General features: G+C 43.9%; 3 protein-coding genes across 10 annotated transcripts; 2 read left to right on the top strand and 1 right to left on the bottom strand.

Moving 5' to 3' along the window:
• The first annotated feature begins 866 nt into the window (after positions 1-866).
• UROC1 (urocanate hydratase 1) lies at positions 867-67108 on the top strand. Of its 4 annotated transcripts, XM_073351321.2 has the most exons (21): positions 867-886; positions 990-1117; positions 8972-9102; positions 14866-14959; positions 16796-16855; positions 20103-20231; positions 20943-21004; positions 22425-22491; positions 24490-24633; positions 30030-30118; positions 30850-30912; positions 31488-31667; positions 34176-34273; positions 36961-37033; positions 39046-39167; positions 49335-49405; positions 50361-50459; positions 53444-53543; positions 56722-56803; positions 64368-64467; positions 66860-67108. In XM_073351321.2, exons 2-21 carry the CDS (start codon positions 992-994, stop codon positions 66998-67000), a joined length of 2031 nt encoding a protein of 676 aa, XP_073207422.1. In that variant the 5' UTR covers positions 867-886; positions 990-991; the 3' UTR covers positions 67001-67108. The 4 variants fall into 4 exon arrangements, with proteins under 4 accessions (XP_073207422.1, XP_073207421.1, XP_073207423.1 ...); XM_073351320.1 differs by lacking the exon at positions 867-886 and having other exon boundaries at positions 893-1117; XM_073351322.1 differs by lacking the exons at positions 867-886; positions 24490-24633 and having other exon boundaries at positions 893-1117.
• Positions 67109-78107: 10999 nt separating this feature from the next.
• On the top strand, positions 78108-100729 carry ZXDC (ZXD family zinc finger C). 4 transcript variants are annotated; one of them, XM_073351326.2, is made up of 10 exons: positions 78110-79290; positions 80919-81071; positions 82277-82355; positions 82557-82687; positions 83948-84118; positions 85304-85989; positions 86757-86841; positions 88622-88791; positions 96908-97009; positions 98562-100729. In XM_073351326.2, the coding sequence occupies exons 1-10, from the start codon at positions 78141-78143 to the stop codon at positions 98646-98648; spliced, it is 2814 nt and encodes a 937-aa protein (XP_073207427.2). In that variant the 5' UTR covers positions 78110-78140; the 3' UTR covers positions 98649-100729. The 4 variants fall into 4 exon arrangements, with proteins under 4 accessions (XP_073207429.2, XP_073207428.2, XP_073207427.2 ...); XM_073351325.2 differs by having other exon boundaries at positions 78111-79290; positions 88619-88791; XM_073351328.2 differs by lacking the exon at positions 83948-84118 and having other exon boundaries at positions 78108-79290; positions 88619-88791.
• On the bottom strand, positions 100539-127073 carry CFAP100 (cilia and flagella associated protein 100). 2 transcript variants are annotated; one of them, XM_073351329.1, is made up of 16 exons: positions 126931-127073; positions 124608-124757; positions 122195-122281; positions 121443-121540; positions 120133-120325; positions 118904-118971; positions 118004-118167; positions 116646-116726; positions 112806-112987; positions 112530-112722; positions 111090-111162; positions 107112-107263; positions 105929-106064; positions 104233-104435; positions 102600-102693; positions 100539-101479 (listed from the first exon to the last, which is right to left on the bottom strand). In XM_073351329.1, exons 2-16 carry the CDS (start codon positions 124672-124674, stop codon positions 101366-101368), a joined length of 1905 nt encoding a protein of 634 aa, XP_073207430.1. In that variant the 5' UTR covers positions 124675-124757; positions 126931-127073; the 3' UTR covers positions 100539-101365. The 2 variants fall into 2 exon arrangements, with proteins under 2 accessions (XP_073207430.1, XP_073207432.1); XM_073351331.2 differs by lacking the exon at positions 102600-102693 and having other exon boundaries at positions 101373-101479.
• Positions 127074-143844: the final 16771 nt, after the last annotated feature.

Raw genomic sequence — 143844 nt, forward strand, 5'->3', positions numbered from 1 at the left:
ATATTTTTTCTCTCTCTTTTTTTTTTCCAGATTATGGGCTCAATCCTGGAGTCCTTACTCAGGTAATTCTCCCAGTGGATGTCAGCACAGAAATAGGCTGTGGATCTGTGAATGCAACAAGGGCCAAAAAGCAGCTGCACAATTTAAACAAAGGTTCAAAAGTAAGATTAAAGTTCATGTTTTGTGTTAAGAGGAAAGTCACAGGAAGCATATTTGTTTGTTTGTGATGTTTGAATGGGAAGAGCCTTAGCCACTCTGGTTGTTGTTGATCATGGTGTATAAAAGCCAGGTAGAAGAGAAACCTTATTTTCTCCCTGCTATTATTATGTAGCACAGCAAAATCAGTAGCAATATTGAATAGACTGATATATATTCTGTTTAAATCTGTTAAAATTCAGGAACATATAATAACAGGAACCTATGTGGGGTGGCATCCTTATTGCTATTATGGATAACAGCTGTTAACAGAAAGAGAAACTGGTCAGGAGTGAGGTACAGTACTATCTAGAGGTGTGACAGAGAAAGCTCCCAATATTCAGTTATGAGATTATAGACAGGTCAAGGCACAAATCATGGAATCGCTACTCAGACAAATCTCCTTTTGAAGTCCAGCAGCCTTACTTTGCGTGGAAGGCAATGTGACTTTGGTGTGTGCAAAGAATGTAGGACTGGACCAAAGGTATCCCAAAATGTTAGCAGAGCAGCTGCAAAAAAAAAAAAAAATTCAGAGAATAAACAGCAAAATGGTAAATGATTCATTATTCAGGGAAGGAGGGAAGAACCAATGGGACTTCACAGTGTGAGTAGGTGTGTCGCCTGGGGTGTTTGTCCTCAGAACTTGGGAGACATGTTTGCAAAAGCCACAGGGTGGGCTGTTCTCTCTGAGGTGATCTCATAGCTACTGCACATCCCAGGTGCTTACACACCTCCCTCTCCACTTCTCATTCCCCTTGAACCAGCCTTTTCTTCATCTCCTATTTTCCCAGCAGACATGTCTAGCCTGGAGGACATTTGTGGGGGGCTTCCACTACATCCCCTGCCAGAAAACAGAGGGCGAAAGAAAGGAGTACCTCATGCTCCTGTGAGAACCCCCAACCTCACTGCTCAGGAAGAAAAGGTAACATGGGGTTTGCGAGACCAAGCTTCCCTTCCCACCAGATACCAGCCATCCAAAGCAGCAGGGCTTCTGCCTCAAATGCTCCGCAGGGTTTGGCAGCCAAAGTACAAGGCCACTAAATAAGTTTCTTTGTGGCTTTAATATCACGGAGCTGTCAGCTAACGGACAATGCCGTGGGGACTTGTCTGCTTTCACCTCATTGCTTCTCCCCAAAGAAAAGCTTGAGACACGTCGGTGGGGCAGTGTGGGAGAAGCTTGCACAGAACTTTTTGGTGCTTTCTGGGGTAAATGGGACTTTAGGCTCTGTAGCTGTCAATCTAGCACTTTTCACTGGACATTTTATGAGCATCCCCTTTAAAAAAAAAATCCCTCGTGTATGCGTACAAGGTTTAGCCCACAAAATTGATCAACACAAAGTATGGAAGCTCAACACCTGTTTACTAACCATCCGCATACATTCCATTTTGGTTTTGCATTTTAAGATGTTACAGGGAGAAATATATTTAAAAGCCTAATCAGAAACGTCCTGGTGTTCTCTGCTGAGGCACAGACTTCTCGGGTTTGGGTTAATGATTTGTTCTTGGTTGTGCAATTCTATCTCTTTTTTTTGTTTGACTAGGTAGCTTGCACTGTTAGGTAATCGTTAGGCTCAATCCTTATTAGAGATTTTTAAAATTTTAACAGTTAAAAGGTTACATTAAAACAAAAGTCAACAGGAGTTTTGCGTGTTCAAGGGCAGCAAGTGGGTTCCTTAATGGTCTGAAAGGCCATCTTTCATCAGATAATAATAGCAATAATAATATAACATTGTACTCTTCCCCCCCACCCCCCATGCTAGACACACAGGGACACATTCACAACTGATGAAAGTAGGCACAACTCCATAGACTTCTTTGGTGTTACAACCTGCTTATGTGAGTGTTGAATTTGCACTTGAGGTCAGATTCTTTCTGTCCATTTCCACAAGCAAGGAGGAACCAAAATAGTTAAAAACCAGCTAGGGTGGAGGTGTGTATCTGGGGAGACCCAGATCTCAGATCTCTCCCTAGGTCCTTGGGACTCTATGGAAGCCCCACTTCTAAGGATTGAGACACCAGGGGTATTTGGAACAAAAAGAGAACAGCCATGAGAGATCTAATTAGGAATTAATGCTGCTTTGAGCAACATTAGTTACTGAGGAATGCTCTCCTCGGCTATTACAGCACAGCCATGGGATGGAGGTGGGGGAATTAATGGTTCCGTGGCTCTTGAAGGAGCCATGCTGCCAGGAGGAGGGGAGATCAGTGGAGCTGCTGTGAAGAAGCATATGGTCTCCATAGATGTTCCGAGATCTCTATGGACCTACAGATATTCACCTTTTAGCAGGCCAACCCCTCCCCACCACCTCCCATCATGGAGAGATCCTCACCCTTGTTCTCTTATGAGGCAGGAACTCTATGAATGGAAACTAGTACAGTTTCCTGCCTGCCATAACCGCACAAGGAAGATAATATGGATCATGGGCTCCACATTATTTCCTCAGGTCAAGTATTTTCTGGGAACAAACCCCCGTGGAAATTGGTTTAGTCCCAATCTGGTTTCCAGCATCCTACCCTATTCTCTCCCCTCCTTATCAATAACAGTTAATAAAAGAGGCAAAGAGTCCTGTGGCACCTTATAGACTAACAGATGTAACAGAGCCTAAGCTTTCGTGGGTGAATACCCACTTCATCGGATGCATGTCTTGGAAATTTCCAGACGCAGGGATAAATATTCAAGCAAGAGTCAGGCTAGGGATAACGAGGTTAGTTCAATCAGGGAGGATGAGGCCCTCTTCTAGCGATTGAACTAACCTCGTTATCCCTAGCCTGATTCTTGCTTGCATATTTATACCTGCCTCTGGAAATTTCCACGACATGCATCCGGCGAAGTGGGTATTCACCCACGAAAGCTTATGCTCCGATACGTCTTTTAGTCTATAAGGTGCCACAGGACTCTTTGCCACTTTTGCAGATCCAGACTAACACGGCTACCCCTCTGATAGTTAATAAAAGGTCAGGCTGGTTGTGAATCTTTTATTGGCCTGTTAAAGATTTAAAAGCTTCCTTTCTGATTTATTTGGCTTTTAATCCTCCACCTTTAAACTCCTAACAGGTTTAGAGTCTCAGCTGGTATTTATTTGATACCTGAAAGCCCAAATCCCTTCCATGCTTAACAAATATAGTCTTTCTACAAGGTGGTTTCAAAACCTTGAGACAGGATTTCAGCCTTTATCAGTGATGTGTAATGCTGGGACTATCTGGAGATTTTTCTTTGTGTGCAATGATACATTTATTTTCTAATAAAAATAGCTAATGAGCAAAGGAAAAAAGTAGTCCAGCGACTCAGCTGGTATGGAGTCAATGGAGCTATACTGACTTACACTTGCTGAGGATGTTTATATCCCTTGGGGCTAAGTTTTTCTGTATTTGCAATAATAATTCTAAGCCATTGCAATGTTTGTTTTCGTGTGCCTCTGTTTCTGGTAATAATATAAAGCCTTTAAGTGAGATTTAGAAAAAGCCATGTGTCTTGGGGCTTGCTGACGAGATATTCAATTCTCCCTACCTTACAATATTTAATCTCCTTCAATAAACCAAACCATTTCTGAGGACCTATTTTGTTTATAAGTTTCCTGAGCTCACTTGCTTCCACTTTCATGGCCGAGTGCTTGAAACAGCCATATCCTCTGTCTTTCCCTCCCCGTCTCAGAAAGCTCAAGCTTTCTGCTCTTCAGCTTCCATCTGTCAAGCTAAACATTCTGCAGACAGAAAGCTTTGATTGGAGTATCTTTGCTAGTAGTTATAATGTAATAGGCATGGGTCAAGAATTTCAAAAATAGGAGCTTGAAGTGGCCTCTTTTGAGAAAGTGCAGAGCCCCCCAGCAGCTCCCTTTGACCTTGGTGGAGAAGTGGGAGGACATTTGACCTCAGTGGGAACTTCTGGTTGATTAGCATTTCTGAAAATCAGGCCACTGAGTTAGAAATCCACATATGGAAGGAGGAGTCTAACTCTAGGGTTCTGCTTTTGAAAATCTTAGCCATAAAGAACACAGCTGGACTTTCAGAACCCATGTGGAGTTAACAACAATGGCCAATCAGAAAGATCCACTTTTACTTCTAAACTGAGGTCATCTGTATTGGATGCTATTGAGAGAGAATAACACATGAAACCCACAATCTCATTTTTACAATCACTTTTCAGAGAATAATCCCTCTATAAATGCCTTATAAACACCAAATCCAAGAAGATAAATGGGAGGGAAAAAAAAGTTAATCTCATTGTTAAAGAACAGAACAAGGAACCAAGAAATCAATGTGACTTTGGGTGTCACTTCTCTGGGCTTCAGTTTCCCATCAGTAAAATGTGATAGTGACCTACCTCCCAAGGAGGTTGTAAGGCAAGAAAAACAACCTGCTAGTGGAGTGCTTCAAAATGAGAGCAAAATATTAGTCATGATCCACCATGCATGTCTAAGAAGGAAACTTTGTGTCAAGTTCTTATATTGTACTTAGGTGACCAGCTTGAAATACTCTCAGCAAATAATTAGTTCAAGGTGGGGTTTTCAAAAAAAGTCTAAGTGACTTAGGAGCGTAAGTCCTATTGACTTTCATGTACACTTTCAGTGAGATCAAAGTCTGATTTTCACAGGTGTTGAGCACTTGCAGCATGAGATGAAGTCAATAGGAGTCGTAAGTACCAAGCATCTCTGAAAATCATCCTCTTCATCTTTTTCTCTGCTTGCAGAATAGTCACAGGGAAATTTTGATTTCCAGAAATGCATTTATTATAGATGAAATTCACTCATGTGCTAAGGTCTAGCACAAGGCTCCATATTTTGATGACATAGTGGGATTTAAGTGATGTAGAGGGCAGGAACATACAGAATTCAAGATATGCTGCTTAGTTGTGATTGGTCACATAAGTCACATGGTATTGCTTATCTTCCCTGATTGGACACACATACAAGCGCTTTTGGTGTCAATACTTTCATCTGAGAATTCACTTTGGTTTCTGCAAATACAAGCACATGCAACTTTGGAATTCGTTTGCATGAATGTTTGTATTACAAAACTCAATCACTTGGATGCTTTTGGAAAGGGAACACAAATAGGGCATAAGGTCAGCCAAAAAAAGCCAAGCAGATAGTCACAAAAATTTTTTCACATCATTTGCCCAGCTCTAGTATTTACTTACATGTTAAACTGTTTGAATTTGCCAAGCTGTATTTGTAGATTAGGTAAAAATATCCCTAGCAATCCTATTAGACTACAAATAATGCAGGATATTTATTGAATAACTCTAGCCAGGTTAGAAAAATAACATTTTCATTCCTCCAGCACTTGATAGTCAACATAGAACACAGCCATAATTCCAAATGTTGCAATATTTTCCCTTTTCCTGTTACACATTTCCCCCCTGGCCACACACACACACATAGAATTTTATCCCAGATAATTGTATTTTATTTTTAAGAGTGTGTGTGGCATTTCTCTTATTTGAAATTCTCCAAAGCTAAATTGTTGTAGTTATGGCTGATTGCAGCTGTTATGTCAACTAACAAAAACACCCAACCATATCATATATTAATTATAGCTGGGATTTTTGTGTTAGCTAGTAACATGCTCTTGAAAAACAACTGCTTATCTCGGTGCTGGAGGGGTAGTTAAATTTGAAAAAATAATTTGCATTTTCTACATCCAGTGAATGGAATTTTTTTCTCTTTTCTTACTGTCGATAAAATGGCAAATTCCAGCCCCTGGATTTTATTGGCCACATTCTTAGCTGGTGTAAATGGTCATAGCTCTGTTGACCTCAAAGAGGATCTGACCCTACGTGCTCAAAAGCAAGCATACCTATGCCAGGAACATTTTCTTACATAGTCATCGTCTTGTCTTTTCTGGCAGCCCTTGTGGATGCTAGTTCTCATTGAAGCCTGTGGGAGTTTTGTGTGTTGAAGGCTTGCAGGCTCAAGTGGTGAGCTAGCTGGAGAACTCTAAACCATAAAGAGCAAACCATGGCCCATTGAAGTCAACTAGATTTGCCACTGGGCCAAGGCTTGGGTTTTGTATGGCTTTTAAGGGTTTTTGCCAAAGTGTCTTGTCTCCCCAGAACAATTACTATGCTGAGAATAAATAGGTTGAGTCTGTGGGTTTTCACTGTTCTCTGTTCTAAGCACCATTATTCCCATATTGCACTACTCCAGTTCGCATTCTCTATAAATTATCTGCATCCATGACTCCCTCATGCAGCCACTAGAGGGTGCTGCAAGTGCAGGGTATATGTGCTGTATTCTCCCCTCTCCAAAACAAGAGTCTCCCCCATGGTGAGATGTTGTGATCTCATCAGATCTTAAAGCAAACTATATCTCCACTCCCTACAAATCACCCAAATGAAGCTATTAAGTTAAATATGGTTTGAGACTATCTTCAGCGGAAAGCAGCTTGGATAGTGCTGCCATTTATAATGCAAGTGGAAAATCTTTTTCGTGACCTTTGTGTGCAATTAGCCTTTTAAAGGTTGTAAAATCTTTGGCCTCATTATGGCTCTAATAGACCAGAATGTGGAATACATATTGGCTACACGATTTAACAAAATGTTACATAAAGATAATAGCATATGCGTATCACCTTTCATCTCAAAAGATACCAATGTGCTTTGCAAACTATGGGCAACATCTCTGCAGGCAGAGGGAATACAGTGCCTTAGCACAGCTTCCAGAGTTTGATTCCATGTGCAAGAATCAGTTTAATATGAAAATACACCCACCACTGTAGAAAATTGTAGCAAATGCATAATAATGCATAGCAACACACTCTGCAATAGCTTGGGACGAAAAGTGATGAGAATACTTATCCAACTGGAACTTAGGCAGGAAGACTCTTAGGCAAGCAGCATGTAATGTGAATTTGCCCTGACACAGGGGAGAAAACCCTACTCTTATGGAACGTGCCATGAGATCTTCAACGCCCACCAGAGCCCAGGACCTCATTGTTGTCATTTCTGAACAATAGCTCCTTTGGCAGCACAGCGCCCCCTAGCACAACAATGGAGATTGGTTCAGTACTGATTTACAGGAAAGAACACTACTTATGTCCAAAGCCACCTCCTGCAATTCCTGTTGTTTCGGGCTAGATGTGCTGAACAACTGAAAATAAAATAACTCCACCAAAATATAACTTTAAATAACCTTATCAATTCATAATTTGATTTTCTCACTGATGGAACAGTAATAAATATCTGATAAGTATCAAAAAGAGTATGTGTGATTTGCCTAAAATCCCACCCACCTGTGATTAATTTGGAGTTTAAAATTTCACATAAAATATACAAAATTTTGTATGATTTCTCTCACTCACGTTCATTTAGGTTTATTCAAATGTTGGACGAAATGGCTTTATTCATTCCAACAATTGATTTTCCAGTAATTTCAAAATGCTGCATGTTTTACACATTTTATATGTTTTCCTTTCCTGAAAAATAGTCTTATTTTTTCACATTTTTGTTCAAAAACTGGTCCATTTTTAATTGAAATTGGTCCTGGTTTTGCCTAAATAATATGAATACCTTAGCGAGGCTTTCTGTGAAAATTAATCCATTTTCCAGTTTGTAAGGAATGTGAAAAACCTTGAATTTACATTTCATTATGAGGATTTCACAAACATCTAGTGGTTACTTTTAATGGGAAAGATCCTACAAGAATCCACTATCAAGTGTAGGTATCCTGCTATGAGTATACTCTGAGTGAAATTTATCTTTATGCAGAGAGCCCGAACAAGACCTATGCATCACTTAAATCCCATTAAAGTCCTATTTTGAGCAAGCCTTCTGCATATAATTTTGCGCATAACAAATTGAAACTGCCTCATGTCTACTGGATTTTTACTCCCTCTGTGGGATTGTTCCTAAAAATTCCACCATCATAACTTGACTTACAGAAGCAAAGAACAAATATAAAGAAAATGTGAACATTTTCTTCTGTATAGGGTTAGAAATGATGGGCAAACATCTTTAGAAATAACTAGGTACACAAGTATTTATGGCTAATCTTTACTTAATTTACATACCATACTTGCATTAAAATTAATGGGAATTACATATGCACATTGAAAAGATAAAAAAAAGACCAGAAATTGCACCAGACTGCGAATGGAATACTGCACATCATGGTGTTATGGTTATTTATTGAACATCTGTGCGTAGCACCATATGTCTGAAATTTTACCAAAAGTCTGAAGACATGGTTGCTGCCTTCGAGTTGAGCTGAAGCTTGTTCTACTCCCTATTGTTGGGTTTGTTTAATAAACATCTTAGAGGCTCAGATTGTCTAGCCCAATCTAGTCCCTTTGTGCCACTCCGGAGGTGCAAAGGGGCCATAAACTGGCTGCATCCCCACAGTTAAGGCTTCCCCTGGCCTCTGAGAGCCCTCAACTTGTTTAGAGATAGCAAAGCTGTGTCCTGTACCACTGCCTTCCTGGCTGAGTGTAGTGGGATGCTGGGGGCAGGAAAGGAGTGGCCAGAACCCTACTGCCCGGTTATCTTCAGCTGGCTCCTTTGCTGTCCTCCTCTCCCTCTACTGCTGTGGTTGATGGAGACTGGGCGTAGCAGAGAATCTGAGCCAGAGTATTTTTCTGTTGTGCAAGGATTAGGATGAAGAAATATCATCGGAACTGCTCAGCTTTCTCACTTCTTGGGTCCTTATTCTTTTAAGGGCAGTAACCTTGAATACTCTTATGATCTGGGCAGGTTTCCCATCATTTCTCATAAAAGCTCATGTTGTTATGATAACCACCCACCTCGTCACCTTCATTTTACCCTTGCCGTTTTCTTTGACAGCTGGCTTTGCAAAATGCTTTGCGTTATTTCCCACCCGAAGTCCACAAAGAGCTGGCGCTGGAATTTGCAGAAGAGCTCAAGCTCTACGGCCACATATACATGTACCGATTCTGTCCAGAAATTGAGATGAGGTAAGGCTGGGAGGGCACTTTTCAGAATTGCAATCAGTTGCCACTGCCATGCTTGTTGTACTCTGGATATGAAATTCACTTCTGTGCCTAGGGCTAGCCCAAAGCCTATGCCCCAGTGAGGCCCCGCTTACACCCATCTCGAAACAGTGTCAAGACATATTAATGACCTGAATCAATCAAACAAATAAATATTGTGCCTTGTATGTAATTAGAAATCAGTAGCTTTGTTCATATTGAGCCTCAGTCATAGTTTTGGAATGCTACCCCATAAGCTGCATAACCGAGGTTCTTCATACTCCGGGCTCTATATTGCTCTCTAGCTCCACAAAATTCCCCTTGGCATTAGTGAGCATTCCACTGTCCAACCAGGGAAATATTGTGGGTGGCCACGAACTAGGCCCTCCCCTCTCTATCTCTGATTATACTGTGCTCCTTATTTAAAAGCAGGTCTACTCTGGAGACATTTACTTTGGGCTCTTACATCATCAGTTCAAGCTCCTGGAATGGTTGTAAAACACTTGGGGTGAAATTCATCTCTGTGCAGAGAGACTGCACAAGGCCTATGCACCACTGAAGTCTGACACATGGCCACATTCAGAGGTCCTTGTAGTGTTTCACAAGCATCTGAAGTACAGTCCCAACTGTACGAGCTCTGAATAAGTCTTATATGCACTGCAGCTTGTGCTGAAGCTGAATTCGGTTGGCTGGCAAAACTCCTCGGTTATTATTGCTAGACTGTAGATTTCAATCCAGAGACTGCTGGAATGTTGAAGCCAACAATTGGTGAATCAGAGGGAGAGGTCAAATGCCCTGAGTGGCTTTGGATCCACCTATTTGAGAGACAGGCTCTCTCCTCATGCCACATAGGAGAGGCTTCAGAGCTGGATCCCCCTTGATTTAAAAGAGAGGTAGAGCATTCTCCATGAGGGGCCCTCAGCTTTGGAACCTGCTGCCTGAGCCTGATCTGAAATATACTAGACCTGTTAACATTTGGAGAGTGCTGTAAGGGGCAATACTTTACTCAAGCTTTCAGAGAGGGGCAAAGGTTTGTGGAGCAGAGCAGTTTTGTTGAGGGCCTGCTGGTGGGTTAGCTGTTGTTTCTAGTCTGATTAATTGTGTTCTAATTTGTGTCAGACAAGGTCATGTTTAATATCTTAACAGAAATCTAAATAAATAAAACAAGTAACTATAAAGCACTCAGATTTGTGCAGACAACTGTGTCTCCAAGCTCTCAGCATGAGACTGGGGACAAATTCTGCGGACCTAAACTAAGACAAACTGCACGCTAAAGACAATGGGAGTTTTGTCTGAATTGGACTGCAGGATTGGACTCTAGGTAGCACAAAGCACTGAACACTAAAAAGTTGGGGACGAACTTGCCCTGACTGGGATTGGATTAGATGGCCCACCAGATCATTTCCATCTCTAATGTCAATAATTCTTTGATTGCATCAGATACTTTTTATAGTGTGTTTATTTTTCGTTTTCCATTTTTATAACAGTTTCTTTGAATCTCAAAAATAAAAAGTCTGTTCTTTTCCACCTGGCACACTTTGTTTTCATTTGTTTATTTGTGTTTCCTATGGAATGTGGTTCAGCGTGCTTCTGTTTCATTAATATCCTTGTTCACATAGCAACATTCTTTGTGTTAGCAGATATCAAAGACCAGGGATTGTATGGTTGCTTATGAAACCAGTCCCCTGCACTGAGGCAGGACTAAGTGTTATCTAGACCATCCCTGACAGGTGTTTGTGTAAACTGTTCTTAAAAACCTCTAATAACAGAGATTCCACAACCTCCCTAAGTAATTTGTTCCAGTGCTTAACTACCATGACAGTTAGGAAATTTTTCCTAATGCCTAACCTAAATCTCTCTTGCTGCAATTTAAGCCCATTGCTTCTTGTCCAGTCCTCAGTGGATAAGGAGAACAATTTATCACTTTCCTATTTATAGCAACCTTTTACATCCTTCATGTCCCCCCTCAGTCTTCTCTTCTCCAGACTAAACAAACCCATTTTTTTTTTCAATTTTTTCCTCGTAGGTCATGTTTTCTAGACCTTTAATCGTTTTTGTTGCTCTCTTCTGGACTTTCTCCAATTTGTTCACATCTTTCCTGAAGTGTGCTGCCCAGAACTGGACACCGCACTCTAGTTCAGGCCTTGTTAGTGCTGAGCAGAGTGGAAGAATTACTTCTTGTGTCTTGCTTACAACACTCCTGCTAATACATCCCAGCATGATGTTCTCTTTTTCTGAAAACAGTGTTACACTGTTGACTCATGTTTAGTCTGTCATCCATTATAATCCTGGATCCTTTCTGCAGTCCTCCTTCCTAGGCAGTCACTTTCCATTTGGTATTTATGCAGTTGATTGTTCCTTCCTACGTGGAGTACTTTGCATTTGTCTTTATTGAATTTCATCCTGTTTACTTCAGACCATTTCCCCAGTTTGTCCCGATCATTTGAATTCTATGCCTGTCCTCCAAAGTACTTACAATCTCTCCCAGCTTGGTATTGTTGCAGACTTTATAAGTGTACTCTCAATGCCATTGTCCAAAACACTGTTGAAGATATTGAATAGAATCAGACCCAGAACAGATCCCTAAGGGACCCCACTTGATATGCCCTTCCAGCTTGACTGTGAACCATTGGTAACTACTCTCTGAGTATGGTTTTCCAACCAGTTGTGCACCCACCTTATAGTAGGTTCATCTAGACTATATTTCCCTAGGTTGCTTACAGTATCAAAAATCTTACTAAAGACAAGATATATCACACCTACTGCTTCCTCCCTTACCCACAAAGCTTGTTACCCTGTCAAAGAAGCATATTTCATTGGTTTAGTATGATTTGTTCCTGACAAATATATGTTGACTGTTACTTATCACCTTATTATCCTCTAGGTCAGTGGTTCTCAACTCTGGTCCACCGCTTGTTCAGGGAAAGCCCCTGGCGCGCCGGGCCGGTTTGTTTACCTGCCGCGTCCACAGGTTCAGCCAATCGTGGCTCCCACTGGCCACGGTTCACTGCTCCAGGCCAATGGGGGCTGCAGAAAGTGGTGTGGGCCAAGGGACATGCTGGCCGCTCTTCCCGCAGCCCCCATTGGCCTGGAGCGGCGAACCGTGGTCAGTGGGAGCTGCGATCAGCTGAACTTGCGGACGTGGCAGGTAAACAAACTGGCCCGGCGCGCCAGGGACTTTCCCTGAACAAGCGGTGGACCAGGGTTGAGAACCACTGCTCTAGGTGCTTACAAATTGATTGTTTGATTATTTGCTCCATTCTCTTTTTGGGTACTGAAGTTAAGATGACTGGTCTATAATGCCCTGGCTTGTCCTTATTCCCATTTTTATAGGTAGGCGCCATATTTGCCCTTTTCCAGCCCTCTGGGATCTCTCCTATCCTCCATGAGTTCTCAAAGATAATGGCAAATGGCTCAGAGATCTCTTCATCCACTTCCTTAAATATTCTAGCATGTATTTTGTCAGACATCTAACTTGTCTAAGTAATTCTTAACTTGTTGTTTCCCTATTTTAGACATAGATCCTATCCCATTCACACTGCTAATCTTTTTGGCGAAAACTGAAACAAAGAAGGCATTTAACGCTATGGCCATTGCTGCGTTTTCTGTTATTGTCTTTCCCTCCTCATAGAGTAATGGGACTACCTTGTCCTTGGTCTTCCTCTTGCTTCTAATGTCTTGGTAAAATCTTTTCTTGTTACCCTTTATGTCCCTAACTAGTTTAATCTTGTTTTGTCCCTTGGCCTTTCTATTTTTCTCCCTACATGCTTGTATTGTTCTTTTATTCACTTTTCAGTATTGACCTAGTTTCCACTTTTTATATGACTCTTTTGAGTTTCAGATCATTGAAGATCACCTGGTTAAGTCAGCGTGGTCTCTTACCGTACTTCCTATCTTTCCTACAAATTGGAATAGTTTGCTCTTGTCCCCTTAATAATGTCTCTTTAAAAAACTGATAATTCTCCTGAACTCCTTTTTTCTGTAGACTTGCTTCCCATGGGATCATACCTACCAATTCTCCCAGTTTGCTAAAGTCTACCTTCTTAAAGTCCATTGTCTTTATTCTTCTGTTTTCCCTCCTACCATTTCTTAGAATCCTGAACTCTATCATTTCATGATCACTTTCACCCAAGCTGCCTTCCACCTAACCTCTTCCTTGCTATTTGTCAGAATCCAGTCCCGAACAGATTCTCCCCTAGTCGCTTTCTCCACCTTCTGCAGTGAAAAGTTGTCTCCAATGCATTCCAAGAACTTGTTAAATAATCTGTGCCTTGCTGAATTATTTCCATAACAGATGTCTGGGTAATTGACCACATCTATGATATCACCTCTATCTTAGTGCAAAGTGTATACAACTTTGATATATGTATCCAGTAATCTTATGTTGTAATAAATTATTTTAAAGTTACCCAGTACTTGCTATGTTATTCCCACAAACAAACGAAACCCTGTGCATTTTTTAAAAATGACTTTCCTTCTAGTTTGGCTGTGACTACAAGACATTTTCCTCTTTATCCTGCAGAATACAGGTAAACAAAAGGAAATATACCCAAGGGATGAGAACAGCTGCTAAATCTACACAATACACATTTTCAGTCTTGGGTCAGAAGTTGGTCAGCCAACGTCTGATCAATGTAACTGGCAGGTTTCATCCGAACCTTTCCAGATTAAACATCTTTCTATATGAAGCAAAAGCCCAGCCATCAAGGGTCTGTGTGCAAATAGAAGAAAGATGGTTTAGACATGTAAAACATGCCACGTTATCTTTCCTGCCAGAATGACCTTCCAATGGCCATAACAACTTTTCTGCTTGTGGAACAGGAGGAAGCAAAACAGTGAAACCTTTTTATAATGGTTACACTTTCTAATATTATTTGATTTGGGTTAGCCCCTAGAGGCCCCAGACCTGTTGTACTGTGCCCTGTACAAGCATATAAGAAAAAACAGTCCTTGCCCGGGAAAGCTTACACTATGAGGAGATATTTAGATGTCTTAGAATAAATTGGTGGGAAGGAGAGCATAGGGTAGCAATTAGATAATTACAGTAGTTAGCCTTGAAGAATAATCTTGCTCTGAAAAGTGGCTCTGTAGAAATACCAGTGTGGGATTCTATGTACATTATGCCTCAATGATTTCTGGATCAAAAGAAAATGTGGGTGTTTTTTCCCCTAACTGCCAGCCTTGCAAACTCAACCTAGGAATGGAGAATCAAGCTGGAGTCTTTTCTTCTCAAGCATGAGCAGAAATAACAGAGGTGGTGCAGGCCAAACTATGCCACCAGTGAAACCTTTCAAGCCCCATTGTCTTGTGCGGAGTTGCACAGATATAACTGAGTGGCCCTGTAATTGGCGGAGTAAACAATTCAGGTGATGGGGCACCAGAAATATCCAGCTGTCTTTGTGCTGGTTCTTCAGGGCTCTCAGGAGTAATATGAACTTGCTTATGTCAATCAAGTTAGATCCCACTTGTGATTAATTGATTCAACAATTAATGGTAGAAAAGTGCTGAATAAAACTATTTGCAAATATTCTTGGATTAGCTCTGATCAATCTCAAATATGTTAACTCAATTTACAGAAGTCTTTTCAGGCATGGGCTGTGTTTTGTTTTATTTTTTCTTTCCTTATTAATCAATATCTGCAACTCTGGGAAGTTTGGTGGCAGTTAAATATTTCATTGCAGTTTTTTTCCTTCTCTTTACATGTGCTTAAGCAAAATCCTCCCTAATGTCTGTGTGTGTTTGTTTCAGAGCTTACCCCATAGAGGAATATCCTTGCAAAACCAAATCAGCTGCTGCAATAATGCACATGATCATGAATAATCTGGATCCCTCCGTGGCCCAGGTAATGTAACATGGAAATAAAGGGATAGAAATTATTCACAGAACAGGAGCAAATCTACAAGTAATTCCCTCCGGATATGCTCGCATATAAATGGAGTATTTTAGGACCTGTGCAAGGTTTATGCACCACTTATTCCCATTTAAACCCTCAGTATAATGATTAAATGGGAGTGAAGTAGTGCTGCATAGACCTTGTGCTGGTCCTCTACACAAGGGTGCATTTCCTCCATAACATCTGTAGAGCTGGCTTCTATGTGTGTTAGTTAAACCGGCCATTTTCAGTATCTGCAAGAGAGTGTATGTACAGCGTGGCATGCCAAAATGATACTTTCTGTGGGACTGATCCTCCAAGGGTTCCTGAGCATCTCCTGGGGGGACTGAGGGCCAGCCACTCCCTTTGGCTTCAGTTGGGCCTGAAAGCACACTGTGTTTCTCAGGGTAGGGATCTGTGTAGGGCTTAGGCCTGCCAGTCCCATATGCTGTAATCCTAATGACTTCAGTGGGAATTATGCATGCAAGAGGCATGCAGGGTTTTTAGATGGTAAAGCTATGATTTTTATAAAGACCTTATCACCGACCACAATATTCCTCAGAGTTTTCAACTCCTGTTGGATCACTCTGAGGTTGAGATGGTGACTACTGGAGTCCCTTTAACTATTTGACCGTTTTTATTAATTAGGCTCTGATGTCATGGGAGTCTGGAGTACTGGCTGGCATCTGGAGACCCAAGGTGTTCAGTTTGGCTGTGGGGAGGGGAAGGGATTTTGGTTGTTCAAATTAACAGGCCTCTGTATGTCAGTAAATATAGTAAAAGTATTGTCTCCTCCCTCAAAGAAGCCCACAGTGGAAGCCAATGAGTCAAGAAAGCACAGCAAGATGATCTCATGGAGGTTATAGCTCCCCTCTTGTGGGGAGCTGGGGGGGCTGTGGAACTTGGAGGGTGATGCTTCCTTTCCCCATGGATACTGGGGATCTGCAGGCAAGAGACATCCCACCCCACCCCCATTCCAATCAATGTGGGCAGGAGCCATACACATAGATGGCCACCCTTTGAGTGGCAGGGCTGGCTCTCATTCCACCTAGTGGTATGGTTCCTCTTGCAGCCATACTGCTATTGGATGGGTGCTCCTGCCGCTGCCACGCCCACTTCCCCGTAAAGCAATAATGTTTTTGATTTCACTTGTCTTCCTTTCCTTGTTCTTTTCGATTCATTGCTACACACACTTGTTGTGCCTTCTCTATTTAGACTGGAAGCTCCTTGGGGAAAGGACCATCTCTCACTATATATTTACAGAGCGACTAGCGCAGCGGGGCCGGACTCTGATTGGGGCTGCCAGGCACAACAAATTAATCAGGGCTCAATCCTGCTCCCATTGAAGTCATTGACTTTAATGAGAGTAGGGTTAAGCACTCAATATCTTATGTCCTCAATATATATCAAAAAGTAGATGTTAACCCTTTCTGCATCTTTGAAAGTGCAGCATGCATCTCAGAAGCAAGATCGCTCACACTGACTTTAAGGAAGCTTTTTGCATTGCCTGCCTAGTTAAAAGAATAGCAGCCAAGGATTAATTTTTGTAATTTGGCATATAGGTAACCACATTTTTGCAATAATTAATAGCCCTTATTCTAAGGGAGAGATTACAATCCACTGATTTGCTTAAATTGTCACTTTTACTATGATACTTTCTGGTTTCAAAAGTCAAGAGAATGTTGATGCAAAAATATAACGAGTTGAATTTAACATTAAATTAATCTCTGGGATTGTTAAAGGAATCATGCAGAAATGTTGCAGGAAAGCACTAGTTTTAAAATCATGAAAATGTGCCTTTTTTAGTTTCCCCAGGAGCTTGTAACTTACGGAGGAAACGGACAAGTCTTCAGCAGTTGGGCTCAGGTATGACATTGATACATTTGCAACCAGAGGTCTTGTGAAAAAGTAGATCAGATTCATATTTCACCCACCGGAACTCCATTCTGCTTAGGCAGAGTTTGTGACAAATTCTTGGCAGTCATTGTCTCGTAATATTCCAAAACATCCCGTCTGAGTAGATGAATCCTGAGTTATGAACTGTAGAGATGTACAGAGCTTTATTTAGTGAGGAGAGGACATGCTGCCAAATAGGAATGTTGTGACGACAATTGAGTATTTTAAGATAATTTCTTTTCTTTCTATCGTACATTTGCATGCGCCTCTGGTTTGTTCACATAATTTTAGAGGCAAATTGAATCTTAATATGTAATAAGGAATATTTGTTTGTTTCTACTAATTTCACACTAGTTTGATAACATGCAACTTACTAATAATGACTTAAAAAGCACAATCTTGAGTCTGTTTCCAACAATATCAAAGAACAGCTGAAGACATTTCATAATTACTAGCTGACCATTTCTTTGTCCAGTTTAGCTTCAGTTTTGGTAACATTGAATTATATCTCCTTTGATAAAGAGGTGTGGTCGAGGCTTGAGTCTAAATTCTGGGGCTGGAATGTATAATGGATCCTAAAGTCCAAATCTGAGACCTAGGGTCAAGGCCAGGTTTGCAGAACACAGAGGAAGACACGCACATTGCCCAAAAGCTCAATAATCCTGAGACATAATGTCAATTCTCCACTAATGTACAGATACTCTTCTCAGGCCATTGTCTGTGGGAGTTTGCTTTCCCAGCTAGATGAGAAGATTTCAGAAGCATTAGGTGTTATTCTACTCATAGAACAAGCGTCTGCATACTATATGTTGTCCCCATTCTTCCCAGTAATGGCATGCAGTACAGTGTAGTTGTCACACAAACACTTTGCAAACACTGAAATTTGCACATAAAAAAACATTTCAATGAAATCACTGACATCAATAACATGGGTACTCGGTTACATCCTATACAAGGGCAATTTAGTCATTCAGAACCAGATTGGGTACAGTTGCTCAACAGGGATGAAGTGGAAGAACATTCAATGAGCAGCTCTCATGTGCCCCTATGGACAGCAGGGCACAAATGCAATTGCTGTGAGCACAGAAACTGCCCCCTCCATGAATCTTCTGAGGCACAAGGTACTACAAAGGGGGCAGAGAAGTGAAAGGAGGAGTTGGGGCTATAGTCCTTCCTTGCTGCTGGTAGAGCTGGACAGGTGTGCAGACAGGAATATGCTGCATCCCCTGGAAAGGATGTAGCATCAGGCATGCACCTCCCCCTGCAGACTGGAAGATCTAGTTGGAATTCTGGCTCTAAAGTCCTCCCAGAGCTCACCTGAAGATGGTGCACGTTATTCTAAGGCTTCCTGTACCTCTCACAAACAAAAATACCCTTAAGACAGAAATGCATTGGGTCAGATGTATCCCTGCTGAAGCTTCTCTGACTTTGGTCCCTTGTTTGTTTTTCAAAAAATACATTAACTTACAGGAGTACTTGTGGCACCTTAGAGACTAACAAATTTATTAGAGCATAAGCTTTTGTGAGCTACAGCTCACTTCAAATTTGTTAGTCTCTAAGGTGCCACAAGTACTCCTTTTCTTTTTACGGATACAGACTAATATGGCTGCTACTCTGAAACCTGTCATTAACTTACAGGTAGGGGAATATGAATGATCTTGTGGTTATGGCACAGGTCTGGGAGATGGGAAACCTGGGTTTTATTCCCAGTTCTGTAACAAACTCCATGTGTGACCTTGGGCAAGTCACTTGTGCCTCAATTTCCGAGCCGATAAAATGTGGATTGTAGTCCTTACCCCCACCAGGGGCTTTTTGAGGGTAAATTGATTATAAATTACTTGTGAGACCCTTTTCCTGTTTTAGTGTGAACAGCACCTCCAGTTAAATTAGATGCATGCATGTGTCTCAGAGGCTGGTATGCCTCAGGGCAAATGTGAGACAACAAGGTGAAATGCAAGCAACACAAAATTTGATAACACTCTGTCCTTTCTCGATTTCCAGCTGTCTTGTCCAAATTAGATAGAGCTGTGAACTGCAGGAGTTTCACTGCAGAACAAACAATGCTTTTTTGTTCCTGGTTACTTAGAGTAGCAATCGGATGAATGATTGGGTTGTAATAGGAACACTTTGTTCTCTGTGTTCATGTCATGAAATCAGAGTGCTTTTTTTTTTTTTGCCATTGCAAAATTTATCCTGAAAGTGCTGACATCATCTGCACAGCCCCTTGCTTTTTCCAAGTAGATTACTAAAGAAAAATCCATTTCTGGTTCCAAATTTCCCTCACTTTAGCCCCACCAGCCTCAAGACTTAAAATTGTGACCTGGGCTATTCTTTTCCACCAAGAAGGCCAGGATGGGTCTTGCTTTAGAGACAGTCATTGCTGCTTGCTAATCAGCCAGAAAGATGGTGGTTGTACATAAAATATAGCAAAATGTGACTATTTTGTGTGTTTTCAGTCCATAATCACATTTTGAAAATTCACTTGAAATCATATGAACGTTCTGTGGGAAAATAATGGACTTGTGTTAACTCTGCAGCCAGTTTATAGACTAAGGGACAAATTTTGCTCTCTAGTGTACTTCCAGAGTAATTTTGCAGATGATGTTGGGAATTTTTTTTTATATATCTGAATGTGTATCAAGGACCGTATTTTCTTTTATCAAGAGTTGATTTTTGTTTAGGACGAAAACTTCTTTCACCTTCTAGTGCCAATTGTAATCCAGATTTATTTCAAAGGCGAGAAGCCGTAGGAGACCTTGCAATCTTGAGATTAATGAGGTTTGTGTGTGTTTTCGTAGCTGTTATTTTAAAGAGAAATTTTTAGCATTTGGCCTTGGGAAGATTTTCAGAAAAGTGCCAGAACCAAATGGCTGATTTCAGGTTAAAATCAGGACAATTCAAAAAATGATCCATTAAGTGCTAGCAAGTCATTTCTGAGTTTTGTACTGGAGAAAAATACTGATTTTTTTGCTGTTCTTTCTGGAGCTCATTCAGAATGTTCTCACTAGTAATGTATGTGTTTGCTGTTGAGCAATGTCCTTCTAATAGACCTTATTAAAAGTAAGAATGTAGCAAAAGTTCTGGTTGATTTTCTATATATAAATACACTATGTTAGCCACACAGCTGTTATTATACTAGAAACTTAAGAGCTCTTGGAAGACAGATCATTGCAAGATAGAAACAGATTCACTAGTTTTCCTTTGCTTTAATTTTCAGTTCTGGTTGGTGATGCACTATTTGTCTGAGATGACAGAAGAGCAAACTTTAGTGATGTACAGTGGACATCCTTTGGGCCTCTTCCCCAGCCATCGGTATGCACCTCGATTAATCATCACCAATGGCATGGTGGGTATTATCATCTCATTCTGTTTGCCTCATCTTAGGCTGTTTTTAAACTTATTCCTTATTAGATTATCATTACATGAATAAAAGAAAACGCGTAAGTCCAAATTCTGCCTCATTTATTCCAGTGCAACCCTCTCTACGTCAGTGGGGTTGCATTGGGATAATTAAGGGCAGAATTCTGCCTTCATCAGATGGCCATGTTTTTCTGTCAGAGTTAGCCTAGGGCAGATTTGAATGAGTGACCTAGAGGTGGTTTCTATGTTCCATTGTCAGTCTTCTAAGCCATTCAGTCCTCATCTCTTCATATCTCCCTACTGTATGTTCCACTCCGTGCATCCGATGAAATGGGTTTTAGCCCATGAAAGCTTATGCCCAAATAAATTTGTTAGTCTCTAAGGTGCCACAAGGACTCCTCGTTGTTTTTGCTGATACAGACTAACACAGCTACCATTCTGAAACCCATTTCTTCATCTGTTATTCACGTGGACAGGTAATTACCTCTGTAAGATTTGAAAGCAGGTAAGCTGCATGACAGATGAGTCACTTTTTCCATAATATTAGAACATATGGAGCCAAAGCCCCCTTCCTTACCCTTGGGATTAGTCCCATTGATGTTCATTGATTTACTACTGGCATGAGTAAGTCTAGCAGAATTTGGCCTGTGGAATAGAACCATTGCTATGTTCCAAAGCTTTATTTTTTTCTTTTTAGGTTATTCCCAACTATTCCTCCAGAGATGAATATGAGAAAATGTTTGCAATGGGAGTTACAATGTAAGATATGCTTCATTATTACTCCTGTTTCAAAGGTTTGCAGTCTTATATTAACTAAATCTGAGTTAGAGACCAGTTACCTTTTGATTAAAATTTCTAATATAGATGAACTTTAACTGTGTTCCATCACTAAAGTAAGCTCCTGATTCAGCACAGCACTTAAACATATGCTTAATTTTAAGCATGAGTGATCCCATCTGTGCTCAGCAAATGATTTAAGCACATACTTAAGTCCCATTGGAACTTAAGGTTAAACACATGTATAAGGACTCAGCTGAATCAAGGTCTAAAGCCTCAGTCATGACCAAGACATGATATTTTTGATATTTTGGGAATAAATAATGTGATTGCATTTTATTTTTTCATTGCTCATCCAGTTTATGGAGCAGGGGAATTGTTCACTCAGTTATCCAAGAGTTTGCATGTCATGGTGAGAATTAATAGTTGCAGTGCTGTGAAAGTCAAGGGGAAGTAGGTGCACATAAATAAGGAGCACATATGAAAGGGGTTAATATGGAGCATGAATATGGAGGTTAGCATTCTCAAAGGAACCTAGGCGAGTTAGGAATCTAGGGTAAAATTTTCAAAAGTACCTAAGTGATTTAAGTACTAAGTTCCACTGAAAGTCAAGTCACATGTACACTGCAAAACCAAAACCAAAACAACTCTCTGCAGCAAGTCTCAAAGCCCAAGTCAACTGACTTAGGATTGCAGGGCTTGTGTTGCAAGGCTCGACATAGCCATGTAGACGTTCCTGCTCGGATTGGAGCACTGGCTCTGAGACCCTCTCCCCGACCTGGTGTCAGAGAGTCGGCTCCAGCCCAAGTGGGAATGTCTACACTGCTCTTTTTTAGCTCCATAACACAAGCCCAGCAGCCCAAGTCAGTTGATCTGGGCTCTGAGACTCACCGCAGTGAGGTTTTTATTTTTTGCAGTGTAGACGTCTCCTAAATCACTTAGGTGCTTTTGAAAAATTTATCCTCTGTTTTCATTGACTTTCAATGGGGATTCAGTGTCTACATCACTTCATCAACACTGGGAGTCACAGCCAGAGTGCTTAGCCCACATAAAGCCATGTTTCCATTTTACTTGTCTGTGCTGCAGCTGTGCACTCCCAAAGCTCCTTTTATACCCATATTTGACCTTCTTGCAATAAATAACCAGCTTTGGGCTTCTGAGGTGACTCTGCCATTGAAGTTCAGCACATGGAAGAGTGGCGAGATATTGCCATGGTTTCCTCTTTTTGATGGTGCTGGATAATCACTTACTCATAATGCAGACAGGATTCAGTTAAATTGTAAACTTGATAATATCAGGTTTTCTAACAACAGAGAACATAGCCACAGACAATATTGTTTTCATTTTAACCTTATTCTGAATTGAATAAAATGGACATCATTGTGTTCACTTCAACTGATAGGTATGGACAGATGACAGCAGGGAGCTATTGCTACATTGGACCACAGGGAATTGTCCATGGAACTGTGGTAAGAGATTTGGGGAGGGTTGTCTGCATTGTCATACATTGTCTGCGAGACAGGTGGTGGGTGCTGAGTTGATATCAGGATGCTCCTGACTACTAAAGGAAATGAGTTTTGCCACCTCATTAACAGAACTTTAGCTCCCCCCAAACTCTTCAAATCAGAGATGGAATCATGATCCAGAGCCATAATTTGAGAGTGTCTAGATCCAGGGTTTTAATCTGGGCTCATCTCCAGTAACAACAGGTAAATTGGCTGAACATGCATTGTCCTAGTACCTAGTACCAGTGATGAGCTGCTAAAATCTTAACAATCGGTTCCCTCCTCACCCCACGAGGGGGTCGTGGACTGCCTCCACCCCCCGGGACCCCTGCCCCATCCACTCCCTTCCCCTGTCCCCTGACTGCCCCCAGAACCGGGCAGGAGGGTCTCGTGGGCCACTGTAGTGGGTGCCCACCGCGCCCTGCCCCTAAGAACCAGAGGGACCTGCTGGGGGGCGAGGTGGGGAGTCCCAGAGGTGCTTACCTGGGGCAGCTCCCAGGAAGCATCCGGCAGGTCCCTCTGGCACCTAGGGGCGGGGGAGCGTAGCTGAGGGGGAGCAGGGGGAGCAGCCGCTCCCCCCCCACCGATCACATCAAAAGTGGCGCCTTAGGCACCGACTCCCTGGGTGCTCCGGGGCTGGAGCACCCACAGGGAAAATTTTGTGGGTGCAGAGCACCCGCCAGCAGCTCCCTTCCCCGCGCCTGGCCCCAGCTCACCTCTGCTCCGTCTCTACCTCCGCCTCCTCCCCTGAACGCAGCGCCCCGCTCTGCTTCTCTGCCCCATCCCACCCCGGTTTCCTGCGAATCAGCTGTTCGTGCGGGAAGCCTGGGAGGGCTGAGAAGCAAGCGGCGGCTTCGCACTCAGGCTCAGGGAGGTGGAGGCGGAGGTGAGCTGGGGCGGGAAGCAGTTCCCCTGAGCGCCCCAGGTTACCTGCTGCACTCCTTGCACTCCCCCCCCCGGCCCCAGCTCACCTCCCCTCCGCCTCCGCCTCCCTGGGCCTGAGCACGAAGCTGCCGCCTGCATCTCAGCCCTCCCAGGCTTCCCGCGCGAACAGCTGATTTGTGGGGAAACTGGAGGGGGCGGAGAAGCAGAGCGGGGCGGCGCGTTCAGGGGAGGAGGAGGAGGCGGAGGCGGAGCGGAGGTGAGCTGGGGCGAGGAGCTGCCAGTGGGTGCTCTGCACCCACCAAATTTTCCCCGTCAGTGCTCCAGCCCCGGAGCACCCAGAGAAGTGGAACCTAAAGCACCACTTTTGGCCAGTTGTTAAATTTAGAAGCCCTTTTAGAACCGGTTGTCCCTTGTGGGCTTCTAAATTTAACAACCGGTTCCAGCTCACCACTGCCTAGTACATTGAATGTAACTTGTTCTTGATCCCTCATTTTATTTAGTATTGAAATACAGTATTTTGTTGTCTGCCAAATTCTTCCTGCATAGTGTCTCAAAATCCTGTCTAAAGATTTGTGTGCACAGATTCTGTAACCCATGAGTATATCCACAGACTCCTTCGGATTGAAAGGAACCTTTAATTAAAATGTATTCCATTCCCTGGCCTCATGGAGGGATTGATTCTGGCATCCCTAAACCATCCATGAGATTTGGATGTCTCTTGAACATGTTCAGGATCAGGAATGATGAGTCTACAACCTTGCTCAGCAGCTTGTTCTATTCTTTAACCATTCAAATAGTTTCTCCCGATATTGAATGTAAATGATCCCTTAAACCAGTTACATTGTGTTTCAAGCATTACATTTTTGCAAAAGGCTGGGAAGAGCACTTGACCCTCCTAAAAACACCAGTGTCTTAGAGTATCTTAACCAATTCTACTTGTAAACAAATGTAGGCTTAACAAATACCTAATCAATGCAAAAGTACAATAGAGATACAAACATGTTAAATATCTTTAAATTTTCAGGATTTTAGGGACAGGGGTTACCAATGATTGCTTTGTTCTGCACTGTGTGTTAGCTAACAGTGCTGAATGCAGGTCGTCGCTACTTAGGCAAGGAGGACCTGGCTGGGAGGGTGTTTGTCACCTCTGGTCTTGGAGGGATGAGTGGTGCTCAGGCTAAAGCTGCAGTCATTGCTGGATGTGTGGGGATCATTGCTGAGGTAAGACCAACACCTCTTTGTTTTCATTCTGTATTTCCTTTGCAGGGTTCCTTTATACACTGTCTCAGATCTCTCTACTCTCTTGGGGCTTGTTCCTCATTCCTTTCAGTTTGCCTTCCTGTGCTAAACTCCATTCTGATAGCATCTACGCCTGCTCAGTTATAAAACTCTCTACCCCACAAATGTGTAACTGGCAATAATTGTGTCAAACATGCAATTTATGTGATCCTCATTAAAAAAAATATTCTCCCCCAACAGCTGTGTACCCTTCCCATTACTTATTATAAGCTCCTCTCCCTTCCCTAAAGTCCTCCACCCTCTATAGTTTGTTTTCAGTTCCCTGTATTTAATTATAAGCTCCTCAGAGTATGGACCTTGCCTTTTGCAAAGTGCCAGGTACATGCCTAGTGCTATTTAAGTAATAAACAATCATTCTCTAAGTGAGCCAGTTTTTAATGTTGGGGATAAATTCGGCCCTAGTATAAATAGGCCTAACTTCAATGAACTTGAGTGGGAATTATGCCCTTTTATACCAGGACTCAGTCTGGCCCAAGGTATTAAAACAGGGGTGAGCATAATAGGGTTAATGCATCTAGCAGCCTCATCAAGAGTTATAAGAGAGCCTAATGGTAGACTCTCCCCAAATGTACGGACCCTTCCCAAATCTCTTACGACAGTTCTGTGGACTATTCCCTGTGGTCCAATGGAGCAATAGCTCCTTGCTGTCACCTGTCCCCTACCTATCACTTTCAGTGAACACAAAGATGTCCCTTTTATTCAACTCAGAATAAGGCAAAAATGAAAATAACATTTTCTGTAGCTATGTTATCCGTTGTGATCAAGTTCAAATCTTAAATGAATCCTGTCTGCATTAAGAGTAAGATATTAACCACCAGCAGCAAAAAGAAGATCCCATGTCAATAACTCACCATGGTTCCATGTGCTTAACTTCACATGGGAGTTTCACATCAAAATCTTGGAATGTACTAGTTATTTTAGTGGGATTTTCAAAAGTGCTCAGCGTTGGCCTTACTCTGCTCCCATCCAGGTCAATGGGAGTTTAAGTCACTGGGAGTTTTACCATTGACTTCAATGGGAGCAGATTTAAATCAATACCAAGTGCTTTTGAAAATCCCACCCTTAAGCAAGAAGGCCCATCACACTTTTGATCAGCTAAAGACCACTGGGGCAGCACGTGTCTCAAGCCTTTATCCCAGCAAGTCCTGATCTCATTATAGTGACCAGATATGAAAGGTCAATACAATTTCTCTTTCAAATGTTCCATTTTGGTACACAAAGCTTGGGGCTGCTTCATTCTGTGCTTCTGCATTTGGACTTTGAACACCCTGAACCTGCACTGAAGTCTTTTGTGTCAGTCCCCGGGTGTACCTTCCCAAATGCTGTAGGGAGTGGGCAGCCAGGGGCTGGTTCCCCTCCTCCCCTACCCCTCTGCCCCCAGCATAATTTAGAGCAGCCTCAGAGCTGTTCTAAATTATACCAATTTATAAAGGACTCTTAGAGGCAAGTACTTTGTCTGGGGAATTGCTAGAGTGCCTTTTCCTCTTCCACCACAGCACACCACTGATGTGCAGCCTCAGCCTGGGGGAGGTGGAATTTATCATTTGGCCCAATGGGAGCATTGCCTGTGCAAAGATTGCCACAATGGCTCATCTATTTGATCCCCTAGAGCAGTAGTTCTCAACTCCGGTCCACCGCTTGTTCAGGGAAAGCCCCTGGCATGCCGGGCAGGTTTGTTTACCTGCCACGTCTGCAGGTTTGGCCGATCGCGGCTCCCACTGGCCGCTGTTCGCCACTCCAGGCCAATGGGAGCTGTAGAAAGCGGCGTGGGCCGAGGGACGTGCTGGCTGCCCTTCCCGCAGCCCCCACTGGCCTGGAGCGGTGAACCGAGGCCAATGGGAGCCGCGATCGGCCAAACCTGCGGACGCGGCAGGTAAACAAACCAGCCCAGTGCGCCAGGAGCTTTCCCTGAACAAGCAGTGGACCAGAGTTGAGAACCGCTGGCCTAGAGGAAAGTTGTCTGACAGTTTTTTTAAAAAAATGAGAGCAAGTAGCAACACAGCCTCTTCTCTTATTCCCACCTAGAGTAAGATCAATTTTTAATGATATTTTGCTAATATTAGCTACCTTTTATCTGTAAGTTAAAGACCACTAATGCATTAGCAATCAGCACACTGGATGTTATGAGCCCATTAGGTTTATAAAATGATGGATAAGCAACACATCTAAAAGCCAAACACTAGAATTCTAATGTTGATAAATGTAAGTATCCATAAGACCAAAATAAAATCCACCCAGATTTGAAATATAAATAAAGAAAAACAATAAAGTCTCTTAGGGCCTGCATTTTTCAGTTGTTTTTAAGTTCTGATGCTCCTTATAATGATTCTGTTCTTCTAAAGTTTTCTTTGGTTTCTAACCAGAATTGATCAGAATAATTTTCTATACTCCAAAATGTAATAAACAGAGATCAGGCATAGACTAGGAATAATGGGGCTGTTTCATTATATAATCATTTATTCTTTTTCTAAAGAATATAAATACAATTCTGCTCCACTGAAGGGAGCTGAAAGATCAGTTTATTTCCCTTTTAATTTTTTAACAAACTTTTCAACTCTATAGAACCTCATCCTGTCCTTCTTACTTGGAGGGAAATATCAGTCACATTTCACACTTTATAGTAAAGTTACATTTATAAACTATTTCAGAAGAGTTAATAAATGATGAATCAAGGTTATAAGTATGTTATAGAAATGAATAGTATAGATAGCTGTAAGCACATCAGTAGAAGGTCATGGGTTCAAGTCGCATTTGATCTGACACTGAAAGGGCACCTCCAGTTCACCCAGCTGCAAAATGGGTTCCTGATTCACTCCTTTTTGTACCATTGGCTATGAAACTGGTGTGCCTTAACTGTGCCGGCCCGATGAGGCCATTGGCTTGGTGGGAGGGTGGATAGGTGGTTTTTGACATCAGTAGAAGGAGTTATAGATGTTTAAAGGCAAGAAACATATTGAACTATGGCAGGGTTTCTCAACCTGTGGGTCAGGACCTCAAATTAGGTCACCAGAATGTTTCAAAGGGTCACATGGCAACTCCTGTCCCATGGGGCTGGCTGGGCTCACCTCCCTGCTCCAGGTAATGCAACCTCTGGGATCCCAGTGCCACTCAAGTTTGGCCCAGCTGTCACGATGACAGGAGTCCAGATAGGCCAAATCTGAGTGAGTGGCGCTGCAACCCCATGAGCCAGGTCACAACTCCACTCACACAAATTTGGTCTAGTCAGGGGGTGGGGCCAAAGCTGAGTGGCATTGCAACCCCGAAGGTTTTAATGCTCAAAGCAGAAAGCCAAGCCCAGCCAGCCCCACAGCATAGGAGCTGCAGGAGCTGCCACTGTGGGGTGAGTGCTGGGTAGGGTTGCCAGGGAACGCCAGGTCAAAAAGGGACTCTGGCAGCTCCGATCAGCACAGCTGACTGGGCCGTTAAAAGTCCGGTTGATGGCACGTAGCTCGGCATGGCTCCTGGAAGCAGTGGCATGTCCCCTCTCCAGCTCGTATGCATAGGAGCAGCCAGGAGGCTCCATGCGCTGTCTCTGCCCCAAGTGCCGTCCCCGCAGCTCCCATTGGCCAAAAACCACGGCCAATGGGAGCTGCAGTGGCGGCGCCTGCAGACAGGGCAGTGCGCAGAGCTGTCTGACCGCACCTCCGCATAGGAGTTGAAGGGGGGGCATGCCGCTGCTTCTGGGAGCTGCTTGAGGTAAGTGCTGCTGGGAGCCTGCACCCTGACCCCCTTCCGTGCCCCAGCCTCCTGCCCCAGCCCTGATGCCCCTCCTGGCCTCCGAACCCCTTGGCCCTCTTTCTCATTTTTTAAGATCAGGTTCCCTGATAACTATTATTATGCTAGCAAAATGCTGCAATGTTTGGGTTGCAAACCCTGCATAGGTATGTTGGAATCAAAACAAAAGCGGGGTTTTTTTCATATCTTCACTTTGGGGCATAAACTACCTGCTGGGGCCTGTTTAAACTATTATGCAGGGGTATAGGGTTGAAGAGAATCCCTAGTGTAACTCCACTAATCCCATGGAGTTACTCCAGGTGTGATGTGAACCCATGTGGTTGATGTCATTTTAAAACCTGTTGACTCGCTGATCAAAGAGCATAAAAGATTTTCTAGAATCTGATGAAAAGGAAGTTAATTTCTTTGGGTGTGTTGGTGGGGTCTATGAAATGAGATCCAAGACCCTATCAAGATAGGTCAGAAATACAGTATATAGGATACTATAACACAGAGGATTTAGATAGTCCAATCAGCGCTGCACTCAGACTTTTTGAACTGTAGTATCAGAACCCATTTATTTGTCATGTACCAGTCTGCATTCTTTTTTCCATCACGGCTGTTTTGCCTGGTACTAAAACAGCATACCAAGAGAAGCAGTCTCCTCTGTGTAACTGACTTCTTAGTCTGCTGCTCCACTGGTGTTGCCCCAAACCAGGGTTTTTTAATGATATGCCTAATCAGTGACATGGGAATTGAAGGAACGTTTCACACACTGAAATAACTTGGCAAGAGGAGGCTTTCCATCAACTTTGATGGGCGTTAGATCAAGCCCCAAATATATAACGTTTTTTGTTTACGTATCAATGGTTTGGTGGCTGGAAATGATGGAAAGAAAATGCAGGGGGTGGGCTGTGGGAATGCATGGCAGTTTAAATGGGTTATTGTAAAATTGTGGGGGGGGGTCATTGAAAATCTGAAAGCAGAAACACTTTTTGTTTTCAGTTTTTCAGTTAAAACATGAACAATTCCAAGAGAAATAAAAAAATTGTTGTTAATTTTTTTTGTGGGGGAAAAATGTTTCCTAACCAGCTCTCATTAGGATTTTGTTTTTCTAAAGCCAGGTTGGTTTGGATCTGGCTCAGTGCTTAATTTGTGCTAGGGCTTGCCAGGGCTGAGCCCTGGGACCTCTGGGCTTGGCAGTTCATATCCCTGGCACCTCTGGGCTTGCCATGTTGTTTATGAAAGTAAAAAAATTGCTTGAGCCCCGGCACCTCTTTCATTACAAATTAAGCAGTGATCTGGTTCCCATTTTATTAAAACTACAAAGGTTGGCGTTGGGAGGTGGTTGGAGAAAATATTCCGCTCTTGTTCCATTCCTGGTTTGAAACAACAGAAACCAGAACTGATGGAATATTAGAAGCTAGAAATAAAAAACAACGATTAGCTCACCCAGCCCATCACCTTGAAGCCAATGCAGGAGTGTGGTCTTATGTACATTTGTTAGTGTTTCATCCAGGATTGTTTTAAAGTTAAAGATGGATTGGAGAAGTTCTTCCGTAGGTGAGATGACAGTCCTGAAATAATTATGCAATTTGTCCCAGGTTGATGAAGCTGCACTTTTGAAACGTTACAGGCAAGGTTGGCTGATGGAAATCACTGATAGCCTGGACCACTGCATTGCTCGGCTTAGGTATGGCTCATGAAGTGCTGTGTTTGTCCCTATGTGCTAAATCCTGCTCAAGGGCTGAAGTAACCGCAGCAGCCCTTGAATTCCCCTACATGGGTATGCAGGGGAGGGGTTACAGGATCTCTCTCCTCATATCACCTCTGCTATTAAATGAGGTAAATGAGAAGAAAATCAGGCCCGTGTATTAGAAATTCAACTCATGAATTCCCTGTCTTGTTATTATTACTCCATAGCCCCTTACAGAATCACTCTGGTTTGAAAAGGATGAGCTAGGTGAAAGTATAAAATCTCCATATTGAGGTTGTGGATTTAAAGAATATTGTTGAGGTTTTTAAGTGAAAGGAATGGTATTTGGCTTGCCGGCACCGTAACCTGTTCACTATTAACAGCACAGTCTGAGCTCTGTTTGCTCTGAAACTCTTTCAGACAGAAAGTCTGTCTGAATAAGAACACTGACTCTTCAGTGCATTGTCCAGTTCCCGGTACAGTGCCTAATCTTGTATTGTTTATGCACCTAGAACTCCCAGTCTACTCAAGGAATCCCACGCAGCATAAGGATCCTCTTGTCAGTTTAGGTTGAAAGTGTTCATCACTCCTGTCTTGCTGTTTGAACCCACATAGGCTTTTCTCTGCTCTTTTGAGTGACTGCTTTGGTTGTTTATGTGTAGTTTGTAAACTGCAACTATCCAGATGATGAATTTTCTTCAACCATTTCTATTTTTACTCTATTATAGAGATGCAAGAGAGAATAAAATTACCCTTAGTTTGGGCTACCATGGGAATGTGGTAGATCTTTGGTAAGTACCAGATGGTAGATGGCACTTTTCCTTGTTAGTTAGCCTGGAACAATGTCCAAGCTTGTAGACAAAGGGAATTGTCCTTCAAACCAACCATTGAAGCTACATCTTGACTCTCGGAGGTAAATCTGGTGTCCAAATTCCAAATGGGTGAATTACATTTTGCCGACCAAAGTACCCCTTTTAGGCACAAGGATGGATAACTTTGGTTTTGGAAACCAAAGTGGGGTCTTAATAAGATAATTCATTGGTAATCAGAAACTGGAGAATGGTGTCTTAATGAAAGACAACCCCTTGGTCATCAGAATATTGAGAAAAGAAATTTGCTGCTTTAGTGGCTTGATCCAAAGCCCACTGAAATCAGTGACAAGCATTATTTATACTTCTATCAGGCATCCACCAACAGACATTGCCAATCCAGGATATCCTTGTAATATTATAAAAAAATCTCTAGGGATATTCCTGAGAACTTCTAATTGGTGCTGCTGATGCTCACAAGAAATATAACTACGAGGTGATGCCGGCAATGGCAGCCACCAGACAAGCAGTCTATATATTATCTTTCCTCACCATAGGGAGAGGCTTGTCTATGAACTTGATACAACAGGAGAACAGCTAGTTGATCTTGGATCCGACCAAACCTCCTGTCACAATCCATTCAGTGGAGGATACTACCCCGTGCAGCTCAGCTTTGAGGAGGCAAACCAGCTCATGTCTACTAATCCAGGGAGGTTCCGTACCCTGGTGCAAGAAAGGTAAACAATTACCTGATTCATAGATTCCAAGGCTAGAAAGGGCCATTGTGATCATCTCGTCTGACCTCCTGCATAACACAGACCATAGAACTTCCCCAAAATAATTGCTAGAGCAGATCTGTTAGAAAAACATCCAGCCTTGATTATGCAGGTTTGGTTGCTCAGCATTTCTAGGCTCAGTGTTTATTTTGCTTCTCCAGTGACCAGATTCTTGTCTTCCCCATAATAAGACTCATAGAATCAGTGGGTCAGATTCTGCTCTCAGTTCTCTCAGTGTAAATCTGGAGTAATGCCATTGAAGTTACACTGGTGTAACTCTTTTAGCTCCTGTGGCGTGACTGCTTTCACACAGATGTAACTGACATAGAATCGACCCCACAGATTCTAGAAAGAGAAACGGTCTATCAGATTGCTTAGTCCCTCTACCTGCCATTGCAGGGTCATTCCCTCTTGTATAAGAACTAAAGTCTGAAAATATCTGCTTGGATCTATTTCAACCATATATTGGGCTTTGTAGCCTATGTAAGGTACCTAGCATGTGAGTTAGTTGTTATTAAACGTAGAGAGCAGAAAATAAACAACATCCTTATTTTGTATTATTTCCAGGCTTGCTAGTAGCTTCACTAATTGGGTAGGAGCAGGGAACAGTGCTACTGTTCTTCACTAAAACCCAGCAGGTGCTTGCAGTTACAGAAGTTCTTTGGCTCTGAGTGCTATTACTTTTCACTCCTGCTGTTCTCCTTCCTCTTGGAAACACTCCTGCTGAAGAGGTTTTTACCATTAGAGGCTAGAATTTGTGTTTGTCATCTGTTTGGCTTTGGCCCAGGGGCCTAAAATGATGATTTCGGTCTCCCAGGTCTTCATTTTAGATGCTGTTCTGAGGGCGATGCTGTCTGTAACAGCAAAGCTAATTTCCAGCAGGACCTTTTTGTAAGATGAAGAATAATTTAGGGACCCCAATCTCATTGGTTATGCTTTGGTGTAATTCTGTTGATTTCTGATTTACACCATTGCAAGTGAGATTAGAATTGGGAGCTGTGAAAACAAGCAGTGAAAAGGGTACTCTCAAGAATAGGCCTAGGGCCTGATTCTCTTCTTAATTAGCAATTTAATTCCATTGCCTTCACTCATGATTTATACCAGTGAAAGCAAGAGGAAAATTAGGCCCCTGTATTGGCCAAGGGATGGACTAAATAATCTACTGGGATCTTTTTAATCTCTGTTTTTTGTGATTCTATTGTAGTCCAAGAAACAGGTGGAAACTGCAGCCAGTTCAAAATAGCCCAGACCTTGTGCGTGCTTTTAAGGGCTAGCAAAAGGAAAAGAAGCAGAGAATTGCAAAAATCTCCAAAGAAGGGGTCAGAGAGGACTGAAGCAGTTTCATTAACTTCCTGATTTTTGATCTAAAACCAAGTTAGCAAATGACTTTGCTGGAAGTGGACTTTATTTTTGAGACCGTTACAAATTTAAGAGCCCTAGCTGTATTGCTTTTGAGCCTTTGCCAGTTGCTGGGGGGGTTTCAGACCATAACCACCGGCACTAGGAATTAAAGAATGAGGTTACAAAGATTAGCAGTGGCTGTGAAATTCTCTTGCTGCCTGAAGTTTTTAGATCTCTGTTCTAGAAATAGGGAGGAGGAAGGAGACAGTGATGGGAGTTGCTCACATTATATAATGGTCTGAAGTTATTTGGCCTTTGGTAGGTTTACCTCGTCACTGGAAACTGCCAGCTCTGTGCTAGGAGGCAGTCTCTAGCAGTACCACCTTCTGCAATTTTTCCTGTTAGATCTCAGGAGCTGTGTTGGCTTTTTAACTGGGTGGCAGACCTTCGGGAAATACTGTTGTTAATTTAGCAGGTGACACTCTTCACCCTGGCTCAGTACTTAACCTGTGTTGCAGCTTCTTGCTAGCAGGTATGGTGCTGATACAGGAGGTCTCTTCTGGATAACCCATAAAACCAAGCTCCTGATCACTTGTGGTCATTAAAGATCCAATGGCAGTTTTCATAATGGATGGGTGATAACCGGGCTGTGTTAGCCAAATGCCTGTTCAGGTACAATAACCACATTCTGCTTCTCTGAATTCATCTCTGTAGTTTCAGCTAGTTAAGATACTGTTCTTCACTGCCTCTTCTGAGCTGATGGGCAGTATTGCTGTGTGCTGTTAAACATCTGTTGTGTTCCAACCCAGAGCTGGCTGCATTTCTGAGCTGGAATAGGTGACTCCTGTGTGTTACTTACCCTACCTCACAGTGGTGTTGTGAGGTTCACTTAATATTTGTAAAGCATTTGGAGAGCTTGGGATAACAGGTGCTACAGAAGTGGAAAGTATTTTTATTTGGTGTCTGGTGGGCTTAGAACATGGATTGATCTTGAGTCTTTCAAAGTCATCTATCTAACTCTCCCCACCTTTTCACAGCCCAGGGCAGCAATGCTAAGGTGTTTGTGACATTAACCTTTTATATAAGTGAATGAATCTCAGAGCTAACTTTCTGCCTTTTTATTTTCAGTCTGAGGAGACAAGTGGCTGCTATAAACAGGCTCTCTGATAAGGGCATGGTGTTTTGGGACTATGGCAATGCTTTTCTCTTGGAAGCTCAGAGAGCCGGTGAGTAGGTGCTGGCTTTCCTAGATGTAACCAGGGCACTTCTCTCCTTTCCAGCAGGTAACATATAGTTCATTACCTTTGTTAGAGCAGGTCTTCCAAATGGAGTGTATCGGTAGGAGTCAGTCCTGCCTGGACGTTAAATTGGTGCCATTCTTTTTCTCATGAAGACTAGTGGTATTGGGCTTTATTCCGTAGTGTTTGTTTCTGATTTTCAGAGGTGCTGAGCCCCCACAGCTCCAAGTGAAGTCAGTAGGAGAAACTGGTGCTCAGCACCACTGAAAAGCTGGCCCGTTGTTTTTAAAGTAACAGCACTGACTTTTTTGTGGGGTGGGGGGTCGATGGGAAGCAAAGTCTGTCTTTCCTCAAAGGAGAAAAATAAAATACACATTTCTGAAGTGTCCTCTAATGGCACATCCACAACTTTGCACCCAATGTTGGGCACAGATGATGGACTCCAGTGGCCAAGCTTTCTAAAGACAAACCTCCATTCTGTGGGCACAACTGCCGGCAGTTGAACTGTGGGCTCCAATCTGGACACTCATACCTCCATTCTACACAAGGTAACAGCATCCCAGTCTGAAATTTGCAAAATAAGGCCCTAATCCTGCAGTTGCCTCAGTGTGAGTGGATTCCTATGCAGAGCCCCACTGGTGCAGGGGTCTGCCTGTGTGGAGGCATTTTCATGACCAGGGCCTAGGATTATAATTCCCCTCTCTGTCCCGCTCCTCACAACGCTTATTTTTTATTTAATGTCCCTCTCTATCCTGGACAGGAGGGGGTGGCAAATGTTACAGTTCCAGATGGCCCCGCTGCCCTTAAACTCAAGCCCACCAGAGATTTACAAGGGAATCTTCTAAAGCCTTCTTAGCATTGCAAACAGACCCTTGCGGCTTGTCAGGATGCAGATCAGACAAACTGAAAGTACAAAGAAAATGTAGCAGACATCTGCCTTTGTTAGGGGTAGAATATATTGCTCCAGATCCTTAACTGGTGTAAATCAGTCTAGCTCCATTGAAGTCAGTGGAGCTATGCCACATTACACCCACTGAGCATCTGGCCCAATATATTTCCTTCACTAAACCTGATCTTCAGGCTAGGTTCTGTGACTGGTAGGGCATCAACATTTAAAGCACTAGTGATTTTCACCCTTAATCATTGTGTAACAGAAAATGTCTAAGGAGACAGCTTCAGGATTTCTGTTTTTACTCCATTGCATCGTTAAAGCATCAACATGAAAAAGCTGCCAAGACATCTCCATGCAGAGTGGTTGCTTAAAATATATGAACAAGGAACATGTTTTGACCCCTTAAAATGTTTGGGGAGGGATTCCCTCTTCAACTATGGCCCCTTCACAATGTACAGTGGCTGTAAAAGTCCCTTGGCCAGCCAGGGAAAAATTTCTCTGGTTCAGGCACTGTACTGACTAGCCACATGCTGATCTATGAGGTCCCCTGGTTTAAAAGGCAGGGCTAAGTGAGGGACAAACATTCTAAGTTGCTCTGTGTTACAGAGCTGGTGGTGGGCGCATGGCTAGCCCACCTTTGCACCTGCCCTCCTGAGATACAAGCCTGGCTGGGGCAGGTTCTGCCCATGGAGCAGCCTAGAATTGGAAGGGCACAAAAGTGCCTTCCCTCTTTCCCCATGGGCTATGCGTTTTGTGGCGCAGCACAAAATCTCACCCCAAGGGCTTCAGGTCACTTTTTAAGCCTGCCCTGTTGATGCTGCAGGATTTGGCAAGGGTATTTTCTTTTCTTTTACAAGCTGACATTTTAAAACTAGAAAATGAAAATAAAAAATGAGCCATTTAAAAAAAATAAAGAAAAGAAAGCAGTAGGGACGGCTTTGAGGATGTCTTGGGAGGTGGCTTCTGCAAAATATAGGACCTCTTGAATATCATTAATTTGTTTGGTTGCATTCAGCTGCCGTTGCCACTCATTTATTCCCTGTTTTCTTTCTTCTAACAAGAATATTTAAAACAAATAGAAGAAATAGTGAGTGATTTTAAGAGAATTTCTCTTGGAGCCTGAAATGTTAAGGCCCAGGAAAGTATAGTGTTTCTAAGCCGGGGAGATGCCGAGGTGGGCCGGCTGGGTGTCAGTTTGCTTCTCTGCTCTGGTTTAATTTATAGCAGCCTGTATTGCTTCCCTTGTGGGAAATCCCATAGAAAGGAGGAAGAGGGAAGAAATCACAGAGGTCTTCCTATAGATTTTTCCTGCCTTTTTCAATTTAGGGAGGGGGTTGTTCATCCCCATGGTATGAGCTGTGTGACTTTCCAGAACCCCTGGTATATACAGGAGGCCATGGCCTTCCATACAGAAGCCTTTTGTCTGAAAGCTGATTCTGGGATCCTGTTCCCTCTACCCATCCAGCTCTCTGGCAGAGCAGCTCCAATGGAGGACTGCCCTAACCACAGCTGCCTCCATCATTCCCTTAAAAGAAGATCCTCTGCTGCCCACTGACCTCCCCATAACCACCCAGTCCCCACCCCTCTTTTCACACAGCACCTGTGAGAGGGATCCCGGAGAAGGAAAGTGCCATCAAGCAGAGGTCTGACCCCCTTTTTCGGTGTGGCAGGGGAAGAGCTGAGCAGGCAGGGATGCAGTCGGGCATGAACTCAGGGTACAATCGGGCCCAAGTTTGTAGCTCTTCTTCTCATCAACTAATCTGCATTTAAAATCCTTTTGCAGGTGCTGATGTCGAGAAAAGAGGAGCCAATAAAACAGAATTCCGATACCCTTCCTATGTTCAGCACATTATGGGGTATGTTGGAAGGAATAGATAACTTGGGGCAATGAGCTATTTCCATTTACTGGAGAAGTAAAACTACAAACTGGACTGCTTTTTACGAGAATATCCAAAAAATATGTTAACTCGGAGACCCCACTTACATGGCCAAATCCTGCCTAGTCCCATTGCAGAGTAAAATGATGGTGATGGGAAGGGGGCTTCAGCAATGAATTATCTAAGACATCCCATCATGTCTTGGTTCTATGTCACTTGCACTAGTATTACCCTTGTGTGGGCCACGTGCTCATTTGCACGGGAGCAGTGCCCAGCATGGCTAAGAAGAATGTGTGTATGCTGGAGCAATGTAAAACAATCGGAACAAGGCCAAGAGTCTGGCCTATGGACACTGTTGACTTCACTGTGGTTATTCCTGATATACATCAGTGTAATATCAGAATCAGGCCTCCGGGGACATCTCATATGCACTAAGGCAAGCAGGACTTGACCCTTAACAGCTCAGTAATTCTGGAAGACATTTATATATATGCAGAAAGCAGAGTTGGCATTGCAGCGGTGCCCTGTTGGTTTGTGGCTGTATACATAGATTTGCTACCTCTCACTACTCTGGGGCGAGACTGACTCCTTTTGGATTAGTGGCACAATTAGGGTGGCCATTCATGCATTCCCAGAATACTAGACATATCAGTCTTCCGGGAACGGCATGAGCCTGCTCTTGCTGGCATAAACCTTTCCCCACTGGCATGACCTTGGCCACACATCCAAATCTGGCCCTTTCTGTACCCATCCACAGAAGAGAGTGGAGAAGTCTGATCTGGTAGCATTCTACCTTACATTGCACTTACCGGGCCAGAGAATCTGGCCCTTTCTGCTCCCATTGTGCTCAGGCTGGCCCCTCGTCCAGTATCCTATCAGTCCTGCTTTTCTAGGGTTTGTCCCCTATCCAGTACTCAGACAAAACTGGATGTGGTTTTGTCCAGTACCACTTTTAAGAGTATGCTGCTTCGCCCCCACTGGTGTGACCTCAGATGCACAGTGCATGGAGGTTGCCATTTTTAAGGGCGTGCCACTCCACCGCTCGCGATATGACCTTGGATGCATGTTGCATGCGAGGTCACACCACTCAGGGGGAGCCATTTTTAAGAACGCACCACTCTGCCCCTGTGCAGCATGACCTGAAACGCATGGTGCGTGTGAGGTCACACCACACATGGGGAGCCATTTTTAAGAACGCACCACTCCACCTCCACTCACGTGCCAGGTCACGCCAGCGGGGACTAAGCAGCACACTCTTCAAAAGGGCATCCCCATCTGGTAAAACCACATCCAGTTTTGTCTGAGTTCTGGATAGGGGACAAACCCTAGAAAAGCAGGACTGTCCGGTTTAATACTGGACGAGGGGCCAGCCTAAGCACAATGGGAGCAGAAAGGGCCAGATTCTCTGGCCCGGTAAGTGCAGTGTAAGGTAGAATGCTACCAGCTCAGACTTCTCCACTCTCTTCTGTGGATGGGTACATTTACACCCACTTTGCATTCACTTTCCATAGCTATAAATGACTAGACAAGGGTGCAAAAGAGAGGCTCAATCAAGCCCTCACTCTGTAAATGATTACAGGTTCATCTGTGGACATTAAAACAAGGAGCTGGGTGTTCCTCTTACACTGGTGTAAATCAGCTACCCTGGTGTAAGAAAGGAGAGAACCAGGCCTCCAACATCTTATTTTATGAAAGGACCTTCAGTCAACTGGGGAACACCCTTGTTTGATTAACAGCCTTGAGTTTTCTATCAAAGGCTGTGAGCACTACAAGTGTGGTTGCAATTTTCCCCACACCCACTGATGTCTTGGTGAGACAGCATTGTTTAAATTCTGGAATAATGATCCCAAGTGCTTTCTGTTTAGATTAGTTTGTTTGAAATATTTAGAATTCTTCCATCTTCAGTTAATGAAAGAAAAGCATTGCTAACTGCCAGGATAAATCAGACAGGAATTTCAACTATCTCTTAATGAAACATGTTCTCTTCCCAGAGACATTTTTTCCCTGGGATTTGGACCATTCCGCTGGGTTTGTACGTCAGGTGACCCACAGGATTTGGCTACCGCTGACTTAATCGCCACGTCAGTGCTTGAAGATGCTATACATCAGGGAGGTAGGATGTCAACTCTTTTTCTATCATAAAAGGTGCAAATTTCTTGAAGAATGGGGTGCAATCAAAGGAGTTTAGTGTGTCTTTCAGACGAGACCTGAAAAACCAAGCTCTTGTCTGCTCCACATAGGTATTAAAGTCAGTAAGGAGTGCAGCCAATATTTATGACTTACAAGCACTATTTAGGGGGTTTATGGAGCCCAGGGCTGCTATTAGATGCGTAAACTGCAGCTGTGACTAAGAGCACTATTTCCCATCTGCACATGGTGTGGATTTTGCTGCATCTATCCATGCCTTTGTCAGCTTGAGACTCAGCTAATAATAATAGTAGTAATACCTAGTTCTTATTTAGAGTTTTTGATCAGTAGAGCTCAAAATGCTTCACAAAGGAGATCAATAGTATTGTCCTCATTTTACAGATGGGGAAACTGAGGCACGGTGTGGTGACGTGGCTTGCTAATGGTCACCCAGCAGGCCAGTGGCAGAGCCAGAAATAAGATGCAGGTCTCCTGTGTCTAGTGATCTAGCCAATAGCCCAGTAATGCGCTGCACCTGGGGCTAGGCCTTGAGAACTGGAGGCTAAAGCTGGGGTAGAATGAAGTAGCCTGCTTATTAAGTAGGCTTTCATGTCAAGAGTACATGACACCAGTGCTCTGGGAGCTGCACTGGCTGTCTGTAGAATTCAGGAGGATGATCTTAAAGCCGGAAATAGCTTGAGAACAGTCCGCTTACAAGACCACCTCTCACCCAGCATATGTGATGATGCAGTTAAAGTCATCAAAGGTGCTCAAGCTGGAGACAGTTCCCTCAATTAAACTGAGAGGGAGCTGCTGGCAGGGCACTCACTATGAGGGCCCTTCGACTCTAGAATTCACGTCCCTCCTTGGTCTGCCTATCCCCAGATATGTTAATCTTCTGGGCTTGCCGCAAGGCTCCTGTGTTCTCCTGCAGGAGAGGCTTTGAGGCATTTGTGAACTGGACTGAAGTAGGGGAGTGCTATTGCTTTGTGCTGAAGGGTTAGTTCCTTGCATGGACCCTGAATGATATTGTGTGATGTCATTTGTGTCATGGCATCCACAGCTTTAGGGGATGGGCACCTTTGGGGTTTTATGAACTGAAATAGAGGCCAGGGATGCTGATGTACCTCTTTACCCCTGGGTGGTTCCACCAGGTTGTATGTGAGGCCCCCAGGTGGGACAGTTTTAGGGAGCCCTGTACATCTGCTAGCTATACCGTACCTGTTATTAGGATAAATGCTCAAAACATTGTTGTCTAAAGCTGTCCACCTGGCACCTTTCGTAAGCATTAAATGCACTAAAGAAAATGGTCAAGATAAGTCCTCACTGGGATGTGTTTATTGCAGAAAAACAAAAAATGCATTTAATCCAGTAGTTTAATTTCTGTCTGGGCCTCCAGCTGATCTCCAGTTTTGTGGGTGCAACTTCGTGCTGAGAATTAAATGTGGCCTCAAATATCTGCACTTACCCTTCCACCCATTTTGAATCCTCACTACCTGATCTGTGGTTGCAGTTTTGATGGCAAATAATTTTTTCCCATCATTCTCCCTGTACAATGCCTGTACAATTGACAGCTATTTTTGAAAATATCGGGCCTGATTCTACTCTCACTTTTATACAGTCAGTCTATCTATCTATGGTACTTATTTGGTCCCTCCGCACTGTAGTATCTGAGCACCTCACAATCTATGAATGTGTTTACCCTTACAACACCCCAGACATGGGGCAGTACTATTGTTCCCTATTTACAGATGAGGAACTGAAGTACAGAGAGACTAATTTCTACACTATGAAATTAGGTTGATTTTATACAGGTCAATTTTTAGAAATCTATTTTATACAGTCGATTGCGTATGTCCCCACTAAGCCATTAAGTCGGCGGTGTGCATCCTCACTACCATGGCTTGCATCGACTTATGGAGTGGTGCACTGTGGGTAGCTATCCCACAGTTTCCGCAGTCTCCGCCGCCCATTGGAATTCTGGGTTAAGCTCCCAATGCCTGATGGGCCAAAAACATTGCTGTGCGTGGTTTTGGGTACATGTAGTCAGTCGCCCCTCCCTCTGTGAAAGCAACGGCAGACAATCGTTTCGCGCCTTTTTTCCGTGCAGACCCCATACCACAGCAAGCATTGAGCCCGCTCAGCTGAGCTCACCGTCACCACTGCTGTTGGGTCCTGGGTGCAGCTGTCAGCAGACAGTGCAGTCGGACTGCTAACCGTCATCCTCCACCGCTTCCACTGCAACTCTGCTCTCCTGGTGCCATGAATCCACCTCGCAGGTCCTCTCGTTGTTCTGTATAAATATCTATTCTCCTGGCATCCGTTGTCGTCCACTGCTTCTGCTGCAACTCTGCTCTCCTGCAGACGCCATACCACAGCAAGCATGGAGCCCACTCAGTTCACCGCTACTGTTGGGAGCATTGCAAACACCTCGCCCATTATCCTGCAGCATGTGCAGAACCTGCAAAAGCAGGCGAGGAAGCGACAACAGTGCGATCACGATAGTGATGAGGACATGGACACAGACTTCTCTCAAAGCACGGGCCCTGGCAATTTGGACATCATGGTGGTAATGGGGCAGGTTCCTGCTATGGAACACTGATTCTGGGCCCGGGAAACAAGCACAGACTGGTGGGACCACATAGTGTTGCAGGTCTGGGATGATTCCCGGTGGCTGCGAAGCTTTTGCATGCATAAGGGCACTTTCATGGGACTTTGACTTGCTTTCCCCTGCCCTGAAGCGCAAGAATACCAAGATGAGAGCAGCCCTCACAGTTGAGAAGTGAGTGACGCAAGCCCTCTGGAAGCTTGCAACACCAGACAGCTACCAGTCAGTCAGGAATCAATTTGGAGTGGGTAAATCTATTGTCGGAGCTGCTGTGATCCAAGTAGCCAACGCAATCACTGAGCTGCTGCTATCAAGGGTAGTGACTCTGGGAAATGTGCAGGTCATAGTGGATGGCTTTGCTGCAATGGGGTTCCTTAACTGTGGTGGGGCGATAGATGGAACGCATATCCCTATCCTGGGGTTGGACCACCTTGGCAGCCAGTACGTAAAATGCAAAGGGTACTTTTCAATGGTGCTGCAAGCACTGATGGATCACAAGGGACATTTCACCAACATCAGTGTGGGATGGCCAGGAAAGGTGCATGACGCTCACATCTTCAGAAACTCTGGTCTGTTTGAACAGCTGCAGGAAGGAACTTACTTCCCAGACCAGAAAATTACCGTTGGGGATGTTGAAATGTCTATACTTATCCTTGGGGACCCAGCCTACCCCTTAATGCCATGGCTCATGAAGCCATACGCAGGCACCCTGGACAGTAGTAAGGAGCAGTTCAACTATAGGCTGAGCAATTGCAGAATGGTGGTAGAATGTGCATTTGGACGTTTAAAAGCTTGCTGGCGCAATTTACTGACTAGGTTAGACCTCAGCAAAACCTATATTCCCATTGTTATTGCTGCTTGCTGTGTGCTCCACAATATCTGTGAGAGTAAGGGGCAGACATTTATGGCAGCGTGGGAGGCTGAGGCAAATCACCTGGTGGCCAATTACGTGCAGCCAGACACCAGGGCAATTAGAAGAGCACAGCTGGGTGCCTTGTGCATCAGAGAAGCTTTGAAAACCAGTTTCATGACTGGCCAGGTTACAGTGTGACAGTTCTGTTTGTTTCTCCGTGATGAAAACCCACCCCCTTCGTTGACTCTGCTTCCCTGTAAGCCAGCCAACCAACCTCCCACCTTCAATCACCACTTTCAGAGGCAATAAAGTCATTATTGTTTCAAAATCATGCATTCTTTCACCACACAAATAGGGGGAAAACTCGCAAGGTAGCCTGGGAGGGGTGGGTGAGGAGGGAAGCACTGGATAGGGTGGTGGATGAGGGGAGGAGGGAAGGACAAGGCCACACTATAGTTAAAAACTTTATTGAATGCCAGCCTTCTATTGCTTGGGCAATCCTCTGGGGTGCAGTGGCTGGGTGCCCTTAGCCTCCCTCCACCCCCCTGCGTTCTTGGGCATCTGGGTGAGAAGCATATGGAACTTGGGGAGGAGGGCAAGCAGTTATACAGGGGCTAGAGCGGCAGTCTGTGCTCCTGCTGCCTTTCAGGCAGCCCCACCAGATGCCTGAACATGCCAGTTTGCTCCCCCGTTAGCCTCAGCATTGCATCCTGCCTCCTCTCATCGCGTTCATTTAACGCTTTCCTGGACTCTGCCATTGTTTGCCTCCACACATTCTGCTGAGCTCTTTCAGTGCTGGAGGACTGCATGAGCTCTGAGAACATGTCATCACGAGTGCGGTTTTTTCACCTTCTAATCTGCGCTAGCCTCTGGGACAGAGATGATAGGGGGAGCGTAGAAATATTTGAAGCAGCAGGAGGAAAAAAAGGGAGAGTAGTATTTAAAAAGATACATTTTAGAGAACAAAGGGAAGACCATTTCACACTGATTCAAGCAATTCACATTACATAGCACATGTGCTTTTGTACAAGGTTGCATTTTGCCTCTTATATTGAGTGCCTGCTGGTTTGGTGTGAGACATCATACATGCTCAGCTGGGCAACAGAATTTGGCTTGCAGGCAGCCATGGTAAGGCAAAGGGTTTCGGCTTCTTCAACCTTCATAACATGTGGGAATGGTTTCAAACAGCATTGTCCTCCTTTCCCATACCAAGCAAAGCCCGTTAGGTTGGCCATTTAAAAGGAGGGGCTGCAGTTTTAGGGTGAATGTTCAGCACAACCCCCACCCCAATTCTCTGGGATGATCGCTTCACACACACACACACACCCCGCGTGGCTAGTATCAGGGAAGATCCCTGTCAGCCAAACGCGAACAGCTCAGCATGAACGGGCCTCCCCGCACCACGTGGCTAACAGTGGGGATGATTTCTTTTCAGCCAAAGGCAAACAGCCCAGCAGGAATGGGCACCTCTGAATGTCCACTTAAGCAAATTTCCCGTATTTCAACCAGGTGACCATGAATTATATCACTCTCCTGAGGCTAACACAAAGGGATAAAGAACGGATGTCGCTTGAATGCCACCAAAGCTGGGCCCATTCACTGCAATGCTTTGTTCTGCAATGATTCCAGACTACTTGCTACTGGCTTGGCCTGGTAAAGTGTCCTACCATGGAGGACGGAATAAGGCTGCCCTCCACAGAAACCTTCTGCAAAGGCTTTTAGCTCCAGGAAACCTTCATGGAGATGTCCCTGGAGGATTTATGCTCCATCCCCAGACACGTTAACAGACTTTTCCAATAGCTGTACTGGCCGTGAATGCATCCCAAGTCTTCAGGGCAAATTAATCATTAAACACACTTGCTTTTAAACCCTGTATTATATTTACAAAGGTATACTCACCAGAGGTGCCTTCTCCAGCTTCGTGGTCCAGAAGCCCACCTTGGGAGGGTTGGGAGGGTATTGGCTCCAGGGTGATGAACAGTTCCTGGCTGCTGGGGAGAAGGGATTCTCCGCTTGCCTGCTGTGCGCTATCCTCAACCTCCTCATCCTTCTCCTCATCTTCCTCATCCACAAAATCCTCATCCCTGTTGCGTGAGACTCCCCCCTTGCAGGTGTCCACGGACAGTGGTGGGGTAGTGGTAGGGCCCGCCCTTAGAATTGCATGCAGCTCATCATAGAAGTGGCATGTATGGCGCTCTGACCTGGAGTGACCCTTTGCCTCCTTTGTTTTTTGATAGGCTTGCCTGAGCTCCTTAATTTTCAGGCAGCACTGCTGTGTGTCCCTGTTGTAACCTCTGTCCATCATGCCCTTGGAGATTTTGGCATATATATTGGCATTTCGTCTTTTGGAACGGAGTTCTGCCTGCATGGATTCTTCTCCCCATACAACGATCAGATCCAGTACCTCCCGTTCGGCCCATGCTGGAGCTCTTTTGTGATTCTGGGACTCCATGGTCACCTCTGCTGATGAGCTCTGCATGGTCACCTTGCATGATCAGCTTGCTACGCTGGCCAAACAGGAAATGAAATTCAAAAGTTCTCGAGGCTTTTCCTGTCTACCTGGCCAGTGCATCTGAGTTGAGAGCGCTGTCCAGAGCGGTCTCAATGGAGCACTCTGAGATAGCTCCTGGAGGCCAATACTGTCAAATTGCATCCAAACTACCCCAAATTTGACCCAGCGAGGTTGATTTTAGCGCTAAACCCCTCACCAGGGAGGAGTACAGAAATCGACTTTAAGAGCCCTTTAAGTTGACAAAACAGGCTTGGTCGTGTGGACGGGTGCAGGGTTAAATCGACCTAACTCTGCTAAATTCGACCTAAACTCATAGTGTAGCCCAGGGCTAAGTGACTCGTCCAAGGTAAGTCTGTGGCAGAGCAGGGACTTGAACGCACGTCTCAGGCTAGTAACCTAACCACTGATGAATAAGACCCCGATTTTTTCACGGAGGTCGTGGAAATCATGGAATCTGGGACTTCCAGTGACCTCTGTGACTTCAACCCGCAGCAGCGGGAGCTGTAGGGTCCCTCTGCCACGGGTGGGGCTACCCCAGAGCTCTGAGCTGTTGTGGGCGGCAGGGGGATCCCAGAGCTCCGAGCCGCTGCAGGTGGTGGGGGGACCCTGGAGCACCGGGCAGCAGGGGGACAGACGTGCCAAACCCATGAAAAAAATGTAGAAATTGGGCTTGTTTTTGGCTTAATGAGCTTATGAGTTGCTTGTTGACTAGTTTTTGGCTTGTAGCTTGTTGCTTCTTTTTTTTTTTATCTGCTCCTGGCAAGCAGGGGCAAGGGGGGAGAGAGTCAGGGTGCACAGCGGGCCCACCACAGTCCCAGACTGCACGCCGGGAGGATCTAGTCACATAGAGTGTTGGGGTTCTTAGGGATTGGCTTGATTTTTGGCTTATTGTGAAAGTCGGGATACTTATTTACTGCGTGAAAGTTGGCAACTGTGGTGCTGTATTGTGTACCAGGGCAGCATAAATACACAACAACTTATCTGGCATGTGATTCATTCTCCAGTCATTTTTTCCATCCCAGAATGAGCCAACACATGACATTTGAATGTTTCACACTGTGTATATACCAAATTAATTGAATATTGTGTAAGTACATGCGTATGAGTGGGGTGTGTGTGTATAGATACATATATATATACACACACAGAGAAATGCATGGAAAGGATATGAGAAAGCACCTCTTACAGGCAGTAAAGGTATTGGAATGCTATTTGTATTTTTACATTGATATAAAAATGGTACTTTAAAACCCAGCAGATGGGAGCAGACTTGGGGGCAACTCTGTTATTGGATTTTCTGTTGTGCTTGGCAGCACAATGGAGAGAGGAATTCAGAGAGAATTTAAAACTGAACTTGGATGGAAAACGCGCTTAATAAACACAGCCTTTCATGGATTCCAGTTTGACCTCCCATGGTCTTGACTATTCTATTTGCTGTTTAGCCATTGTAAATATATACATGGCCTAAACCAAAATCCTGCATCTGGCCATCCCCTAACATCAGTGGTATTCAAAAGCTAAACCCAAATTTGAATTTTACAGATTACAGTAAAAGGTTGAATCAAAAGACGGGAGCCCAACATCCTGAATTTTGGGGAATTTCAAATTCAGATCAGGACTTTCAGTCTGGACTCCTCTCCAATTTTAGTGATGCGTGTTACTGTGTATTATTGTGTATATTTCCACGCTTGACCTGTAAAACACTTGTGACACATGCATATTCTGTTTAAAATCTGTGAACCCACAACAGAGGAGGAGAATGGTACATTATTGTGTATATTTCCATACAGCGTGGTAATTGTGTTTAGTATCTGAGATCAGGGTGGGATGGGAGAAGTAGAACAGTTCAACCAATGGTAATAAAAGGGAGGAGAATGGTTTAAACCCTCTAGGGACTTTGCATATTATTGTGTATATTTCCACGCTTGACCTGTAAAACACTTGTGACACTTGCTGGGAAACTTGACTTCTCTGGATCAAGGCCCAAATGGCAGTGAGATAGTAATAACTAATTTAAATGAGGAATTTGCTCACCACCCTAGTCAGAGTTTGACAGGGTTGGACAGCAAAAAATAAATTAAAACAAACAAACAAGGAATCAACTTCCTTGCTGATGAGGATTATTTTTGTAAGATCAGAATGTGCTTTAAAGCCTAAATAAAGACCAGTATCTGTGAAATACCAGAAGCAACACAGTAGCCTGTCTGATTTAGGAACATATTCTTGAGAGAGACGGCAACAGTTTAACAAATGAGAAAGGCGTGGAGTTAGTCCAAGGTTGAGCCACAGCAGCTCAAGAAGGAGCGTCAATACTTTCAATCCCAGCAGGTCAGATTTAATGAAAGGATGCTATCCCCCACCCCCACAGAACTAACAGGAAATTCAACATGGGACACACCAACGTTTAGAAAAGAGAGCCTGATAATGTGTCGGGCTCTGTAGAAGGGTCAGATTTATTTAGTTGTCGTATGTCCCCATAGTCTTAGTTGAATGACAGCAGTTTTCTCAACTAGCTCCTCTTAAGGAAAAGACCTATAGAATTCAGTAGAGAATGAGGTCCTTTCTGTAGGTTTATGTGAACCCCTGGACTGAATAGATAATTATACTCTATAGGATATTGTTTTAAAACTATCGAAAGGATCTCATTCTCTATTAAATTCTGTAGAACAATTTTTATAAACCCTTGTAAAACTTTAATAGTACCCTAAGGTTGTCATATCTATTAAATTCTACAGGATGTTTCCGTAACAGTTTTAAAGTTCAGTGCAAGTCTTCTAGGAAAGGACGGTGCAAGCAGATGTTTCAGCCTTTACTCCTTCTGATTATAAGAGCTGACATATTAATCCCTGCTGCATAATTTAGAGACACTCATAGCCAACCCATAAAGCACTGAAACTTCCTTACAGAATCATTAAAACAATCTCGCGTCTATCTCACTGCTAGTGCAGGCCTGCAGTAATGTATCTTTCCTATGCAGAAATTAATATATTTTACATTTCTCTTTAGCAATATATTAAACCTGATCTTCAATATCGGGCTCTTTCCTCAGTTTCTAGTTTGGCTGTTCATATTTGCCTGAATGTACACCTTGTGAAAAGACAATAGTCTCAATACTCCTCACTTACCCCCATGAAGCCCCCTCTGGAGTCAGTTTCAGACCTCATGAGAGTCTCTGGGCCAAATTCAGTGTTGAGGGAAATATTGGTATAAGTTACATGCCCATTGTAAGTTGGTGAGGAAATGGGTGTGAGCTGTATAGTGTAACATGTACTGATTTGGCATTCAGTGGGTGTGCAAATTATTGTACTGTACTCACCAAGGGGCAGAAGGAAAGGTAGAACAGCAAAAACACCTAAAAGGAAGGTGCAAAATAAAGCAGCCCCTACTTTATTTTACACCTTCCCTCTATCTCGTTAGTCACTTACCTGCTACAGTTACCTTCAGTCTCATCAACATGTTAGATTTGTATTATAACACCCCCACTCATGCCAGACTGATGCACGCTACACTTCTTTGCCACTTATACTCATTTTCTAACCTTACACTCCACATGTAGCTCCCCCTTCCATTTCTGTTGCTGCTCAGTTTGACCCAGTGACTTAAATGGAGTTACGTAGCTGTAAATGAGAGAATGTGGCCCACTGATTACAACCGTTGTACCAGATTATGCTTTCAGATGCACATAAGCAACTCCCTTTGAAGTTCCATTGCTGGAAGTTCAAATTGCTAGAAGGAAATACTTTTTCACCCAGTGTGGAATTAGACTTTGGAACTAATTGCCACTGGATGTTGCTCAGGCCAATAATTTAGCAAGATTCAAAGAGAGATGGGACATTTATAGGCACAGCAAGAATATCCAGAGCTGTTATAGTTAATGTGAACAAAAGTATTGGAAACCTCTTGTGTCTGGGTTAAATCAATCCGTTATGGATTTGGAAGAGCGCTTCAATCATCCTACACTTGCCTGCTGCAGGATTTCTTGTACCTTCTTCGAAAGTAACTGGAGCTGGCCACTAGATGGGCTGCTGGTCTGATGCAGTATGGTCGCTCCTATATTCCTCTGTTGCGCCTGTGTTGAGGGTATGGTTTGAACCCTGGAGATGTTTTATGAATTCCGTAGTATTTAGAGCATGTTGCCTTTATTTTTCTAAACCTTTTGGTTTCTTGGTTTCTCTTGCAGTCAGTGCATCTGTGAAGCAGCAATACCACGACAATATCCACTGGATTCGGCAAGCCGGGAGGCACAGCTTGGTAAATACACAGCCTCTTTCTCGCATGCGGCCATACCAAAAAGCAGGAAAGAGGGCCCTCGTGAAAACTCTGACTCCAAACACTGCCCTGTCCACCCAGGGGTGTTTGAAATCTGATCCTAGCTCCGGATCCAAACGTTGTGAATGGCCCCATCTTCATAATGAACCAAACTAACACCTCACCCTCTCAACTTGGAGATATTCGAAAACTGGGTCTACAGCCAACTTTTGTGGCTCGAGTCCACCTCTATTTTTCAACAAAGCATCATAGGCTCATAATACACTTTATTCATAACTAGCTTCCCCTGAGCTCCACTGCTGAAATCTGACCTTGAAGGAGCTGTCCTGTCCCCCTCAGGACTGCTGTTCTAGTCCTGTAACGCTTTTTACAGGAGAAGGGGGGAAAGGGCTATTTCCTCCTATGGCATTGTGTATTAGACAGACTCTCTCTTTTTAAAGCACAGTTAAGCACCACAGCCAGTTAACAGTGGGCACTTCAGGATTCAAGCATGCCATCCCCCAGCTGGAAGTCAGACTAAAGACCACAAAGTAAGGGATGGATGGGAGCATAGCTATGTGAGACAGATGTTCGATGTTCTTTGTCTCCAGATTTCTCTGCCCTTCCAGCCCACTGCCACCACCACCGGTTCCAATCTCTGCTTCTCAGCTGTTGATAAGGGGATTGTTGATAGGGGATTGTGGGCCTGACAATGAGGTTGATTTAAAAAGTGGGATTTACTGGACTGTAGCAGCTAATTAGAAAAATAAGTCTCATTGTGCGAGTGTAGATAAAACTCAGTTCAATGGGGTGGGAGGGGGTTAATTTCTTATTTCTGGTTATTTCCAAATTAATACTCCATGCTTTCTCCAGCGGAGGGGGCAGAGTCTACTGCTGGGGTCTGGAGATAAGCCAGTTGCAGACAGAACGTTATCACTCTGACATTTTCATTTTCCAGGTAGTTGGCTCCCAAGCTAGAATCTTGTACTCTGATCGGAAGGGTCGTGTGTCTATTGCGGTGGCTATTAATCGAGCCATTGCTGAGAAAAGGATTAAGGTACGGCTTTTCCCACTCAATGCAGCTTGGTAATTGTGTTTAGTATCTGAGATCAGGGTGGGATGGGAGAAGTAGAATGGTTCAACCAATGATAATAAAAAAGTATATTAGAAAATGTAGAACCAAATTCTCTTCCCTGTTACACTGGAACATATTCAATGAGAGGAGAGTCTGACCAAGAGAATGTCTTCATAGATACCACATTTAATCCCCAGGCCAGAAATCTGCCTGGTGTTGTGTATGGGCGTCATACAGTCGACATTCACTCACGTTTCATATGCTAGTGAAAAATTAAGAGAAACTAACACAGTGTTTGATACTACCAGCTTTGTGCACGCTGGCTGGTACCTTACTGCAGGAGTAAGATACTAGTCAGTGTGAGTAATGGAGGCAGAATCTACCCTGTTGAAATGTAGTACGTGTGCAGGAATTTGTACATATTGGGATTTTCTAAGGTCTCTGGGGCTTTGTATATGATTGTACAGCAACATAGCACTGTGGGACCTAGATCCTGGGCACTGCTGTAGATAATACACACTTATTATTGCAAAGAATCTAGGGCTCATGGTTGGGTTCGGTGGTACATGCATAATAAAGGCTTTTACACTACAGCAAAACTATGTGGTATACAAACCTCTGGTGAACAAAATTGAATTCTTGCTTTTATTCTCATGAAAGGTGTTTAAGTGATGCATGCTGTGGTGGCATTTTGCTCCCTGTATTTTAGTATGATGGGGCCTGGCATGCATGTTTTTCTATTCAACAGAATAACATAATCAGCATGTGTGTTTGTTTTAGAGAGGGTTCTGAGCCCAGTCTGATCTCCAACCCCCCAAATCAGACAGGCGTTCAAATCCAGAGATTCAAACCCATCTTTACTATTTTTGTTGCTCATAAAATCTAAGGGCCCAATTCTCCTCTCAGACAGGTTTTATAACAGTGTAACTCCATTGGAGTTGCTCCAGATTCACACTTGTTTAAGTGCACTTGGAATCAGGCCCAAAGATGTTAAATCACGCGTCTCTGTCTTTCCAGTGTCAGAGCTCAATTATCATCATTTTTAAAGAAGCAAATTCATGTAATGCTTACAATGAATGTCATTGGAGCAATATCTGGTTTTTGTTACTCAGAAAATGTTTAACATATTTCAAATACCGTTCATCTTGTCAGGATTCAAAATGAATGTCATTGCAAGCTAGTCTTAAAAACTAAACTTGGCCAGACAAACCAAGCCCTCGGAGCTATGAATGTCAAGGGCAGGCTTCCATGCCTTTTGGATTTTGTTCTGTATCTTTTTCATCTTTTCAGAATCTCCATTCCCCTTCTCAGCCATTCTCATGAGCTGGCCATAGAGATGCCCTTGAAGTTACTTCATAATTCACTGGCAGAACAGAGCAGAGTGAGCAAACTGACTCCAGATCGTGCCAAGTCCATGGAGTTACTGTGGTGTAAAACTGGCATAAGTGAGAGGAGAATCAGGCCTGATCAAATGGGCTAGATATCCGCCGGCCAAGAAAGATTTATCTGAGCTGTAGGAAGCTGTTAGTTTTCAGTGTTCCCTTATTTTTAGTTTATTATTTATTAGCACTGATTGGAAATTTTCTGGTGGAACAGTTTTCACTGGAAAATGCCCATTTGACAACATTGAAATGTTCCAGGGGAATGTGTCTATTTCGACAAATTTCCAGCAGAATCCTGTCTGGTTTCCTGCCAGCCTGCCCAGGCTCTCTGCTCCTCAGCAGCCCAGGCTCCCGGGGCCTCCATGCTACTGGGTCCAAGGCAGCTTGTCAGGCGGAGCCGGGGTGCCCAGGGTTTTCAAGTCCTCTGAGCTGCTGGGCTCCCCATCTGGTGGGCTGCCAGGGCTGTGGGCAGCTCAGGAAGCCTCAGAAACATTTCCAAAAGGTCAGAATGAAATCTCATTTTTTCTCAATGAAATTTTGGAATTCTTGTTCTAAGAGAAATTTCAAAATTTCATTTCTTGTTCTACTTCTCAACAACATTAATTGTTTTGGAATTTACTGTGGAATGGGATTTCCAGTTTCTACCCAGCTCTATTATTTATATTGCAGTAGCACTTAGGAACCCCGACATGGATCCAGACCCTATTGTGCGAGGTGCTGTACAAACACCCCAAAGAGCTCACAATCTATAGTGATGTTTAAGTTACACATATGTGTTGCTATTTGTGGTTAAGAATCAATGAAAACAATACAAGATAAGCTAAAGGCCTGATCTCACAAAGCTTTGATCACACAGGCGGTACCTCTGCAGTCAATAATATTCTATGAATAAAGAATTCTCTGTGAGTAAGGTTCACGGGACTGGTCTCTCATTTTGGATAGCATCTTTCATAAAAACAAACAGTTTCCTTAAATGCTGTAGAGTTACAAATATAATTGTACTAAATGATAAAGTTAGAGTTAAATTATAAAATGAAATGTGGAGCTTTTTAAAAGTATCTATGTAATCTCTCATAGCCTCAGATATTATACTTAATTTCACATTTTCAAAAATGTTGCAAATTCATGAAGAAATATGACTTTGCCCTGTTTTTTGTTGTTCTGTTTCGCATGAGGATTAGCCAATTCCACAAAGTCTTTAAAATTTCAGATAGCAGTCAATTCAGATCAATTACTTGCCACATTTTGCTTTTTTTTCTAGTGTGAAAATATAATTTTTACGCAGAGCTCTCAAACGAAAAAAAGGGCCCTTCATCTCTGGGTGTGAAATGATGGTGATTTTCTCCACCAGATTTCACACACAAAAAGTCAGCATTTATTTACCAGTTATAATAAAAAATTAGTGACAGAGGGAGAAGGAAATTAAGAGGATTAGGGTAGGGAGTGACGAGTTCTTTTTAGATGAGATATGAAATGAGATGGTAAATCAATAAGGTGGAGAGTGAAATGTGCAAAAAAACAGTCTGTGAATGACAGAGTTGACAGTCTGTAGGATTCCACTTCCTTGTCCTTGGTTTCTTGCAGGCACCGGTTGTCCTGAGTCGAGATCACCATGATGTGAGTGGCACCGACAGTCCTTACAGAGAGACCTCAGACATTTGTGATGGATCAGCCTTTTGTGCAGGTCAGCAGAGCAGCTGAGACATATCTGTCTAGGCAAACAAAAGAAATGGCTTAAAACAAGAAATTAGTTTTTATAGAACAATTTAAATGGGTTTTGTTTAACCCTTTCATCCCAATTAATCGGATTTCCTGTTATCTTGACATGGCGGCTTTATGGGATATAATTATGTTTCAGAAATTAGCATGGAACTAGTTAAAGTAGAAGGGCCCTTGGTAACACCAATGCAAATCTAGACTAATGCTACAAAGTCACTGGCATTATTCTAGATTTACACTGGTGTAATTAAAGAGTAGAATCTGCCCCAGCTGGTGGAACATTATACCTGATTTTGATCTTGCACCTGTGTAAATCAAAGGAACTCTCCATGGAGTTACAGCAGTATTAACCTGGTACAGTAGAAATAAGATCAGAATCAGACCTTGTGTGTACAAAAATGTTTTGAACAGAATTGATACTGACACAGCCCTGTTCATTTTACTCTGTGCATTAACGAGAAAATACAGTTCAGATTCTATGAGCCAGCCCTGTCATCGGGGAAAATGGGCTGATGGTTGATACACAGCAGTGAGAATCAGGAGTTCTGGATTAGATTCCAAGCTTTGCCACCAAGCTGCAGAATGACCTTGGCTAAGTCATTCAGGTTCCCTTTTCAAAAGGGGCCTGTAATTTTGGGAGCCCTAGAACCTGATTTGTAGAGTGCTGAGCGCCAGGGGAAAATGAAGGTGCTCAGCACTTCTGAAAAACAAGCCCAAAGTATTTCAGATTTGGCATCCAAAAATGGAGGCACTCAAATCAGTGCACACTTTCAAAAATGTTGGCGTAAATCTCTCTCTCTGCCTCAATTTTCCAACCATAAAATGGGAATAATAATAATAATAATTTGTATGCCTCGGGGTGTTGCAAGGTGTCATGAATTGCTGATGGTGAAGTGCTTGGAGGTCCTTGGATGCAAGGTGCTACAAAGCTATAAGGACAAAGTATTCTTAGCAGGTTTCCAGAGTTGCAAAATTTGACTAATTTGTCGGCTAGTTGAGGATTCCAGTTTGTAATGGAGGCTCATTTTTTTAAGAGTGAAATTTGCTTATCAGTGTTTAATAAAATTGTTTTCTTGAATTATATGGACCCTCTTGAAAGATCTCCTCCAAAGCCCATTGGAATCAATGGGAATCTTTCTATAGTTTTCAGTGGTCTGTAGATCAGTCCCTAGCTCTCCAAGCTCCTAAGGACGAGCTCTCAGAGAGAGTGGGGGAACATTTTAGGTCTCTTCATTTCTCTTTTTTCCCCCCTCAACACTGCAATATCTGGTAGTTTATCTGAACTGGCCCATCTGAAGTCCTCTCATTACTGAACATAGGGATTTTCTGTAACTTTGGCCGATCTGTTTTGGTTTTGCATTAAGCAGTGCAGCCTGACAATCAGGGTCACCTCAGCCCAGGCAGATTCTGTTGAAGAAAGTGTCTTTCCGTGCTGTCGTTCACTCAATTAGTGACCTTTTCCAAAGCAGAGGGCTTGCAAATTATTGCATCATTGCTCTGCTTGCCATGCTTCCCTCCTAATCTTGACTCTGCTCAGCTGTTTGCCTGAGAAGGGAATGGAAGTTTTTACATGTTGAGTGTACACTCTTATCCCTCTTGTCCCCAGTGCCATCTGACAAAGTAATAATTATGTTAACTGGGTTATTAAAGTGACATTATGCCAGACAAGATGATGCCATAATGAAAGCTTTTGGACAGGGTTTTAATATGGATCAGTGGATACATTAGCTAGTTCTTACACTGAATATGTATTACATACACCATTGCAAATGTGATTCCAGGGGTGTGTTTGTTTGTTTCTTTGGGTTGATTTTGAACTCATAAAATCAAAGCACTTGCTCTGTTGTTCCTGAATCAAAAATCCTAGGGTTTTGTTTTCACTGGGATCTAGCCCGTCATCTTCTGGTGTGCGCAATGTCTTCCACATATGCACACTTCTGTGTGTACTTCGATGTACTAAAATGTACATGCAAAGCTGAAATTTTAGAATTGGATTTGCAAGTGTAAGTGCCCGCTGTTGCATGGGCGAGTGTATATTGTGTGTTTATGTGCACTTCAGAGGAAGCCATGCACTGAAAATCAGGCCTCTAATTTATTTTTTTGCTTTTTTAAGTGTGATTTTTAAAGAAAGAAATATTCTAGGTAACTTCTGCAACTTCAAATCATTAAGGGTTAAACTCACTCTTGTACAGAGGTGCGGGGCAAAGCCTTCACACTACTTAAGTCCCATGGAAAATCTCAGTCTTCATTGATGCACAGGCCTTTTAGCTTGTTCTCTGCGCGTAACAGGGAGCTGTGGTCTGAGCACGGGCTTGGTAATCGGCAACTCCTGATTTCTTGTCCTTGGCTCTTCCACTTTGTGTCTAGGGTTTCAAAAGCATCGACTAATTTTGGATGCCCATGCTGAAGGGTGCCCAGGGTGAGACCCCATAACTGAGGCATCCAGAATTATTGCACTTTTTTTAAAAATTGGGGCCTTAACTTCCATGCCTCAGTTTCTCTGTTTGTGAATGGAAATGACAATACCCACCCAATTCTGACTTATAACTGAGGGTTATAATTAAATAATGTTTCTACCATGAAAAGTGCCACATCTCTGCAAAGTCTTATCTATTCCAGTGAAGTTTTAGAACTGGAAACTTACATCAGCCTAGCTATGTCTCTGAGGGGTGTGAAAAATCCACACCCCTAAGCAACATAGTTAAGCAGACCTAATCTCCAGTATAGACAGCTCTAGGTCAACAGAAGAGTTATACCGCCAACCTAGCTACTGCCTCTTGGGGAGGTGGATTACCTATGCCAACAGGAGAACCCCTCCCGTTGGCTGTGCTGCTGTAGCGATTGAAATGCCGACATACCCTTATTTACTTATTTTCTAGTTTTCTACAGTTCCTCTTGCATAGGCCTCTCGTTTTAGATCTCCACATTATCAGTGTATAAAGAGCATGACAATCCTGAGCGAGCAGAGCATTCTGTGATACTGACATGTGTTTCCTCCTGTGTGGAAAGAAAGAGGATGGAAAAAATAGTCTCTTCCCTTTGCCCTCCCCCAGACTGAGAAAAAGCAATGAAGTAACAACAAGCGTTACATGAAATAAATGAAGCATTCTGGTGCTGCAATAACTCATTTCCTTTCTTCCTAGATATGGCGGTACAGAATTTTGTAGGAGATGCAGTTAGAGGAGCCACTTGGGTTGCCTTACACAATGGTGGTGGAGTTGGCTGGTAAGGAGAACTTGATTTTGTTTGAAGGGAAGAGCAGTTCCATCCAGTTGATGTGTGTGTGTGAGAAAGAGAGAGAAGAGTCAACATTTGCTACTGCGGCAGCAAAAGGCCATGTTCATGGGAAAAATGGAGGTTTAGGGAAGGGAAGCTCAAAGTGTATATTATAGGTCGAAGAGTGGTGTTATATGACGCTTTTTTAATTAATGTCCATATGTCAAGAAAAAGTGTTTTAGACATTGGCCATAGCACTATTTGGGAAACTTAATTTGCTAAACAAGGACAGACTGGCTTAGTCTTTTTGAACAGACCCCACTTCCAACATTGTCTTCACACATGAAGAGCCAGAGTGTTAGTGGATGGATTGTGTTTAGGTTTCCCCTTAAGCTGCATTTAAATCTGTGACCTTAGGACCCCAATATAACATGCCCATGTGCTAAAGTGCAACAAAGGGTTACTGATACAAAACAGCTCAGGTGCCAGGAAACTTTTTTCTGTCCTTCTTCATTCAGTTCTTTGCTCCTCTTCCCTTGCTCAGGCCTGGCAGGATAAAAGGCAGCAGCAATGCAAGGACTGGTTTGAACAACAGCCCCCTTGTCGCATTACATGCTGAACCTGCAGGGATTTCTAAAGTGAGAAGCAGAACAATATGATTGCCATAGAGAGAGATGGGGATGTATATTTTCAAGAGAATTCTCAGAGGTCACATTCTGATCTTGGTTACACCAGTGTAAATCCACAGTAACTCCACTAACAACTTACTCTGGACTGGCACTTATCTCAGATCAGAATATAGTAGCTGCCTAAGATGACTTTCATCATGTAATCTAAGCACCATGGATAGAAATGCCTAGCTAGGTGGAAGCATGGCTAATAAAATATTAAGAGGATGCTTTTTTGCTTTGTTTTGTATGATTGTTCAAACTACTCAAGGATGGTTCAGATGACTCATTTCTAGCAGATTTCCATTAATAAAAGACAGAGAAGTTGGAAGAACAAACTAATGACGATCAGGCTTCCTGTTTCAGGGCATAGGATGATCACCACTTACAATCTGGAAAAAAGTTCTTCCCCCTACCTGTGCGCACGTGAGTGTGTTGTTAGAGCTTCGTGCCTTCTCATGTTAAACAATGCCAGAAAAAAATATACTAAACTAAATTATGGCTCTTTAACCTAGGCCTTGATGCAGCAAAGCACTTTAACATGTGAGAAATCCCAGTGACTTCAGTGGGACTACTCAAGAGCTTAAAGTTAAGCACGTGCTTAAGTGCTTTGCTGGATGGGACTCTATGTACTGTGATGATGGGTGCTCTGTAAATGTTGCAGTAGAGAGACAGATTGTTACGGTATAATATAGCAATTTGTTACAGCTTTTCTATTATTGTTGAGGGCTGCATTCTGTTTTCAGTTACACCAATGTAAATCTGGAATCACTCCATCAACTGCAATGTCAGGTTCACACTGGTGTAGCTTCAAGCAGAATTTAAGCCTTGGCTGTTTCTTTAGGCATCCTTTGGCTCATTTATAAGAAGCAGAAAATTTAGTTTTTAAAAGTGTTTAAGAATAGTTTTCCTCAAAATATAGCAAAAAAACTGTCCTCTTTCCATGAATCTCCATGTTCATGGCATGAGCTTCCAGCAAACACAGCTAGAGGGTGGTATTTAGGGCCAACTGGGCCCATCTGCAAACGACTTACTGGAAAACTTGTGCACTTGAGTACTCTGGGTGTACAGTTGTTACATAGATCTACTGGGTTTATTATTGATTATTAATAAAACAAATAAAATTACATCATCACTCATACCATTAAGTTTGGCTTGCCTTATCCACCCAAGCAGTCCCATGGTATTGCTTGGGTGAGTCAGGTAGGAGCTGTAGGGCGTTAAATGTGACAGTGTTTTCTGATTGACCCTCTAGTTCGCAAGTTTAAGGTAGTTGCCTGTAGTATAGGGGTGTCTGATCAAGGATTTCAAATCTGTGAAAGAAAAATGTTAATACTGCTTTGCTGTCATTTATTTTTCCCAAGCTCTGTAGGACAGTGTCTGACATTTCACTAGATGTCCCTTTCCCCCCAAGGTCACTGCAGTAGGCTGCTAGTTTCGATGAAATCTCAGCCAGGCCCATGACTTTAAGAGCAGGAAAGTCTATTGCAATGCTTGTCACCAAGACTGCAAGTCTAACGTATGCTAGCAAGTTTGGAAACTACAGCTAAAAATGTAGTGTGAGGGGCATGAAGTTACTGGTACTTTGGCTGGTTGCAGTGTCTCTAGGCTATTGTCCAGTGGAACAGCATGTTGCTGAGAGGGGCACAGCTTTTGCTGTTAAATGCTGTAAAGAACCCACTCTCCTTCCAACATGTTACAGAACAACTGTACAGAGAACCAGAATTAAAGAGCTTGCAACAGATGTTATCCACAGAGGCACTGACTATTATGTGGCCTTGTTAATTAGAGCTAAAACAATCTCCCATTTTGGTTGGTCAGATCATTCTGTCTACATTATTCTAACTCTAGTGATTTCAATGGAGTTATTGCTGACTTACACCTGAGTGAGATCAGAATCGAGGCCATAGTCTTGAGAAAGTCAGACACACAGGGTGAAATCGTGGCCCTGTTGAAGTCAATTAGAGTTTTGCCATTGACTTCAGTGGGGCCAGGATTTCATCCATAATGTCCGTTAATTATAATGGAGGATATGTCTCTAAATCCTCAAAACTGCTCTGAAGATCTCAACCTTAGGCTGTAGAGATGGAAAACAACTAGATCCTGAGCGAATAATTCATAATGAGTCATTTCTGTGCTGAATTTAGACTTTTTAGTCAGCTGCTGGAAAATCTGCCGAAAGATCACTATGTCCATGAATGTATTTGTTATTTAAATGGATTTGTATTTAGGAATTGTTTATTCTATGCATTGATTGTGACTGTTCAAACTTCAAGTGATTGAAAAGACTATCTAGTCCAGTAGTTCCCAATTTTTCTTTCTGCAAATGACCCCTTTGGCAGCTGCCTAAACGCCCTGGACCCCTTTCGTTTTTCATACGTCAGTTTCATGTTGGCCTTTACACTTCATTTTATCTGTATTTCTGTTTCTCCTAAATGGGGGTATTACTTTCCTGTCTTTTAGAAGTGACATGAGTCTTGACATCTGTGGCAAAAAAAGTACTTCTAAAAAACCCTCACAGGGAACGTGTGGTCCTTAATGGTACTATTGGAATGCCCCTGCCAGCCTGGGAATACCTCCACCAGTGCGACCTCTCACGCTGTTTGGAGGATGCCATTTTGAGAACAAAATGGCATCCTCCATGCAGCAAAACTGCCAGAACACAGTTCTGGCCCTGGCTCAAGGGACAGACCCCTGTATAACGCATGGTGGACCCCATTTTGGGAATCTAGTCCTACTTCTTTTGCTTGAAGAGTGCATGGGCCAGATTGGGATCTCAGTTACACTAATGTAAATCTGGAGTAACTCCACTGACTTAAGTGGATTTACACCAGTGAGTAGAATGTGTGTCAGAATGTAAAACAAAGGGGGTGCTTGCAAAATGATTCAGAAAATTAGCAAATGGAAGTTTACTGGAATCCAAATATTCATGGAAAGGCAGGTACTGGTAACCCAGCCTACCAACTGCCATGGATGATTTGGGGTTGGGTATTTGGTACAGTACCTGACGGGCTCATTGTTGCTCACTTTACTCATGGGGGTAGACTTGGCCCTCTGTGATGAAAGGGTTTGGCTTCCACAAAGAACGTTGGAGTTGAAAATTGGGCCTGTCCTTGCACAAGCCTTAATAAGCCACTATACTGAGACTCAGATGTCGTAACAATGTCATGTTATTAGATGCTGCAGTCGGAGAGCTTTCTAAAAGCCTTAGCACTGCAGTGGTTCTGTTCTGTTTACCTGTATGCCACCCAGTCTAGTTGGAGCTGCATCCTCCTTGCATTTGCTTCTTGGGAGAAAGGGAGGGATAATAGGACGTTTTTCCTAAAAAAAGATACAGTCCCCAGCCATTACAAATATATTTGATTTCCTTGCCCTACAGAGCCAGATGCTCTTTGGTCCTCCATTTTCATCCAGCAATGTTGCACTTCAGCAACTGAGAACCTGTGTTGCATTGTAAAGACTGCTGGGGACATGAGAAATCAGCTGGCCCTGCAATACACAAATCTCCTTGTGCATGGTGAAAATTAGCCACCTCATCTCCTTCATCTCAGTCGATGTAGGCTTTTCATCTGTGTGATTTATTTTTCCTCTTTCATTTCCATGATAACTGATAAAGGAGTGTATGTATATACGTATGTTAGGAAGAAATCAACTTGACATTGGAATGTTTCTGTTTAGAGAATTCAGAAAAGAGGATCACAGTTTATTTGGCAGCCAGCCTTCGCAGTAGATGTTTTGTTTTCACCAGCATTGTTGACAAATCTGATGCTTCTTCCTTATACGGCTCAAGAAATGTTTTTCTTCCATTTTGATTCACTAAGTTATAACCTTGTAACACAAGCAAAAAACAGGATTTGTATTTATTTAGCTGGATCTGCATCACATGCACTGTTGATGTGGGTACAGAATAACTCAGGCTTGGCCATAATTATAGCAACTGAATGTCATTGATTTCTCGAGGCCTGTTCATTTGCACTAGAATATATATTAGCATGAGGTCTGTGTAACTGTAGTGACAAAAAAGCAGAGGTAATTTAAACATTGAACTACACAGTTGACAGTGTGACATCTTGATTGTGAGAGGGGCCTGGTTTTCTTTGATCACCTTACGAGGAGGCATCTGGAAATTATAGGAGGTAGCTTAGGTCAAAATGCCACATGTTTCTTTAATTACTTGAAAATATTACCCAATGCTAATGAAGGCAGAGTACTCTCCTTTAAAAGTGAGAGGTTTTGTTGGCAAAGCCATCCTAACAAACATGACTTGTTTGGGGTTTAATTTATGGGTGTCTTTTTAGATGGTAGGCCAGATTCTAACCAGCTATTCCTGATGTACATTGGTGTAATTCCATTGAAATCAGTGAAGTTGCTTTGGATTTACCTGAGTATTATTGAGATCAGGAATCTAGCGCTTAACTTCCACGCTTCAAAGAATTGTCTTTGAGATGTTGGGCTCAGAGGAGATCTTTTGCCATTAAAAAACATTTCTGCAAGTGTTTTGCCAAAGAGACTATTTTACAAAACAAAACAAAACAAAAAAACTAGACATCTAATTTTCTTACTGTTCTATATTAGTAGTGGGATGATCTGAGATATTAAACCAGGTCCTGATCTCATTTATACTGGAGTAACTGCATAGAAATTAACAGGAGTTACACTGGGTTTACATGGGTGTACTTGAGAGCAGAATTTGGAATTCTGGCTAGGTTATCAGTCACACTCAGTGGACCAAAGACAAGGTGGGTGAGGTAATGTCTTTTATTGGACCAACTTCTGTTGGTGAGAGAGAAGCTTTCAAGCTTACACAGAGCTCTTCTTCTGGTCTGGGAAACGTTCTGAGTGTCACAGCTAAATGCAAGGTGAAAGATGAAGTGAGCTGTAGCTCACGAAAGCTTATGCTCAAATAAATTGGTTAGTCTCTAAGGTGCCACAAGTACTCCTTTTCTTTTTGTGAATACAGACTAACACGACTGCTACTCTGAAATCTGTCATTTAGCATAAGTAGTTAACACACATTTCAAGGGACCACTCAAGGTGACGTGGCCTGTTAACACTCCTCCAGTCATAGGGAGGAAAAGAACAGAGAGAAAAGGGGGAGAGTGAAGGAAGCAGCTGTGGGCTTATACATAAGGCTACGTTTTAGTTATGGGTATTTTTAGTAAAAGTCATGAACAGGTCATGGGCAGTAAACAAAAATTCACGGCCCATAACCTGTCCATGACTTGTATTGTATACCCCTGACTAAATCTTGGGGAGGGGGCAGCCCAGGGGTGCCACGGATGCTCGTGGGGGGGCAGCCCAGGGGGTGCTGTGGGTGCTTGGGGTGGGCAGTTCGGGGGTGCTGCGGTTGCTCCGGGGGGGGGGGGCTGGCAGGCTCCCTCCCCAGCTCCTTGTAGCTCCCCAGAAGCGTCAACGTGTCCCTCTCTTAGCTCCGTACCCTACCCCTGCCCCTGCCCCAAGCGCCAGCTCCGTGGCTCCCATTGGCTGGGAACCATGGCCAATGGGAGCTGTGGGGGTGGTGCCTGTGGGTGGAGGCAGCGCACAGAGCTAGGAGCTGAGGTAGGGACATGTTGCCGCTTCTGGGGAGTCCCCCAAGGTAAGCACTGACCAGAGCCTCACCCCCTCCCACACCTCAACCCTCAGCCCACTCCCATATGCACCCAAACTCCTGCTGCTGCTGGGGGTGGGGCTGGCCTGAGACTGTCCCAGCAGCGGCTGGTGCAGCTGGCCTAGGAGTTGCCCGAGCTGCTCAGGTGGCCCCCTGGCCAGCTGCACTGACCAGTGCAGAAGTCACGGAGGTCCTGGAAAGTCCCGGAATCTGTGACTTTCATGACCTCCATGACAAACGTGCTGCCTTAGTTATCGATTATTGTAGGAGGCCATAAATCCAGTGCCTTTATTCAGTCCTTTCCTCCATATGACTGGAGAGGTGTTCACAGGCCACTTCACCTTGAATGGACCCTTGAAATGTATTTTAACGCCTTATGCTAAACAAACTGTTCCATCTTGTATTTAGCTGTGACACTCTGATTATGGGAGTATGAATAGGTCGGTTGGTCTGTCTGTCTAGATCAGGGATCTCAAACTTGAATCACCACGAGGGCCACATGAAGACAAGTACATTGGCCCGAGGGCCGCATTACTGATCCCCGCCCCCGCCTGTGCTGCCCCTAGCCCCGCCCCTACTCCACCCCTTCCATGAGCCCCCGCCCCACCCCACCTCTTCACCTCCTCCTCCCCCCTCCCTCCTGGAAAGTGCTAAGTGCCACCAAACAGCTGTTTGGTGGTGGGAAGCGCCTGCAGGTAGGCAGAGGAGTGGGGATGTGGCGCGCTGGGGAGAGGGGAGTCTGGCGGGCTGCAGGAAATAACCCCACGTGTTTGAGATCCCTCATCTAGATACCAACAGAACCCCCATCACCATACTATCTGAATGCTAGACCTGAATGTAGCAAACATGAAAGGCTTAACCTTTAAGAAGCCCTGTGACTTTAGCTCTTTAATCATCAGGAATGCTGGCATTTCTGTATTTGTTTTGTTGTTTTTTTTAAATAAAGCAAGGGCTATGTGGAACATACTGTTCTCAGGAGACTTACAGCGGGCTTAGCTTCTGGCACTGCCACTTGGGTCAGGAATAGGTTTGCTGGCTCATAGTGTGGGAAAGTACAGAATGGGCTTCCTACCCTTTTCTACACTAGGACTTTGGTTTCTTGTACTGCTAACTTTCCATCTTTTAAGTACAAAGACTCACTGATGGCGTCCTGTATCCAATTTCAGCAATACTATCCAGGCCTAATTTAGATTTTCTCTTTCCCCCGGTGCATCTGATTGGAGGGATACCTTATAGGATTGGTTTGTATCATTTAAAAAAAAATTTTTTTTTAAATGTAAATACTTGTATTTTAAAGGGGAGAAGTGATAAATGGAGGATTTGGCCTTGTTCTGGATGGATCAGCAGAGGCTGAGGAACAAGCTAAGATGATGCTCAGCTGGGATGTTTCCAATGGAGTAAGCAAAATCTGCCTTCTGTTTTGACTTGAAATATTGCTTTTCTTCTTCAAAACATAAAAAATGCTTGGTGTCCCAGGAATATGCAAGCTGTACCATGAAATAGGCAGAGTAACTAACTTTGCTAACTCTTCTCTGATCGTACAATTTGTGGGCCTGATCCAAACCCCATTGAAGTCAGCGGGAGTCTTTCTATCAACTTTAGACAACTTCAATGGGCTTTGGGGTCAGACCCTAAAAAAGAGACCCAATAAATGTAGGGCTTTGGGACCGTATCCTGGGAGGTCCAGAGCACCCTGAACCCCCACTGAATTCCCAATGCATAAAAGGCCTGTTTATCTCCATTATTATCTTTATCAATGAGAGTTTTTCCAATATTGTCAGTAGGAAAAGGAGCAACCTCAAGATACCTTTACATTAGGCACCTGTGGCCACTTTTATTCCTGGGTACATGCCACAAGTCCCTCAGTCTAGAGTTTAGTACTAAGTGCTAGTTATGTGCAAACACAAATCAGTTTATTTAATTGAACTGCAATGGACTATGAGCTTGGGTTGAGTTTCTTTGGCCTGAGGGAGAGTGTAACACATACTAACACAGAGTGTTTGTCCTCCGTTAGTACCTAGACCAATATGGGTTTATGACTCTATTCTCATGCTTGGGCTACTAGAGGTGGTAATTTAGATCAAGTAGGAGTAGCTCATGCTTTTTAGATCCAGAGGTCCTGGGTTCAATTTCTGTAGACAACTCCCCACAGTGGCATAATCACATACAGCAAAATTATAAAGGACAAAATTTGTTGCGTTTTAGGAAGACTTTGCCTATTCATAATTACTTGATGTGTCTCAGACCATCTGAGGTGATTGCTTGCCAATTCTGGTGTGGTCTGTTTTTGTTTTATTTCTCAAAAGAATTTGGTGAAGACGGTTTCCTTCCTTGCATTAGATCTGAAAACGGGTTCTCTCCAGAGAACGTGGTACAAAAAACAGTAGGAGGAACAATCCACATGCACTCCCTGTACGAGATCTGATAGAACAGATAAATCATTGAAGAAGAAGGAAGAAGATTAAATTAATCTCTAGATTTGAGTAATGGAGGCCACTGCTTAACAAGCATAATTTATCAGAGACAGCCTATAAAACAACAGTCTGGTAGAAGATTTACTTGCAATGTGATTTATTGCATGCAATAGTACAACTTCTCAGTGCACTGTTTAAAAAAGACAATCTTAGAATATTGCCTATATTCCTACATCCAAAAATGGAAAGAAATTGGACAGTACACTAGAAAATACACTGCCAGGAATAATCCTTTATATGCAGGGGACATTGACTAGTAGTTCTTTTATTTTTATAATCCTCAAAATGTATTAGTTCTAAATTGATCACGTGCTTAAGTACTTTGCTGAACTGGGATCTTAAGCATTTGCCTATTTTAACAGCTTTGAGTCTGACCAAATACTTCAAACACTGATTTGTAATGCATAACAAAATAATATTTCTAGGCCCATTGCACCTTGGATTGTGCCTGTGTAAAGACTGAGTAAGGAGCTCAGGATTTGGCCGGTGATGTTTGTGTTAAATGACATAATGGATACATGATATAATAAATTAATACTTGAGAATAGTTATATAGCACCAATACACTCGTGATGAGGCTAAACCAGCAAGTTCAGATCTACGTCTGACCTTCTCCAAAGTTCAAGGAGGTTTGGCTCTGTCCTCCTTCAGACCTATTTTACAAATAAATCTGAATCTGAATCTTAGCATTTCTTTTAAAGTTTTTGATCTGGTCCGTGGTTTGGGCATAACTTTGCCATAGACATTCTGAGCCTTCCAGTTCTAGAAACTATGGGCTGAATTCTGCTGGTGTAAATGGCTACCACTCCATTTACTTTAGAGGAGCTAGAAGGGAGTTTGGCCCCTTGGTTTCAAATCTTACCTGGGGTTCAATTTGAAAATATGTGCAGTGCTGTCAGGGTCCTTCCATGTAACTCTTTGTCCCATGATAAAATCAGTGATTGGTTAAGACAGACTTCAGTCTGAAACAGCAGCTAGTTTTGCAGATCTGGATTGAGATGCATTAATTTTTCCTTGTGAGGGACTTTTGCAAAGCATCTTTTTACAGTGTGCCTTGCTCTAGCCAGGGCTATAAGCCCCTAATTTTTAACTGGACTAAAATGCATCAAGACCATCCAAAAACTTTTTTAAAAAAAATGCTTAGGGTGAAAGAGCAAATGATTTCTTACATTGGTAAAGAAACCGGGAACTAGCATGAGTTTGGTAGATTTGTTATAATTAAATTGTGTGCGTGTGTATGGGGAGAGGTGAGATGTGGGGAGATACAGTTGCATTTTTACATCTATTTACTTTCACTATGTTTGTGATCTGACAGGTAGCTAGACGCTGTTGGTCGGGCAACAGCAATGCCTATGAAACAATCTGCCAAGCGATGGAGGAGACTGGTAAATTAAAGGTGACTCTCCCACACAAGGTGGTAGACGAAAGCATTTTGGAGCAAGCCCTGCATCGTTAATTGCATTCTGAATTCATCGTGCTCCTTTCAGACACACTTTGAAGTTGATTTCTTGTTACCCAACCTCACTCTCTGGTAAGATAATAAATGCATTGCAAGTGTCTCTTCCATGTGAGCAGTTCTTTTCCTTCATCATTAGCAGGGTACTGCGGAAGCTCCCTACATTTAGGGTCTGATCTAAACTCCATTGAAATAATTGGGAGTTTTTCCATTGTCTTCATTAAGACTACTCCTGGAGGAAGATACTATTCAGTGTGAATAAGGGTGTTGGAATCGGGGCCTAACAAATTAAGCTACATAAAAAATATCCATTCCTGTCTGACTGTTCAGAAATCTGAGACGTCCTTTAGTCTAGTGCAGGGATACACAGACCTCAGTGGTTCAGTAGCCAAATGAGTGATCAACATTGCCCTAAAGAGCCAGTTGTGTGAATTCATTGTTTCATTGGCTATTTGTATATGTATATATATATAGACCAAGTGTTGTTGTTTTATCCATTACAATTGGTTAATAACATAGTAAAGGCATCCTGACTGGTTAATAACTTAGATTGGTTAATAATTAAGTCACACAGTGTTTTAATATCGTGCTGCAAAGAGTTGCAGGAGACACATTAAAGTGCCACTTGCAGCTCAGGAGCCTCAGTCTGAGTATCACTGGTCTAGTGGGTTGAGTATGGAGTTAGGGATCAGGAGTTCTCAGTTCTACCTTGTTCTGCTATGGTCTCACTCCACTGCCTTAGGCAAATCACTTCACATCTTTGTGAGGTAAATTCTGCCGTTATAAGCACGTTCATCTCCCATTGGCTTTGACTGGACTTGTGTCTGTTTATGGCAAGGCTGGATATGGTATTCTGTGCCTCAATTTCTCCACATGTAAAATGGGGATAAAAACACTCACCTCCTAGGACATTTGAGAATGAATGAATGTTTTCACAATGCTTTGGAAAGGAAGCACACTGTCTACATACTCTGTATGATTGTCCAGGAGCTGCAAGGCAGGGGGAAGATGTACACCTTGCCGAAACATGGATACTGCCCTTCTTTGGCTCACAGTGAGGGGAAAAGAATCTGACTAACCCTGCTTTTGTCCTGGCATAAAATATCTGCAGCTACTAATTGGTTAATTTGTATATTTAAATTGTGTCCTCCTGTTATGTAGCTTCATTTTTCCATGTTGAAGACATATTGTCAGCCTTTGTCATTCCTGTTGCTACTCTGCACCCAAATCCTTAGACCTTTGTTTGCAAGTGTCATCGCCTGCAATCTGAATGTACCAAACACATGGTGTGTCGTTCCAAAGCAATTCCTGTCCATTCCCTTCAGCCTCACAGACTGAAAATTCAAAGGGAAGAATGACTTTGTACTGAGAGTAAATTGACATATCCATAATTGCAGCTGGCATTTCTGATTGTTGTGTAGATGGCAGCCATTTTGCTAAAAGCGTAAGAGATATTTTGTGAAACTGTGTCCCGGCAATAGCTTTTGGTAAGAGATTAAACCTATTACTATCTTGCTTTTAATATGGTTTAACCACAAAGGCCTGATTAAAGTTATATCTGGATCAAGACCAATATGTTTAATAGTTAAGGCCAAGATTTTAAATAATAGTTCCTGAATCCACAGTGTTTTTAGTGCTGGCCAACTTTTTTTTTTTTTGCGGGGGGGTGTGTGTATTGTGACAAATTTTCTAATTCAATGAAAAAATGGGGAAAACATGCATATCTCCCCCTCCTATTTTTAGACCAGCTGTAATACACACACACACTTCACACGCACAGGTGAACTGCTCAGAGTATAGTACTGTATCAGTACATGGTATTTCCCAATTATTTTTACTGTTAGATATTACCAGCCCCAGCCAATTGAACAGTTATTAGGATTTTAGCTGCTGGTGATATTATTGATTAAGCTGCTCACAGGACATTGAAACCCTTAGCTTTTGTCAAAGTCCCCATTTGAGAACATTTCTGAATGGACACCAGTTTCTTCAATTTTTGTTTACATTCCCTTCTGTTTCCTAATGTATTAACAATGATTTCATGATTGATGGCTCTCAGCTCCATCAGAGTTCTCACACACGCAGTCTGAATGTGGACAAGGGGTTTTAACATCTCATTTAGCAGTTGCAGAGTTAGACCATTTCTTATCTGGCACAAAAACCACTGGCAAACTGTGTGTCTCATCCCCCTCTAGTGCTGGTCCACTAGAAGATGACAACCTTCTACTGGAAACAGTACATTAGCTCACATGGCATTAAAGGTTCCAACACTGCTGATGACCCATGTGGGTGTCAATGTGATGCCACATAATGGAATTTCTGAGGCAGGGATAGAATCCAATTCTCCAGGGCAGAGTTCAATTGCCTTACCTGTCAGACGAAGAACATAAGAATGGTCATACTGGGTTAGACCAATGGTCCATCTAGCTCAGTATCTTGACTTCCAACAGTGACCAGTGCCAGATGTTTCAAAGTGAATGAACAGAACAGGGCAATTATTGAGTGATCTATCCCCTGTTGTCCAGTCCCATCTTCTGGAAATCAGAGGTTTAGGGACACCCAGAGCATGGGGTTGCATCCCTGACCATCTTGGCTAAGAGCCATTGATGGACCTATCCTCCATGAAGTTTCCTTTCTTTTTCCTATCCTTTCTGTTCCTGCAATCCCCTGCCTCATCAACTGTACACCTTCCAACTTCTGCAACAAATGAAGCAGACATTCTGCAAAAAACAGCCCTTTTCACTACACAACCCTGAGTCATCCCCAGTGCAGGTCCGATCCTGTGCACTGAATGAGGCAGGGGGCCTGTGGAAAAAAATACTATATAATATAATTCAAGACTGTATTATAATGCATGAGTAGAAGGGAGCAAATCAAATTGAACAGATAACCTTAATTCTGGCATTTTGTAACTTTTGAATATTTGATTTTGCGCCCTTGACATTCTTTTAACATAGTTTTTTGTGTATTAGTATATGTATATATTAAAGTGATGCATACTGAATTGTCTGTCCTTGGCTTGATAGCTGGAATATTGCACCAGAAACAATTGGCCATATAACTACATCACAAACCCACACACAAGTTGGTCTTCCTTTGCCAGCCATGTTTCTTCTGTGCTGTTGGAATGCAGTTTAAGTTCAGCTTATCTGTGAGTAGTCCCAACTAGTTCCACAGTCAAAAACTAGGACTTGCTGATCGCCAGATTATAAATAAAAAAAGACTTGTCAAATTACTATAAGACTTGGGTGTGAAAACATGTTTGTGGAAAATATTCTTAGGCTGACTTTGGGTATTAAAATTACATGGGCTGAAGCCAAGCTATTCTGTTTTCCTGTATATAGACAAGCAATTTGATATTTGCTATGAAACAAAGGAATTTTTAGTGCATCTACCTGCACCAGGGTTTGCCTGGAAAAAGGGTCACCTGAGATTTGCACAAAAGACAGAACACGGAGTCTCTAATTGAACAGAAAGCAATGCCAGAAATAGAGACTGGGAAAAGAACAAGGGGGGTAAGCACTAAATCATTTCAATAAAGTTAACATCAAGGCCAGGAAAATGTGTAAAACAGCTTCATGAGTTGTTGTGTGGGCCAAATTCAATGCCGGTCCAAAGTGGTGCAATTCCATTGAGTTTGACCCTGTGCGTACACCCATCCATCTGAAGAACTGTGATGGATTTGCTCTTTCCTAATAGCTGTCTCCATTATCTGAGCAAATGAAGCCACTTATTAGATTGATGGAGGCCTTTTGTTCTGGTCTATACTTGAAGTTCTATCAGCATAGCTACATCGGTCAGCGGTATGAACAATAAGTACACATACCCAAACCAACATAGTCATGATGACATAACCCACAGCATGGATGCAGCTATGTTGATGAAAGAGGGCTTACGTCAATGTAGCTAACGTCGTTAGGGGAAGTAGTGTTCCTAGGTCAACAGAATATCTCCTTCTACTAGCATAGGCTGTGTCTACACTAGAAGGTGATGCCAGCATAGCTATGCCAGTATAGTCTCTCTAGTAGACATGGCCTTAGAAACTCTGAATCCTAAACTCTAGTCTCTTTTGTGTCTCTCAAGACAGACTTGGATTTTTAGAGCATTATCTCTATGGTCTTCTGCTCCAGCTGTAGTGAACACTATTGCTGTATGAGGTTCAAAATGATACAAAAAATTAAGACCATATTAAAAATTGTTTGAAGATCATCCAGTAGTTTTCTTTCATACAACCAACATTACTCTGCAGCAAAACCTAACCTTATAGACAGGATGGGCTTCCTTTCACACAGTAATTCTGTACAAAGCCAAATGTAGATTCCCTTACTACTTCTGTCCCATGCCCACCAAAAACCATGCTGACAAAGGATTTGATGTAGCTTGATGTAATTGGAAGAAGCTATGCGCCTTGCATCCTAATCCTAGCATTAAGGTTATGTAATAATGTTTTGTTCTAATTATCAGTGAAAGGTTGGATTTTTATATATATAACAATGAGTTTATTTCTTATGGGCTGCCATTAATTCCTCAATCTAGATGTGACTTTTGTATTTCCTATGATTGATCTGCCTGCAATGTTGAGTTCAGATTCAACTCAGTTCCTTTTCAGCCATGATGGACCTTTGTTGGGACTAGCGTGTTCTTCAAACAAAGATTTATCATCCCATCCTCTATGGGTTTCCTGTGTTCTTTTTTGGGAGTTATATGTACTGTTTAAGACCATATCTTACTTTCCCTTTCTGCTTTGGGGCTAATGCACAATAAACCAGGTGAATGCCAACTCTCTGCACCCTATTAGTATCTCAGGTGCCATTGTAAAGTACAGCATGCTCTCATTCAAGATTATAAGTTTTCTACTGATCACATACCGTACTATTTACCGCTGTATAATCATAGAAGATTAGGGTTGGAAGAGACCTCAGGAGGTCATCTAGTCCAATCCCCGGTTCAAAGCAGGACCAACCCCAACTAAATCATCCCAGCCAGGACTTTGTCAACCTGGGCCTAAAAAAACCTCTAAGGATGGAGATTCCACCACCTCCCTAGGTAATGCATTCTAGTGCTTCACCACTCTCCTAATGGAATAGTTTTTCCTAATATCCAACCTAGACCTCCCCCACTGCAACTTGAGACCATTGCTCCTTGTTCTGTCATCTGCCACCACAGAGAACAGCCTAGCTCCATCCTCTTTGGGACCCCCCCCCCCCACTGCCTCAGGTAGTTGAAGCCTGCTATCAAATCCCCCCCCGCTCTTCTCTTCTGCAGACTAAATAAGCCCAGTTCCCTCAGCCTCTCCTCATAAGTCATGTGCCCCATCCCCCTAATCATTTTCATTGCCCTCCGCTGGACTTTCTCCGATTTGTCCACATCCTTTCTGTAGTAGGGGGCCCAAAACTGGATGGATGCAATACTCCAGATGTGGCCTCACCAGTGCTGAATAGAGGGGAATAATCACTTCCCTCAATCTGCTGGCAGTGCTCCAATATGCCATTAGCCTTCTTGGCAACAAGGGCACACTGTTGACTCATATCCAGCTTCTTGTCCACTGTAATCCCCAAGTCCTTTTCTGCAGAACTGCCGCTTAGCCAGTCGGTCCCCAGCCTGTAGCAGTGCATGGGATTCTTCCATCCTAAGTGCAGGACTCTGCACTTGTCCTTGTTGAACCGCATCAGATTTCTTTTGGCCCAATCCTCCAATTTGTCTAGGTCACTCTGTATCCTATCCCTACCCTCCAGCGTATCTACCTCTCTCCCCAGCTTAGTGTCACCTGCGAATTTGCTGATGGTGCAATCTATCCCCTCATCCAGATCATTAATGAAGATGTTGAACAAAACTGGACCCAGGACTGACCCCTGGGGCACTCCGCTTGATACCAGCTGCCAACTAGACATCGAGCCATTGATCACTGCCGGTTGAGCCTGATGATCTAGCCAGCTTTCTATCTACTTTATAGTCCATTCATCCAAACCATATTTAATAAACTTGCTGGCAAGAATACAGTGGGAGACCATATCAACAGCTTTGCAAAAGTCAAGGTATATCACAACCACCATTTTCCCCATATCCACAGAGCCAGTTATCTCATCAAAAAAGCAATCAGGTTGGTCAGGCATGACTTGCCGTTGGTGAATCCATGTTGACTGTTCCTGATCACCTTCCTCTTCTCCTAGTGCTTCAAAATGGATTTCTTGAGGACCTGCTCCATGATTTTTCCAGGGGTAGAGGTGAGGCTGACCGGTCTGTAGTTATACAATATACAGCTGTAAATACACAGGTTAACCAAATGTCCTGGGAAGTGAAAATTGTGGTAGATCAAGATTGCTACATATTACAGAAGAACAATTGCCAGTTTACACATCCACAACATAAGTAGCTATCAGCCAAAATTGCCAATCTGTGCTTTGACCTATATACATAATTATTTTGAAAATACTCCCATTGATTTAAACAAGAGTTGAATTGGGCCCAAAGTTAGCATCTTGATAGCTACCTCTTACAACATCATTACTACCTTTTGACTTCAAAGATATTTTTCTCAGTTTAATGGCATTGGGTGACTGTTTTATCATGAATAAATGCCCAGCAAATACATCAGTTCTTTGTACTGAAGGAATTTTTAAGATATAAATTTAACCTAATCCTCATGTGAAAATCCACTGAGGAAAAAGGCTGCCTAAGGAAATCTTTATTATGAATATGTTAGATTCATTTTCATTATTTCATACTAGTTATGTTCTGGTAGTGTGCTCAGACAACAGACAAAAAGAGACAGGGTCCCAGACTCAAGGCTTTTATGATCTGGGCCTGATTCTGCAAACTCTCCCACGCTTATTCCTACCAGAGTCAATGGGCGCACGCATACCTCTGGGTGTAAGCGTTTGCAGGACCAGGCCATATGTCAACAAACAACAGTACCCAAACATAATCTCCATACAAGATTTATTGGTTGAGGATCAGACCTTCTTGCAATCAGTTTTAGTTAGGCTTGTCTATTTACTAATTAGCATGAGCAATGCAAGATGGCTGATGGAATAGTAATGAAAGGACTTAAATGAACCCATGAGTAATTCATCATATTTAATAATGTGATATATATGTAATTTTACTAATTGTGATACATTTTGTACGTGTATAGCCCTTTCAGCTGAGGATCTCAAGGCATTTTACAAATGTGAACTAATTGAGCCTCATGATACCCTTGCCAGGGAGGTAAAGGAAACAGGTTTCCCATTACTCACCACTGGGGTGAAGCAGTAGCTGATTAAGAGCATGCTGAAACCATATGCAAGTCTTGGGCAAAGGGTTTTTTTTCTGAGCTCATCTGAACCTCCTGCCTTGTCTTGCAGAGAAGCCAGAATTCTGAAGGTGTGATTGCTCAACCCCCTTCCATGGGGAGATTGATGTCATGTCTAGGATGATGTCTTCACTGTTGGAGAAACCTGTGAGGGGGAGAGTGCACTTATTCAAACACATATGCAGTCATAATAAAAGACACCCATGCAATGACTGACAGAGTAAATGAATTTCTGTAGCAATGTCCTTTATAAAGCTTGCCCCATTGTGAAAGTCCTTCCTTAACTACAAACAGCGTCTTCACGTTCTTCTCCTGAAGACAAGGCTGCGTGTTCTGAAAAAGCTTATGCACAGTTATGGCTACAGGACATAAATCCACAACTTGAGGGAGAATAATTAATCTGGGGCTTCAGTTTTTTATATCTATCACTGTAGCTGAATTGGTGTTTCATTGAGATTGGTGAGGTCTGTGGTTCCAGAGAGCTTTCATAGCATCTCTCTGGTGTGTTGTACACAGGAGGGATTTTTGGTTTGGGTTTCTTCCTTAGCAATGACAGAGGCCTGGAATTTTGCTAACAATCTACCATGCTTCATTTCCCACTCTCCAAACACAGATACTCCCAACTTGTTGAGAAGGATTCTAGGCCACATGCTATCCAAGAGGCATTTCCTAAGCTAGGAAAAATGGTAATAAGCATTACCACCAGAAGCCATCCAAAACAATTAGATTGCCAGGGCCTTCAGTGATGGGACGCTGCAAAGGTGCCCTACCACAAGGAAAGTATGAGTAACTCAGACATAATTCCTCCAGGCACTGGGGGCAATGTCCGGCTTGCCTCTGGGGTTTCTAGTGCTGCTGTCACCACCACTTATAGGTCTTATGTATCAGGAGGACTGATATTGTGGCTTCCCCTTTGCACAAGCATATTATGGAAGGGGGTCTCCTTGTGTCTCTAAACTCATACACTGCACAAGACTAGCGTGAGTTGAAACCTACGTGCCCTTATTACGCACCCATATTAATACACTACAGGAGGCATTCACAAATAATAGGAGCTTGTTAATTTAATACCTGAATATTGTTGGAACTATTATCAGTGAATAAGGGTTCCACATAAAGAAACAAGCCTTGGTGCTCAAGATTAAATGCTAAATTATACTGTGAAGAGAAATTAAAGTAATTTTTAAAATAAATGCAAAATAGAACTGTTGGGCTAGTGCTATAGCATCATCTACTGGCTGTTTCTCAGAATACCATTAACATCTAAATTGTAGGTTTCAGAGTGGTAGCCGTGTTAGTCTGTATCTGCGAAAACGAGGAGTCCTTGTGGCACCTTAGAGACTAACAAATTTATTTGGGCATGCCTTATGCCCAAATAAATTTGTTAGTCTCTAAGGTGCCACAAGGACTCTGTGTTGTTTTTATCTAAATTATAGTTAATTTGCCCTTTTTTGCCTGAAACATGACATAATTTTCTTTTATATGGAGGCAGTGGGAAGGGAGACAGGAGAGGGCTAAATTCCATTTTCAGTTATGGTCTATGGGCTGGAGCATATGTTTTGGACTACATATTACCCTCAAATCACAGCAGCTGTCTGTGATATCAAGGAGAGGTTTTGCACAAAGATCAAGGATCACATATAGCTTTTATGTAGTAACTAAACTCACTTATTCAACTGACTTCAGCATCTCTCAGTGGGAGAATTTGCTTCTCTTTAGGAACCTATTTGTTTCTCCTCCTTCCTCAACCTCCTTTCTGTTTCTTTCCCTCTTTCTTGTCTTTCCTCCTTCCTTTGTTCTGCTTTTCCCACCACCCATGGGGTTCATACTGACCCAGTTCCCCATAAACTGATCAGCAATGAAAGTTTATGATATGTCCATCGTCAAAATTAGGCTTTTTAGAGTGACATCCTTATGCTTTGAACCAAGGACTGGTGCGGTCACATCTCTCAGTCCTGGTCTACACACAGTTTTTGTACTGATTTAACTATTTTGATTAGGGTGTGTGTAATAAATTACTAAATAGTTAAAGCTGTACAACCTCGACTGGAGACATAGTTATACTATAGAGAGAGATGCCTTATACTGGTTGATAGCTTATTCCCATAAGCATAAGGAGCATAAAGTAATACCAGAATAATCACCTTTTGATATACGTATGTTTTCAAATGGATATATAGTTAAAAGCAATACAAAAATTGTGTTAAGTATTGTTTCTGGCTGTTTACAAAATTAGGCAGACAACACAGCATTAATTACACGGGGTTCACATTTGGATTGGCAGGATCACTTCACAACCATGAGAGCTAGAAGAAACATATTTTTCAGAGTTGCTCACACTCGTGATTTTATTGTGAGCCTTGTGATATTTTCTGTGTTTTAACCTTGTGAACTACAGGTTTCTCGTGAATTTTTGCACTTGTTCCAAAGGGTTGCCATCTTCCATCAGTTTCAACAGGACTGAAGCAACAGGCAAGATAGCCAATATTTTCCTACAGATTTTGCATGAGGAAGTGTGGCTACCCCCAATAAAGATGGCCATTGTTTTCAATGGAACGGAAGTTAAGATACTGTAGGAAATTGTGAAAAGGAGCAGCAGGGAGCCTGGGAGGGGGAGATGGAAATATGGGGATTCAGAACAGAGAGAAGAGGATGTTCAGGGGATGGAGGGGGGCCCAGGAGGTTATCAGAGGGGAAACTGGGGAATATGAAGAAGTAGCAGGGTCAGAGGGGTTCTGCGGGGCAGGAGGAAGACTGAGGCGTGTGCTGGGGAATGTGGAGGAAAGGTGGCAATTAAAGGGGGGATTGGGGAGCTTGGGGTGCAGGAGGAGACAGGAGACTGTGGGTGCAGAAGGGGAGCTGAGAGGAGCAAGGGAGAAGGAGTGGGAATTGGAGGGGGCAGGCAGGGCCAATCAGAGCGGGGGCCAGGAAGGTCATTTGGCCTGGGCCTCAAGCTCAAAGGAGGCCTCAGATTTAGACACTGATTAATTTTTTGACATTTGAGAAGTTTCACAACTTGTTTTTATGCGCATCCCTATCAGACCAAAATGTGACACACTCTCTCAGCTTACAGAGTAACAGCCGTGTTAGTCTGTATTCGCAAAAAGAAAAGGAGTACTTGTGTCACCTTAGAAACTAACCAATTTATTTAAGCATAAGCTTCCGTGAGCTACAGCTCACTTCATCGGATGCATACTGTGGAAAGTGTAGAAGATCTTATTATATACACACAAAGCATGAAAAAATACCTCCTCCCACCCCACTCTCCTGTTGGTAATAGCTTATCTAAAGTGATCACTCTCCTTACAATGTGTATGATAATCAAGGTGGGCCATTTCCAGCACAAATCCAGGGTTTAACAAGAACGTCTGGGGGGGGGGGGGGGGGGAGGGGAGGTAGGAAAAAAAAAGCGTAGAGCTGCCAATGTAAGCAAGTAAGAGATGTGATTTGGTAAAAGACATAATAGGAAGGGGAGTGCTGGCGGGGGGCACATGCCAGGCAGAGTTTAAATCTCACAGACCAACCCATGCAAGTTATTTCTAGATCCCCAGGAACTGTAAACCAAGCTCAGGATTTGGGATTGGTGACGGGGCGCGGGTGGCAATAGGGACTCTGCGCTCTTTGCCTGCTTTGGTTTTCCCCCGGCCCGCGCTCCGCTCCAGCCCCAGCGCTCCAGGGAGCCCCTTCCTCCCTTCCGTAACACCACCGTGATCCAGGTGCCGGGTTTTCCCCCGCGCCCCGCCCGGCTCCGCTCTGGAGTTTCTGTTCCGGGTTTCCCCCGCCTCCCGCCCGGCCCGGCCCCGCCCCGCGGCTCCGGTTTCAGCCGCTGCTACAGGGACCCCCAAGATGGAAACGCAGGGGCTGCCCGCGCTGGAGGCGGCCCAGGCCCGGCCCGACACCCAACATGGCGGCGGTGCCGCGGCACCGAGCGCCCCGCCCGCCGGCCGCCTGCCCCAGCGGGAGCCGGAGCCGCCGCCGCCCGAGTGGGACCCGGCCGCCGCCTCGGGCCTGTACATGAGCTTCCCGGTGATGCTGCTGGAGGAGAAGCAGGAGCCGGGCCCCAGCGCCGCCGCCGCCGCCCCCGGGCCCCCCCCGGCGCCCGGCCCCGACAGCGACGGGCTCCTGCTCGTCTTCAACCTGGTGCGGGGCGCGGCGGAGCCGGGGGCCGGGCCGGGCGGCGGGGAGAGCGGCCGCACCGAGCCTCCCCGGGGGGAGCAGGAGGAGGCTCCCGGGCCGGCCCCGCCGCCGCCGCCGCTGCTGCCCCCGCCGCCGGGCCCCGGCGCGTCTGCTGCGCCGCTCCGGCGGGGAGCGGAGGCGGCGGAGGGCGCGGGCCAGGCCGGCGCGGGCCCCGGCGCCTTCTCCGGCACCATCACCATCAACAACCAGAGCCTGCTGGTGCGGATCGAGAACGGGGTCCTGACCCTGGGGCCGGGCGCCGCCGAGCCGGGGCCGCCTGCTCCCGCCGGGGCCGCGCCGGAGCCGGCCGCCCCTCACGTCCCATCGCCGCGGCCCAGCCGGGCCGAGCCCCCCGGCTCTGAGGGGGAGGTCGCGGCCCCGGCCTCGGGGGGCTCCCGGGCGCTGCTGGTCTATCACTGCCCCGAGCCCCGCTGCACCGAGACCTTCTCCCGCAAGCAGCAGGTGCGGCTGCACCGGCAGGCGGCTCATGGGGGGCCCGGGGCGGGCGGCGGCGGGCGGGCGGCGCGGCCCTTCGGCTGCCCGGTGCCCGGCTGCGCCTGGTCCTTCGCCACCGCCTACAAGCTGCGGCGCCACCTGCACTCTCACGACAAGCTGCGGCCCTTCGCCTGCGCCGCGCCCGGCTGCACCAAGCGCTTCACCACGGTCTACAACCTGCGGGCGCACGGGCGGGCGCACGAGCAGGAGGCGGCGCACAAGTGCGAGGCCTGCGGGCAGCGCTTCCCCAGCGCTGCCCGCCTCGGCGCGCACCAGCGGCGGAGCCACCTGGAGCCCGACCGGCCCTACCGCTGCGAGTTCCCCGGTAATCGCCTTCTCCGGCTGGCCTCTGGGTCTCGCCCTTCCTCTCGGGTCTTACTGGGGATGGGGGTGCGCTTCGTGCCTAGGCACTGGCACAGTCCCATGCCCCGAGAGACCTACACCCCGCCGGCCACTCTCCCGGGTGAAACTGGTCTGTGGACGCCCCAGCCCCACCTATGGTCCAGGGACTTGTGAGGTCTATGCCGGGGGCCTGCCTGAGAGAAATGGGCCGGGAACTGAATTACAGCATTGGTGGGACCACTGGGGGTCACCTGCCTCTTTGGAACAGGGAGGAGAGCTGGTTTATGTGGGGAGACTTCATAGAGCAGCTGCCTTGCTGGTGGCAGGGGTATCACAGTTCTGACCCAAGAGGCAGACATCCCCTTTAGACACACCTAGAATTGTTCATGAATCAGTCCTGTCGGGCAGCTCCCTAATTAAACATCAAGCAATGCTGATCATGTTCAGACCCATTAAGGGGTGTATCTTATGCAATATTCTACATAACTTCAAATAGTATATGAATGTGTCTCATCCATTGGTGATTGAAGGAGGTTCTGTTTCTAGCCCTGTCATGAACAAATCAATATCTTCACAGCCTGCCAAGCAATCTTTTCAAATAGTCTAAATCATGGATATTTTTGATTAAATGTAGGTGAGGTACTTACTTGAGCACTACCATACTTCAGTGTTTCTTTGGGATCAGCTGGTATATTTATATGCAAGGATGGCTAACCTGGAGTCCCTTCTTTAGACTGTCTTGTAGGTTTGATACCATGCTTATCCTGCCTGATGGTCATCTCTAGCTTGCTTAATAACAGGTTTCAGAGTAACAGCCCTGTTAGTCTGTATTCGCATCCGATGAAGTGAGCTGTAGCTCACGAAAGCTTATGCTCAAATAAATTGGTTAGTCTCTAAGGTGCTACAAGTACTCCTTTTCTTCTAGCTTGCTTGTGCTGCCACCTTTCTATTTCCATCTGATGTTTGGGATGGACAGTTGGAATCTTTTGATCTCCATCTTCTGTCCCTTGTCGGAGAGAGATATCTCAAAGTTTTCTGATTGAATAACAGCAGAAAGGAAAAGGATATCACTCAACATATCCACATTAGACTTACATAGTGCTTTGATCAATGTACAACAATAGTAGAACAATTTTTTAATCTGTGAGCACTTTCCTCACTGTTGTCTTCTAATCTGTTGATGTGCATCAGTCCACCAGCTTTTCTAAATGACTACATCTTCTTTTTTGAGCAGTGTATCTTAAATTATACTGGTTCTGCTTTTCTCTGTGCCCAAAACATACCATGTCTAGGTGGATATTCAATTCCAGCCCATAGTTGCAAACCCTGAAGTATGGTTTAGAGCAGGGGTTCTCAAACTGGGGGTTGTGAATGACCCCTCGGGGTCGCAATCCATCAGCATCCACACTTAAGCCCCACTTAGCCTCCAGCATTTACAATAGTGTTAAATGTAAAAAAAGTGTTCTTAATTTATAAGGGGGGGGGTCACGCTCAGAGGCTTGCTGTGTGAAAGCGAGTCACCAATCGAAAAGTTTGAGAACCACTGGTATAGAGTTTTTTCCTATTTTGTGTGTCACACTGAGCTAAGATGATGTTCCCCTCTTTCCATAGGTTGTGAGAGAACCTTTATCACAGTGAGTGCATTATTTTCTCATAATCGAGCCCACTTCAGAGAGCAAGAACAGTTCTCCTGCTCTTTCCCTGGTTGTAGCAAGCAATATGACAAAGCCTGCCGACTGAAAATCCATATGAGAAGTCATACAGGTATTCATCAGGATAGTTCATAAATTGGGTCAGCTGAATGCATAAAGAAATAGTGGGTCAAATGCCGACTCAAGCTTTAGCCATTTATAAAAGCAGTCTTTACAAACCAAACGCCAATAAGAATTTTTTAAAAATGTCAATAGAAACACCCCTGAAATGTTTGTGACCAAGAGTTGGAAGAGCGAGAACCTGAAAATGACTCTAAACAACTGTCCGTGACTTATAAGTGACAGTCAGCTTCATCTTGTCAAGTTAAAAAAGAAACTTAAGTTAAAAGTAGTTCTATACCTTTCCCTCTGTCTTCTGTCATTTTTTGTGGCTTTACAATCACACTTCCTTGTCTCGTAACAGTCTTTTTCTCTGTTGTTACTGTGTGAAAGATTATGGAAACAGGAGGAAATTGACTATAGACCAAGTGCTATCACTTGCATAGAGCAAACTGCAAGAGTAGAGAAATATTTTACTAATTTTAAGTGTTTACTACAATAGTTGGTAAAAACCTCTTCAAGGAGAAGTGGATTTTATTGACTTTTTAAGTGTACTGCGTTTTAGTTTGGACAACAAAACATAACTGAGAGAAATGGGTGAAAAACAAACCCACACAAACTGCTACATAAACAGTGAGAAGCAAATTGGGTTTTAAAAAATCTGGTTGTCCAAATTAATATAGGGCTATCTCCTGCAGTTGGATCTATGTAGGTGGATCCATGCACCCACATAGAGTGCCTTCGGGTTCCATGGAAGCTTAGGGGTCTGCCCATGCAGATCCAATTGCAGGACATGGCCAGTAGAAAAGGAAACTTGTTTGATAACTGTAAAATGATATTTTAATTTCTTTAGCTTTTTAAAGTAACTGAGGGTATGTCAACACGGGGGAAAGACATTGCAGTGAGTCTCAGAGCCTAAGTCAACTGACTTGGGCTTGTGCTACAGAGCTAAAAATAGCCATGTGGACATTCCTGCTTGGCAGTGAAACCTGAGGAGGGTTTCCGAGCCCAGGCTCCAGCCAGAGCGGGAACGTCTGCACTGCTATTTTTAGCCCCTACAGTATGAGCCTGAGTCCAGGGACCCAGGCTTGGAGACTCGTTGTAGGGGGGAGGGGAGGATTGGGTTGCAGTGTAGATGTCCCTTAAAATTCTCTGAGACTTCACAATATCAGCATGTATTTTTGTTACTATATGATTAAATGTGACTTTTTTTTTTAGGTGAAAGGCCCTTTATCTGTGATTCTGAAGGTTGTGGCTGGTCTTTCACCAGCATGTCCAAGCTACTAAGACATAAAAGGTAAAAAAACAAAAAGTAGTTATGCTTAAAAACAAAACCCAACACATATGTTTAGCCAATGCGAAGATCTGACAAGTAAGCTGTTTTAATGCAGATAATTGTTTTAAGAGTGAATTTTAAAATCAGAGTGGTTGTAATTGATGCTAGAAATGAGAACGTAGTGAACTTAAGTTTGGGAATAGTAATCTCCCTTTTTTGTAGGAAACATGAAGATGACAGGAGGTTTACATGTCCAATAGAAGGCTGTGGGAAATCCTTCACAAGAGCAGAACACTTGAAAGGCCACAGTATAACTCACCTAGGCACAAAACCATTTGAATGTCCAGTGGAAGGTACGGTTTGTTTGTGGTCCTGTGTGCTGTTACTAGAGCACATGAGGCTTTGGTAGGTGCAAGGTCCTGCCCAGTTAAGGCTCAATGAAGGAGTGGAGCCTTGGGTATTTCAAGTCATGTTTTACTTTTTTTTAAGCCTCTTTGTAGCTTATTTTTTAAAGAACATCTAATTGAATAAATCACATTGTCCCAGACGTGAAGGAGGCAGGGGAAATGGCTAGCAGGTCATTGTCACTTGATTTTTCTTATCAGTTAGTGACTAAAGGAAATCAACTTTAGATTTAAGACTGTGATACTGTCCAGACACTATATTTATCTTTTCAGCTGACTAATTGTACCCTAGGGATAAACTGCTTGTGAAAAATTATTTTGATGTGTGGCTGCAGGAGGGAAGAATCACAAGCAATGTAAAAATGAAGATGTTTGCTCAGCATCTGATTGCTGTTCAGATTAATCTAATAGGCTGGTTGGTCATATTTAACATGGATAGAAAGTCATGCAGAAGAGTTATAATGGCCTTTTTCTATAACTCTGTAGTACATTTACCCTCCAGTACTAGTGGTCACCTTGGGTTGCCTCTTCCAGCAAAAAGGTCTCTGTAGAACTACAAATATCCGTTAAGGGATAATTAAGTGGCTAAAGGTATATGGGGAGCTTACAGATAAGACCCGTGGTTTTAAAATGAATACAAGCAAAAGATTTGTGGATCCATCTGCTGCAGGAAATCATTGAGGCACAATCTCTAGTGGGATTTTTTAAAAGGGTTTAGATTATAAGTGTGGTATAAATAGACCCAATACCATGTACCCAACTTCCTGGCTGAACAAGGAACGTTGATACTTACACTTCATGGCATAAAACAAAGTGGTTTTTGCCCTGTGGTTGTCAGGAAGCATTTCCTCCTCATGGTTTCACCAGTGGCCATTATCAAATGCTTCTATTTAAGGTGCCTTTGTGGCACTTTTCACTAAATCATTTGGGTTTTTTGCTGCTCTTGGAAGCAGGATGCCGCACTAGATGCATCAGCGGTCTGCTCTGGTATGGCATTTCTTCTGCTCCTTTGAAACTCTGCTTCTTTGCTTTGTGCTGCTTTCTTCAACTTCCTGTATTTATGTATGGCACCCGTGCTCAAGTACTGCAAGTTAACTAACTAGAACATTTTATTTATGTGACTTTGAGCTGTTTACTAGAGAATTCTAAATACTAATTTTAAGTTAAAACTAAGAAAGATTCTGTAATATGCTGTGTGTCATGTTGCAGGTTGTTGTGCAAAATTCTCTGCACGCAGCAGTTTGTATATTCACTCCAAGAAACATCTTCAAGATGTGGATTCATCGAAGACCCGTTGCCCAGTGTCCAGTTGTAATAAATTGTTCACTTCCAAGCATAGTATGAAGACTCATATGGTCAAACAGCACAACTTCAGTCCAGGTATAATATTTTAGCCTCAAAATATGGCTGGGGCAAAGGGAAGCCTAAACACTATGTATATCAGGCAAAAACTGTGGGTAAAATCCTGGCCTCATTGAAGTCGACAGCAAGACTCTGACTTCAGTGGGGCCAGGATTTTTTCTCTCTATGTACATAATATAAAATCTATAGTGGGAACTGTGACTAGGGTTTGGCTTGTGGTTTTCAGAAGTCAGTAACATCTTGAATTAATTAGATCTTGCTCTTGAAGCTTTTTCAAAATATTCTTTCTAGAACCTGATAATGAGGACTTGAAACCAAAATACTCTTAAGTCCTAATTTGTAGCATGGACCATTTTGAGGGTATTTTGGAGAGTATAAGTGTATGTAGAAATTCCTGTGCTAAAAGGAAGCTATGTTGTCCAGCAGTATGAACAAATAATGTTACTGTATAATTGTTTGCTGGACATGAGATTCTTCATCACAGTGGAACATTAGTAAACATTGTTAAAGTAATTTTGTCTTTCAGTGATGTGGCAAACTTAAAAATTCATCCTACTTCTATCTAGACAACTAACTGACGCGCACTAAGACAGAGCTCAAAGTCCCACCTTGGTAGCATAGTGAATAGGAAAGAGAGTGAAAATTTTTTCAATGTTCTAAATATATATACACAGATGAGACACTTCTGTACAATATTTTTGATAAGGCTGGAAGGAGGATACATTACGAAGGAAACTAATACTTGATTGAAACAATTTTTCTTCTGATTGGGAAATCTTAACATTTACTATAAAGGTGAATTTGTTTTTCTTTGTAATTCTGGTTTAGAAAAGTGGGTTTTATTTAGGAAATATTTTTAGCCTATAATTTTCAGGATACTCCGTCTTCAGACGTTTGCATGCAGTGTGTTTTCTTCCCTATTAAATTCTCATGTGTCTGGTACAAGTGTGTTGCTTCTAAACACCACAGTTTCTGAGGTCAGTAATGTTGCTTCATTTATTTGTAGTGCATGTAAACTTAAAGAGTTCATCTTACCTGTTCTGGAAGAAGTATCGGTATGTTCTATTAGTAATTAGGGCTTCTGTGTATTCCCACTTTTGAGTGTTGCACCCCTTCAGCCACAGGTAGTGGCACACAACCTCCTTTTGTTTATCATTCGTCTGTTGCATTTTCAACAAGTTTAATACATGTATTGTATTTCAGATCTCTTAACCCAGCTTGAAGCAACCAGTTCCCTCACACCTAGTAGTGAACTCACCAGTCCAGGACAAAGTGACCTCAGCAACATAGACCTTGTGTCCCTTTTCTCCAATGTGTCTGGTAACAATTCTGGGATTGCAACAGATATGGCTTTAGTAAACTCTGGAATTGTCACCATAGACGTTGCTTCAGTAGGTTCTACTCTTGGTGGAAACCTTTCTGTCAGTAGCAATTCCCTAGGTCAAACAGTTGACCCTTTGATATTGGTGACAAGTAGTGATATTCCACATAGCCTGGACAGTTCTCTCTTGATGGGCACCACTGCTACAGTTTTACAGCAAAGTACTTCAAATCTGGATGATGTACAGACTGTAAATGCAGAAGCCTTAGGTTCGCTAGCATCTTTATCAGTGAAGAATTCCAGTCAAGACCTGCATGGTTTGACATCCAGCAATAATCTAACGATAGACACTACCACTTTGACCCCTTCCAGCAGCCTTGGTGGAAGCAGTGGACCTGAGTTACTGACACCAACTAAAGCTGAACGAAACTTGCTTCCTAGCTCGGATGTTGTTGGTCAACAGGAAGGCAGTAAAGTGGTGACACAGTTTGTGTTCTCCAACCCTCCAGGAAGCTACAGTGCTCAGAAAGAAATGGATCTTAGCACAGTGACTTGCAGCTCATTTTTGGTATGCAGTAACTATATTCAGTTGTCCCCAGATGACTGAAGCATCTTAACTTTGAGGATACTCCAGTGCTGCTTGCAACTTACGAGCAGACCTTTCATACTGATTTACCCAATTACATGGGTTTTTTCATGAAGGATGTAGAACTCTGTATTGACTAAACATGTTGTTAGACATGGATTCAACATGGTGAAAATTTCTTTTAAAAGGCCTGAATTGTGAGGGTGGGGGAGGGAGGACTGTGCTCAAAGTTTAAAAAAAATTTAAAAAAATTCAAAATTAACCCCCCAAGGGTGAAGTGGGACTAACAAGAAAGCATAAGGAGGGGACTATACGGTATGTCCTGTGTGTATTAGTTTCAGGGAAGGGTTTGGGCATGGAAAGTAACTGAAATTGTTAGAATTATGAGAACGAAGACTGAGACTATCTTTAATACTGCTTCCAGAAAACCATTCCCTTCCCCTTTCCAGTACTGTGTAAAGATAAATGTTTGTTTTCAGTATAAAATGTTTCCTTTTATCACAGCATGACCTTCCTGAAAATGCAGATAAACATGGAAGTGTATTTAACCTTAGATGACAGATACATGCAGGGACCCATCAGAATTTTGATTGCTACTGTTTGAGAAACTTACCAATTTTAAATCCTAACCAAAGATGAATATACAGGATAACATAAAAGATTATGAGCAACCAGCAATTTGTTAGTCAGCTTCGTTAGCTTAATTGGTTGTTTCAAACATGTATAAAACATATCTCTTGTTTGATTAGGAGAGTGGTGGATCTGCAAGGACAGACTACAGAGCCATTCAGCTAGCCAAGAAAAGAAAACAGAAAGGGAATGGGAGCAGCACAGGTGAGGAGGCATTTTCCTTGCGGAATCTAGTAACATGCAATGAAATGGGAGCACATCTCTTTCAAATAGATAAACTTACTTTAATCAGCCACAAAGTCAGAGTGAGGTGTGCTTTTTTTTGAGGATAGTTAAGATCTTCTTGCATGGAGTTTCAAATTCACTGAGTTTAAAAAACCCACACTTTAGTTTTCCCTTTCTGTTAAAGGGACCCTGGTAGGTTAAAGTTATATTTAAACTCCCCCTTCCCTCACTCTCAATATCATTTACTTAAATCTACTCGTAGGATTATCCTTCAATGTATTAAAACCAAAACAATTTAAAAAATCTAATTTGCTATTTGTGCTTTTTGTCCACTCTTGGCGTTTCATTTTACTCAGCAGGGACAATGAATGAAAACAGACTCGTCAGTTTCACTTCTAGGCCTGGCTCTAGCACAGTGCTGCAGTGTTAATTTGCAAGCGCTGGAGGGGAATTTATTTGACTCTTTTTAATTGAAACCTTTCTGTTAACATTGAGTCTGAGGTAGCAGATTTTTATAAAACACAAACACTGGGCCATAGTTTACATAACTAGCCCATTTGTTTTTCTCCCCTTAAACTACAGTGGAACTCATAGCTGTCTGTTGATGTGCACTAAACTTTGCTTTGTTAGGTCAAATGTGTTCCATGGCTTGCTAAACTTGCCTAGAAAAAATAACGAAACAACAAGAGACAGCTATTTGAGTTGCAGCTGCCCCCAAGGGGAGAGGAACATTGCACTACACAATTTTTTTCCTTACGTTTCTTGTTGCCTCCTATCTCCGAAAATCAAGGTGACAGTTGTTTTTAGTTATGTCTTGAGGTAAGCAAAGGGTTACACTTCCAAATTAAACATTATTGTATCTCTTGCTTTATAGCACTATGCATGTATGCACTTCTTTTTAAAAATTCTTTCTTGTCTAGGAAATAGAGGACTATCCTTCTTTTTGTCTGTTTATGAAGTGATCTGTAATTATGGCAGCTTGTCCAAAATGCATGCTTGGTGATATCCTAGATTGAAAGGACACTTGATTGAATTTGCCCCTGTTCTATAAAACAGAGCTAGAAAATTCCCAGTTCCCTTCTTAAACAAGATTCTTTGTATCATGTCTAATGTGTCACATACCAGTAACTTAGTGACAGCCATTTACTTTCGGAGCCAATTAATCCGCTCTTCTTTTTGCTGGTATAGAGTAATAAAAACTTCTATACAGTATTTCAAACGAGTCTTGCATTTTAAAATGCATGAACAAAATTTAAATGGACACTCAAAAGTTGAAAGTCCTAGTTTAAAAATATTTACCTGTAACAATTGAAGTAAAAAACAAAAAAACACTTGATAATTGAAAAGATCTAATATGTATTATCCTCAAATTATGCTTTTTAATTTTCTTTTGGCATCTTATTCAGCATGAACAATGAAGATATTAGTGTTGCTTTTAATCATCGTATTTTCTTGTTCTCCTGGTAATATTTGATGTCTATATTGAGAAATATGGAGGGAAATATTTAAATCCAAACTAACACTTCACTGAAATTTAAACAGAAAAAAATGAAAATATAGACTACATAAAAGTTTATAATCTCTACCTTTGGGCCTATCTACTTTAATGGCCTTAGTTGGTTAATAGTAAAAGGAGACAAAGTAACTAGAGGCAAGGGAGAAAAGATGTTTTCAGATTAAATTTGACAAGTTCAAAGGAGAAACTTACCAAAGCATCAGACATTCCAACATAATTAATAAAATAACTTTATTTCAGCAGCATCAAATTCTGGCCAGAGGAAAAGCAAAGGTGGTAAAGTGAGTCCTACCAGCTTCTCATCTACCAGTCATGGCAATCGATTGTGTGGCAACATTATTTTGCCAAATGGAGGCCTAACAATAAGGGATCCAGCCACTGGCGCACAGTATGTGCAAATTCAGCTACTTCAAGTAAGAATACATGAATAAACATACGATCTACCCAGTTCTCTAATGATTTGCCAGTTCATGTAGAAGAATCTGACTGTCCTTTCAAATCTGATATAGTCTTCTCCTATATTAATATTGTGATTGTTGCATGATACCAAGGTACTTGGTGAGTAATGTATTGCTGACTTGTTTTTAAGGCTGTTTCCCAAAAGGAGCATTTTTCTCTCCTCAGGGTGAGAGTCCCTTCACACACTTATCGCCAATAATAGAAATGTTTTTCCAAGCATCTTAAAAATAATTACAAAAGTAACTGGAGTGAAGAAGGCCGGTTCAAATGGTTTTCTTAGAGAGCCACTTCATGGGAGGACCTTATACCTCACCCTTAGCTGATAATGAAAAATGAATGCTATAGTATAAACTAAAACGCTTCTGTAAATATTCCCCTTATTCATGCACATGTCGGGGGCTGGGGAGGAGATTTAGACACTGCTAAGGTGATGGGGAGACTGAGAGTTGTGAAGTGGCATGGCGGAAGCCTTGGGGGCAGCACTGAAAAGCCACAGGAGTAGCTGCACTGGAGAGGGGCCTTGAGGAAACACTGTTCAGGAGTGAGAACAGCCCCAGGAGTGCGAGCTAGAAAGGAAAGATCCTGCCCTGCCCTATATGCCGTAATAACACACACACAAATTACATTATTCTTCGAGTGCTTGCTCATATTGACGGCAGTGAACGTATGACCCTGCCGATCCAGCGCCTCCTCAGTTCCTTTTTACTGCCATGGACGGTCATTGGAACTGCAGTGGCTTGCTATTCCAAGTGCTCCTCATTTCTTCTAGTAGTTTAGTTTGGTAGCATTAATAGTTGTTAGTTTATAGTAGTTAGTGTAGGAGTGGGGGTTCTCCCCAGCCCAACTTTCCTGTTCCGCTTGGGGCATGCCTCAATCCCAGGGTTTTAAACCCTGCAGATCCTGCCATAAGCCCCCACAGCTCTTGTCTTAAGTGTCTGTGGGAGGTGCACCAAATTGACGGGGTGCAAGAACTTTCAGGGGTTTTGTCCCAGGACGAAAAAGGAGCGAGACTTTCGCCTGAAACAGCTGCTGATGGGGGCGGCCCTTTGTCCCCAGCCAGCTTTCTCACAACAGGATCCGGAGCCGAGCTCCTCCATGCAGTGCACTCTGGGCTCCGTATGGGAAGCGGTGCCAAGGAAGGATGCTAGGCATAGCGACCCAAGGCCGGCAGAAGGCGGTGCGGCACTGCTCCCATTCCCCAGTACCGCAGAAGTGGCACTGCAAGCAGAACGGGTTGATTTCTGGCGCTGAGGACAGCCACCTTGGAAAAGCGCCACTGGTGTGCGTCCTGGGGAGGAGCACCCGGCACCAACAGACCAGGAGATGACACCATTGACTTCAGCCCCGCAAGGGGGGCAATCGAGTCTGGTGCTAGTGGACTCTGGGCCAGGTGGTGGAGGACACTGAGTTGCCGGACACCTTCAAGGCCACAGGGGACTTAAGTGCCTTGATGGCACCACAGTCCCTGGCCGGTTGGGAGAAGCCTCTGGTACTGCAGCGCGTGGCACCGTCTCAAGGCAAGCCCACGATGTTGATGCAATCAGCTGCATCTCTGCGGCACCGCTCTGACTTGTGGCACCGGTCCCCAGCGTGGCACCCTTGTCCTGGCACCACTTGACCTCTCGCCGGCACTCCACCTCGTGGCACCACTCTCCAGATTCCTGGGACCAGTCACAGGTACAGCTCTGATCAGCACCACCCTGGCCTTCATGTTCCAGGTCTTTGTCTTCTGAGGTGGAGTCCAGGCATACCAGACACAAATTGGACTGTATGCATCGGGATGTGGGTGCAGGGCCATAGCAAGTGCAGTGACAAGTGCCTGTGCAGTGGCCATTCTGCACCCTGTGGGCATACCACTAGGCCCAGGGCACCCTCCCCTAGGGGTTCTGAGGTGACACTGGTGCAGACCACCCCACCACTCCCGGAGCTTGCTCCCACCACCATCATGGACCCTGGGGCGGTCAGTGTGGAAGGAGAGGCTGTGCAGGGTGTCCCCACAGCCCCAGAGTCCCATGGGGGCCTTGTACCCCCACTGGCGTCGTCATCGTTCTCATATGAAGTAGTTGCAGGGACCTCTGGCTAAGGACCGCCCCCTGTAGACATTCGGTCCCACTAGGACCTGCCACATAGGGTAGCGTGCAACATGGGCCTGCAGGCTAAGGAGGTGGTGGAGACGGAGGACCGGAGGGTGGATATCCTGGCCCGGGAAGGTCCATCGAGTGTGGCTCTGCCCCTTATCAAAACTATACAGGCCAACACAAAGACCCTGTGGCAGACCCTTGCCTCCATTCCTCCAACTGCAAAGGGAGTCGAGAGGAGGTATATTGTCCCTGCTAAGGAATATGAATATCTTGACATACACCCGCAGCCCTGCTCATTGGTGGTGGCCGCGGTAAACAAGCGTGAGAAACGGGCAGCAGGCTCCTACCCCTAAATCCAAGGACTAAGTGGCTGGACCTGTTCGGCCAAAAGGTCTACTCGACTGGGGGACTCCAACTCAGGATTGCCTGTAATCCGTATTACAGGATTGCCTGTAAGCAGATACAACTTGAATTCCTGGAAGTCCATGTTAAAGTTCAAAGAACTAGTGCTGCAGAGTCCAGGGAGGAGTTTGGGACAATTGTTGAAGAGGGCAAGGCAGTGGCACGGACTTCTTTACAGGCTTCACTGGTGCTGCATACTCAGCGATGCGTACCTTGTCCTCCGGGATTGCCATGAAGGCGAAGCACCCGAGGTGCAACATACCCTGCAGGACCTGTCATTTGATGGGGCAGGCCTGTTTGCAGAGCAAACTGACTCCAGGCTGCATAGCCTTAAAGATTCCAGGGCTACGCTGAAATCGCTGGGGGTGCATACCCCGGCCACCCAGAGAAAGCACTTTAAGCCGCAGCCTGTACAGCGTCCCTGTCTTCCATGTCCTAGGGAGGACTTGTCTAGGAAGCATGGCAGGAATGGCAGGCATAAGCCTTCCCAGCCCCCATCCAACCAGGGCCAGGCATGTGCTTCTTCAGGCTCTAAGCAGGCCTTTTGAAAGTGCGCCTGGGGGCAACATACCAGCTAACAGACCGGGTCCGCAGCCCTGTTTCCTGTCCCTTCTATCCCACTTCTACCATGCTTGGTCACAAATAACATCAGATTGCTGGGTCCTTCACACGGTAGAAGTGAGATATTCTGCCTGCCCCCATCCCTCTTCAGGGACCCTTCTCACAAGCATCTCCTCAGTCAGGAGGTCCAAACTCTCCTCACTGCAGGGGCAGTGGAGGAGGTTCTTCAGGAGCTATGGGGCAAGGGATTCTACTCCCATTATTTCCTAATCCCCAAAGCAAAGGGGGGTCTCAGACCCATCCTTGAGCTGCAATGCCTCAGTTGCGTCATGAAAAAGCTGAAGTTTTGCATGGTCTCCCTGAACACAATTAGCCCTTCTCTGAATCTGGGAGATTGGTATGCCGCCCTTGACCTCAAGGATGTGTACTTCCACATATTGATACAACCCGCCCACAGACGCTTCCTCAGGTTTGTGGTCTGTCACAAACATTACCAATTTACAGCCCTCCCATTTGACCTGTCCACAGCCCCCCAAGTGTTCACCAACTGCATGTGAGTCATGGCCACCTTCCTCCGTTGGAGGCAGCTAAAAGTGTATCCTTACCTTGACGACTGGCTGCTCTGGGGGACGCTCCAGGGACCAGGTGGATGCACAGGTCCGTTTCGTGAGATCCACCTTCGACAGGCTGGGTCTTCTCCTCTAAGAGAGCAAGTCGACCCTGGTCAACTCAAAGGATAGTTTATCATGGCAGTGCTGGTCTCGAACTGGGCCAGGGCGTTCCTGCCAGAGGCTTGCTTCTAAGCAATGACTGACATCGTACAAAGCCTCAGACAGTACCCCACCACCACAACAAGGGGCTGCCTGAGGTTACTTGGTCACGTGGCGTCTTGCACATGTGTGGTACAGCACGCCAGGATGTGACCCAGACCTCTGCAGGCTTGGCTCGCATCAGCCGAATGCCTGGGGCTCGACAGTCTGGATTCTGGTCACTGTCCTGGTGCAGGACCTCGCGTCCCTACGCTAGTGTCTCAACCCGCAGACAGTGTGTGAGGGAGTCCCCTTCCACAAACCTCAACCCTCTCCGTCCCTGGTAACGGACGTGTCAGCGCTGGGTTGGGGCACGCACCTGGGAAACCTTTAGACGCAGGGCCTATGGTCCCAAGACGAACTCTCCACATCAACCTCAAGGAGCTGAGAGCGGTCCAACGATATGAGCATGCCACACCTTTCAAGCTCATCTACAGGGACAGTGTGTGGGAGTCATGACAGACAACAAAACTGAGATGTTTTACATAAACAGAGTGGAGTCCATTCCTCTCCACTGTGTCAGGAAGCCCTCCCAACTATGGGAGTTCTGCATAGCCCACTCCATTCACCTGGAAGCGTCTTACCTCCCAGGTTCCCAGAATGAGCTGGAGGAGTACCTCAGCATATCCTTCTACAACCATGAGTGGTCTGTCCGGCCAGACGTGATGCACAGTATTTTCGGGAGCTCCTCACCTCTGGAAATCGACCTCTTTGCCACATGAAGCAACAGAAAGTGCCTGCAATTCTGCTCTTTCCAGAACCACAGCCCAGGCTCTCTGACACATTTCTCCTCCCCTGGACGGAACATTTTGCTCTGAGTTTCCTCCGTTTTCCCACTCATGCACAAGGTCCTGCTCAAAGTCCGCAGAGACAAGGCAGCGGTCATGCTGGTGGCACCAGTGTGGCCTTGTCAACGCTCGTACAGCTGGAGCTGTCGGTGGATGCCCTGATTGCATTGCCCCGGTCCTGGACGTGGTTACTCAGGACCACGGTCACCTTTACCACCCTGAGCTCCAGTCCCTTCACCTCATGGCTTAGAAGCTTCATGCTAAACCCCATGGAACTCGTGCGCTAAGCAGGTTAGGGAGGTCTTGCTTGGTAGCAGGAAACCTTCCACCGGGGCCATCTACCTGGCCAAGTAGAAAAGGTTTGCAGTCTCATGTATTCAGAGCCGCACACCCCCACTGCAGGTGCCCAAACCGCTTATTCTGGAATACCTACTGCACTTGAAACAGCAGGGTCTGGCAGCATCATCCATCAAGGTGCACCTGGCAGCTATCTCTGAATTCCATCTGGGAGCAGCTGGGCGCTCTATCTTTGCCAACCCCTTGGTTGGCTGTTTCCTCAATGTCCTGGAGTGACTGTACCTGCAGGTTAGACAGCAGATCCTGGCGTGGGACCTCAGCCTGGTCCTTTCCAAGCTAATGGGTCCCCCGCTTGAACTGCTGGCGACTTGTTCGCTCCTATACCTGTCATGGAAGGTGGCCTTCCTAGTCACCATTATTCAGCGAGGAGGGCCTTCAGCTCTGAAACCCTCACCTCCAACCCTCTCTACACAGTTTTCTTCAGGACATGGTGCAGCTTAGGCCTCACCTGGTCTTTTTTCCAAAGGTTGTGTCCCAATTCTACTCCAACCAGGACACTTTTCTACCTGTCTTTTACTCTAAGCCTCATGCGAGTAGCCAGGAACGGAAACTTCACACCCTGGACGTTCAACGGGCGCTAGCCTTTTACATCGAGTGCACAAAGCCGTTTCATAAATCGCACCAGCTGTTCGTGGCAGTGGCAGATCGGATGAAAGGGCTCCCGGTCTCATCTCAGAGGATTTCGTTGTGTATCCCATCCTGCATCCGGATGTGCTACGAGCTAGCTAAAGTCCCTGCTCTGGTGCTAACGGCGCATTCCACAAGGGCGCAGGCCTGGGTCCCTATACATGAAATCTGCAGGGCAGCAATATGGTCCTTTGTTCACACCTTTGTTTCTCATTACACCATCACCCAGCATGCCAGAGATAATGCAGCATTCGGCAGAGCGGTGCTTCACTCAGCAATTCCATAACTCGGACCCCACCACCGAGGTAAAGTTTGGAAGTCACCTAATTTGGAATCGATATGAGCAAGCACCCGAAGAAAAAAAGGTTACTTACCTTTTCGTAACTTGTTCTTCGAGATGTGTTGCTCATATCCATTCCAAACCCACCCACCTTTTCCTCAGTTGGAGTAGCTGGCACAAAGGAACCGAGGAGGCGCCAGGTCGGCAGGGTCATATATTCACCACCATGGAAGCGCCACTCAAGGGGGCTCCGCAGCTGACCTGACAAGTGCTGCTAGGGGAAAAACTTTCCAGCAACTGTGCACGCACCTAATTGGAGTGGATATGAGCAACACATCTTGAAGAACAACAGTTACAAGAAGATAAGTAACCATTTTTTATAAGAATATTAAGGCTGCCTGTGAGAAATCTAATAATTCTGTCTTCAGAGCAGGGTTTGATTGATGTGCTGTAAGTGAGGCATTGGGCCATGCACTGAACCATGAGGAGAAAACAATATTGAATAGCTGCTTGCTAAGTGAGCACTGTCTTTTCTATTCACTGAATGAGGCTGGGGTTCTGTGGGGGAAAAATTCTATGTGCTCATGGCACTGGGGGGTGGGGGTGGAGGAGGAGGTGTTTCAAAATAAGTTGCACGGGGAACCTTAATCCTGGCAGTTTGTAATTTTTGAATGTCTGACTTTGCAGCCTTAATGTTCTTTTCATGTAACTTTTATGTGCAACTTCCCAGAGCTTTTTTTAAAAAAGCAATCTGAAAAACCAGATTCCATCATGTCATCCTAGTGACACTGGTCATCAGCAGCACTGTTGGTACCTTTAGATCCACGCCACAGACCTCTACCACTTAAAATAACAGACTGATAGCAGTAGTAGATTGTAATCCATCTTCATGGATCAGCACTGGGTGGGATGAGACACGTTGCCTGAGGGCTTCACAGATATTTGCTAGCAGCAGACTAACGGTGAGACTTGGAAGTCTTGGATTTCATTCAAGGCTCTGGAGGGGAGTGTTCTCTAGTGAGCACAGAGCCTTCTGCTAGGTTCTCCCAAGCTTGACCTCTTCTTGCCTCTTCCTCTCTAAACTGTCTCTGTCCCAGTCCCATTCTTCTCACCTTAGGTGACTTAGGTGGTTTTCTCCTCCATGCTGCTAATGCATCAGCAGGGAGGACATTGAAAGCAGAGAAGAGACATGAATTCAGCCTACAGAAGCTAGAACTACAGTTGCAGGGAAGACCCCGTTCAGCACTTTGCAGGGCTGGAGCGTGCTTACTGTGGATGGAGTCCTCGCAGAATGAAAATGTGAATCTCTACTGAGCATTTGTGAATTGAGAGCCTTAAAAGGTCAAATTTGGACAGATTTTCATAGGAACAGCAAAAGTCACATGCCACATGCACAAGGCCCTGCCTTACCTAACTTCAGGGACCCGCTCCTAAGCTCAGGGGGCACTGGAGCTCTTCAAAGCAAAGGTTGCCAACATTTTTTAACATGGGCAAAGCAAAGTATTTTTCCCTGGTCTCATTTTTGGAAACAGCCGAACCCTTCGGCCTTATTTTCTCCATCCGTCGTGCCGCCCCCCACCCCCAAATATTCAGTATGGAAAATTTCTGCCCAAATGGTTAAAGTTTGGCAGTTATAAGCAGTTGAAAAGACAGGGTCTTCTAACAGGAAATGTCAGGCAAGCTTCCACCCTACATGCTGCTATCTCACTGGGGAGCAGTAAGCTGTTGGCCAGACCTGGAGGTGTTTGGTTTCCAGAGGCCGTTCAGCTCACCTACCCTTAGTATGGGGTGAGCCACGTGCAGAGCTTTTCCTCTTTTTTCCCCCCATCATGTGGGTTGCCCCAGGACCACCACTTTAGTAGCACAATGGCCTTGAAGTGAACACGTAGCTTTTGTAGTAAAGTTCTTGAGAATCTGCAGCTCCCACATGTGACTGAGTACTAGGGGGGATTGGTTCACCTTCCATGAAACCACTGGAAACATTTCTTAGGCCTCATCAGCCTTCAAAGCTGGGGTGCTTTAGGACACTACCCTTTGTAAGGTCTTAGCCAGTAAGGCACTTTTCACCTTTCCTGATTTTTTTTTGTAGTGGTGAGAGTGAAGCTTGCTATGTGATAGGAGATACTTGGAAATCTTATGTTTGCATTATGTTTTTCCCTTCACAGGATGATCCCACAGGAGAGGGAGACTTGCCCTTTCAGCTCAGCTCTCAATCTTCCTCATCACATTCTCAACTTACAGTGGACTTACCTGTTCATATCCTTCAGGTACAGCACCTTAGAACTCTGATTTCGGTTGTCAAGTTAGATACAATGAAAACAATTTTGCACCGATGCTTTCGCTGTCCTGCACTACAGAAGTACTCTACTTTCAGACCAAAGTCTAATTTCACAGTCTCTAGCTCTTGACCACAAGAGGTTTGCCATTTTTTTTCCCCAAGTGCCCCCATTTTTTGTTTTGCCCCAAAGGGTAACATCAAGAAAGACGTTCCGTGACTGTTATGATAGGTGGCCAAGAAGAGAGGGGAAAACTGGGAGCCAGACTTTCAAAAGCGCTCTGCACTTATGGTTGTGGGGCTGGATTTTCAAAAAAACCTCTGCTCAGATTTAGGCACCCTAAATATGATGTGACCAGATCTTCAAAAGTACTCTGTACCCAGCCGCTTCTGTTAGTAATAGCGGGGCTGTTGCTTGCCAACTGCTCCTGAAAACATGACCACTTAATGGGTGCCTGAGTGGAAGCTCTGCTGGATGCTGAGTGTCAAATCCCTAAACAAGTACAGATTGAGCCGAAGTGATAGTTCCCAAAAGGAAAGTGAAGACATTTGTAGATCCTACTCTTCCATAGTGACTGGGATTCAAATAACTCCAGCAGCAACAGGGAGTGATATTTTTAAACAGACACAATCTAGTGGCAACTACCAGAAACATAAAACCCCTTTAACAACTTGGGCTACTACCAGAGAAATACCTTTAGTGGCAGCTGGGACATGGAAAATATCCCTGCACTAGTAAAAGTGTGCAAGAAAACCACTGAAGGGAAGGGAACTGTCTTTTACCCTGCGCTCTGAAAATCACCTTTGGATAGCAGCGTGGGTCTAAATTCATTCATTTTTTGGAATATCTCTTACCACTGTACTTCCACCAAATGCCACTTGCATCCCAAAAGCATCCTGTGCAAAGACAGCTGAAAACTGTCTTGCTACCTATTCAAGATACTCCTAATATCTACTATTCTAACAAGCTGTTTGTCTGTGAACATGGACAGCTCCATAACAGAGAACCAAGTGCTAACATCTTCGTGGAGAGAAATAGATCACTTTTTTTATGACATTTGTCAAGTTAATTGCAACATAGTATTTGAGCCAAATATTAATACCTTTTCCAGTAGAAAAAAAAGTGGTTTATATAGCTTCTTCCCAGAAGTATTCACATCTTGAACAACCCTATAATAAATTGGTGGGTTCAGAAGGGGAGTTGGGTTATTTCAAATTCTGAAGGGTTAACCTGAAGGGAAACAATATTTTTTAAATGGTCAATTATTTTGTTTCTTTTGTCAGCAACAGTCAGGATCCATCCCTACCCCATCAGCATTTTAATGAAATGCTGTTGGCAATCCAGCTAGATCAGTGTGCAACCCAAGAGTGGGACAACTTTAAATTTACTGTGAACAGTGCATTTGGCTTCTTTGCATAATCTTGAATTAAGTTAGAAGATAAAGAAATATTACAAAAAAGGGAATGTGTGTTACAAGCAATGAAAACATAATGGGGTGAAAGCTTTGTCTGAATTCCAAACTTTGTTTACTTTGTTTTGACAGGAACCACACAACTCCACAGAAGACGATGCAGGTTCTGATAACTCTCAGTTCACTGGAAGCACAATAAACTTACAGGACCTGGAATGATTGTTAGGAATATTAATTCGAAAACAGAATGGTGCAATCGTATCTCGACAAAGCAAATATAGCTGTATTCCAGTTTCTCAAAAAAAATATGAAAAGTAAGAGTACGTGACTATGATCACACACTTAGTGTCAGTTACCTGAAAAAAGAATTAAAAAAGAAAAGAATCAGCAAATCCTACTTAACATGCCTGTGTAAGAGATTCTTTCTGTCTTGTGGTCAAAGATGCTCGGGGCAGACTTGCTGAAATCCCATTGTAGAAAAGTGCCATAGCTATTAAACTTCTAACCAGGGTAATAGTTTTCCTGTTTTCACAAGAAAGCAAATATTTCACAGCTAATGAACAAATACAAACTTAAAATCTTTCATGTGACTTTTAAACTTTTCCTCCATTAGGAAAGGTCTCCTATGTGCCATGGGTGATAAGGAATTAAAAAAAAAAATCCTGAAATTTTTTTTCCCAAACTTGTTTCAGACATCTTATATGTTGACAGCAAGTTGTGATAAAATTATTTTACAAGGCAATGTAGGAAAGTAGTGTCCAGAAAGCAGGGAGAAGAAATGAATTAAAAGTCTCTTGGATAGCAAACTGTAGATTAAATATTAACTGTGAATGAGTTTTGATCCCTATGTTGAGCTTCCCCCTCTCATTCATCCTGAATGATATTTAGCTGAATTCTTCCAGCAAGAATTGAAAAAAGAAAGCTTTGTTAGAGAACTATACTCTCCATTAGCAATTAGCTAATGTTCCAACAGCATTTGACAAGTTAGATCTGTCTTAACATTTCCTATTTTGGTGGAATGTTTGACAGCCACTTAATTCACAGCACCTTTGTTATGTCTTTATAATACAAAAAGTGTTGCCAGGTTACTCATAACTAGCCACTATCGTTTAGTCTAGATTTTAATGAAGATCATTCTATCTAGTGACCATAGTGTCCAGCTGGCCTACTGATTATGCAGTTGTCAGAGTTTTTAGAGGGAGAGGGAAAGTATTGTTAACTAGGAAGAATTGCCTCATTTGAAAAATTGCAGTTTCTAGAAGAATAGGTATATGTACTGTACTAACTGAATTGCATAAGCCTGAATAAGCATAGGGTTGTGTAAATTCTCAGTGGAAAAAACAAAACACCTTTTGGTTATTAAATTTTAAGGTAGTAACTTAAATGTTTATGCTGATGTATTGAATGCCTATAAAATTATGTATAGGACTTTGATAAAGGGGTGTGTGTTTTTTTTATTCTCAATGAGTTGTGTGTATGCACGTATGTGTATATATTTTTTACAGAATAAGATGTCATGCAGAAGAACATTGCGATCTTCCTAATATTGCACATATTTATTTATTTAGTTATACTGTTGTTGAATTCACCTGAGGTTGTTTAGAAATGCTTTTACTTCCTGTGCCTTTTGAACTATGTATATGTCCGGATAAATACTTTTTTGTTTCTGAGACTTGAAAGAACTATACAGGCTATTTTCACTTCAAACTCTGATTTGCAGGCAGTATTTTATCCTCTGGTTGAACTAATGTTGTTTTTCTGTCTGTGGTGGCTAAACAATTTGAGCATTGGATATTCCTATGCTCGTGCCCAAGGGATCTCTAGCCTGCCTCAAGTGAGGTCTCCAAGCCAGAGTGAGTCAGTGAGGAGATTTCACCCACTTGTTGTGGGGACTGCTGTTTTGTTTGATCATGGAGTCCAATGTGGAAAGATTAAAGGGGCTTATGAGTCATCTGCAGGAGCACAGCACTGTTGAACAGACTACTGGGTCTTGCTTTAGAGCAGTCGCTAATGCTGTCCCTGGAAGCTGTCACCCTGAATGCCAAACTCCTCTGATCCTCATGGAACCATACCAGTTGTTCTTAAGAAAATGGCAAAGAAACATGATTTCTTTTTATGGGACTTAAAACTCCATCTGTTTCTACTTCTGAAAATGTACCTCACTTGGCTTTGTATATGAATGTAAATTGCTAACTGCTTGGGGCCGAGACTCAGGTTAATCGGCTTGAAGTCCGTTGCTGGCAATGGACATCTGAAGAACTGCTGGTGCAAAAGGATTAATAAAGCTTTTTTTATGGTCACTTTGGCATTGGGTTTGTTCTTGATGTGAGTAATCTTTTTGTTGTTGCAAAGATATATGCTATTGGCTTTAAAAGTAATGCTGAACAGCTTTTCATCTGCAGTGCTTGTGCTTTCATCTTGAATCTTGTATGTTCAATAGTCAGGGTGGAGCCTGTACTGAAACTCCAACTCCTAGAAGGGTGTTTCCTTTTGCGTAGGCTTTGGGTTTGTGACAAACATCTGTTTGGAACCTAGCTTTATCTTGCTGTAAGTAAAGAGGTCATCCACCTGTGTAATGAATGTGATTTCCTAAGATTCCAGGGATATTACGACTGACTTCAATTCTATGAAGAACCTTGTTGCTGACAACTGGCCTAGAGGCAAAATGGGGGAGAGAGTTCCGTTTATTTTTCTAAGTAAACAGTCATTTAAAGCAATGCCAAAATAGCTCTTGACTCACACAATAGGCTCCAGTGAAACGAACTACTCTCCTGGGGAGCAGGGTTAGCAAGAGAAAATGGGAAATTTTGTTTAATTCATTGCAAAAATTGTATATAATTCTAAGAATCCCAAACTAAAACATTCCCCAGTCAGGTTGGTACAATGTCTTTGTATCTCATTGGTGCTGTCCTTAATTTACAGCCTTATTCGGGGTCTTAAGTAAAGTAATAGAGAGCTTCTTCGTTCTCTTGATCAATCAGTCCTTGATCCTCATCTTCTTTCTCTTTGATAGGCACTGGCTCGGAGCGGAACATCAGCTTTCTGCCAGTCTGCAATGAACCAAAATGCAATGGTGGTGAGAGAAGAATAGGTTGGGAGCAAATGCAGGTCACTACCAATGTTTATATTGCAAGCTTGTGCTAAATTTTTAGGACATGTTACGGTCCCTCTAGTGTTAAGTTTGTAGACAGAAGGTCCCATAAACCCCTCTGGAAAAACGAGAGTGGGTGTCTTAATTCTTTCAGTAAGACAGCTCCTGGTGGCCCAGGGCTGTCTGTGTATATGCTATTGCTGATTATCTAGTGGCTAGATTTGTACAAAGGCACAGCACTGCAGCCTCCACATTCAAAATATCTAGTCTAACTGAAATAGCTATCCCATCATGGTGATGCCATACTTCAAATGGTGAAAGAAATCGGTAGTGAGACATGTAGAGAATCTGTTTTCCACTGGTTGGACCACATTACTTGGACTCAGACTGCCTGTGGCTTATTCCCCACTCTGCCACTGATTTCCAGTTTGACCTTAGGCAAGTCACATTGGCACTCTGTAACAAGTTACTCATCTGTAACATGGACACAATCACTTGTTTGGTGTGCAGCTGCATTGAGAAGTTTATGGCTAGATTCTTCAGTGGTAACTCAAACTGAGGCCCGTGGAAGCTGTGGCTCCTTACCGCTTGCGAAGAGTGGGGGTAAGATTCTGTCCTATGCGTCTAAGGTGCAGCACAGAACTCAGCCCAGGAGGATAAGTGGGGCTAAGGTGCCTTTAGGCCACATTAGTGCCCCCTTGATCCTGGGCTACTCCAGGGATTAGAGTGGCTCCAGGTGTAACTAAGTCCTGGGGGCCTACTTAAGATATGGCAGCCTCCCAGAGCTGCCCAGAATCCAGTGTTGCATACTACAGCAGTGCAACCACATCCCTTCCAGTGCTTCTGAGGGGCCCTCAGAAGGGAGCCTGTGGCTCTCTTGTAGTTCTTGTTCAGGGGCTTCCATATGAAGACAGGGATACTAGGGTCCCTTTACGCTACTCTGGCCCACTTCTCCATTGTGAGGGGCTGCAGCAGGGGTGAGGATCTCGCTCCAGATCCTTAATGTCTGTGTGCACTGCGATTTTCCATTAAACAGTGCAGTATAAGTGCCAAGTATTATCAGGAATTGCTTAGGTTACCTTTTTCTTTATATCCGCTTGTGCTCTTTCCAGTGCCCGTTGCAACCTCTCCTCCTGCAACTGTCTCTGTTGTCTTACTTTTTCGTCCCTCATCCTTTCAGAGCAATTGAGCAAAATGGGAATTAAAATGATGGACTTTGCCCAGCAGGGTATTTTTTTGACCCCAATTTTCAATAAGAAAGGACAAATCCCCCAGAGGTGAATGTTTTGTGATACAGTGCCCACTCCATTTAGTACACGGGAATTCTGCAGTGCAAGTGAGACCATTCTAAAGTGCAACTGATTTCTCCCCCAACAGTCTCTTCTTCCCCTCCCCCCTCCAAAAAGACCTATTTCATTTCTCAGTGGAGACAAAGCAGCCGTGAACTGAACAGAGATCATGCTTCTATTTTGGGATCTGTCACTGACTTTCTGTGTGCATCACCTTCAGCAAGTTACTTGCCCTCTCTAAAATAGGGCTAATGGCATTTGTGGGGTAACGATACTTACCTGACACAGTGTGTCCTCACACCAGTGCAAAGTGAGTATAAAATGCTATCTGATCAGCCTGGTAGGGGTTTATACCCAGTTTGCCCTTGTGCAAATGACTACACAAAGTGGCAGGGCAATGGCGAATCTGATCCACTGTGCTCTGCATGAAAAGCACGGGGGGGTAACTGGTAATACAAAAATAATCTGCAATGACAGACTGTCCTGGCTGATTAAGTGCAGAGGGCTTCCTCTCTTGTATAGCCACTACAACTGAGAAGCCAGTGTGATTTCTCCCCCGCTCCTTCTCAAAATACTGCTCTAATGTTAAACCCTTTCAGTTAGGGTAACTTCATTTCCTGGCATTTTCTTTTTCTGCAATGGTGTGTTTTTTTTTTTGTGGTATGGTTTTTGTTTTTTGTTTTTGTGTGTGCTTTTAGTCTAAATAACGCTCATGAAGTGGCACAATGACCTTTTTGAATTCTGAGGAAGGAGATGGGGGGGAAGAAAGTTCATATGTTTGTTACTGAACTCTTTCTGACACTTCCAAGTTTCTTCCTGCAGCTCTGACCCAGACAGTGATCACACAGTCTGATCGCTGGCTCACTTCTTGGGATGTAAACGATCATCTCTATTCAGCTTCTCAAGTTGTCAATGAGAGTACATCTAATCTTAAGATCATAGATGCGGTGGGGAGGAGTATGGTATTTTCTACTAATGTGGGTTAGCACTTTGGGCCTTTGCAGAGGCAAAAAATTGAATTTAAAACATGCCAGTGTTGTTAAATTTCCCAAATACGGTACTGGAGAATAAGTTAGGATTTTCACACATGCCCTCCTATCTTTTAGCATACTATCTTAGCAAGAATGATCAGTATGAAAACATAGATTTAACTACAGCAAGAAGTTTTTTCTGCCTGATCAGTTTATATTTTGCTACTATTGTATCTCCTAATTTCTTATTAGAATTATGGGTAGTAATTAAGTATTGATAATGTGGGCTTTTTAATATACCTGCTATTTCTTCCTGATTAACTGACACACAGAAGCAATTCCACTGGCTTCTCTTTTTATCTTTTGGAGTTTGAGAAACGTTAAACATTGAAATGCTGGCGTGATCTCCGTGAAACGGGTTGCACCACAGCCAGAGCAGAACTTCCTCTTACCTCATCCTCCGTTCTTTTTCTTTGGCTTTCTCCGCCTGCTCTATCTTTGCTTGTGGGACTCTCTCCAGACACTCCAATAAGTCATCTAGTTGGTGTTCTATGACTGTTAGCATCTGCAGGGTTCCCAGGTTGGCCTCGTTTTCTCCAATGCAACGTCGATAGACCTCCGTCACCTTTTTGTTCAGACTCACCAACATTTTGTCCTGGAGACAAGGTAAGGGGATGGTCCTCAGCTGCTGTAAACTGTCACAGCTCCTGAGGACCTGCCCAGCGTAATCTGCTTAAACCCAGCCCAAAAATTGAAATTAACATTTCAATTCCCTCAATAGAATTCAGTGCCTCATTTCACGTTTTGATACTTTCAGCATCTAGTTCCGTTACAGGTAGATTTTTGTATAGGGAAAGGATGGGTGCTAAAACCTCACTGACATTCTGTACCTTGTGGGAGCACCCTGTAACCTCCATATTCCTCATTTATATACAATTGTGATCTTGCATATAAAGCATGCCATGTGAGGTATCGGGGGAAAGGTTATGATCTGCTGAAAGTCACTTCATCTAAATATATATAGTTAAGGCATATGAAGTTATGAGATTGTGTTGTATAGTTGTCACTAAAATACGCTGTGGGTTTGGGAAGAGCCCAGATACTAGCTCTCCAGAGGCAATGACAAGGGAGGTAACCAATGCCCAGACGGGTGTCAAATAACCCATCAACAGCCATTGTCCAGCAAGGGAGCTATAATTCAATGACTCATCTACATAAGGCCACATCAGGGGAACTGCTCAGCCTTGCCTGGGGACTCAGTAATGCTCACCACACATGCCTGGACTTGTATCCTCCAAGCACATGGGACTGAGGGTATAAAATAGAACACAGTGGCCACATGCTGAGCCTTTCTCCTCCCCACATCTATGCTGCAAGCAACAAGGACACTCAGAAGACTAAAGACTCCAGCAGAGAAGACTGGTCCAGGTTTAAGGGACAAACTTGCATATTAAAGACTGCAATAGCCAGTGGGGTGAGAAAAACTGCTTAATCTAGATATTGCCCAGTTTAATAGGGTTGAGAGTTTAGACTGCATGCTTATATTTTATTTTGGTAACTGACTTTTTGCCTATCACTTAAAATTTATCTTTTGTCATCAATACATTTGTTTTACTGTTTATCAGTGAGTTTGCCTGAAGTGTTTGGTAAGGATGCTTGCTCAGGCTTTGCAAAGGCTGGTGTATATCCACTTTCCATTGATGAAGTAGTGAACCAATTAATAAACTTGCACTGCTTGTCTTGAGAAGTGCAAGACTGTATTCCTGAGGTACAAGGCTGGGAGCAGGGGATTTGGCTGGTGCCTTTCTCTGTGTGATGCATGAGTGGTTCTGGGAGCATTCATGTGATCTAGCTGGGTGTGGGGCTCCACGTGCAGTTGTGCTGAGTGATAACAGTGCCTGGAGGGGTTTGCTACTTGGCACTAGCAAAGTATTTTGAGAGTCAGCCCAGGCTGGAGAGTTAAGAGGGCACAGCGGTCCCACAGTCCCAGGCTGCACCCCAGGGATCCCATCACATTCACCACTGGAAATCTGAAGTCCTCTGTTTGGTCACAGGCTAGAGTTATCATGAGAAGAAGCAGGACAGGCTACTCCTAGACATATCCCTGCCAATCTCTCACTTGCTTAGGGTCTTGCTCTCTGCACACACCTGCACATCTGCTTTATACTCTCCAAAGGAAAAGACTCGTGCCTTCAATTCCAGGTCTGCTGCTGTCTCCTCTTCTTTGATGATGGAGGCTTTGAGTGTGGTTGCAAGCTGCTTCAGCTGTTTTATCTCACGGTCCCTAATCCAGGAGAAAAGGGAGGCGTTTTTTAAAAGGATCTTTCTTGGACACAACTTTCTTCCGGTGTCTTTGCAAACAATGGCTATAACTCCTCCAACCATCAGGTGGAGCCTGAACTTTGTGACATCACTTTCCTCTGTAAGGAGACTGGCTGGTAAATGCATTCAGTTGAAATTCTATTTCCAAGAGCTAGAGAGGACTCCAGGTCTCTGGAATAGTATTTTCTGTGCATTGGGGGTAGGAGTTAATTAAATGGTGAAAAGTTTCAATATGTCAAAATAGAAAGATTCCTACTTAAAAAAAACAAGAGGCTAATACACATCTAAACCATAGGATTATTATTAGTCATGTCTATTGCAGTAGTGTCTAAGGGCCAGCCGAAAGGGGCACCCTATATCACTTGGCACCGAATAAACGCAGAGTAGTAGAGAGTCCCTGCCCTGAAGAGCTTACAATCTAAATATACAAGACAGACATAGGTGGAGGAATAAAATGCCCATGTGGCTTCCTGCAATTTAAAGACTTTACACTTGGATTGCCTGTTGACTTCCACTAGAGAGGATTCTCATTGGAATTATCATGGATAGTAGTTTATCCTGTTGCTGTAGTTTATTCCTGGCTGGAAGTCCTCTGTGCAATGCTGTACAGAACCTTTTGAGCCTTAAATAGTAGCAACACATGGCGAATGATCAGGAGTGAAACAAGGCTCACTTGCTCACCTTTCCTTTCCGGAGCCTACCACACCAATTCTGTGACCCCCTGTGAATAGGGGACCAAAAGACCAACTCAGAGCTAAAGTCAGCCCTCTGTGGCAGCACACAGACAGACCACTGCCCCAGTAGCACCCCCTCCAATCCTGTGGTGAAAAGGCAATGTGGTGAATGCAGTTCATCTGATTAACAAAGTGTAGGAGAGAGACTCCTCTTTCATCGTGTACGGCATGGCTTATACATTACTTTACCATGATCCTTAATGCTATGATCTGTGGCAGGGGAGACCCCAGGCATTCTAATGCTAGAATATATGCAGCCTCTTTCAGCCACTTACATTTTACTTCGCGTAGTGGTGAGAGTATGCCGGAGCTCATCCAAGGTTTCCTCAGTCTCCTGGGAATTCTGGATTAGGGACAGGTTCTGTTCTTCCAGCTCAGTGAAAATATGCAGCAGCTGCTGGGGATCAGTAAAATATAACTCCGGCTCCTGGGATGGGAAATACAGAATATGGGTGTGCATCCATCTCGCTTGGTGACTCTAATTTAGCAGTTTATTATATGAATGCTGAAGTTTGGTCTACACGTCATAATGTTAATATATAGTTATTACATAGCTTGTTACACGCAGATCAAGAAGTGTCATCTGTCCTAAAGAACTTAAATTCTAAATGAACAAAAACAAGACATGGGTCCATTGCTCAGGAGAGAGTGGGTGTGCGGATTAGTCATGGTGGAAAGATGGGAGAAAGAGTCCCTCGGCATGTTGAATTTTACAGAGGGCCTTGAAGGAGAGTGGTCTGGTTGGACGTGTGTAAGGGAAGTGCTCCAGCAATAAGGTTCAGCATAATAGAAGGAAGGCACAAAGTTGGGAATGAGACCAGATGATGGAAGGAGGAATTAAGGATTGGGAAGAGCATAGATGGAGATATATCAGCAGGAGCAGGCTTAATCTGAGGAGAGGGTTGAATTTGAAGCTGTAAGGGACCCAGTGCCAAAGATGGGATTTGAGGAATGGGGGGCGAAGTTGTTACTATGTAGGAGGATTGTTTTAGCAGCAGTGCTGGACTGATAGAGGCATGCATTTTTGGACCTGGCTCCTTGCTGTTTTGTTCGTATTGCGTGGGTTGGGTTGTACTTCCTAATGCCTGTGAGCAGCATTGCTCTAGAATTGCCTGAACAGCCAGGCAGCTTACAGACACCCCCCCTCCCCAAGCCATCAGTGCCATGGGTCAGTCAGCAAGATTTTACTGCCTTTCTACATGGCTTACTCTCTATTCACACCCCCACCCTAGGAGTTTACATGTCTCCTTCAGAGCCCCAAACAGGCCCTAGTTCCTCAGTCTGATGGGGAATTAAGGGGGGCTGTGGGCGCTACAGAGCTTGTGTTATAAGAAGGGAGTGCCTGTGACAAGACAGGGTCTCCTAGCATCTATATGCAGTTTGATTCTGATATCTGAAATCCCCTCACGGTTCTTCTCTCTGTTACAGGGCAGCCTGTTCCTTTAAGGGCAGGACCTGGCTCAGCCAGCTCAGTTCCAGGGCTCATCCCCTTTTAAGGTCCAGGAGTTGTAGTTCCCCAGCTGAATCACATGACTGGGAGGGGTCATGTGAGTGCAGGCTGAAAGTGGGACCTGCTATAAATGAGGCAGCCTTCAGACTGGGCTTGTCTCTGTCCATTGTTGCACTGATTTAATGGGAGGTGTGATTTTTTAAAATAAGTTTTATTAAACCGGTGCCACAGGTTCTGTGGCCACTCTTACTGTGCTTTAGTGTAGTCGATTGGGAACAGGTTTACCTTGAAATAAGCCACTCTGAAACCAGAGTAAAAGTCCATGCAAGGAGTAACTAAACCAATACATGTGTATGTATACAACCCCTCAGTAAGAGAGTGACCAAGCTGAGGCAAGACCTGAGCTGGTCCAAGGCAGTGGGTTGGAGAGACCTGGAAAGAGCAGCAGTTTGGCAGAGGAGGGAGAGGGCCTAGGAAGAGCGAAGCAGGATTGAGGGCAGATGCTGGTATAGGGTCCCAGGGATGGAACCCAGACTAGTGGAAGGGTCTGGGCTCCCCCACTGTGCCAGCTGGAGGTGATGTGGAAATGGCTGCAAACAGAGGACGGAAGCTGTGGCCCAGAGGAGGACCCCAGATAAGGTAAAATGTGGAAGGCTTCTGACCCCATATGGAGACTGGGTGAAAGATTCTGGGTCTCTTCATTTTGTCTGGTCTTTGTTTACCCCATAAAGGAAGGACTTTTTGCTTTGGCTGGAAGATCCACCTACTTAAATCACCAAAATGTTAAAGCACCCAAGGGCCTGAAGAGATGGGGAAATGAGATACCAAGCTGAGGTGAAACTGAGGCATGCATAGTTTGACATTGGACCAGGTAAGAAGCCACTATGTCCCAGTAAGAACCCATTATATTCCTCTCTCAACATTCCCTGTCTTCACCTCCCTGCAGTGAGGGTTTGGAAGGTCCTTTACTGCCCTTCACCCTCTTAATTATTGCTCCTAATGTCCGCAGGCATGAAGGTTAGGAAAGTAAAAGATTAAAGACAGCTGCTACCAATAGGCTGTTTGAAACCAGCCATAATTGGCCCTAGATGATGACTGAAGCAGAACAACAGTGAACATATTAACAATGCAGGGTTCCTTATACCAACGATAGCTGAAGTTGGAAAAGACTGCTGCAAGAGCCCAGGCCCTCCCTTTGCTCTTGGTTCCTATCACCTCCTGGGACCATATATCCTGGGCAGCTCGCTGCCCTCAAATGAAAAGAAAACCTCACTTGATTTTCTCCTGGGAGAGAGAAGGGGGGGTGGGGAGTGAAAATCGCACATGACAAATGCCAGTCACATCGTATAAAGCCTTCTGGATTGGCACTCAGATGCTGCGGTGAAGAGGGCAGTGAGAGAACCTGAACAGAAGTGAGCTGTAGCTCACGAAAGCTTACGCTGAAATAAATTTGTTAGTCTCTAAGGTGCCACAAGTCCTCCTTTTCTTTGAACAGAAGTAGTTGAATTTTAGATCAATTTTAGGATGAAGCCGGGCACGTTGTCAGCAAAAAGGTAAGTACAGGGTAGCTGCAGCCACTAAGAAGCCCTCTGGGGCAAAATACTAAGGGGTTGATAGGATTTGGTATCCTACGTCTAAAAAGGCAGCTGTTAATGGTGCACATTTGGTCTGCTGCTGGCTCCCCAGGCACTTTCATGTCTTTACTTTCCACACAGCATTTCATTTTATTCTTAAAGAGGGAGGGAAACGTCTCATTTAATCAGCTGAGGTTCGTCTGGGCTCTGTGCAACCCGACTGCGGTGTAACATCCTTTAAGCAAAGGGAGTGATATACTTCTCTGTACAGATGTACTGCTTGCAACAAGTCTGGGCAGCGAATATCATATTTGGCATCAAAACATAACAGTTTAAAAGTACCTCTTCATTCAGCAACCGTCAACGTTTTTAGGACCTAAATTTCATGCAGATGCTGTGTTCTAAGTTAGAATGAATGGGTGATGGGACAGATTTTTTTTTTAAAAGGTGGAGGCTTACATACACTGATACAAGTGTGCAGTGGGGGGCAGTTACTACAACTGCAGGCACAAAAGGCCATTTAGATGGCTGAATAGTCACTTGTGCAATACTCAGTTCCCATATGTAACTGTGGCTATTGCAGCTTTGAATATGTTGGCTTTCAATAGACATTTAAAGCCAAGAGCAGGCTTTTGGTTTTTGATCCGTGCCTGTTTTAATGATGATGGGGATTATGAAAAGATGAGGTTTTAAAAATCTAATATTCACCATTTATGCTGCAAATTTACTTTTCTGCATTTTACTCCGCTCTGTCATTGGTCTGTTTCATTTTTGTCTCCCATGAGCTAGCCTCCATGCAACCCCCAAAAAACAAGCTGCATTGTAAGTGGCCTGGGAGCAGATGTTGAAATTTAAGGAGACCAACCACCACCTCTATTTACAGTTGTTTAAAATATCTCTTTACAAAACTTCAATTTTGGACTTAAAAAAAATCACTTTATAATAACAAAAACCTTAAACACATAGTCTGACTGGTGGCAAACTGAGCTGATCCTGGGTCTGCTAAAGGCAAAGGAAATAAATGATTCCCTTGGTTTAGGTATTTATATTACACTCATCACTAAGGTATCCTAAAAGAAAATAAGCATCCAGCGTTGTTATCATTAGATATAGTAACTCCACAATTCAGCAACTAATGGTTGGAAGGTATGGGAAATCAGCAAAACAAGCCACAGATGGAATGAGAAGACAGGTATCATGTCTGAGTAGTTCAACATAAGGCTACTGACCTCATCCTCATCCTCGTTTTCAGAGAAGGTTGTACTCTCCTTCTCCTCCTCCATTGCTAGGGCTGCAATGCTCCTGAAAAGGTATTTCCAGTGACAGGCACTTACAGAATTGATTGCTTAAGCCATGTTAAAGGAGATCTTGTTAGCTAGCAGCCAGACTCCTAGTAAGTTAATAACTGCAAACCACCTCTGGTTGTAGCTGTAAATAGCTGGCAATTTACATTTCTTTTGCATGTTACCTATCTGATTTTAAATATTAACTCCCTGAATATTCGCAGGGCTGGGTTCTTTCTAGGCTATTTGTTTTATGGTATCCCCTAGGAACCCAAGACATGGACCAGGCCCCATTACACTAGCTGCTGTACAAACAGAACAAAAAGATGGTCCCTGCCCCAAAGAACTGCCAATATCAGCCTTTCTGGGTTCTGTTCAGCTGTTGCAGAGCCATTTCCACTGGTATTGTAACAACAGATAGTCCTGAACCAAAACCACTAATTCCGAACACCCTCAACCTTTAGGGGAGTCTGGGATCCAGCTTTGGATCCGAATTTGACAGCTGAGCCCTGCTCTCTATAATGGGTTGAATCAAGGGCTTGATCCAGTGGTCTGTGGAGCAGTGGTATGGAGTGGGTCTGCATGTATGCTCCATACAGGGTTGCAGCAGTGCTCCTAGGCAGAGGGGTTTCCACACAGCTGGAGCCACCTGCAGAGTGTACATCCCTGTTCCCTATACCCTGCACACAGGAGAGAAAGTGGGCAAGTTGAAGGCATGGCAGAGTAATATATTCCAAAGCAGGACCCCCGGGCCATTAATGAACAGTGCAGCAGTTTATTTCACTGCTCCAGCAAGGAATAAGCCCCAAGTGCATGATGAAGAGCAATAGGGTGAGAGACATTGGACTGATGCCAGCAGCAGACCCTACTCATCAGCCCTTGCTGCTGCTGCTCCATACACTCTCTTCCATGTCCTCTTCATGCCACAATGCGGCAGCTCCAAACCCCCTCTGCCCCAGATCACTCCTTTTGGGGAAGTTTACAAATGGATCCGGATCCAACAGATACCAACGGGTGCCACAGTATGCAATGGCAATTTGGTGAAGCGCCACACCTCTACCCAGAAGGAAGTTTTGTTGTGGGACAAGTGCCTTTTGCCCTAGAATACCACTGGGTGGCAGTCTGAGGAAACAAACACTTTAGCCAAGTGCTCAGCTGGTGTACATCTATTGAGATCAACGGGGCTATGCCAGTTTACAGCACTGAGAATCTGGCCCTCTGAGCACTTTGATTTGCTCTAATAAGAGAGCCAAACACATTAACTGGATGGTTTTCCTAAAAACACAGAAGGTAAATAATACTCACGCATACCTGTAGCTACTGTCATCTGATTGACCGCTCTCCTATATTTACATTGATCGCCTTCACCGGGTATCTCATACTTACTGTCGTCTTGCCGGCTGGAATTTAAAGCTTTGCTTTGAAGGGCTTTTGCTTGGCCTGAGGGATTCCCTTCTCTGCATGATTTGGCTTGGGGACCTCATATCAGGGCCTCCTGAAGAGAAATCAACAGTCTGACATCCTGTATAGCCGAGATAAGGCAACTTGCCACGTCTGGTCCGGGGTGTTGCATCCTGACCTGAACACAAGAGGAACAAATCCTTAGAAGGGAAGGCTGCACACAGTGAGGAATGGCAAGAAACTCTTCCTGGGAGAACTTACCCTTGGGCGTGATGGGAGAATGGGAGATTTTTTCTTCTTTCACTTCAGAGGGCATTTTCATTGCCTTTGTCTTCATCTGCTTTTTTTCATGCTCTTCCCGCCACTCCTTCGGAGAGAGCTGGTAGAGGAAGTTCTTGTACATCTTGTACTCCTTCAAAGTGTCTTCAAACCTGGATATCTCACTAGGATGGAGGAGCAAACGGGTTGCACTACATTTAATAGCAGTTAAAAGCACCATTCTGAAGAAATTCTATCCTGAAAGGCAGCTCTACTCTGACAGCGACTATGTCAAAATGGCACCGTCTTGCTCCACAGACCCGCTGCCTGTGTGCATTCCAAGTCTGAGCCACAGACTCAAGGCCAACAAGTTTTTAACTGCTGTTAGACCTGCACAGCTAAGAGGGAGCGAGCTAGCATCCATGTATTTCTTCTTGTGTATCCTCAACATAAGGGGTCACTCTGTTCTGACCCATTACCCCTGCACAGGGGGTCAGAGTACATTGATACAGGATGGGGAGCTCCAGAGGTGAAAGTAAGCCGGTACGGTGTACTGGGAAGAGCCGGTGTGCCACACCAGGACCGGCTTTCCCAGACAGCAATGTAAAGCCCTGGAGTAGTGGCGGCAGGGCTCCGGCAGAGATTTAAAGGGCCGGGGAGGTAGCGGCTGCCAGAGCCCCAAGCCCTTTAAATCTCCACCTAAGCCCTGCTGCCCAAGCCCCGGGGTAGCGGCGAGCCCTGGGGTAGCGGCGGCGGGGCTCTGGAGGGGATTTAAAGGGCCGGGGCGGTAGCGGCAGCTGGAGCCCTGGGGCCCTTTAAATCCCAGACAGAGCCCGGCCGCCGCTACCCCAGGGCTCGCTACCACAGCAGAGCCCCAGGCCCTTTAAAGCTCTGCCAGAGCCCAGAGCCCTGGGGTAGCGGTGGCAGCCGGAAGTCCCCAGGGCTCCTCAGTGATTTAAAGGGCCCTGGGCTCCACTGCAGGAGTAGCAGCTGGAGCCCTGGGCCCTTTAAATTGCCCCCAAACCCCGGGGTTCCCAGCCGCCTCTGCAGCTGGTAGCTTGGGGGTGATTTAAAGGGCCCGGGGCTTGCAGCCGCCACTACTGCAGCTAGGGCCCAGGGATTTAAGGCCACGCCTCTTCCGGTTGAGGCCACGCCCCCTGCTCAGGACTCCGGTGTACCAGTAAGTCCTTTAACTTACTTTCACCCCTGGGGAGCTTTCAACACACACTAGCCGAGGAGGAGGAGCTATGGAGAAGCCCTGCCTCTTGAAGCTAATGAGAAGAGGGGAGCTCTCCTCTGCTTTTAGTAGAAGAGCGGGTCTTCACTCCCCCAGTCCCACCTCACCCCTACTTTAACCACTGCTCCTCTGAGAGTCAGTGAAGGCACCTGTAATACACAGGTGTCCTCCAGGGCCTAATTTGGCCTGTGGCATCTTTAGCTGTAGTGGAGATGATGGATGAGATCGAAAGAATCCAGCTTGACTCTGAGAACCCAGCCTGGTTTGCAGGGCTGGCTTTGGCAAGTCGAGCAGATGTCATTCAAAAACCAGAGACAAAGCATGGAACCCCACAATGCCTTTTTTACAGAGCAGAAGCACACCTTCATGGCTTGCAGGAATCACGAGTAGACTATTTGAAATCCTGTAGCCAAAAAAAAAAAGTTAGGTTGGCACAGCACATGGTGAGGGATACCGCCTCTGTCACTTCTTCCACTGAATCCGTTCTGAAGCCACCACTCCAATTAGGTCCCTGTAAAGGCTCCCAGAGGAGATTGAGGGACACAATATAGAGCTGTCGGCTGAGAATCAATGCCAGCCCCCTACAATACAGAGCTCATAGGAGGATGAGGGCTGAAATGTCTTTCAGTTAGGAAAGATTTCCTGTTGCAGGCTTCCAGAAGAGGGGTTATAAACAAGATCAGGACTGGCTCCGTGGGCCAGTAAGAGTGCTGCCACATGAGAGAGTGGAAGATCTAATTCACATTCTGAGGTGCCAGGGTAGCTGGGCTGGGAGTGCCAAAGTAGCAAGCGTAGTCATGCAGGTTTGGGGGAAGGGAACCTTTATGGCCGAAAGATGGAGCAGTGTATTAATGAGCTGCATCCTGTCGTCCTTTGCTGGGCGTGAGAACTCTGAAGATGGAGAGAGTAATGAGTGGAGTGAGAAATTTGGTGTTTGGAGGACGCCCTAATCTCTACCTCAATGAGGAAACCAATAGCTTCATTCAAGTTTGAGATAGAGAAGACTTATTTCAGAGTAACAGCCGTGTTAGTCTGTATTTGCAAAAAGAAAAGGAGTACTTGTGGCACCTTAGAGACTAACCAATTTATTTGAGCATAAGCTTTCGTGAGCTACAGCTCACTTCATCGGATGACTTATTGGATCATCTTCCCTGTGCCAAGGTCAGGTTGTTCCGTACAGTGTATATTCCATGAAAAATACCATAATAATATCTTTTAAACCTCAGATCTAAGTGAGTCAATACTAGAGATGGGGACAGACCAAAACCTAGATATGGTCAGACCCAATCTTTTGGAAGTTTAAAATCCATTTCAAATGTCATTGCTCATACTCTGTCTAGCTATAACCTTTTCTAGCTATTATATCAAATCTATCTAGTTTCACAGACAGTGCAAGGCGTTCATCTACTATCCATCTACTCCAAGATTATGCAACAAGTAATGTAAATGGGAGAGCAGATTTTCCTTCTGTCTCTGGAGATGAAGGCTAAGTTTTCTGAAGATGAATGTACACAAAATTTGTACTGTATATACGATTACATGTATGTTGTGTAATGGGATGTCAATGGCCAATTCAGCAAATGCATGATCGTTTGTTTAAAAATACCCAATTTGCAGACATAATTGAAGTAATTGGGCGTGCACATTTTGGGGTGTGCATTCACACTTGGCCTGTTTTTTAAAAAAAATCAAGCTCCAAGAGTCTCCCAATCAACTGTGCAGGGCTTTGTGCAACGTTCTAACTCTGAGAATGGTCAGACAACGCCCTCCATAGAAGAACCTGCAATAAACAAAATCTCAGCTTGTGGTAGATCTAATATGGGGAAATCCCTTTTATATTCCTGACGTGGCCAGGTTCTGCTCTCAGCAATGTTGGGGTAAACCTGAAGTAGTGCTGTTGAAACAGCATCATGATAATTGAGCAACTGCCATGCAAACGTCTTGACACGCCAGTGAAGTCAAAAGAGTTAATCCAGATTTAAGCCAGCATCAATGAGCACAGTCCCAGTATTTTAAGGTAAAGCCAATGCCCACAGAGACAATCCCAAGTCTTCTCTAAAACCCTGTCCATGTTATGAGAGGGCACTATCGAAGTTTAATAAAAAAGCTTGATGACCAAGCTTTAGTGTTGTAATTTGAGAAGCTCAACCTTTCCTTTCTGTGTGTCATACTCCAAGGCTACAGAGTGAAATTCAACAGTGCCATAAACTGGTACATCAGTGGGGATGGCACCCACTTACACCAGGACTGAATTTGGCCCAGTTTTGATAATTCTCCCTGAGATTATGAGAACAACCTGACTGAGCACATGGATGGGGTAACCTGCCACCCACACAAACATTTAAGGCCCCTTTAAAGTTTTTTTATTTTTAGCCTGAGGAAGGGTGGCGCAATCGGCTCAATGTTATCGGATTGCATTACAATGTGATGACATTGCAACATGAAGTTGCATTGTTCCATTACACAGCTATTGTCTCATGACAGTTTGGCTTCAGATGACACTGACAGCACAAACTTTTAAAGGTGGCAGCCCTCAGGATGCAGCTCCTTAAGGTCTGTTAAAGGTTCAAGCTATTCAGTGACACTGTTCGCTGGGTGATCGTTACCTTTGAATGCTCATCATTTGTGCAGTAAGCTCCCGGATCTCGATTATTTTCTCTATCTTTGCTTTGGTTTCTTTTTCAGCACTAGGGAAGAATGCATAAAAATAAGATTGCAAATGTGCATAGAACCACAGTTGTAGTGGGGTGGGAGAGAAGTGTACAGAATAGAGGAAACAGATGGAGCGGCAGGAAATCTTTATTATATCTGAAAATGTACTCTGCCGACTCTCTGTTGTGAAACTGCTTTTGTGATACTCCTGGTCTACTGGATTGACATCAAACTCATGTCACCCAGCTCATTGGCAATATGAACAAACCAAGTCACCTTTGAGCCAAGACCAGAGCTGGGGTTAGGGGTGGGGGACGAGTGAATGGGGTTAAAAGAATTTCAGATCAAAAGGAATGTTCAAGTTTGCAATGAAGAGAGATGGCAAAAAAAACCATCTCCTTCCCCCATTTCCCATTGTAATTTTAAACTTTTTTTTAAAAAAAAATTCTACTATTTACTCACGTCTGAAACAAGGGGATTAGAACCAAGTGTTCCACCCAGACTTTGAGTTACCAGTGACACTATGGTAGATCCATGTAAGTAATTATTATGTTGCAGTACTGGACTCAGCAAACAGAGGATAACAGTAGTTGTTGAGACATGGAGGTACGGGCTAGCAATCAGAGCACATACCCAGGTATCCTGGCATGCTAGTATTCTTCTTACTAGCCAGTCCTGAAGGCCTGTGCTGCTACATCTATACTACCATTGTCACTTGTGCTAGCTAGATGAAAGCTATCCCGGGTAGGCCTACCTGTTCTACAATCACACCTTCACTTACAGATTCCCTTAGAGGTCCCTGAGGGCGGGACCTTTGCCTGGGGATTAGACTATAGTGGCATTGCTGCATTACAACCCTTATCAATGGGCAGGGTGGCTGCCCCATCGATTAAAGCAGCAAAAAAAGGGGCCCAGTCAGCAGCTGTTTGAGGAATCTCCCAGCAGCCCCACTGCAGGTGTCCACCCCCATGCAGGGCAGCAATAGAAACAACCTTCACAGGGTGGTGAATCCCCCTTTGGACTCAAACTTGGCTTAAGCCAATGATGTCGCTTGACTGGGCAGTGAGCCTGAATCAATCAATCTTAGAGCTCTGCAGGGAGAAGTCTGGGTCTGTGTGTAACCTCTAGTGTGGGTACCCAAACAGACGTGCCCAGAGACAGGGGCATGAACCTGCCGCCTTGCCACATGCAGAACTCCCAGTGATGCTCCTGGGAGCACTGTGTGTGCAGCAGAGACCCTGGCTGGGGAGCCCCTTCGTGTCCAGACATCCATGCCAAAGCGTCTACGCGTTGCCCCCACCACTTGCGTTACGTTTTCAGCGCCTGAGCAGAGTTTTTATCGTTCTCCTTCAGGAACTCGTCAAACATGGCGGCGTCCTTCTCCAGGTACTGTTCAGCCTTTTCCAGTTTTGCTTCCTCTTCTGCTGCTAAATTCTCCAGCTTCTGAATTTCATCTCTCTTTATTGCCACAGCGTACTGAAATCAACCCAAAAGGGCAACACGGTGACTCATGCTAGCTCCTCACTCCGCTTGTTCCTTCGAATTCTGGTTTAGCCTGGTTCTTTTCTGGCTGCTGCAAACATTGTTACATCAGCCACAAACATACACACGGCTTCACAGTGCACCTTCGCCCGGAGGATCTCAAAGCACTTTGACCCCCATGTGCTGATGGGTGGGCTGAGGCAGGGAGATGCTTAATGATTCACAGAGCAAGTCAGTGCTAAAGCTAAAAATAGAACTCAGGAGTCCTATAACCCCCTTCCCTGCTCTAATCACTAGATAATACCATTGATTTCAACTGAGTTATATTGGCATAAGATGGGAGTTGTATTTGTGAATCAGGTCCAATCTGTCCACACACTTACACTGTCATCATCACCGCAGTGTCCAAGCACATCACAGTCATTAATGACTTTATTCTCATAACAGCCTTGTGCAGGGGGGAAGTATTATCCTCATTTTACAGATGAGGAACTGCGGCAAAGGGACATTAAGCGATTTACATAAGATCACATAGTAAATCTGTGATAGAGCCAGATATCCTGAGTCCCTCTCCAGTGCCTTAACCACAATACGAACACACTCAGCTAACGAGGCCTGATTAGCACCTCCCTGCTCTAACCACAGGACATGCTGCATATGAAACAACACACAAGGAAGGAGCTTAAAATAGGTTTTACATAAATCACATTCGTAAACCAAAGCCAAATACCTGCAGCAGAAACATCTGTCGCTTCTTGTCTATGTATTCATGGAGCATCTCTTTTTCCACTTGCTGGTCTGAAAGCATGAGACAAAGTCGTGCAAGCTGGAGGTAGAACAAGTAGTCAAATGACCCGACAAAAGGAGGCGTCTATGCAAAATCGCATTTACTAGCGAGAGCTCATTGGAATGGGCATGGGCGTCTGCACTTGAGGCCTAAACGAGCAGGTACAGAATTAAGCCAGCTCACGCTGGGTGTCTTTGTCTGCTGGAGGAGGGAAAAAACAGGAAGTTGAATGGTAACAGAAAGTGAATTAACTTTGTCCTTGATTAGGAAAAGGAGAAAAAACTCAGGAGGCTTCTGGCACTTGGATGGAGTCACAGGGTTGAATCAGGATAATCTCTGAAGCTGAGAGAACTAGATAATTCATTGCTTTAAAAAGCAAAGTGCTGAACCTTTGTGGTTTTCAGTCTTTGTTATTCAGGTTTGTGCTCATCACTGCAGTTAGTGCCAAAGCAGAAAAAAATGGCTTGCAAAGCACGCAAAAACAAAGCAGAATTTTACTTGCAGAGGTAAAACCTTGTGCATGTATTTAGCAACAAGAAAGTACTAAGGATGCTGAGGTGGAGTTCCTGGACTGGTTCTCCAATCTGTTACACTGGTTTTATACTGATTTGAATGGAGTTACACCTGCATAAAACTGGTATAACAGAATGGAGTGTCAGGCCCCCATAAGGGCCAAATTAAGTCACATTGCATTAATGGCAAAACTCCTATTGACTTTCATGGGATCAGCATTTGGCCCTAAATGCAGACAAATATAACCTGCTGGATCATGGTGGAATGGAAATATCTCCATGACCCACAGCCTAACCTTGAGCCTTGGGAGCCCCAGACCAAGCTCTGTAATGACTCGCACCCCACGCAACACTATTGATGACAACTTTTTGCACAGGGTGTAAGATAAGGCAGAATTTGGTCCACTGTGTTGTAATAAATTTCTCTGTGTGCCACATATAAGTCCTTATGTACATACCTATAGTAGAGACCAGGTGCATGGATATTGGCCAGCTATGATAGACGACTGTGGTGCCTGCATGCTAGAGGAACTCAACTTAGTGATCTATGAGCTGCTTCTGAAGTGAACAAGAATATTTGCAACTCTCAACCCTTCTTTGCTTCTTTGTTACAGTCCCACAGAGAACCTGATGGGATGTTAAGTCTAGCAAGTTCTCTACCTTTGGTGACCGCTATCTTCCAAGAGATACTTTCTTGGAGAGCTTTCAGTCGCTTTGCTTCTGCTGCCAGTGCTCTGTCCTCTGCGTCCTCCTCCTTCTGGAGCTCCTTCTTGAACCCCGACTGCTTGGCATTCATCATAGTGGAATAGGTCATCTTCTCATGGACTTTCAAGGTCTTCTTTCGCTCACGTTCCTAGGGGGAGACTTCAGTTATGTAGACAAGTTCTCCTAGTCAAGTAGTCTGTCCAGTACACTCTTCAAATGACTCAAGAGATTATTTTATAATCTAACTGATCTCCCCACTAGTAAGCTTTTCTGATATTTAAATTGGCTCAATTTCATCCTATTACTCCTAGTGATACTGCCTTGGAGCCACCAAAATAATTGGTCTCATTCCTTGAAGCTGATACCCAGCAGTGTGTACACTGTTGCTACATCTCCTCCCCTGCTAGATTTTAAATGTATGTATTGAGTGCCTCGTGTTTCCCTTTGTGGGTTATTTCTGAGGGGGGGGGAACTGGCAGAGTCTCCTATCCATTCTTCTATTACAGGGCTACCATTTGTCCCCCTACTCAGCAGAAGAGGCTGATCTCGGGGAACTTCTCAAATGTAAGGGACATGCATACAGAGGACTCTTGCCTCCACAGTGCTGCCTGCCTCCTGCAGTCTCTTGAAAGCACAGACCCTACAAGGGTTGTACTACTATGGACTCCCCTGTGTCCTTCCCCATTTGTGGTTCTGGAGCCCTGAGGAAACCCCTCCAGGTCTGTGGGGAAGAAGGAAGCATACCACAGAGCCAGCTCTCCCCAACTTCCAGGCCTCACTAGTCTGCTCTCGGGGTTCCAATTCCCCTCCTCTTACGGACAGAAGCCTGCAGCCCTAAATTAATCTGTCAACCTTAGCATTCATTTAGCTTGTGGTCCAGCACAAAACCAGCATTAGTATATGGGCTCTCCAAGTCAAGGGATGAGTCTGATTAATTGTAAAACAGGAGATCTGTAAAACCCAAGGCTGCTACAGAAATAAGTAATCCCAGTAGCCTCAGGAGCCTCCCACAGGAATGGGAAATCCACCATTATATAGAAGGAAAGAAGCAAAAGAGCAATAAAAATAATCTTCAAATACCTGCCCAGATTCTCAGCTGCTGTTAATCAGCCTGGCTCCATTGACTTCAGTGGAGCTACTCTGATTTACACCAGCTGAGGATCTGGCCTGTAATGTTCTTTCATACAACAAGTTTTGTTAAGGCTGCCATCCCCTTTCGAATGCACTGCAAACATCTTAGCTTTTGCCTTAGTTGTTATACATACCACCTTAGCCCTTTCTCTTTCCTTGTCTCTCAGTAAGAAGATATCCATATCCGAAGGGATTTTAAATGGGTTTTTCCACATCGGAAACGCCTCATTATCTATGCACACAGCAAGAAACAGAACTCGATTAGCAGAATCTCAGTGTGGTGATAGCTAAAAAGGCCAATTTCAAAATATAAAATTCATGGGCAGTGTTTTAATCTGAGTTACCTCAGCACTATCCAACATATTTTAAAGGGACGCCGTCAATGTATAACCTGGTCCTTTTGCTAGGGGAGATGGGCATTTTAAGAGTAAACTGTTCCTGAAGTGGCAAATTCACAATGGGCCAAATACTGTGTTTTGTCCTGAGGTTTTACTGTCCTTACTAATTGTTTACAATGGACGTTTTGCCTTGAGTAAGGGCCTCAGGATTTGGCCATATTAAAGGAACTTCACTCTATCAGAGATCACTATTGATGGGCCCTACGGGGTATAGTTTTGGGAATTAGCACATTTGCAGCAGTTGATCTTTTGGGGAGGCTGTGTTGACAGAGCAGAGATTTTACTGTTTAGCTACACCCACCTCGCTCTCTCATCCAGTTCCAGTGGGCCAGTTCCTGAAGTCCTTACCCAATGTTTTACTCAGCTAAAGCTCCCACTGATGACATTAGAACCTGCCAGACTAAAGGTTGTACAGCAACCTGAATAAGCACCTGTAGATCTGGCACGTGGTTAACAATTAAAAGCTGAAAAGAGTATCAGGACCTTACCTGAAAGTGAAGACTTTGTTTCCACTCCAGAGTTGGTAGAGGGAACCCCAGAGGTTGGCACTGTTTGCCGAGAAAATGTCCTAGCCTCTGGTTCAATACAAATTAATATTCAGCCATCAATAAATCAATAGTAATAAGCAAAATTGGCAAGAAGGCAGGGCAATACTTGAATCCATAGACTTAATCCCCAAGTCTTGGCATTTCCTTGCTTTTACAGACATCAGAAAGGGGGCTTTTGTTACCTTTTAATTTCTCATAGAAAGATGCAACAGTAAAGCTTCTTCCTATCTTCTGCAGGATGCTTGGGTTGAGCATGTTTTTCAAACATTGATAGTAGGGCTTTTCCAAAGGGAAATTAACACAATACCCTGTTGTCAAATCAAGGCCACTTTCTGATCAGAGAGGGGCTATTTCTCACATCTTGTCCTGAATCTTGGGGTGACTTTGTAATGTGAATGAAGATTGATTACAGAGCTCAACCATTAACTCCTTTCACTAGATTTTAATGAAATTATAACCCACGGCCTTTGGACAGAGTGACGGTACCATATCTGCCTGTCTTAAGGAACCAGTACATCCATAATCTAGGGTTCCTTTCTGTAATATAATAATATGTGCAGTGCACATATAGGGCCTGAGCTGAACCCCTTTTAAGTCAATAGGAGTGTTTCCATGGGCTTCTATGGGGTTTGGACAAGGCCCACAGGTGCAAATTTTGCCATCAGCAATACAAATCCAAATAACTCCATTGACAACAGTGCAGTTATTTTGGATTTACACAAGTAACTCAGAGTGGAATTTGGTATACAATGTTTTAAATGCCCCATAGTGGTACTTCCAATTACATTACTATGTAGGATGGGAAATGCCTGTTGGACTATACCAGAATGCTTAATAGGAACTTGAACAGGTTGGTTTTGGTGTTGTGTTTCCTACATCCAAAGAGCAAAACATTCACTTGCAGTCTAGATTAGTTTTATTTTAGATGAAAGAATATAGCAAAGAAAGAACAAATATCAAGTCTCCATAAGAAAGGAAAAAGAAAGCATCTCTCACTCTGTAATATCTTCTTTTTCAAACCCCTCACTGTCCCACTCCCAGCAGATGGTTGGGCAGACTTTTTACATTGAAAAGGTGGAGAAACATGATCCAATGGGTGAGTCCTTGATAGTGGGAAGTGAACCCCGTGGACGCTAGAGCTAAAAGCTTGCACCACTACCACCTAAACTAGCAAACTCAGCTCTCTTAGCCAGCACCTGTAGAAAACTCAAACTTCTATGTGATCCAGCCACAAGAGGGGGACAGAGAGCCACACTCAGAAAGTGTGGGTTACACACAGAAAATAAAGTCCAAGGCCTGGTCTACACTACATGGTTAGGTTGATGTTTTCTGCCTTGCAGCAACCTAGCTGTGAAAAGAACAAGGAGTCCTTGTGGCACCTTAGAGACTAACAAATTTATTTGGGCATAAGCTTTCATGGGCTGAAACCCACTTCATCAGATGCATGCAGTGGAAAATACGGTAGGAAGGTATATATATATACACAGAGAACATGAAAAAATGGGGGTTGCCGTACCAACTCTAACAAGACTAATCAATTAAGGTGATAATAATAGCCCACCTTAATTGATTAGTCTCATTAGAGTTGGTATGGTAACCCTAATTTTTTCATGTTCTCTGTATATCTATATCTATATATATCTTCCTACTGTATTTTTCACTGCATGCATCTGATGAAGTGGGTTTTAGCCCACAAAAGCTTACGTTCAAATAAATTTTTTAATCTCTAAGGTGCCACAAGGACTCCTCGTTCTTTTTGCTGATACAGACTAACACGGCTACTGCTCTGAAACCTAGCTGTGGAAGAGTCTCCACTTAAATTTGTTTCCCGCTGACGTAAGTGATGTAGTAACCATTGTAGTAACACCACCTCCCCAAGCGGTGTAGAATCATGGTCAATGTAATTAGGTCGATCCAGTGTCAGTGTAGACACTGCGTTGCTTACATCAACTGTTCCTCGCTTTCAGGAGCTGTCCAACAGTGCCCCACACTAACAATACAATTGATACAAGCACTCCTGGTGAGAAGCTGCACTGCTGACACGGGGAGCCAAATGTGCATAGCCCCAAGCAATTTAACAGCTGCACTGGTTGTATGCCGATGTAAGTTAGGCTGACATAATTTTGTAGTGTAGACATGGCTTTAACTATGTATACCACTTTTGGGAAAGGAGGGACAAAATAAAACATAGGGGGTTTGTTAGTAATAAGCCTTATGGTCTCTGTCTTTCCTTAAAGACATGAACATTCCCACGCATGCCATACACCACACTTCTAAGTGCTCCAGCCAAAACCCACATTTCATCATTAGATTTATGCTTTGCAAGCAACAAGTTACGAATTAAAATTCTTACTGGAAATGGCTCCAGAGCTGGACGTTTCCTGGGACACAGTCAAATGCGAATAGGACACCACAGACATGCTGTACGAATTCCGTTCTGATGACTTCTCGGGAAAGGTTTAGATGGGCAGTTGGCTGAGTTTTATATTTTCTGCGATAGAACCTAGGGGGAAAGCATAATGATCACAATATAATTATCTATAATGTACAGACAGAAGAATGATTGTAGTTTATCATCAAAATTCACCCACAATCAACAGACACAATTGCCATGCCTCCTTCCTTTGGAAGGTGACTCCTTAGGACAAGTTCAGATGGGAATCAGTTGCACTGGTGTAATTCCACTAGAGTCAGTAGGATCACTCCAGACGTGCACTGGCATAAAGGAGAGGAGAAAATATTGACTGCCATTTGCACTGGTTTTAAGGCTATATTTTAAGCAGTTTCATTTGCATTGCCACCTACGCTTAAAACAACCTCCCACTTCCTGTACAAAAAGTGGTCTCCACCTTCCCTTTCCAACCCTGCCCCTTAAAACCCCAGACTCCTTTAAAGAAGCTTTCTCCATCACAGAAACTGGCTTTCACTCTCCTTCTGCATTAGGTCCAAACCACGAGTGTCACTGGGTTAGCACCAGCTCAAAAAGAAGAAAGTTCCCTACAAAATCACCCTTCCTGCAGTATCTGGGGTTTCTGTAGGGCTAACCCTGTTTATCTTGTGAGCCCTAAGCAAATCCCAACTTGGGTGGTAGCTGTGTAATCCAAATTCTGCTGCATGGTGTAAGAAATATCTTGGTCATGCAGGGCAACTGGGCAAACACAACAAACCCCTAAAAGTGCAAACCCCTCAATGCTCACTTGGCTATCTATAATCCAGAGCTGTGCTACTCCAGAATGCAAAGTGCCGTTTGCCCGGTGCTAAGCACTTTCAATTCCCATTGAAATGAATGAGAGTGGAGAGCACTCAGCATCTTGCAGGGCTATATATGTGTGCACTAACCATTTATCTGTGACGTTCTTTGAGATAAAAGGTGCTTCATAGGATAGTGTTACACTGAGAAAGACTGATGAGTGCAAGGATCATAAGTCTATTTGAGAGTGGGTGTGAACGCACCCTTCACTTGAGATAGTTGTAAGAAGCACTTCAGGACCCACACCTAAAAAAAGAGCTAACAGAATCTGCCCAGAAACTAACAACATGGTGAGGAGGGGTCCACTGGGTATTGTGACCAGGTATGAGAAAGAGAGGGAAGGCAGAACACAGAGACAGACAGAAGGAGCAGCTGAAAGCGCGGTATCTGACCCTGGAAGAAACCTTGGGTCATGGGTGCAGACTGAAAAGAATGGTCTTGGTGCTGTGAGAAGAAGCTGCTTCCTACTGTTTGATTCCGTGTGCATTCAGAGAGACAGGAGGACTTTGTAAATAAACAAAGCTGTATCAAAGAAATGCCTCTCACCGATTTCTGTTCCCAACGGGAACATCTCCAAGGCTACAAACTTCCATTAGCTGCTCGGGCCAAAAAAGGGGCAACAATAATAAGGGTCCTTCTTTAACCCTGTTCCTAAGGTGTGGATACATTTTTTTTCTTTTATAAATCTTATTATAGATTGTTTGCACAGCACTTTGTAAATTATCTAAAATGTTACCTAAGTGCTAATAGGGTTAGTTATTAAGATCCATAATGAAAAAATGGTATTAAAATCATTTGGTGTCTCTTTCACAACCTTTGACATTTTAATGGTTCCACAGGTCTATACCGTCACTCACTGGTGCCAAAGTCAATTGATAGGGAATTACCATTTTTAGTTTACTGATAAATTTACCTGCCACATTTCCCTAGCATTAAGGTGCAGTGCACAAAAATGCTGAATGAAACATACACAATCAGTCTAGAAATAGAATTAATAAGATAAAATGTAGGTTAGTTTCCAAGTTCCCAGAGCATTGGATGGGCTCAAGTCTTGAGCCAGCAGCAGGTAATTGAGAAGCAGACGGGTTAGGTTTCCCTGGCTTCCAACAAAACACACACACATGCATACACACTCACCCACCCGCAGGTAAATCATAGAATCATAGAATATCAGGGTTGGAAGGGACCTCAAGAGGTCATCTAGTCCAACCCCCTGCTCAAAGCAGGACCAATCCCCAATTAAATCATCCCAGCCAGGGCTTTGTCAAGCCTGACCTTAAAAACTTCTAAGGAAGGAGATTGTAAGATTCATCAGTGCATGGAAGTTCCTAGTGAAACATACTAATGCCTCCAACTTTCTGTCTCAGTGAAAAGCTGTATTTGCTGTTAAAAACCGTAGGAGGGGAAAACGCAATAAAAATTATACCTCCCTTCTTTGGCTTCTCGCCCCAGTGACTACCCTACCCGCTCTGATAGCAGCGTGGGTCAGTTGCAGCCGGGCAGAGCCATGCACCTGGAAGAATGGCACAGAACCGTGCAGACTTTGGTTAGCTCCGCGGCTTCGTTTGTTCTCCACTCTTGTTTATGTTGTCAAGGAAACCTTCTCTCCTGTTGCCCGGCAACTGTCTACGTCATAAAGGAAAGAAGAGCTGCGTCACTTTGGTGCGCTATTCCAGAATGATGGGGAGGGCAGGCAAACTAGCTAACCGGCTGCACTTGCAGGAGGGTGGGTGGTAGCAGTTCTAGGCTTCGCAAAACAAGCGAGTAAACCGGCGGCAGGGGCAATTTAGTTGCAATTAAAGATATTGTGCATGACTATGAAGTTGATAAACATAAAGCGGCCACAAGTTTCAAGAAAAATCCATTGTAGCTGCTTTTGCAGGTCTCTTGAGCACGAAATTGCGGTTAGCGGCAACTGCGGGTCTCTTGCACATAAACCAACCAAGGGGCTGCACATGACGTGCCACTGTGTTTGGTAGGTGTTTGGCAGGATTCATTGCAGGTTTCTTTCTACTGATTTTGCAGAGGTTCTTCTTTCCCTGGATAATAACAGTCTAGGGACCATTTTCAGAGGCAAAGAGGTATATTGCTAATCATGCATTTCTACTTCTTATTTTTAGTGGAAAGAATTTAACCCTATCTCTACAAATCTTATACATAGGGAGACAGTTTATCTAAGAGGTTAGAGCAGGGCCTCCATCCAGGCTTCTAAACCTGACTGCAATTTTCTGGCTGTGTGACTGTGAGCAAGTCACTTGACCTCTTTGGAGCTCAGTTTACCCTTTCCCCAGCTGTAAAATATGGATAATTAAATTTAGTCACCTCAGAAGGGTGTTGTTTGGCTTACTAAACTAACAGCTGTAAAGGACTCATCAGATGAAAGGTGCTGTAAAATATTATTATGTCATACATTTATAAAGGCGTATTGGAAAAATATGATTTTGGGGAATGGGGGGAGGGAAAGGTATCAAAAACCCCTTATTTTCTCTTTGTTGTGCCCAAAGGGAAAAATATCGGTTCCAGATATATCAATGTGCTTCTTTTGTGTTCTAGGGATTAGCAGTTGAGCTTTCTAAAACAGCAATTTCTGTGTTACAATAGATTTCTAGATGGCTTTACCCACCTGAATAAATCATACAGCATGACAAATAACAGGATTTGTTTTTAAAAAGAGCAAACTCCTATTTAATGTGTTATTTTCCATTGTTGTGGATCGCTAAAATATGGGACTCACTGAGCTGTAAAGTCTCTCTCAATAATTCAAGCAAGAGGAGGATGTTGCTTATAAAAGAGGAAACTTCTGTTTACCCCAAACAAATACTTCAGCATTTGGCAAAAAAATACAGGGTAATCTTATGTTTCTGTAAAGGAATCTTTTAGTTGAAAATTTCCCAGTTGTAGTAGAAGATTTGAATCAGGAGAGAAATTGAAAAATCATTTTGCGTATTAAAAAAAATCAAGGAACAAATTGTACTGCAAATGCAATTCTCTAAATGTAAATAGCCTTTGGAAGTAAGGATTTATAATGGAACTGCAGATACAGAGCTGTAGTGGTATGCATAGACATCACTGGAGTGCATAACGTAGGAACCTAGGAGATTAGGACAGCTATAGCTCTAATATATGGAGTCATTTCTCATAGTGAATGATACAAATTCTATAGCTATGTTTCCCTTCCATGCAACCTTGCTAAACGTTTATTAATTAATATTAGAACACACATGATTTAAAAAACTGATCATTACATTATCAAATTGAGAGAAAGTAGGTAGCTTTTCATGAAATTTTTTTGGCTCATCACTCACTTCCTGTAAACTCTACAAGTGTTTATGTTATGCTTTTCTTTGAGGGCCCATAGATTCATGATTTTTAAGGCCAGAAGGATACTAGGGGGTCTGTTGTAAGCAGCTATTAACTCTGTTAATGAATGTAATAAATTACATGTGCACATCATGGGGAAAACCTGCTTTATAAAGTGGTCTGTGCAACTGACTGGTGGTGTAGCTTGTTAGTTACTTTCACATAGTTTCAAGGATCCATAGTGTGACATCGGGATACCATGTCTACGAGTTTGTTAAATGTTTGACATAAGGGTTATCAATACTGTTTCCTCATTCTATGTTTGGTGAGAGCAGAAGCCCAGGTGTCAGTGAGGTAAGATTCACTTTTAGTAAGATGCCCTTATTCATCTAATAGATGTGATAGCGGGAGAATTGTTACAGCACAATAGTTCGTAAGGCATGGCTAGAACATGGGATTGGAATGGAAGGATTTGGAGTTCTAGTTCTGTCTTTGTTGTTGGCTTGTAATTGATCTTGGACAAGTCACTTGATTTCTCTGTGCCTCCGTTTCCTCATCTATAAAATGGAGCAATTAATACTTATCATCATCATCATCACTGGGGTGGTGTGAGAGTTAGTTAGTTGGTACTGGCAAAATGTTTTTAAATTGCTGGCTGAGAAATACTATAAGAGATGGGAGCCATATAAGTATCTACAGAGACAGAAAGATATGACTGCAAAGTAATATATATTTATACCAGGAAGCAGGCATGCATCAAGTACACTGGTCAGCTCGGGGTTCATTAGTCTCCACCATTCCTTTTAACTCTCTCAAGGGTCTCCATTATTAATTTATTTTACTTTAGATATTATAAAATGTAACTGTGCACTAGACAAACAGGAAAGGACTAAAATACAAGCCGAATGGCACAGAAATACTTCAAGGCAGTTTGAGTATTTTCTCTCTGATCCGTTCAGCTTTATATTCTTTGCTGGGTTTGGTGCTGTAGAACCTGAAACAGCCAAAGAGGGAAATCAAGACCTGATATTAATAAGGTTAAAAAAAATTAAGGAAGGAGAAATCCTACCAGCTGATATTCTGTGCTGTACTTCCAGGACTCTCTGAATTCCTTCAGGGGCCTGAGCAGCCTCTAATATACAGTAGAGTAATAGGTGCTGTTCAAATTTATTGTAGCCTCCCAAGGACTGACTATGGGCAGAACCCACACAGGGCTCTGCATTCTGGGCTATGTCCCATGTAGAAGGACTTGCAGAGGGGCCAGGATAAAGCTGGCTAGAGTGGTCCTATGCTGTGCCTGTGCCAGAATACACACTCGCCCCATTCCCTTGGGGGGGGCGGGCGGAGGAGGCTGTTTTTGGCTCCTATATCATGTTACTATTGCATAGAGGGACTAGAGTAGGGAACAGAATCCCTCCCATTTTTTTATTTTTGAACAAAGCTTTATTCACAGTACACAATCATATGAGCCTTTAAATGAGTAATGGTTGCCAACATATCCTGTCTGGCTGATCAAATGCTTCTTAATAGTTCAAGTTTCTTGCATATGGGTGACAGAACATAAGGCACCAAGAGCCTGACCCACAGCCACAAGACTCTCTTTGACTGCGATGGGCTTTGGGTCAAGCTCCCCAAAAGGGATGTTGCCTGAAATACAGGATGGGTGGGTCATCTTCACAGCACAAAAGAATCCTCTTGCTCTCCAGAAAAGCCCTGTGGTGAAGGAAGGTTGGGATGTCTCGTGTTTACAGCAGGACTGCCGTTTCTAGAATCCTGATGTGATTCTTTGATCGTGTTGGGCCCCCTCATCTACCACTGATTGCTGTTTACTGTCTCACCGCTCCCAGCTGAGCATCCTCTTACTGCAGGGAACCTGCATCAGTTGCAAAGGGGGAGGCTGATTTCAGGGGACCTTGGAACAACCGCACTGCCAGAGCCCACCACAGGATGTCATCAAAAGTTGCTTTTCAGCCGCTGGAGAGAGACGGATTTGGTTGAAGGACCCACATTTCTCACTCGTGGTTTCTCTTTGCACATGTGTTTGAATTTCACCTTGTATGTTATGAATGAGGGTTAAACACAATCAGCACAAAGAAAATCCTGTTCCATCCCCTGGATGTTAATGGTTAAATTTCCCAAGTGATAAATTCTGTAAGCAGTTTTGAAGAGGCCATCAAGATTCTGTGAGCAGAGTTTTAATTCCTGTTAGCAGGGTGATTCAATAGAAGAACCTTGATTTAGTATGCAGAATTGTAGATCCTACCCTCCAGGATGCTATTAGCCTAAAACCAAAATGGGACTCTCTTGACTTTGCTTCCCACCAGGATGGTCCCCCATAAGTAGGGCCCTACCAAATTCAAGGTCCATTTTGGTCATTTTCATGGTCACAGGATTTTTAAAATCGTAAATTTCACGATTTCAGCTATTTTAAGCTGAAATTTCACAGTGGTGTAATTGTAGGGGCCCTGACCCAAAAAGGAGTTGGGAGAGGGGGGTCATAAGGTTATTGTGGGGGGGTTGTGGTACCTCTACCCTGACTTCTGCGCTGCTGCTGGTGAGGCGGTGCTGCCTTCAGAGCCGGGCAGCTGGAGAGCGGCGGCTGCTGGCCGGGAGCCCAGCTCTGAGAGCAGAGCCGCCGCCAGCAGCAGCGCAGAAGTAAGGAGGGCAGGGTACGGTATTGCCACCCTTACTTCTGCGCTGCTGCCTGCAGAGCTGGGCCCCCAGTCAGCAGCCGCCGCTCTCCAGCCGCCCAGCTTCAAAGGCAGCGGTGCAGAAGTAAGGACGCCATGGTCTGGTATTGCCACCCTTAATTCTGCACTGCTGCTGGCAGGGTGCTGCCTTCAGAGCTGGGCTCCTGGCAAACAGCTGCCGCTCTCAGCCACCCAGCTCTGAAGGCAGCACAGAAATAAGGGGGGCAATGCCGCAACCCCCCTAAATAACCTTGGGACTTCCCCTCCAAGTCCCTTTTGGGTCAGGACCCCCAGTTTGAGAAACCCTAGTCTCTCCTGTGAAATCTGTATAGTATAGGGTAAAAGCACACAAAAGAACAGATTTCACGGGGGGGGGGGGAACACCAGATTTCATGATCTGTGACTTTTTTTCATGGCCGTGAATTTGGTAGGGCCCTACCCATAAGGGGATTTCATTTTATTTTTGCAACTGATGGATTAAACTGGAAACTGTCACCTGCCAAAACTCCAACAGGGAATCTGACAAACTCGTGGCTTTTCTATGGTGGTGTTTGTGAGCACTGGCTGTAGTTACACTGATAAGAGTGGTATGTGCTGAGCTATTGGGTTTTTTCCCCTGGCCATAATCAAATCAGTTGCACTCCCTTTCTCGCTAAAAGGCGTAAATTCTCAACATCTTGTGGTTGATGGCAACAATGTGGAAGTGGGTCAATGGTTTTTCAAACATAATGCTTATTGTAGCGTCCCTTGTGGAAGAAAAGACTCCACTGTAATGAATATAAACTGTATTCTTTATTGAGGCTGTTGGACACAGACAAACTCTGTGGTTCTCTCTAGCTCTTGACTAATTGACTAACACAGTCTGTGCTGTCTAGTGTCAATACATAGGGCCTCCTTAACTCTGGGCCTGGATTAATCAGTTACAGATTGGACTACCGACTACAGCACGCTTATCAGCAGTGTATAGGGCCTGATCCAAAGCCCACTGTAGACAAGGGAATGATTCCCATAGAGTTGAATGGGAATGTTCACTGTTAGATTGTTTTTTATAAATTACATTGTTCAATTGCAATGCCATTTTTGAGTTTCTAGCAACACCTGGGCCCCAAACAAAGTTTAGATCCAAATCCACATTTCCCTAAAAGTTCAGGTGTGTTTGGAATCAGAGTTTTGGTTTGGCCCATTCTAGAGATAGCCACAAAGATGAGGCCCATGAGACTACTCTAGTCCTGTCTGTTATTCCAGTTCATTTTCAGGGAATAATTATTTTCCTCAGGACCTGCAGAATCTGTCCTAAAAGGATTTTTGTTCTGATAAAGGTCCCACTCTTCCAGGCTTCCCCCATGGAATTCCCATGAATTTCAATGGGAGTGACACACATGTAGAATGTAGCCAATGGGAAATAACTGTTTACAGCAGCCAGTGGGGTGCAGTAGCCAACATGCCCCCATACACATCCATGCAGTTTCCACTGGGTATCCCATCCCAATGGCATGAATACATTTGATCTATCTATCTAATTTAAATGGCTACTATTACTGTAATATCTGAACACCTCACTATTTCATCCTACAACACCCCTATGACTTATCCCAGTACAGTTATCTGCATTTGACACTGATGGGGAAACTGAGGTGCAAAGAGGTCAAGTGACTTGCCCATTGAAGTCTATACTGTGGAGCAGGGTCTTGTATGCAGGTTTCCCACCAACTTCAGTAGCTATTTAGTTGCAATGGAATCCCACTTAGTAGGAAATGCACTGACACTGCTAACTCACTTCAGATGGGCCACCCAACAGGTGTCAAATGGTAAGAGCTTTCATTCATTACCTATTCATTACCCCCAACTAGGGACTGCTCAAAAAGCTTCACATCCCATGCCTAATCCCTTAATCTATCCAGGCCAACATCTGCTTGAATACACGTAATTCTATGTACCAAGATGTCAGCAGATGTTGTAGCTTGTTTTCCAGTGAAATGTCTCCTCTTAAGTAAATATTACATTTAAGGTTGCTTTCCCTGTGGTTTTCCTACCTGCGGTTTGCGCAGTGGGTCAATGCCCTGCTCAGAGATAAGAGGAATAATTGCTACAAGAGCTGTTTGCTGCTTTCCCCTAAACGGTTAGGTGGCTCATATACCTGTAATTACAAGACTTGAATGCTGCTTAATATCTGGGGAAATTTTCCGTAAGTGGGGAATTTAAGGCAGGGGTTGAGACTTGGCAGACTGGAAGGGCTTATTTATTCACATTTCAGTGGTTCATAAATTGTAAATCTGTATGTAATTTAAACATCCAGCTATCAAAAGGTCTTGTGAGGAGGGTATTGGTGAGGGGGATGACAAATAGACTCTCAGATAATTAAAGGAATGCCAGTTGCAGGTCAGCAAGAAAACTCTTCCATTATTATTTTTCTTTTAATAGAGAACCCAGACTTAAGATGGCTGCTGCCACCTCACGGGTAAGATACGTGTGGGCTGTGTGCACAGCTACAGCAAATAACAATACACAACAATGTTTCACTTCTTTTAAACAAAGGAAACGTTTCCAAGGAGCAACAGAAATCAGAATAGCCGTCTAAGGAATTCTGTCTCCAGACAAAACCAGACTCAGAATCATTAAAAAGAACAGGTGCAAGCTAGAACATTCGTTGGAATAACACGTCATCTTTTGTCTGTTCTCAGGCACTTTTTGCTAAAAATCTGTGTTCTGGCTAACTCATGTAATCGTTTCACAGGGAGCGTTAACCGTTTAGATGTTTCATTAATATATTATGCAAATTATATATTTGAAAGAGCATCGTAAGACCTCTATAAATAGAGCTTTGGACCTTTTTTCAAGGTCCTGTTTAGAATTCTCCGGTTAATAAATCAGGCCCTTTAAAAACAGTATTTTCAAACCTTCCTTCTCACATTGTTGTTAGTAAAGTGATCTGCTTGGCTTTCAGAGAGCTTGTGAGAAGGCTGGGCAGAGGGCCAGCTGCTGTCCTTAACCAGATGTATTGAATTAAGAAGACACTGCTTCTATAACCTGTGCTAATTCATTCCCCTCAGCCAGAGTATGTTCTTGTGTACTTGATGTACAATCTATAGAAACAATTTCGCTGACATCAGATATGCTTATAAATAGAATGTCTGCCCCACTACAGTTCTGTAGCTATACCAACAGGAACAAAACACCCGTAAGTGTTGTACTGTGCCTGGAACTGGGATGCCAACAAAGATTTTCCCCTAAAGCATCCAAATTCAACCACTCCTGGAGGCAAGGTACTGGACTAGAGGCACATAGGACTTGCCAAACTGGAAGAGATCAATGTCTCTACCTAGCTGTAGACTCCTTTCTCTTGTCCCCTTGCTTGGGGTGTGTGTGACAGGTTTGATTTGGATGCTTCATCTAAGTCTTCCATGGTTTTCTTCTCTCCTCTGCTTCTCCATGTTCCGTCCTCTTCTTCCTTCCATCGCAACCAGAACCTTCCCCATATCTCTCTTGTCTCAATACAATTCCAGGCTCTGCGCCTTTCTGACCCTTCAAGTATGAGTAACCCTGATCCTCCTGGCCTGGACCCAGTGACTCCCATTCCTGACATGTATTACACATCATATAGTACATTATTAACTATAATGAAACCCAAAGCAATTATTAACTCATCCACTCTATCAGCTCTCCAGACTTCTTGCTTAAATTCCAGAGGTCTAGTTTTCAAATCCATTTTCCCCAAAATTTGAGGAGTGCACTTCTCCCTTTTACAACTAACTAGGTGGTTCACTTTTGGATCCCCTATTCCCCAGCCTTTGTAGCATGTCTGGTTTAATAGCTGTTCTGTTGGAGCCAGTGTCCACGGTTCCCATGCATTTCACAGATCCTGTTGCACACTTAATAGGCAGACTCCCATTATTGTTTTTTAACTGTCTAGACCTTAAAGAAAAGAAAAAGTGGGGCTAATCCTTGTACCTCCAAGCTGTACCCCTTCATCTGGTGCCCCATCCCCATTTTCCCAAACTGGGAGAGGGGCTTTCACTAGACACTGTGGTGCTCTGTCCTGGCTTGCCTTAAATTTATAACAGTCTTTTTATGGCCATTTTTTTTCAAAGCATCAGCATTTAACTGAACTGCTTCCTTAATTTTTGTATTATTGCCAATTTCCCTTGTTTTATAAACCAAATTTAACACTTTTTCTAATCATTCAAAAATGTCACAAACCAGATTCGAACCCCCCCTCTTATCATACGTATTAGACACAGTGCTGTGCTTGGAGGGCTCATGACAATCAACTTCAATTTTCCTTACTGCAGCTGCTTCCTCTTCTGGTGCTCTGCTGCAAGGAAAGATTCAAGCTCTGTGGCAGTTTCCATAGCCCCTCACAGTATCTTTGGCCTCCTTTTGCTGATCTGCAAGTCTGAGTCCAGCTGAGTGTCTATAAATTGGTCCATTGTCAAGGCATTTGAATTATTATTATTTGTGTTACCGTAGTGCCTAGGAGCCCTAGTGATGGACCAGTATTCCATTGCACTAGCCACGGTACACACACACACACACAACAAAAAGATGGTCCCTGCCTCAAAGAGGTTACACAGCTGGTCCTCTTCCTGGCTCCAGCAAACTGTCTTCCCTGGGGCAAGTGGGGACTTTGTCCCTGTACCCCAAGACTGCGCCTTCCATTTACGTCTAAGGATGAGCACAAAGTTCTCCATTTACTGCAGGTGTTAAAAAGTTCTTAATTCAAGAGAGTCTTTGGCACAGTGTCTTGGTTTTGGCTTTATTTGCTGTCTTAAGCTCAAATATTTCTGTTCATTAAAGGGCTGAGCGGGCAAGGTGCTGAGCACCTCCAGAGGGGTACTGGAGTGCCTTTACCTCTTGCTGAAGTCAATGGACATTGTAGATGCTCATGATTTTGCAGGACTGGGCCCTTAATCTGTATTACTATTTTTTTTTTCGGTAAAGCACTTGGGTTAGCTTTGGCAAGGCAGACACTATGTACATATGAATTATTAATATTTTATTTTTTTCATGGTGCAAATGGTCAAAGTCACACCTGTCCTCTCCAGCTAGTGAGAGTCAATATATTAGCAGATGTGGTGGCCAGATATGTCTCCCACTGTGTAAGAGATGCCACCAGACATTGTCCAGGTTCTCCCTGAACCTGCTTCTCCAGTGAACTTTCTTTTAACATCCCCTCTTGGCACAATATCTGAGCTCTCCAGGGCACTGTGTGCAATCCCCGATTTGGACAAATGGCTGAGCTTGATCCTGCCAGAATGATGTCAAAGCTTGCAACAATGTACATCATTTCAACACTGGCAGAGCTAAGGTCTCTGGGCCGGATGATGGCTGCTGCTGCTGCACAACAGAAATCGGCCCATGACAGTTTGATCCAGCCAGCACAATTAATAGGTTACCAAATGGCAGCGGGGTTAGCTCATGTTGCTTTGTGAGTGGAAGGATATCTGCTTACACGATTGGCCATCTCCTGCAAATTCCAGCTGCTCCAGAGGTCATGAAACCTGTGATTGAAAGTGGATGGGAAATTGCTCTTTAAAAGGAACATAATCTGGCTGCAGCCTGGACAGCTGCGGCTGGGGCAGCAGCTGATATAAAAATCCAGAGATATTACTGCCTTTTCTGGGGTTGGGGGTGAGACTGTGCCCCGGGCTACTGTGACGATCATGGAAGGGCAGCAAATGGCTTGAGTGATGGTGAGCCGTAAATCACCAGGGCTAGTACGCCCCTGGAGATAGACTCTAGACTCATCTCCTTGTGAGCAGTATGAGGAGAAAAATTCTATTGTCACCTAATGACCAGCTCAAAACAGTCACTGCTGGTTAAACTCTGCTGAGGTTCATAGTGACAAAGAAAGAGGATAATGTTACAAGCAATGGTTGTGAAAAGTTTTGATAAAAATGAGGCAACAGTCAAAAGTCTCTGTTTCCTAGAGGGAAGATTCATCCCTGGTGGCACAGGGAAGAAAGGGACACTTTCTGACATCAGTGGAGAGACATCTCCTGACCAAGCAGAGGAGAGCTGGTGTTTCTGTCACTGAGAAATGGTGCCCGGGCAGGAGCTGTAGCTAACCAGGAGCCCTGCCAATATGTGATGCGAAGTGGATGCAATGAATCAGTCCATCAATGGACCACATTAGCCTTACCAGCACCTCAAACAGTGCCCTCCCCTGCTGGCCTCTCACAGCCATGCCATCCCCTGCTTTACACCTGCCAAGCCCAGGTATAAAGCAGGGCTGATTCTAGCCCACTACCGATAATAACACTGCTTCTGATTCTGTCCCACAGTCAGCTGCATATTTGTCTACTCTAGTCCACGCTGCATTTTGACAGTTCTGGATATAGAAACAGAAGCTTGGTGTTTCTCATTTGCATATTGGCACCCAGAATGCCCAACTGTTTCACAACTACTTCTTACAAGGACACTGACAGGTCAAATCTGGGTCTCAAATTTAGAAACTGTAAAAACCAGCCTTTACAAATCCTCCAACCAATCAGAAAGTTTCTAAAAGCTAAACTTTCTATGGAAAGCTTATTTTTCTTTAAACAGATATAAACATTCCCCAGCAGTCCGTGTACTCTGAGCATGGCAGCACTGTGGTAGTACATAAGAATCAGAAGGATAAACTGACTAGAAGTTGATTAGAAACAAAAATGAAAATGTTTAGTCTGTTTTCATTGTCCAAGGTAAGAGAAGTGCAAAAAGGGCACCCACAGAAGAGCGTAAAGCAAATCTACTAATGTTTTGTGTTTTAAAGAATCAGTTTTAACAGTTTAGTGTTAAAACAGGTAAAAACACAGGTAAAAAAATATGTAACTGGAAACAGAACTGAGCCAAATCCTCAGAACTGACCAGTGTGAACACAGGAAATTTGGATTGAGATCCAGACTTTGCATCTGTCCCTTATATCCCTATAATGGGCACTATGCTGAGACTGCTAGGAAGATTGCTGATTAGTACCAATTGTGTTGGTATTTCTGTGGGCTTGTCTACACATGAAAATGTATCCAGAATAAGGTAAGGTGTGAATTTAAAACAGATTACCGGTAACTATTCCTGATTAGCTCTGTGTGGAAGCACCTATTCTGGAATAAGAATACTTTATTCCAAATTAGTTTATAATCAGTTTACAGATGGGGGAAACTGAGGCGTGGAGAAGTGAAGTGGCTTGGCCAAGATTACACAATAAATTAAAACAGAAATAGGGGGAACGGAATCTGGGAATGGAAATGATAATGCTTTACTCCCAGCCACATTCTCTGATCCCTGGACCATAGCCACTCCCTCTCTAGTAATGTCTCCTGGAGAATTCAGCTCTCAGTTACATCTGTGGAGTCCCACTGACTACAGAGGCGCTACAAGAATGCCATCAAAGGTAGAATTTTTGCCCATGGGGTCAGTACAGCAAAGAAAATTGCTTATTCGTGGTTCATGACGTTCATCATAAATCAGAACTTGTCCCAAAACAACCTCTCTGATCAGAACACCCTCAAATTCTGAGTTGAACCAATAACTATCTGAACCTCGAACTCCATGGTAAATCTAATAATGGACTAGAAAACACTGGATGTGAACACCACTGACCTTTGGGCAAGAATGGATCCAGATGGTCTGACTCTGTACCTTGTGGATTGACTCAGTTGCGACTAAAGGCTAGTAAGGGTGGTGCTCGGGGGGATGGAGGGGAGAATACAAGATTACATCACAATGTATTTTTGAATAAAAATATCTCCTGGGATTTTTTAAAAAATATTCTACTGAGAATATACACTCTGTGACCGTCAATCACCTCTCAATAGCAGCTCAGTAAAAGACTATCCAAAATGAAGAAAATTGGGCAGAAACTCCAGCCAGTGGTGCTGTTCTGAAACACGTTATTATTTTGCAAGCTAGTCTGGAAGAATTGGTCTTGCCAAATACTAAAACTGGGCTTCAGAATGACTGCTGAGTGCATAATTAATCCCCAGGAGCACGGAGTCTGGACAGATATAAAACAGAGCAGAAAAAATGTATATGAAGAATTAACTTTAAGAAACAAGCAAGGGCATTAGTCTCATTAAAGTTATAGCTCATCATTCATTTAATTTTATTTCTGTGGTGAGCAGAAACATTTTTTTAACCCCAGCAATGAAGCAGGATTCTTCTTTCTTTTTCAAAGGCAGCTGGAAATTGCTGTGTATAATGTTGTTGCTTTGATAAGATGTTTGATCAGAAGTTATTCAGTCCATTACTCACATGAACATGAATCCACAAAGAACTGCCAGCCAGAAAAGCGGTTCTTGCTTTCTGGAGAAATCCATGAAGGAAGGGGTTGGCCATCATTGGCATATGCCCAATGTGCCCAACTGTTTAATGGCATCATCATCATCAGCCAGGTGGAGAGCCGGTAGCCTGCCGTCAAAATAAGTCAGTGGGCATGCAACAGTGATATGCAATATAGTCTGAAATTGGTTGTGTGACTTTTGACTTTCAAGGGGTTGGTGAGAAACAGGGGTAGAGCTGTCCCCCAAATCCTGACCCCTGCACAAAGCTTCGTAAATAGGGTTTGTGCAGGGCTTGGAGTAGCAAAGGACCACTCCTCTGAAGTTGGGGAGAACCAATGGCTCCTGTGGTTTTCCTGGAGAGAACCATTGTCCGTGGCTCCTGCCCTACCCTTCTGTCCATGGCAGGGAGGTTGGCCAGTGAATCTGCACAGTTGATGTTCTACCGGCTATGCTTTCTATCTCCCTCCAAGTGCTACATCTTCACACAATGTTGAGGAGAGAATCATGATAGAGTACTTGCCCATTGCCCATCCACAAGGTGAAGGATTTGGCTCTTGCTTGTCTTTGGTACTGAACAACATATCCATTACTAGACCGACTTTGATTGGTGAAAGAGAGAAACTTTTGAGCTTACACAGAAGTTGGTCCAATAAAAGACATTGCCTCACCCACCTCGTCTCTAATATCCTGGGACCAACAAGGCTACAACCACACTGCATAGAACATTTCAGTTACTGCTCTAGTCACTCAAATGGATTTTCCAGAGACCCACCAACAGGCAGACTAAGGGACTGTGGTCTTTTGCTCCCATTACCATGTTAGCAGCAGTTTACTAAAAACACTATTCACAAAGCAGTGCCAGTGTCACTTTGCATGCTTGGTGCTCAAAAAAGTAACGATGAAATAAACCACATTAATTCTAAGAGGAATTGCAGTAATAATAACAAGAAATGAATCCAATAAAGTATAAAATCAGTCCCCCTGAGCTATTCAGTTGTTTTCAGTGAATTGATTCCCCTGTGGGTTAAAAGTCCTGAAGACCAAAGTTCTCTGTCTGTTAGAGGAGGCTCTGAAGCCAAAGCCTCAGATCTGAACATCCTGAATTCTGGGGAAGTTCAAGACTTTGCAATTCAGGCCCATTCCTCCTATTTAGGTGACCCTCCTAAGAGATTCAGCACAGCTTCCAATTCTGCTTCAACCCTGGCCAGGAGAGGTCAGATCTCCAGGTGAGAGAGGAGTTCAATTTCCTTGTCCATCCAGTGTTTGGCCTCTCCACAGAGACTGGGGCTAATTAGTGTCAGTTGCAATGCTGTTTTTTGACCTGATGTGGCCACGTAAACTGGACCAACGTTTTTTGCATCTTGGGCTGGAATTGCATTGGTGGTGAGGCAAGACACTCTGTACCCCATTTGCCAACCTCTGGAGTTATCCTTACCGTTCCTCACTTTAATGTGAATCCACAAAGAACAGCCACGCAGGCAGCTCTTTCTTGGGAAGTCCAGCCAGGAAAATCAGTTTCCTAGTTAATACCAAGCCGGCGCTGGCAATGCAGGATGGACGCACGGCAGTCATGGCTGCTCAGTCCAGTAAACTTTGTTTCCAAATCCACTGGCCTCTTCCCAGTCTGCAAAGAGGATCAATTCCCCCAACTGCCTGCAAAGGAAGCTAAACACATGTGACTAGATCTGACATATTCTATCCAGGAGAGGGCAGGGAAGCACAGCTTATTACAGACTCACTACTGAACAGGAGCCAGCTGTCTCAGTGAGATTGTTCCTTCACATCTTCCAGTCTACTCGGCTTTCCTCAACCCAATACACTTGATGCAGGCATTGTATAAAAGTCCCCCTAAAGTGGTTGCAAATGAGTTTGCAACTCTTACATCCGCTCCTGAGCTCATTTTCACAAGGGCTAGTTCTGACCAGGGCTCGCCTATTGACTGTTAGTTTTGCTTTTGTTCCCTCTTGCATTGGGCCTGACCAGTTACATGGAGAAATGGGTTCCAGTGCTGCTTGGGAACCACAGAGCTCGGACTCGGTTTGACATCACTTCAAGTTCAAGTCAACAGCGCCAGCGTCAGAACATTTCCGCCATTGCTTTAGAAATGGATCCATGTCACTGAGAAGAGCAAAAGGACCCACTGCCCATTCGTAATTTTAATGGCCCCAATTTCGCTCTTGGATACACCTGCGGAACTTGCATTGAAGCAAAGGAGGGTTTTGTGCATGCAAATATGAGGGAAGAACTGTGCCTAATGCACACCCAGGAAAAAATGGCATCTAGACATTTTGCTCAAATTGTCTCGCTCAGCATCTGACTAAACAATGAATTTGGAAAACAAAGAACCTTTGCCCAGATCCGAAGCCTCTTTGATTTTCCAGAGGGCCCCAATATAACAATCTGAAATGGGCTTCTTCCTTCGTGTCTCCCTCTGGGCCTGTGACTCAGACTCCGAGAGGCAACATCATTTCCAACCCAGCAAAATAAAATAATAAAATGCTGTCTGTGCAGCACAGGTGCCCTTGTGAGGCCAAAGAAATTTGGCCCTGCGGTTACTGTTCCTGGTTCCACCTTGTCCTGCAATACAGCAGCAGAGAATAAACACGTTCTTTGTGTCAATACTATTGTAGCACTAACAGGACTTGCAGTTCTTATCTGCTAATGTTCAAGGACTGCAAATTAATGTGATCGCCACACCACTACTGTGCTGGAGAGCTTAACAGGTTTCCATTATTAATCCACTTTATAGCTAGGCTCCAGGATTGAAAACATATATGTCTTGGTGCTGAAAAATGAGAGCCACAAGATCTCAGCTGGGGAGAACTATTTATTTTGCAGAACATAGAAAGTATTGATTTGGGAACTTTTCAGTCATAAAAGTCCCAAATAAAATCTGAACATTTTTTAGCCTGATTGTTTTGTGCTTCTGTCATGGAAAAAGTGGCTGTGATTCATAAATCACATATAAATGTGTGGGTAATTGATCCAGCATGAGGACCCTTTGTTTTGCTAAATGGCCATTTGCTTCAATTGCTTTTTAGGAGTTTGCTGCATTGGCAAGTGGGAAGCAGCTGGGGCTGTGAGTATGGCAGAAGCAAAATGCGTAACCTTTAGAATTTGTCTACGCTACAGAGCGTTGGCTGTCAAAGCCTCCTAGTTTAGACTCAGAGTAAGCCTGCAGAATGGCTATACTATCTCCCCAAAATACATTATCTACAGAAGCTCTTGCGTCAGTATAGTTGCATCTACACCAGGGATTTACCGGCGTAGCTCTGTCGGCTACGGGATGTGGGTTTTGTTCACAGCCCGAGCTGACATAGCTATGCTAGCAAAACTTGGCTGTGTAGACCAGGACCAGGAAAACAAGGAAACTACCTTGCTCAACAGTGACCTCTCTGGTTGACCATTGTTTGAGTTCAAAGACCGTCTTCTCCAGTCCCCCGCAAAACTGAAAAGTTGGTGATGGTAACGCAATACTTCGAGAATACTCCCAGCTCACACACATGCATGGTAAACCTGTTGAAAGAAGGAAAAAAAGCAGTCCACGTACAAGCTGGCATGTTCAGCAATATGCAGACACAGCCAAAAAATTCACACTGCAAGGACAACTCCTGACTGCAGACAGTGCTTAACTTATGCCAGGGCTGAGCCGGGCCCAGTACCTCTAGGCTTGGCAGTTCATAGCCCCAGCACCTCTGGGCTTGCTGCATCAGTTATGAATGTAAAAAAAATTGCTTGAGCCCCAACCTAACTGCTTGAGGCAAGCCCTGGCACCTCTTTCATTACAAAGTAAGCACTGATTGCAGGGAAGGGACCAGAAAACCTCACCGGTCCTTTCAAAAAAAGGTCCAGTCGCTACTTCCAATGATTCTGTGATACATTAGCACTGAGGAAATTCAGACCACAGATTAACTTTTAGAACATGTGATCTTATCATCTGTGTGTCTGTCTATATCAGGGGGGGCCAACCTGTGGCTCCAGAGCCGCATGCGGCTCTTCAGAGGTTAATATGCGGCTCCTTGCCTAGGCACGGATTCCGGGGCTGGAGCTATAGATGCTAACTTCCAATGGGCCGGTGGGTGCTCACTGCTC

This window comes from Lepidochelys kempii, chromosome 7 (genome assembly GCF_965140285.1).
Source record: "Lepidochelys kempii isolate rLepKem1 chromosome 7, rLepKem1.hap1, whole genome shotgun sequence".
Taxonomy (NCBI): Eukaryota; Metazoa; Chordata; order Testudines; family Cheloniidae; genus Lepidochelys; species Lepidochelys kempii.

Coding starts and splice junctions, on each gene's coding strand:
- UROC1 (XM_073351321.2), top strand. CDS start 992: ATGTCTAGCCTGGAGGACATTTGTGGGGGGCTTCCACTACATCCCCTG. Junction 1,118..8,971: donor TCACTGCTCAGGAAGAAAAG/GTAACATGGGGT, acceptor TTTCTTTGACAG/CTGGCTTTGCAAAATGCTTT. Junction 30,119..30,849: donor CACTGCATTGCTCGGCTTAG/GTATGGCTCATG, acceptor ACTCTATTATAG/AGATGCAAGAGAGAATAAAA.
- CFAP100 (XM_073351329.1), bottom strand. CDS start 124,674: ATGTCTGTGGTGTCCTATTCGCATTTGACTGTGTCCCAGGAAACGTCC. Junction 112,988..116,645: donor CAAATGATGAGCATTCAAAG/GTAACGATCACC, acceptor CCTCCATCCTAG/TGAGATATCCAGGTTTGAAG. Junction 104,436..105,928: donor AGTATAAAGCAGATGTGCAG/GTGTGTGCAGAG, acceptor CCTTGTCTCCAG/GACAAAATGTTGGTGAGTCT.
- ZXDC (XM_073351325.2), top strand. CDS start 78,141: ATGGAAACGCAGGGGCTGCCCGCGCTGGAGGCGGCCCAGGCCCGGCCC. Junction 81,072..82,276: donor CCATATGAGAAGTCATACAG/GTATTCATCAGG, acceptor TTTTTTTTTTAG/GTGAAAGGCCCTTTATCTGT. Junction 86,842..88,618: donor AGGGAATGGGAGCAGCACAG/GTGAGGAGGCAT, acceptor ACTTTATTTCAG/CAGCATCAAATTCTGGCCAG.